Here is a 138264-nt window from a genome sequence, read left to right as displayed (position 1 = left end):
GGTGATGGTTGTGGTTGCACGTCTGGCGGGAGCACAATGCTCGCTGTGCTTGTATTTCCGGGAGAGCTGGTAGAGGGAGGGCTGGGTAATGCCATCTCCAGGCCAAGGGCCAAGTGCAGGACTCTTCCTGGATATTGTATCTGAGAGAGTGCAGCCATCCTTCAGCTGTTTGCCTCTGAGTACAGACGCTGCTGCTCGGGTGGGATGCCTTCATTGTCTTGGCTTCAACATTCTCAACGGTGTCACTGGGCTTGACCTCAAGGGTGATGGTCTTGATTTTCAGGGTCTCCACAGAGATTTGCATCTGTGCATCTGCTGCTCAGCCACCGAGTTGAAGAGAAAGAACTAAAACCATTATTTTTAAATCTTTTCCTGGGGCGCCTGGGTGGCGCAGTCGGTTAAGCGTCCGACTTCAGCCAGGTCACGATCTCGCGGTCCGTGAGTTCGAGCCCCGCGTCGGGCTCTGGGCTGATGGCTCAGAGCCTGGAGCCTGTTTCCGATTCTGTGTCTCCCTCTCTCTCTGCCCCTCCCCCGTTCATGCTCTGTCTCTCTCTGTCCCAAAAATGAATAAACGTTGAAAAAAAAATTAAAAAAAAAAAAAAAAAAAAGCTTTATAAATCTTTTCCTACTACTTCTAATGTTTGGTATGTCTGCTTCTATTGACTTTTCTATGGACTTTTTTCTTTTAAAACTTTTTTTAATGTTTATTTATTTTTGAGACAGAGACAGAGCATGAGTAGGGGACGGGCAGAGAGAGAGAGGGAGACACAGAATCCAAAGCAGGTTCCAGGCTCTGAGCTGTCAACGCAGGGCTTGAACTCACAAACCAGGAGATCATGACCTGAGCTGAAGTGGAATGCTTAACCAACTGAGCCACCCAGGTGCCCCTCTATTGACTTTTTTCTTGATTATGAGTCACATTTTCCTGATTCTTTACACGTATAGTCAATTTTTGTGTCCTAGGTGCTGCAGACAGTGCATTGGAGAGACTATGGATTGTTGCCTTCTAGCAAGAGTATCGGTTTTGTTCTGGTGGGCAGTTAAATTACTTCAAATCACGCTAATCCTGATGAGGCTTGGTTTAAGGATTTATCGACGGAGTGTAACTTTGGCTTTGCTTTAGTACTTGGATGTAGTCCTTATCCTTAGGGCCTGGTGTTCCCTTCTAAGATGTAGCTTTCTCAGGTCTCCCCTGAACGCCTAGGGCGCTTACTGGGTCATGGCTGCAATGCCCACCAACACCGGGTAACTTCTGGAGCCTCTGCTCAGCCCCCAGCAGCTGTTCTGTGGCAGGCGTTAGCCTTCTGTGCATTTGCAGTTGAGGTCCAGTCAAGGGCTCCAGGAGAAACCCTTTGCACATTTCTGGACCCCTCTTTGGTCTGTGTGACGTTGCAAAACCCTCCTCACATTCAATTCTAGAGCCTTTTCCCCTTCGTCAGAAACATAAGGCCCACCCACCTGATGGGAGTCAGGCTGCTGGGGAGCATGATTGAGTACCCTGTCTGACCACCTCACAGACATGTCACAGGCATCCCCAGTGCTCCAGGTGTGTCCCCTCTGCCTGGTGTGCTGACCACTCTTTTTGTTTATCTGCCTGCCTGTGGAGTCCTCTTGTCCTCTGTGTACATTTTGGGCACTAGTCACAGTGTGAACAGGACAGACAAGGTCCCCATCACTGTGGAGACCAAAGCCTCTAGCGTATGGTGTCTGGGGAGGGACAGACAAGAAAGAACAAAAAGAACAAGGTGATGTTGACTAGTGTGAAACAGTGGTGTGAGGCAAATAAAACAGGACAGTGAGCTGGAAGGTGAGGAGCCCGTGTGGGCTGGGAGGTTGGGAAGGGTCTCTCAGAGGAAGTGACCTGGGAGTTGAGAGCCGAATGATGAGGAGGGAAGGGTTGCTGACACCTAAGACTTTGGAGACCAAAGGAAGGCCTTCAAGGAGAGAGGAACTGCGTGTTAATGATGGACATGGTCATGCCCAGGGAGAATGAAAGGAACCCAGAATGAGTAGGAACGAGGATAACTGAGGCAGTCTGACCCGCTTCTGGGTGCGTTGGACAGCTCGTGCACAAGAGGTATTCTCTTGGTGTCGTGGAACTGCTTTGTTTGGAAGATTCATTTGGTATCAATCACAAGCAGAAGGGATGTTAAGTGGGGAGATGGATCAGAATTCCAAGAGGTCCAAGCATTAACGGAGGGTGGCTGTCCCAAACATCTTACCTTTATGAATGGCTGCCTGTTCCATGGCCTGTCCCCTAATGGCATCCCCTCTGCCTGTTGTGCTACTCACTCTTTTCATTGGTCAGTCTTCCTGGGGGTTCTTTTTGTTCTGTTTATACCTTTTATGGTTTCTCTTCTCAAAGCTTAGTTCGTGTTTTATTTTTATTTAAAAAAGTTTTTTTTAATGTTTATTTTTGGGAGAGAGAGAGGGAGAGAGACAGAATGAGAGTGAGGGAGAGGCAGAGAGAGGAGACACAGAATCTGTATCAGGCTCCAGGCTCTGAGCTGTCAGCACAAAGCCCGATTTGGGGCTTGAACCCACAAACTGCGAGCTCATTACCTGAGCCGAAGTCAGATGCTTAACTGACTGGGCCACCCAGGTGCCCCATAGTTGGTATTTTAAAGCATCTACCCTTGCTGTGCACATCCTGTTGCTTTTATCTTGACATTCTCACTCTAGCAGTTTTCTTCCAAGCACTCAAATTATTTTTGATTTCCTTCCAGAGTGGAAAAAGAGACCTAAAAGCCAAGAGTCACCACCAACAGAGGCCTTTTCTGGTAAAGAGTTACCAAGCAGCAGAGTGAACCTGACAAGATCCACAGCGGGTGATTGCTGGCCTTCTACCCGAGCAGACAGTCGGGAGTCTGGGGATGAGCCAGAGAAGCAGAAGATGCATGACGGCAGCTTGGGGTCAGTGGAACGTGAACAAGGGCAAGTAGTGACCCAGGATGGGGACTGGGGAAATGCTGAAGTTGTGGGAAAATACAGCTTCAATTCAGACTTTCTTTCTGCACAGAAATTTCTTGTCAAAGAATATTTCCGTCAAATTGACTCAGTTCAAAGCTTCCAGCATAATTTTGTTTTAAAAAATTGTCAGGAAATCTTGGTAGTGAAGAAAGCTTATAAAGGCAATCCACGTGGAAAAGCCTTAGGAAATCTGTATAAATTGAGCATGGTAAATATACCAACCAGAGCATATACCTTTCTACACATGAGATTATTAATGTAGAAAATAAACCCTATGGCTTTAAAGAAAGTGGAGATTTTTTTACCCATAGCTCATGCTTCTCTCACTTCGTGAGAACTCATACTAAGGAGAAACCCTATGAATGTAATGCATGTGGGAAAGCCTTTAAGAAACTTTCATCTCTTTCTTACCATCTGAGAGAAAGCCTATGAATGTAATGAATGTGGGAAGTCTTTCTGGAAGAGCCTTTACCTCATTTTGCACCAGAGAACTCACACTGGTGAGAAACCTCATGAATGTAATAAATGTGGAAAGTCTTTTAGCCATAATTCTTACCATAATGTACACCAGAGAATTTATACTGGAGAGAAACCCTATAAATGTGATGAATGTGGAAAATCCTTCAGTGGAAGGTCTAATCTTAATGTGCATAAGAGAACACATACTGGAGAAAAACCCTATAAATGTGATGAATGTGGAAAAGCCTTCAGTCACAACTCTCACCTTAAAGTTCACAAGAGAATCTATACTGGTGAGAAACCATATAAATGTAATGAATGTGGGAAAAACTTTCAGTGTTCATTTATCCTTCACTCAGCGTAAGAGAACACACACTGGAAAGAAACCATATAAATGTCATCAGTGTATGAGAGCTTTCAGTCAAGGTTCTAACTTTATTGGGCACCAAAGAACTCATGCCAGAGGAAAAACACTACATATTTCATTTTAATATATAAAAATTGTACACATACATTTATTATTTAAAAAAAAATTTTTTAATGTTTATTTATTTTTGAGAGAGAGACAGAGCATGAGAGGGGGATGGGCAGAGAGAGAGGGAGACACAGAATCTGACCAGACTCCAGGCTCTGAGCTGTCAGCACAGAGCCCGACATGGGGCTTGAACTCACAGACCACGAGATCATTACCTGAGCTGAAGTTGGACGCTTAACCAACTGAGCCACCCAGGTGCCCCCCCAAAATTGTACACATACGTTTAAATTTTGTGTCATTCCCAGAGAAGGGCTGAACCTGGGTGGCATTGGATACCTTGGAAAATTTTTCATTAGTGAGATCAAAGCTCTCTTCAATAATACTAATTAATATGATCACCCAGTGTGGGAAGGACTATAGCTCAGAAGTCAAAATAGGTTGATGATATTTGACTGAATGACTGAATAGACTGTTCCAAAGAGTCAGAATGCTATTATTTGCTTCCTTGCTCCCCCAGAGCTACAAGATTGGGCTGCCTCTAATGTGTTTCAGGAAGTCATTATAAACTAATTATGGACAGTGTGTAGAAACATAGAAAATTCCTATAATACAGTTCACCCTTGAATGACACAGTTGTGAACTGTGCAGGTCCACTTCTAGATGGGTTTTTTTCAACAAATACAGTACAGTATTGTAAATGTACTTCTTCCTTATGATTTTTTTCTCTAGCTTACTTTATTGTAAGAATACAATATATAATACATATGACATATAAAATAAGTGCTAACTGACAGACCGTTTATATTATTGATAGGGTTTCCAGTCAATAGTAGGCTATTAGTATAGTTTTGGGAGTCAAAGTTATATGTGGAATTTCAGCTGTGCAGGGAGTTAGCACGACAATCTCCCACATTGTTCAAGGGTCAGCTGCAGTGAAATGTGCTGAATTCTTGTGACTGTGTTGCCCTATATGTGCATTTGGCTAAGGGCTTAGAAGGAAACAGAAATGAACATAGCTGATTAATGCGTCTTGGGATATTGTGTGGCTTCCTTTTATGTTCAAAACTGCCACAATTTTACAATAAGTAAAAAGACAAAGAGGAGGGGTGCCTGGGTGGCTCAGTCGGTTAAGCGTCCGACTTCGGCTCAGGTCACGATCTCGCGGTCCGTGAGTTCGAGCCCCGCGTCGGGCTCTGTGCTGACAGCTCAGAGCCTGGAGCCTGTTTCGGATTCTGTGTCTCCCTCTCTCTCTGGCCCTCCCCCGTTCATGCTCTGTCTCTCTCTGTCTCAAAAATAAATAAACGTTAAAAAAAAAAAAGACAAAGAGGAGAAAGAAGATCAAATGTCAGTCTGAATCACACAGAAATGGGTGTACGAAGGTAGCAAAACCAAGAGGAAATGTAAATAAATTTAGCAGTCAACACAAGAAGTTAGAAAAAGAAATTCTTTTTTTTTTTTTTAAGTTTATTTATTTCTCTTGAGAGAGAGAGTGCACAGGAGCAGTGGAGGGGCAGAGAGAGAGGAAGAGAGAGGAAGAGAGAGGAAGAGAGAGGAAGAGAGAGTCATCCAAAGCAGGGTCCGCTCAGCGTGGAGCCCAACATGGGGCTTGATCCCATAACAGCCACATCATGACCTGAGCCAATACCAAGAGTTGGATGCCTAACTGACTGAGCTACCCAGGTGCCCCAAGAAATTATTTCTAATCAAAGTAGAAGGAAGAATCTAGTAAAGATAAAAGCAGAAAATACATGGTAAAAGGCAACTCTAGGGGCGCCTGGGTGGCGCAGTCGGTTAAGCGTCCGACTTCAGCCAGGTCACGTTCTCGCGGTCCGTGAGTTCGAGCCCCGCGTCGGGCTCTGGGCTGATGGCTCAGAGCCTGGAGCCTGTTTCCGATTCTGTGTCTCCCTCTCTGTCTGCCCCTCCCCCGTTCATGCTCTGTCTCTCTCTGTCCCAAAAATAAAAAAATAAAAAAAACGTTGAAGGAAAAAAAAAAAGGCAACTCTAAGAAAAACAAACTGGATAAATTCCAAACTGATATGATCAAGAAAAATGACACACAGGGACGCCTTGGGGGCTCAGTCGGTTGAGCGTCCGACTTCGACTCAGGTCATGATCTCATGGTTCGTGGGTTCTAGTTCTGTGTTGGGCTCTGTGCTGACAGCTCGGAGCCTGGAGTCTGCTTTGGATTCTGTGTCTCCCTCTCTGCCCCTCCCCCGCTTGAGCTCTGATTTTCAAAAATAAACAAACATTAAAAAAAAATTTAAACAAAAAAATGACACAGATTTACAACACTGGGAATGAAAAGAGAAATACATAAAGAAAATAATATCAAGGGGCGCCTGGGTGGCGCAGTCAGTTAAGCGTCCGACTTCAGCCAGGTCACGATCTCGCGGTCCGTGAGTTCGAGCCCCGCGTCGGGCTCTGGGCTGATGGCTCAGAGCCTGGAGCCTGTTTCCGATTCTGTGTCTCCCTCTCCTTCTGCTCCTCCCCCGTTCATGCTCTGTCTCTCTCTGTCGCAAAAATAAATAAACGTTGAAAAAAAATTTTTTTAAGAAAATAATATCAAAAAATTGTACATTTTTCTGTTAATATACTTAAAAGATTAGATGAAAAAGACAGTTTTCTAGGAAAATATAATCCTGTCAAGTACAATATTGACTGAAGAACACACTAAACCTAAATAGACTAAACATTTTAGATTAAACTGCAAAAAAATTCTCATTTACCCATACACATAAAATTCTCAGCCTAAACTGTTTATCAGTGAATTATTTCTACCCTTCAAGAAGTAGAAAACTCTTTGATACACAACTGTTCCAGAATATGTAGAAAGCTGAACATTTATCTTTCTTGTGGCACCAGTTGTCAAAGCCCAAAGAAAGAACGGTGAAAGGCCAATATCTCTCAGGACTATTAACGCAACAGTTCCAGATCAGATCCTGCCAGTAAAGATAGTAAGCGAGTGCACTTGAATTTAGAAACATTCACTCCAGGAATTAGGGTGTTGACTATTAGGAAATACATAACTAGAACACCCCGTTGTAGTCAAGCAATGGAGAAAACTAGTCATCTCAATGATTAATGAGAAGTTGATAAAATTTAATATTTAAAGATTATTTAAGGAAAAAAAACCTGGTAACAGGAAAAAAATATTTTTATCAAATGATACCAGTTTTTTTTTTTTTTAAATTTTTTTTCAACGTTTATTTATTTTGGGGACAGAGAGAGACAGAGCATGAACGGGGGAGGGGCAGAGAGAGAGGGAGACACAGAATCGGAAACAGTCTCCAGGCTCCGAGCCATCAGCCCAGAGCCCGACGCGGGGCTCGAACTCACGGACCGCGAGATCATGACCTGGCTGAAGTCGGACGCTTAACCGACTGCGCCACCCAGGCGCCCCAATACCAGTTTTATTTTTAAAAAAAAAATTTTTTTTAACGTTTATTTATTTTTGAGACAGAGAGAGACACAGCATGAACGGGGGAGGGGCAGAGAGAGAGGGAAACACAGAATCAGAAGCAGGCTCCAGGCTCTGAGCCATCAGCCCAGAGCCCGATGCGGGGCTCGAACTCACGGACTGCGAGATCGTGACCTGAGCCGAAGTCGGACGCTTAACCGACTGAGCCACCTAGGCGCCCCTCAAATGATACCAGTTTTAAATAGTGACACTAGCATGGAGGTTGGCAAACTATGGCCCACAGGCCAAATCTGGCCCATGTGTTTTTGTAAATCATTTTATTGGAACATAGCCACACCTGCCAATGTCCATATTGTCTACGGCTGCTTTAACAACTAAGGTGGAACTGAGTAGTTGTGAAAGAGATTGCATAGTCTGAAAGGCAAAATATTTACTAGAAAAGCCTTGCCAATCCCAGATCTAGAGCCATCTCCATTCTATTCAGGGAGGACCAAGGCACGTTTGCTCACAAGTCCTCATGTATGAACAGGAAATTGACAAAAGGAGTACAAATGGACAAGAAATACATGAAGAAGTATATGAGTTCATCACTCATCAAAGAGATGCAAATAAAAATGATGGAAATCAATATTTGGGCAGCTGTTAGGAGGTAGGCAGTATCCGAGGCATGCAGTCTACATTACCTCATTTAATACAAAGATCCTGGAGAGGCAAGTTCTATTATTTCCATTTTATAGATGCAGAAAACACAGTCCAGAGAAGCCAATTGGCAGGTAACGATTGGCAACAATCTTAAAAGACCATGTTGGGAATGGCAAAAATAGCAAACAGCGTTGCCTGCCTGGCTCAGTCAGTAGAGCATGGGACTTTTGACCTGGGGGTTGTGAGTTGAAGCCCTACGTTGTGGGTAAAGTTTACTTAAGAAAAAAAAAAAGAAAGAAGGGGCGGCTGCATGGCTCAGTCAGTTGAGCGTCCGGCTCTTGATTTCAGCTCAGGTCACGATCTCATGGTCTCGAGATCAAGCCCTACATCAGGCTCAGTGCTGACAGTGTGGAGCCTGTTTGGGATTCTCACTCTCCCTCTCTCTCTACCCCTCCCCACTCTCTCAGTCACTCTTGCTGTCTCAAAATAAGTAAACATTAAAAAAAAAAAAAAAAAGAGGGGCGCCTGGGTGGCTCAGTCAATTAAGCAGCTTACTTTGGCTCAGGTAATGATCTCATGGTTCATGGGTTGGAGCCCCGTGTGGGGCTCTGTGCTGACAGCTCAGGAGTGTGGAGTCTGCTTCAGATTCTCCTCTGAGAGTGTCTCCTCTCTCTCTGCCCCTCTCCTGCTCACACTCTGTCTCTCCCCACAATAAATAAGTGTTAAAACATTAAAAAAAAGAAAACTTAAAAAATAGTAGGGAAGGATTCTATTCAGCACTCATGGATGGTTATATAGGTGCATTGTCTTTGTAGGGTAGTTAGGTTGGAAATGTCCAAATGTAAAGTACGTTCATGGGTTGATTCCTCAATCTCCCCTTTGCAATTTACCCATGGAAATAACTGCCCAGCTATGAAAATGTGGGTGTAGGTTCTTTGTTACAGCATGGTGTGTACTAGCAAAATATCAAATGTTCCCCAAGAGGAGGAAGTTTAATTACGGTGCAAAAATTAAACGGCATATTGTTGTGTGACAAAATTAGGTTCATAACAACATGATGATCCCAACTGTATGACATTGTAAACCTTTCCCATGGGAGCTCTGTGGAAAAATGTCACCCACATGTTAACAGTTTGTTATCTGTGGGTGGTGGGATTTTAAGCAATATTTTCTCTTTGTCTTTTCCTAAAGGAGTTTAATTTGTTTACAATAAATGTGTATAATTGGAATTTAAAAGAAAGTTATTTTCATCCAGGAATAGTGTTAAAATAATGAAATCCAAAATTTTCATTGTTCCATGTTACTGGGTGGGAAATAGAATACAGATTATTCATGTGTGTGTAGCCAGAGATACGGTCATTGCTATTAGAGTGGGAGATTGACCTGATAATATACAGGAATGAGTATGTGTGTATGTGAGAGATACAGAGAGATTACAATTTTTTAAAATGGGGGCGCCTGGGTAGCTCAGTTGGTTAAGCATGTGACTTTGGCTCAGGTCATGATCTTGCGGTTCGTGAGTTCGAGCCCTGTGTTAAGCTCTGTGCTGACAGCTCAGAGCCTGGAGCCTGCTTCACATTCTGTGTCTCCCTCTCTATGCCCCTCCCCTGCTCATCCTCTGTCTGTCTGTCTCTCTCTTTCAAAAATAAACATTAAAAAAATTTTTTTTAATGTATCCACAAAGTGACACACCTGCTTCTTAAAAGCTAGCTGTATGGGCCTCAGCAGCCTGGCCAGAATGCAAATGCCCATCTGGCGACCCTGGTGGACCAAGGCTGGCTCTCCACACCATAGACGTAAGCATGGTGAGTTGGTGTGTCCCTCATTTGTGAGAAGTAAAAACGTCTCCATCATTGGATGTTCAGGACATAAAAATAACTGACAAAACCAGGATGCAGCTAATATGAATTCAAAACAACCAAACAATCAAGGGAAAAGTACAGCCTTTATAGAAGCCCCCCAAATCCACAACTTAACTTAACCAAGTCTCTGAATAAAATTTCCATTCCAGTAAGATATTGACCCTTGATGCCTATACATGATATTCATAAATATCTACCTGGATAATCTGGTTCACCACTCAGTCCATCCACGCGTCCTGGGATATCCAACTGCAAACACATCTGACAGCCCAATTATTCTTACCTCCACTGCCATCTGCCTAGGCCACACTGCCATCTTCTCTTTGGAACCAGTGCAGTGGCTTCTCACTGGTCTCCCCATGTCCACTCTTCACTCCTGTGGTCCTTTGTACCCACAAGCAGCCACAGTGAACTTTTCAGAGTACAAACAGGATCACTGTGTTCCTCCTGAGACTTAGGGCCATTTGAAGACTGCAGAGTTCCCAGAACAAGTCGTTTCCCAACCTGTATGTCCGTGTCTGCCTGCCTTCCTGTTCCCCTGCCACAACACTGCTTGGGTTCCACTGGTCCTGCTCAGTTTCCTTGCACATGCTGATGTACTCCGTGAACCCCGTTGGATTCACATTCCATTTGGAACCACGGTCCATTTGAATTCCATTTGGAACCACGGTCAACCTGCCATAACCCTTGGGAGGCTGAGGACCCATCCATCCAGTCTTGGGTTAAGTATCACTTCAGAAAGGCCACTCATGACCAACCAGACCCAGCTGGTCCTTCATCCCACTGTGGAACTTCACACCATATGTCAGAGTTTACAAAGATTTGTTTATCTGTTTTTCTGTCTACAGTAGAATACCTACTGAATCCTAACTCCCATCATGCCAGGCCTCTGTGGAGAATGTTCCAGTGATTTTGCATTTCATCCAGATCATGAACAGCCTGCAGGACCCCTCACCTGTGATTCTCACTCTGTATATTAGAACCACAGAGGTAGCTTAAAAAAAAAAAAGTCAATACCAAACTTCTTTTTCCAATTAAGACTAGGAGTACGTGAACAACCTTAGCTCCCAAAGAAACAGAAAAAAAAAAATGATACTTTTCTATTGTACCCTAGTGAAGAGAGGTGGGAGCGAGGAAGACTTGAGGAATTCCAAAGGGAGGTGAACTCTCTACAGGTGAGCACACAGCCGTGCCGGGGACGAATACCTGGTCCAGGTGCAGGTGGCATCAAAGTGGTGGCAATTGATGGAGCAAGTGCACAAAGGAAGAGAGCAGCAGAGCCTTTGACAGCAGTGGGCAGGGGGGACAGAGCCCCAAACGTGGCTGGGAAAAACCCCGAGTGTAAGAGTGATTTTCTGGGAATTCCTTTTCTTGAGAGTCCCCTTAGAATTTTGCTGAGTCCTCAGAACAGTGGAATGCTCTGCTCTTAGGTACAAAATCGGCACATTTTTGGCAAACGCGGATCAAGACACGGAACATTTCCATTACCTCAGAAAGTTCTTTCTTGTCCCTTACCAGACAGTTCTTCCATATAGACCCAAAGCAAGCAGTGATTTCTATCAGCATGGATTGTTTTTGCCAATTCCGGAATTTCCTAAGGCGAGATTATAATCATATATTTTGTGCATTTTTGTGTCTGCTGCTTTCCCTTGGCAAAAAATCTTCGAGCCTTCTCTATGTTGTTACACGGATCAGTAATTCTTTTTTGTTGCCGGGTAGTATTTATTCCATTGTATGAACGTAGCACAATTTATCTCTTCTTAGATTGATGGCAATAGGAGACGCTTCCAATTTTGGGTTACTTTGAATGAAGCTGCTATGAATGTATTTATCACATAGGACATAGGCTTTCATTTCTCTGGGATAAATTCCTAGAGGTGACACGACTGGGTTACAGAGTAGATGTATGCTCAGCTTTTTATTTTTTTTTTTAATTTAAAAAAAAAAATTTTTTTTTAACGTTTATTTATTTTGGGGACAGAGAGAGACAGAGCATGAACGGGGGAGGGGCAGAGAGAGAGGGAGACACAGAATCGGAAACAGGCTCCAGGCTCCGAGCCATCAGCCCAGAGCCTGACGCGGGGCTCGAACTCACGGACCGCGAGATCGCGACCTGGCTGAAGTCGGACGCTGAACCGACTGCGCCACCCAGGCGCCCCTATGCTCAGCTTTTTAAGAAACGGTCAGTTCCACAAAGTGGCTGTCGTACCTGAGGCGAGTCCCGGCCCTGTGTTATCAGCATTCCAGCTGCTGCACGTCCTCACCACGATCTGGCATTGTCCGTCGTTTTCATTTTGGCTGCTCCGGTGAGTGTGTAGTGACAGCTCATTCTGGTTTGTGGACCAATGGCAGCTAACCCTTTTTCACGTGCTTACTGACTACTTGGCATTGTTTATTCAAGCCTCTTGCCTATTTTTTGTTAGGTTGTTTGTCTTTATTATTGAGTTATAGTAGTTGTGTATATGTTCTGGATACAAGTCCTTTGTCAAATGTGTATGTTACGAATATAACCAAAATTTTAGCAAACTGAATCCAGTAATATAATAATAAAATAATGGAAATGAGTCTTGGGGCAGGGCACCAGGGTGGCTTAGTCTGTTAAGCATCTGACTTTGGTCAGGTCATAATCTCACGGTTCCTGAGTTTGAGCCCTGCGTTGGGCTCTATGCTGTCAGTGTAGAGCCCTCTTTGGATCCTCTGTCTCCCTTTCTTTCTGCCCCTCCCCTGCACTCTCTCTCTCTCAAAAATAAACATAAAAAAAAAAAAAAGTCTTGGGACCCCTGGGTGGCTCAGTCAGTTGAGTGTCTGACTTCGGCTCAGGTAATAATCTCATGTTTCATCAGCTTGAGCCCCACATCAGGCTTTAGTTAGCAGAAGTCCTGCTTCGGATTCTCTGTCTCCCTCTCTGCCCCTCCCCTGCGTGCACACATGCTCTCTCTCAAAGATAAGTAAATGAACACTAAAAAAAAAAAAAAAAAAGAGGGGAGCCTGCGTGCCTAAGTCAGTTAAGCGTCCGACTTCAGGTAATGATCTCATGGTTTGTGAGTTCAGGCTCTGCGTTGGGCTCTGTGCTGACAGCTGAGAGCCTGGAGCCTGCTTCAGATTCTGTGTCTCCCTCTCTCTCTGTCCCTCCCCCACTCATGTTCTGTCTCTGTCTCTCAAAAATGAACAAATGTTAAAAAAAGTAAAATTAAAAAAATTTAAAAAAGAAAAAAGTCATGACCATGTGGGGTTATCTCAAGAATTCAGGGTTGATTTAATCAAAATCAATAAATATACTTCACTATATTAACAAGCTAAAAAAAAAGTGTATGATTATCTCAATACATGTAGAAAAACTGACAAAATCCAACAATCACTCCTGATTTAAAAAACAGGGCTGCCTGAGTGGCTCAGTCGGTTAAGTGTCTGACTTCAACTCAGGTCATGATCTCGCAGTTTGTGGGTTCGAGCCCTGTGTCGGGCTTTGTGCTGACAGCTCAGAGCTTGGAGCCTGCTTTGGATTCTGTGTCTCCTTCTCTCTCTGCCCCTTCCCCTGTACTCATGCTCTATCTCTCTATGTCTCTGAAAAATGAATAGACCTTAAAAAAAATTAAACTAAAAATTTTTTTTAATGTTTATTTATTTCTGAGACAGAGACAGAGCATGAGTGGGGGAGGGGCAGAGAGAGAGGGAGACACAGAATCCTAAGCAGGCTCCAGGCTCTGAGCTGTCAGCACAGTCCGACGCTGGGCTCGAACCCACAAACCGTGAGATCATGACCTGAGCCCAAGTCGGTCGCTCAACCGACTGAGCCACCCAGCCACCTCTAAAATTAAAAAAAATTTGAAACAAAACACAGCTCTCACCAAACTTGGAATAGAAGGCAATATCCTCAACCTGACAAAGGACATCTACATCCACAGGTAATATCATACCTCTTGGTAAAAAACTGAAAGCTTTGTCCCTAAGATTAGAACAGGGCAAGGATGTCTGTTCTCACCAGTTCTGTTCAACATTATAATGGAGGTTCTGGCCAAGGCAATTGGCAAGAAAGAGGAATAAAAGGAATCTAGATTGGAAAATACATTTAAAAAAATCCTTCTTTGTGTCAAAAGACATCATAAACAAAGTAAAAGGTAAGTCACAACTTGGAAAGCATATATTCCTAATAAAAGATTAGTGTTAAATTTATGTAAAGAACTTCTACAAACCAGTAAGAAAAAGACAACCCTAGAGAAAAATGCATGGAAGAAGTGGGAACTTAATGCAGGGAGAGAAAACACAAATGCTTGAAACTATGAAAAGATGCTGAACCTCACCAACAAGAGAACAGCAAACATATCACAATGAAATACCATTTCCTACCCATGAATCTGGCAAAAGTTTTAAAAAGTGACACTACGAAGCATTGGTGAGTATGTGAAACAAGTGGAACTCTAACCGTTGCCAGTGGGCATATGAAAAGGTGAAATCCTGGGGCACCTGGGTGGCTCAGTGAGTTAAGCATCAGACTTCAGCTCAGGTCATGATCTAATGTTTCATGGATTCAGGCCCCATGTCAGGCACTGTGCTGACAGCTCAGAGCCTGGAGCCTGCTCCGGATTCTGTGTCTCTCTGCCCATCCCCTGCTTGCACCCTCTCTTTCTCTCAAAAATAAACATTAAAAATTTTTTTTAAAAGACAAGGTGAAATCATTTTGGAAACAAGGTGACCTATCTATCAATGTTGGACATAAATATTCATGCCCTCAGTACCGCTCTAAGGGGTACCCCAGAGAAACCCTGCATGTGTCCATAAGGAGACCTGTATATGAATGTTCATAGCAACATCATTTATAGTAGCTGGAAGCCTTTTGCTTGCAGTGCTCTTGCCCCCACCCCACCCCCCATATCTGTATGGCTGGTTTTCCCCCTGACTTTAGGGCTTTACTTGCAGATTACCTTCTCAGTGGGGCCTTCCCTAAGACTTCAACTTAAAACCCCAACCATTCTCTCCAGCATTCCTTGCCCCCCTTCCCTACTTGGCCCTTAACAGTTATCCCCATCTGATGTGTTATATATTTTACTCATTTTTCTGTTGCACATTCTCCTGTAGAATGTGAGCTCCATGAAGGCAGAGGTTTTGTGATTTTTATCCACGGCTTTATTCCCAGTTCCTTGCATAGTAGTTTCTTTAATGAATATTTAATGAACGAACCTAAGTGTCCATCAAAAGTAGATGGGATAGGGGTACGTGGGTGGCTCAGTTGGTTAAGTGTCCAACTTCAGTTCAGGTCATGATATCATGGTTCATGAGTTCGAGCCCCACATCAGGCTCTGTGCTGACAACTCAGAGTCTGGATGGAGCCTGCTTGGGATTCTGCATCTCCCTCTCTCTCTGCCCCTCCCCCACTCACACTTGGTCTCTCCTCAAAAATAAATATTAAAAAAAAAAAAAGATGGGATAAACAAGTTGTGGTACACTCATTCAAAAGGAAACTAGATAGCAGTGAAAATAAATGAAATAGAGCCTCACATATCAAAAAGGAAAAATCTTGCAATGGTAAACACACAGAGCAAAAAATTTAAGTTGCAGATAAAATCTTGTATTGATATATTTATATGAATGCAAAAAGTGCACAGTAAATGTTTTGTATTGCTCTGGGATACACATATGTTGTAAAGTTTCAGAAACAATAATCCACATCTCATTCAGGATAATGGCTGTTTCTAGAAGGTGGTTTCTGTCAAAGAGGGGAACACAGGTTTCAGCTGCATGGATAATGTCCTATTTTTTTTTTTTTTTCCAGGTTAGGAGTGCTTTCACTGAAATCCATACAATTTTATTATGTTTTACATGTTTTTCTTTTTATTATTATTTTAATGTTTATTTATTTATTTTAATGTTTATTTTCGAGAGAGAGCATGAACATGGGAGGAGCAGAGAGAAAGGGAGACACAGAATCAGAAGCAGGCTCCAGGCTCCAAGCTGTCAGCACAGAGCCTAACCTGGGGGCTCGAACTCATAAACACTTGAGATCATGACCCCAGCTGAAGCCTGACGCCTAACCGACTGAGCCACCCAGGCGCCCCCTAATGTTATTTATTTTTGAGAGAAAGAGAGAGAGTCGGGGAAGAGTGGAGAGAGAGGGAGACAGAGTTTGAAGTAGGCTCCAGGCTCCGAGCTGTCAGCACACAGCCTGACGTGGGACTCGAACCCACAAACTGAGATCATGACCTGAGCTGAAGTCAGACGCTCGCTAACTGAGCCACCCAGGCGCCCACCTCTACCTTTAAAATACTGTCACGGGGGCGCCTGGGTGGCTCAGTCAGTTAAGTGTCCAACTTTTGTTCATTTGGGCTCAGGTCAAGATTTTGAGGTTTGTGAGTTCCAGCCCCGCACTGGGCTCTGTGTTGGCAGTATGGAGCCTGCTTGCGATTCTTTCTCTCTCCCTCTGCCTCTCCTAACTTGCGCATTCTTTCTCAAAATAAATAAATAAATTTAATTTAAAAATACTAAGGGGGGCGCCTGGGTTGCTTAGTTGGTTCATCATCTAACTTTGGCTTAGGTCATGATCTCGTGGTTCATGAGTTTGAGCCCCGCATGGGACTCTGTGCTGACAGCTCAGAGCCTGGAGCCTGCTTTGGATTCTGAGTCTCTCCGCCCGCCCCTCCCCTGCTTGTGCTCTCTTTCTGTCTCTCAAAAATAAACATTAAAAAAAAAAATACTAACGTCCACAACTGGATGCGGATCACCACCACTTTGATCCAAGCTGTCCTTTTTTCATTTTTTTTTTATTTTTTTATTTTTATTTTTTTTATTTTTAAAATTTTTTTTTTTCAACGTTTATTTATTTTTGGGACAGAGAGAGACAGAGCATGAATGGGGGAGGAGCAGAGAGAGAGGGAGACACAGAATCGGAAACAGGCTCCAGGCTCCGAGCCATCAGCCCAGAGCCCGACGCGGGGCTCGAACTCACGGACCGCGAGATCGTGACCTGGCTGAAGTCGGACGCTTGCTTAACTGACTGCGCCACCCAGGCGCCCCTGTCCTTTTTTCATTTTGATTACTGCATTAGTTTCAAGGGTCTGACCCCTCACGGTCTCTCTGACCACTGTGCTGTTCCCCCAACTGAGCAGTCAAAACTAGGGTGGACGAATGCACAGGCCAAGATGAATCAGGAACAAGGAGGAAAAGGTGGGGGAGCCAGGGAAGCTTGGGGGTGAGGGTCACCTCAAACACGGGTGGGAAAGAGGTTCCAACAGGGTCCCCAAGGGCTGTCAATGTGGGGGGAGGGTTCCAGGCTCAGCTAGGGCTGGGGGGGTGGTGGCCCAGGGATCCTCCCCGTGCTGGCTGAGGAGCCTTTTGGTCGTCCCCGTCCGTGCTCTTGAGTAGTGGTTTGAGTGACAGTCGCTGAGGCAGAGATTTTGTTAGCCATGTTCCCTGCTGTTCTTCAGCGCGGCTCAGTAAACGCTGACTCCAGGAAACATCCCAACATAGGTCGATGGTAACGCAGGCTGCCATAAAGCTTCGCCGTCCAGGAAGAGATTTGGGAACAATTCCTTATGTTTTAAAGGGCTTTATGCGAGAAGCTCAAAACCAGGTTCTTCATTTGAAAAGGAGTATCAGAACAGCTATGTTGAATGAAAGGACCCCTTGAATGCGTTCAGGCCTGCGTCTGGGACGCGTTAAACGATCAGACTTCGTCAAGTTTGCACTGGTGAGCCGCCATTTCACAGACGGGCAAACTGAGGCTCGCGGGGCCGCGATCTACCCAAGCCTTTCCAAGATGGGCAGCAGCGGCGGGGAGGGCCGTCTAGGCCCCGGACAGTACCGTCGGCTCGCCGGCGGCTGTGATACCAGCCGCCGAGGTAAGCCCCAGGCGCCGCGGTGGCCGGACTCGCGGCGGAGTTGCTCGGAGTACGTGCCATGGCGACGCTTCCGGACCAACCGGAAGCCCACTGCCCAGAACTACAACTCCCGGCAGTCCGCGCGACGCGTCCTGGTCGACGCCGGGGGAGCGGCCGCCATTGTCCGCCGCCGAGGTGAGGCGGTCGCCCAGGCGGTGGGGTCGCCGCCGTTGCCGCCGTGGGAGCCAGGAGGTTGGGAGAACAAGCGCGAAGACGCGGCGCCTGCAGTCGGGGCCGGCGCGGATCCCGCGCCTGCCCCTTCCGCGTCGGCTTCGCGCCCCTGTTTCCCTTGGTTCTGCGACCCTCCCGCCTCCCGCCTCTGGGCTCGCGGCGGCGCTGGGCCGGCTGGGCGGGCCCCGGTGAGCCCTGCACGTCGGGCCTGGCGCTGGGTAGCAGCCGTCGGCTTAGCGCGCCTTTGTCTGCCCCGCCGCGCGTGAAGATCCCAAGCGTACCGCCAGGCCGAACCTTGGAGCGGAACAAAAGCCCGAAGCGAAGCGGCGAAGCGACCCCAAGCTTGCTAAGTCGCTTGCCCCGAGCGGCGGGGACCGGCCCGCAGGGGTGGGAAGCAGGTAAGGCCGGCCGCGAACCAGGTAAGGCCGGCCGCTCGCGGGTGCGGGCTCCCGAGCATCGCCTCCGCCTCCGGTGGTGCATAAGAGATCGGGCGGGAGGCCAGGCAGCAGGTGATGCGGCGCCTCTGAGGCCGTTAAAGGGAATAATAAACACCTTTCTTTCCCCAGCGGGTGTTTCTCGTCCGCGCGGGTTCAGCTAAGGCGCCGAGGGACGACGGCGACCGTGGGAGGGGGACAATCCCCGATTCTCTTCACCGTGCAGTGACGGCGGACTTGGTTAGGTTGCAAACAGCGGTGCGGAATCGTTTGCCTACTTTGAGCTTTGGCGCAGATCCCGGTGTTCCTGGGGCCAGCAGGCGTCCTGGTGCTTTATACTCACTCCCAGGAATCCGCAGAGCTCTGACAGTTGGCCCTCGTACCCTCGAGAGGTCTCGGGACTTGCACAAAGACTTGGAACCGACTGACTTTGTGGTCTGGGCTCCACATCAGGAAACGGACAGACTTGGGCCCGGTAGGTCTTGCCGGTTGAGTTCTTGTTTCCCTCCTCCCTTCCTCCCTTTTAGATAAAGGTTGCATAACAGAAAATCATTTTAGAGTACAGTTCAGTGGTTTTTGTTGTATATTCAGAAAGTTGTGCAATAATAACTACTATCTAACAGAACATTTTCATCACCTCTTATAAGAAACCACCCGCACCATTAAGTGGTCACTCCGCATTTCTCCCTCCCCGCCCAGCTCTTGGCAACCATTGATTTCTTGGGGGGGGGGGTGTGCAGGTGGATTTCACAGTAGTTTTTGTCAAATCAACCAAAAAGTAACCTCGAGGTTGTCACTGACTGTCTCTTAACAACCACTGACAAATTTATACCCTCTCATTCTGGAGTGTGGTCTTTTTTTCAGCTTATTCAAGTCACTCTTCATTTATGTCCTGGAATTCTGTTGTTTTTGACACGTAAATTCTGTTTTCTTACAATGCTCCCTACAAGTCTTTTGTTGCTTCCTTGGATGGGCTGTGTTCTTTGTTCCCACTGGCTCTTCTGTGACAAAGGACCAGTTTTGTCTTTTCCATTTTTGTCATTAGGTTGGTATTGCAATTGTCTGTGAATCACCTTAATCCAGTGCTTTTGGCCAGGCACCTGGTGGATTGATCCTGTGGGATGGCAGCTGTCAATCCGTGGGCCTCCTGGGGTAAGTCCCAATTCTGTGTCTTCCGGGCCTCCTCAGTGGTGAACCTGCTGCAGCCAGGGGTCAGAGCTAGGGAGGGACTGAGAGTTTTGGGGGATTGGAGGGAGTCTTTCTGTCTTGGTATAGAATTAGAACTGAGTGAGATTAAAAAAAAAAAAGACAACTTGGTTGTTGATGAAAAAGGAAAGTGGTTAGTGTAAAAGACAGTGTTATTTTGTATATCTATAGTCTTAAGATGTGTTAGTGGTTCTAAGAGATTTTCTACTGATTTGTGGGATTGCTTAGAAGACAGATATACATACAGTCAGAATTTCTCTATCATTGCCATATTTTTTACCTTTAGTGTTGTTTCTCATTTATGTAGCCGCAGCATGTAATTTAAGAACAATGTTAAATAGCGTGGTGTCAGTGTTGTGTTATCTTTAAGTGAGGTTTCATGTATTTATCACTAAAGACATCAAGGGAGTATTTTACTACTTAGATTATTATTTTTATTTTATATATTTTTTAATTAATTATTTTTTCATGTTTATTCATTTTTGAGAGAGAGAGACACACACACAGTGCCAGCGGGGAAGGGGCAGAGAGAGAGGGAGACACAGAATCCAAAGCAGGCTCCAGGCTCTGAGCTGTCAGCTCAGAGCCCGATGCAGGGCTCCAACCCACTAATGGTGAGATCATGACCTGAGTGGTCAGATGCTTAACTGAGCCACCCAGGCGCCCCTCTACTTAGATTATTTTTAAAATTGGGTAACCTTAAACATTTTATCAGATACCTCTTCAGCCATTCAAGTGATTCTATTCTTCTATTATTATTATTATTTTTATTATTAAAAAAAATTTTTTTAATGTTTATTTTTGAGAGAGAGCATGAGCAGGGGAGGGGCAGAGAGAGAGGGAGACACAGAATCCTAAGCAGGCCCAGGCTCTGAGCCGTCACTACAGAGCCAAACGCAGGAGTTGAACTCAAGAGCAGTGAGATCATGCCCTGAGCCAAAGTTGGACACTCAACCGACTGAGCCACCCAGATGCCGCCAAGTGATTCTATTCTTGATTTTTCTTGGCTATATCATGTCAGATTTTTGGGTAATGACTTGCCTGTGTATTTCTAGTATAAATCTAGCTTGTTATGTTGGATTTTGTTACATGCCTTGGGCTCTGTTTACGGAACTTCGTTACACCCATTAGTGAGACAGATCTGCTTTTCTTTTTTCTTTTTTTTTTTTTTTTTAAATTTTTTTTTTTTCAACGTTTATTTATTTTTGGGACAGAGAGAGACAGAGCATGAATGGGGGAGGGGCAGAGAGAAAGGGAGACACAGAATCGGAAACAGGCTCCAGGCTCTGAGCCATCAGCCCAGAGCCCGACGCGGGGCTCGAACTCCCGGACCGCGAGATCGTGACCTGGCTGAAGTCGGACGCTTAACCGACTGCGCCACCCAGTCGCCCCCAGATCTGCTTTTCTATTTTGTTGCCTTTAGTCACTGGGATTGTTGTCACAGTGTCTTTTCTTTACTTGTCCCAACCTGATCTGGTGCAGGTGTCCTTACGGACCAGTCCTGGGGAATGGCGGCTGTTGACCCGTGGACCTCCTGGGGTGAGTCAAAAGCCTGTGTCCCCATTGGCCATGTTTGCTGCTGTGTCATGCTTCTTCCAGCAGTGACCTGCCATGGCCAGGGATTGGAGCTGGGGAGCCAGGTGGGGATTTAGGGCGGGGGGGTTCTGGTCCAGGTCTCTTTGTGCAGAGCGGGAACAGGGACGGATCAGAACATTCCATTGGGTGATAGAGTGATGGTGACACCTCCAGGAGAAGGGTGCATGAGAATAAGTGTGTGGCCATTTACAGCTCGGGCCCAGAAAGGATGTGAACTGGTACTACTTCTCAGAGATGGTGCTTCTGAGCAAAGGGGGCCAGTGCAGGACTCATGTTTAGGAACATTACTTCTCTTCTCTGAGCCCCATTTCCTTCATCTATAAAATGAGGAGTCTCTTTCTTTGCCCAATGGACACGGCTAGGAACTAGCTCTCCCTCAGCGCACTCCCTGCCCCCGCCGTCACCCTGACCAGGAAGGACTCGTCGGCATACTTCCGGTGGGGAGAGCTGCCTCCGTGACTTTGTTTTCCTCCCCAGCTCTGTGTCCTCAGGACTCTGCCTGGCCTGTGGAAGAGAGCCCCAAGGAGGAGAGGAGGGTCACTGGGCTCCCGACAGCCCAGGTCCAGGTGAGTCAGGCATCTGCTTTTTCCTGAAGGGCTGTCCTGTACCCTGGGGTGTCCAGGTTGTCCCCCACCATCCTAGTCTTTGTGTTCTTAAGTTTATAGCAGCTAGACTTTGCCTAAAGAAAGAGTCGGCCAGAAGTTGATTGCTTTCAAAGCACCGACAGGGAGAATTCAAACAGTTTTCTGTGACTTGGAACCACATTATCGACCAACCTGTTCACAGAACTGAGCCCTGGCAATGCCGTGTGTTGTTTTGGTGGACGAGGGGCAGCCCCTTTGGGCGGCAGCAGCCCCCTTTTCTCCTCCCACCTTACCTCATGTATTCAGTGCCATATTGGGTCGATGCTGTCCTGTGAGCTCCGTGCTTGCTGGGCAGAGAACATGGATAAGTCCAAGCCCTGGTCCCGAGGAATTCTCAGTCCCCTTTCCCAAGGTGGTTCAGTCAGCTACTGAGGCCTCATGGCCTGCTGGTGCCACACCTGTGGTTCAGGACATGGGCCTGAGATGCTTAGGGAGGCCCCAAGCCTTGGAGAGGCTGAGCCCAACTAAGGCCTCGAGAAGTGGGAGACAGTCTGCATAAAGTCACTGGGGCACAGAGCAGCTGGAGTCCTTCCGCTGTGGGGAGGGACGCTGCCCGGGAGACATGATGCACTTGGACCAAGAGGTTAAGGGGGCTGCAGGGGCCTGGCCTTTTGTGACCCTGCCCGTGTGTGTTGGGTGAGGGTGGGGCCACCGCATGACCGGCATCTGGGTGAAGGATGACCCTAGTTAGAATTGAGGATGCAGAGGCCAGGATGAACCTAACCAGGCCCTGAATGCCTACTGTGGAGCCAGGGCTCCATTCTGGTGGTAATAAAGAGCCTCCTAAGTGCAGTGAGCACTTAGGCCATTGTCTAAAATGTGGCTGGAAGGGTGTCCCTGGCAGGAATGTGGGGGGAACGGGGTCGTGGGAAGCAGGCTGGCATTTCAGGTGTCAGTGTGACCAGGGCCTGGGAGCAAGACCTTAAGAGGTGTAAGGGAGTTGATGCAGGGTAACTTTGAGACTATTAGCATGTGAGGATGGGTCCTGAGAGGAATATGACAGGAGACATGATATGGAAGAGGTGGCAGGAAGTAGGGTAGCAGAGTTGATGATACTGGAAAGATGTCCACTCCTTTTTCTCCTGCCCAGCCTCTTCATTAGAGACACCCACTTAAGAAAAACCAATTGTTTTAATGACTTTATTAAAATATTCAAATACCATAAAAGCGTATAGTTCTGTGGGTTTTTGTATATTCACAGAATTATGCAACTATTACCAACCAGTATCTATTTCTGGTTCTGCTTCTAGAACATTTTTCATGCCCAAAAGAAATTCTGTACCCATTAGCAGTCACTCCCTGTTCCTACCACCTTCGACCTCTGGCAACGACTCATGTATTTTCTTTATGTGTTTGTCTCTCCTGGACATTTCACATAAAGGGAATCATATGATACATGACCTTTTGCGTTTGGTTTCTATCACTTAGCATATTTTTAAGGATCATTTATGTTGCAGTACATATCAGTATTTTATTTATTTATATGATTCAGAGGCAGCCATTTTTAACTTACTGTTTTTGGTTCCTTAGGGTTGTCTCCATATTTCTAAATGAGATTTTCATCCTGATTCATGAAATTTACATTTACTATTGGCTCCCTACTATGAAAAATGAAGAAAAATAGTTTTGTTACCATATGTAGGTGTTATTTGCTAAGTTTAAATAATGGATCAAACAAATGTAAGGTACTGAGGTATAAAATTATTAATAACTTCTCTACGTAACTTAATGCCTCCCCCCCAAATTAAAAATATGTGATGAAATTTCCCATGGTTTCAAAGCTGACTGGTGAAGTGCATCGCAAGTATGCTGTCCTCACGTGGCAGCACCGCTGTCCCGGGGAGCAGAGGGCCTGAACCACGTGGTGCAGAGTGGTGGTTGTCTGGCATCAGAACTCGGGCAGCTTTGATGTTCACGGCTGATATGTTATATAGTCATTTTTAGATTCTGTAAAAGAATTGGCAAGGAGGCAAGGCTGAAAGATGGGCCCTGAATCAGTCGCTTGGGAACAAAAGTTAGTTGTAATAAAATGCTGTGAAGAAGTCTTAATAACCACTTGGCTGCACCCTGCTGTTAATTTATGTGAGGGTTCCTGAGAATTATTAGGGTTAATGCTGAGAAAATAAAATGGAGAATTAAAATAACAACACCCTCCAGTGTCTGAAGAGTTGTGATTTCTGAGAACATGCTCCTGGCCCCTCCCCACACTCACTTCAAATTTTTCCCTGTGGGAGATTCAAGACTTGAATCCTGTGAGTTTTGTACTAAGCAAGGTCTTCAGGAACACTAACGAGAGCCCCATGTCCCTCCACTGTTCCCTCCAAGTTAAGTACTGAAATAAAGCATTCATCTGGTGAAAACATCAAATGCTGTCATCCCTTGTTATCTGAATAGTCCATTTTGGAGAATATGTTGCATAGCAAAGTTTCAACTAGTGGGAGCCCAGATCCCGTTATTTTGAAGAACAGGGAAAATGATGATACCCCATTTAAAAAACTCCAGCCAGCCTCCTCAGATATGGAAACTCTCCAACCTGTCTGTAACAATCCGCCAACGATTTGTGCATGATAAGTGTGCACATAAATAACAGTAATACTCTGTACCCATCCCTGGCTGGTCTGAGGATGTGCACGTAGTTGTTTTCCTTCTCTGCAAAAAACTTACCTGAAAATACTAATGAAATTCTGAAGTTGCCAAAGAACCCATCTGAATTTCCCCAGATTTCGTGAATGGGCCAGCTGTCCATGATATAATGCAGGAGCTGATTTTACATCTTCCCTCGGCACCCTTACATCTTCTCTCAAACCTTCCCATGATGTAGATGTACGGCCGGGTTCCGTAAAGTGCTGTTGAGAGCCCTGGTAAGCGCTCATACGTATGAACAAAGTGAAATTGCAAGAATGACTACAGGAAATTTAGGTGGGACATTTGCGAGTCACCCTAGCAGATGTTTGTAAAGTGCAACCTCACGTAAGGGTAACCTGGGAATGGAACGGCTTGCTCCTTCCTGTGCTAGCTTCTAGGGTCCCTCTTCTCCACAGTGGTGAGACTGGGTGCCTGACCTCCATCTGCTCTTTCTGTTTCACTTCTAGTCTTGGTTTTGCATTTTCTTTTTTTTTTTTTTAATTTGTTTTTAATGTTTATTTATTTTTGAGACAATGGGAGAGACAGAGTGCAAGCAGTGGAGGGGCAGACAGGGAGACACAGAATCTGAAGCGGGCTCCAGGCTCTGAGCTGTCAGCCCAGAGCCTGACGTGGGGCTGGAGCTCACGAACCATGAGCTCATGAATGACCTGAGCCGAAGTCGGACGCTTAACCGACTGAGCCATTCAGGTGCCCCTGGTTTTGCCTTTTCTGCCTCTTCAAGGCCTCCATGAAGTGTGGACCCCAACATGGGGACATACTCAGCTGGGCATCTTTTTTTCTTCCCCTTTGGCAGCGTGTGAGTTCCTTCCCCTTTGATAACATCTACAAATCTGGAAATATTTCTTTTTACTTATTCAAAGTTTTATTTGGACAAATCCCATAAGTACAGAAAAGTATGGAAAGTAATCAAATATGGTCTCCATTACTCAGAATGAAGTTGTTAATGTTTTGTAATATTTGCTTAGTTTTCCCCAGTCACAGTCTCTTCCCATGTTTACCCAGAATAACTGCTTATGGTGTATACACAGCTAATCAATTGTCTTACTCATATGTAGATAATAAGCTATTTATATAGACATCACATAGATAGTAGTCTAATTCTTTTTAAGTTTTTTTTTCCCTAAGTCATCTCTATACCCCAGTGTGGGGCTCAAACTCCCAACCCCGAGATCAAGAGTTGCATGCTTTTCCTACCCGTAGCTTTTCTATACCTTTCTTTGCTTATTCAAGGTCAACTTTGAGATCCATCCATGTGATAAGTTCATTCCTTTTGCCCTCTGTTCATCCCTTTTATGGATGGGCGTAGAAGTCCCCCCCCCCCTTTTTACTATTCCAGGAAAAGCTGTGTGGACCTTCTTGTAATATCATTTTGTGCATACATCTAAATGTTTATCTAGACATACCCTTCAAAGCAGAAGTATGCTGGGTTTTAGGGTGCACGTTTGCAGTATGACCAGCGCTGCCCCGTGGCTCTTGGAAAGGGCCTCCTCTCGTTCTCACCACCATGGAAGAGAGCCTGTCTCCCTGCATCTCTGCTGCTGAGTGGCAGTGCCGGGTCTTTTAATTTTTGCATAGCTCAAGACCAAAATGGTAGATTGTACGGTAGATTCAACGGTAGATTCCTTGATTGCTAGCAAGGTTGTGTATCTTTACATATTGTTCCTGGTCATCTGGATTTCTTCTCTCTCTGTCTCCCACTCCTACCTCTGTGTAGACTCTGACCTGTCGATACGTAGGCATTTTATATGCATTCTGGATCCTGGTTCTTTGCCATGTATGAATTGTCTTCTCCCAGTCTGTAGCTTGTCTTAACTTTGTGGTGTTCTTTGTCAGTCCCATGTTTCCCGTATCTGTATGTGTTTATAGCTAGTGTTTTTGTTTCTTGTTTAAAGAATTCACATATTAAAAAAAAAAAAATTCTGTTCCTTTAGGTTGTTTCTGAGGTCTTCTCTTACATGGTGGGCCTCCTGAAGCAATTGCTGTGTGTTCACATTTAATAAATTCTTGTTCTTTCAGAGCCCCTCTTGTGTCATCCTGTTTTATACTGAAATCCCTCCAATCAGAGAATTGGGATTGCAGTTCATTGAAAGTAGGATTGTAGATACTGCCAGTATTCTGTGTACTTTTGGCTTCTGCGTTTGGTCTCCCCGCCTGTGCTGCACATGTTCCTTGCGTATCCAGGGCTCTTGTGGTCTCCTGTGCTTACCAGGGAAGAGCTGTGAGGCTGTGTTTGAGTGTTCTGCTTTCCTGTGGCTGAGCAGGTTTGGTTCCTGATTGGCCTTCCTGTGTGTGTGTCTGTCTGTCTGTCTCCCTCCCAACGAATCTCACTCTAAGCTCCATGGACCTGCTTGGGCCAGGATCCTCGGGTTGGTTGTGTTTCCGGGCATGCAGCTGGCTGTCAGGCCACAGACCTCCTCCCCACGTTGTTGAGGTTTCAACTCTGGGGTTGTTGGTCACCCGAGCAGCTGGAGAACCTCATGCACTCCTGTGTCTGAGCAGGGTCAAGGCAGTGTTACCCGAGTGTAAGTGCAGGGCATTTGGTGGTGGTGCTGCCCACAGGTGGCTGGTTGGGAGCTGGGATAGCTAGCAAAGCTGTCCTGAGTACGGACTTGCCTTGTCACCTGTTTTCAGCCTGCCTCTCACTCCTGACTTAACAATCGTTTAAGCTCAGAGCCCCAAGCCTCTCCTGGGAACCTCTTCCACCGTAGCCCTTCTAATGTGTGGGGGCTGGGATTCCCTCTGCTTTGTTTCCTTGGTCTGCTACTCTTTCATCTGTTCCCCATCTTGCAAGAACGTGTGGAACAACACGTGCCAATGGCCTCTTCTTTTCACTGGCTGGGATGTTTCTCTTTCTCAAACTTTATTTAGGAGATATTTAAACCCTAAAGTGGAATCTGGACCTTGTGTTAGTTCCTGTTAGCATTGTAACAAATTGCTACAAACTTAATGTCTTAGAATAATATGAATTTACTGTCTTGTTCTAGAGCTCAGAAATTTAAAATGGGTTTGTAGGCTCTTGGCAGTCAGCCAGTTCTGTGTTCTCATTGATACCACTTCTTTGACATATTGTTATGTCTTCTCTCTCCCTTCAGATGTCAATAAATAGCAACCTTTTTCAAAGACAAGAAAAAAAAATGGGTCTGTAAGGCCGTGTTCCTTCTGGAGGCTACAGGGGAGAGTCTGCTTCCTTGCTTTTCCCAGCTTCTGGAGGTTACCCTAATTTCTTGGCCTGTGGTCCCCACCCTCCATCTTCAGGATGCCTTGATCCAACATCATGTCTCCTTTTACTCAGACCCTCCTCCTTCCTCCTTGTGATTACATTGAGCCCACCTAGATGATCCAAGATAATCTCCCCAAATCAATATCCTTAATGTAATCACATTTCTGCAGAGCCCCTTTAACATAATGGTTATAGGTTCTGGGATTTAGGATGTTGCCGTGTCTTGGTGAGGGGTGTTATTACAAACACCCATGTTCAATAACTTCAACTGTCAGCTCTTAGCTTTGTGCCTTTTTCTCTATCCTGACACAAAAACTGGAATATTTTAAAGCAAATTTCAGATATTCTATCATTTTGCTTATCAACACTTCTGTGTAATTTCTAAGAGATAACATCCTTTTTAGAAAATAGTAACTTTATCAATACCTTTTTCACACCCAACAAAATTAACGACAGTAAGTCCCTGTTATTAGTTAATACCCGGCAATGTTCAGTTTTTTCCAATTGTCCCCAAAATATGTTTTACATTTGGTTCAAATCAGGATCCAAACGAGGACCACGCACTGTGTGCTTAATATGCTGAAGAACCAGGTCACTTTCTTGTTGGTTGCCTGATTTTGCCCTCTTGATGACATTGGGTGAGTTCCTCCATCCCTTTGCCTTCCAGAAGCTGATAATTGGACTAGAGGGATGAGTAGATTCAGGTCCCATATTTTTGGTGAGAGTACACCATAGGAGGTGCTGGGTCCTTCCTACTCTGTTGCATTAGTGGGTACAGGACGTCTGATTGTCCCATTTCCGGAAGATGTGATGGATTAGTCAGGCTAACTATAGCCGCCCCTTCATTATTCTTCATGTTATTCAGACATGTTCAGTGTCTGCCTTCCATGTGTGATGTAGCAGTTCCTGATGATCATTGCCAATGTCGACTACTTGATTAAAGGTTGCAGAATCGCTCCCTGCAGTGTCTGTTAGACGTAGTTCTTTTATTCCTTAGGTGCGTATAGGGATTCCATTGGGGTCTTGGGAGGGGTGGGAAGTTAACTTGTGACTCAGTTCACCAGCTTCACAGCTGCTAGGGTGTGGGTTTGAATCTTGTTAAGTGTAGCTGAACTGAAGCCATCAAGTAGATGCCACCCTCTGGAGGAGTTAGGTGGCATGAGGGAGCACACCAAGGGCACCCTGGTGAGAAAGCATGGCCTCCCAGCTGCGTGTGATTGGGTGTGATGGCTCTGTGAAAGTACGCTGAGCTTATTATTTCAGCTCACTTGGGCTTTGTGCACTTCACTGTCCGAATGTTACACTTATAATAAAAAGTTTATATTACTTAAAAACATAGAAGCATCACCCAGCAAGGAAACTGAGGCCCTAGGCAGATCTGTAGAAGAAAGCCAAAGTATTGGCTTGATGAGTCCAAGGTTAGGGATAGTTGCACTAGGAAGTTTTGCTCTGCAGTTTTAAGTGCTTTTCAGAGTAAGGGAATTACTGCAGCAGAATCAGTTGTGTGTTTTAAGCTAAGCATTGTTTGGTGGAGGGGGAGCAGTTGGGACCGACAGAGTAAAAGTTGTTACATTGAAGACCAGCCATGAGGGTGAACCTGATCAGAGATACCGAGCTCAATTTGTGAGCTTTGACCAGCAGGGACAGAAAAGAAGGGCGTGAGAAAGGCTGTATGGGGGAAGCAGTAACATAGCGGGCCATGAAGGCGTGGGGAGAAGTTCACAGGAGGCTCAGTGTGGAAATTCGCTGACACGGAGGTGGACCAGAAAGCTGGTTTCCAGATGGAGGGAAGGACCTAGAAGCTATCAGGGCCTGTGGTAATTGTAGTATACCACCCCTGATGGACAGCTCACTCCACCACCACCACAAGGGAAAGCACGCTCCCACTCCACCCTGGAAGTGCCCAGATAACTGAAGCTCACACTGAGTGCTTAAGAGCACTGTGAGCCGAGTGATGCGTTCATTGCAAAAGGTTATAATCATCTTCCCCTCTATGTTTCTAGTGAGCATTCCTGGTTCTATTTTTCCTAAAAACATCAGTTGGAACATTTTAAAACTCAAGGTTGTTTTTTTTTCTTTAAATTTTTAATGTTTATTTATTTTTGAGAGAGACAGTGTGAGCAGGGAAGGGGCAGAGAGAGAAGGAGATAATCTGAAGCAGGCTCCAGGCTCTGAGCTGTCAGCACAGAGCTGGATGCGGTGCTGGAACTCACGGACTGTGAGATCATGACCTGAGCCGAAGTCGGACGTTTAACCGACTGAGCCACCCAGATGTCCCAAAACTCAAGGGTTTTTTGACAGCAACCGTACCTGATTCTCTGGCTTGGGCTGCTCTGCTCAAAGCTATCATACTCTTAGCTCCAGTCCTTGGGACAGAGATGATCTGGGAATGGAAACCTCCATATAGTCCCTAGGAAGACAGTCTGTGAATATTTAATATCACCCTTCCAGGTACTAGATCCACATGTTGAGCAAAGACTCCAACCTGTTTAGCCTGCAGGCAGTGCTTGTAGTCTGTTTCCTCCCTGGTCCTGGACTTGAGTATCTTTATCTCCAGAGAAGGGCGCCACTGGCCTGGTGGGAGTCCTGTCCATACCAGCCAGTATTACTAGAACTGGTAAGAGCCTTAAGAGAGACCTGTTCATTTTTGTTGTGGTTATCATGGGCCTAGATACCTAATTTCCTAAGAGTATCCCAAATAGGGGGCCCTTAGGTGGCTCCCAGTGAGGCCTGACAAATCAGTTATAGTACTGAACATATCCAGGATAATTCTATATCCTGTCTCCTCCCCAGTGCGGTCAGCCTCACTCCATCCCCAGAAAACATTAGAGGATGTGGCTGCAGGCTGAGGAGGAACATCTGTGCTCTTTTAGGAACCAGTGACTTTCAAGGACGTGGCTGTGGACTTCACCCAAGAGGAGTGGGGGCAGTTGGACCCTATTCAGAGGACCCTGTACCGTGACGTGATGCTGGAGACCTATGGGCATCTGCTCTCTGTGGGTAAGGTGGTGCTGCCTGAGTAAATGAAGGTGTTTCCATGCAATACCTTCTGGTTCTCTGTGTTTAAGAGCTCACAGGCTGTAACTATTGGTAATATATGTTAACTAGATTTAGTGTTATGATAATAACACTAAATGATAATTTCACAATGTATACAAATATTGAAACATGTACACCTGAAACTGATATAATGTTCTGTGTCAATTACATCTCAGTTTTAAAAATTAGCAACGCATAACACCACCACTGACCAATAACACTCAATAAATAAAATAAAAAATAAATAAATAAAAAAGAGCTCATGGGGGGTCTCAAAAGGGCTGAGATGATCTTGAGCCCTCCTGAGGTTCAAGAACAAAATTCCTAATACTTATAAAGCATAAAGTATGCTTATTCTGCCCAAATGATAAGTCAGGGAAGAACAGGCAAGGACATTTTCAAGGCTACACAAGTCTGTGTTTTTTCTTCCATGTGTAGGGAATCAGATTGCCAAGCCGGAGGTCATCTCTCTGTTGGAGCAAGGAGAAGAACCATGGTCAGTGGAACAAGCATATCCTCAAAGCACTTGTCCAGGTGAGGGCAGGTGGGAGCAAGGAACTTTCCTCCAAGCCCTCCTTGTTTGAGAAAGGGGCTGAGGCCATGAGGAGTTACCTTCCTCAGAGACATTCACAGTTTCCTCCAAGGAGCTGTATCCCATGTATTGACTTTTTTGTAGCTGTTGATTCAGAGCAAAGGTGGCCACCCTATTAACAAGGTAGCAGATTGTATGAGCTGCAGTTTCCATTCCTCTCCATCCATTCTCCTGATGCCTCTCATATTCTCTGCTGCCCCTTTCTCTGAGATAATTTCTCACTCACTTACCTGCTTTTTAGTGTGTTCATTTCCTTTTGTGACAGACTCATAGCCAGGAGCCACAGACTCTTTTTTTTTTTTAAGGGTTTTATATAGGTAATGCATTCACATGATTCAAAAAATTCAGAGCTACATAGAATGTGTGAGCTGAAAAATCTCACTTATTTTTGCTGCTGTTATCCACATTATTTTACCCCACCTCCCCACAGGGCACGTACACACAGGTAACCACTTTTCTTTTATTATAAATGTTTCAGCTATTTTCTTAGTGGTTTCCCTGGGGATTATAATTAATATTTTAATTTATAGTAATGTACTTTGGTTAATACCATTAATTTTGGTAGCATACAAAAACTTTCCTTCTGTGTATTTCTATCCTCACCCATTTATGCTGTTATTGTCAGAAATTACATCTATACATAGTATGTCCATCAACACAGACTTACAATTATTGCTTTGTTTTTGTCTTTTTTTTAATTTCTTTTTTATTTTTGAGAGAGAGACAGAGCGTGACTGGGGGAGGCGTAGAGAGAGAGGGAGACACAGAATCCAAAGCAGGCTCTAGGCCTCTGGTGTGGGGCCTGAATTCAAGAGCTGTGAGATCATGATCTGAGCTGAAGTCAGACGTTTAACCAACTGAACCACCTAGGTGCCTGTTTTTGGCTTTTAAATCAGATAGGAAAAAAAAATTACAAGCAAAAAATGTGTTTAGACAGCCTTGTCATATTTACCTATGTAGTTACATTTATTGGTGTCCTGTATTTTGAGTTACTGCCTGTGTCCTGTCATTTCACCCAAAGGACTCCATTTGTTTTAGAGCAGGTTTGCTGGCAGCAGACTCTCTCAGATGGTTTATCTTGGAGTGCTTTCCTTTCCCCCTCATTTTGGAAGGAGAGTTTTGCCACATACAGGATTCTTGGTTGGCAGTATTTTTCTTTCTTACCTCCATGGTTTCCAGACAGGTATGCCCTGTTGGTCATATGAAGATCACTTGGATATGATGAATACCTTTTCTCTTGCTGCTTTCAGCATCCTCTATCAGGCTTTGGCTTTTGACAGTTTAATTATGATGGGTATTCTAGGTTCCCAGAAATGTTTTAGAACTTTTCAAAGCCCCTAAGAACGTCTTTTCCCTTGGCTTTTTAAAAATTGTTTTGGTTTTGCGTATTGTTTGCTTTAGCTGTTTGCCATTGTCTCAGGCGGTAATGACTTTTTTTTTTAAATTTTTTTTTAATGTTTATTTATTTTTGAGACAGAGAGAGACAGAGCATGAATGGGGGAGGGGCAGAGAGAGAGGGAGACACAGAATCGGAAGCAGGCTCCAGGCTCTGAGCCATCAACCCAGAGCCTGATGCGGGGCTCGAACTCACGAACCATGAGATCGTGACCTGAGCTGAAGTCGGACGCTTAACCGACTGAGCCACCCAGGCGCCCCGGTAATGACTTTTTAATATACTGCCTATAAATGTTTGACAAATACCTGCTTCCTAGAGGCTTCCAGCCCCTGACAACCTTTCAAGGGCCCGACAACCACCAAATAGGTCAAATAATGACTATTCTTTGGGAATGAGGCTTTGGGGGAACCCCCAGCTTCATTCTGTTCCCTCTAGTACCAGAAATATTGGCTGTTATTTTACAAGGCTGCTGCTGAGCCGGGGAGCCAGAGATGGGACCAGGGTAAGTTACAGTGCCCCAAAGCCCACTGTTCCAAAAATTCAGCTGTCTTTCTTGAATAAACTCTTCCCTGGGCTGCCAGAGGACTTTGGTTAATTTATAGAATTCTGAGGAAATTGATTCTGACAGTTTTTGGTTGCTTTTATGGAATGGTGAAATTTCAGAGGCCCTATTTTGCCATTTTTACTGACCTCTTGCCCCAGATAATCAGTTTTAATAATTTCTGTTACATGTTTCCAGAGTTTCCTTACACAGGTAAAAGCATATAGAGATACGGTTATTTTCACCTTTCTAAAAGTAGATTATAATCTATTCTGTTGTGTATCTTGCTGTTTTTAATTTAATAATGTACAACAGCCTGTTCTTGAGTTGTGAAGGTGGCTATCTTCCCATCCATTCTAATGAAGTAGGCTTTTTGGAGTCTCATCAGTTGCCCCCATTCATATCTGAAACCTTCCATCAAGGGCTCTGAATTCCAGGAGCTTTAACTCTCCTACTCTTGGTGCTGACCATTCTGAGTTACTATCCTGAACCACCGTCCTGAGGTTTGGTTCCACCACCTCCATTCTTAAACTTCTACTGTCTTGCAAATCACCTCAACCAACTCTGTGATCCTGCTAGAACCGGGAAGCTCATCTCTTCCTTCTAAATTATGTTTCCTTCTCTTTTTGATGCATATCGCTGCTACCAGCCTCCTGTGAGTCCTCCAAGCTGGAAATTGAGAAGTCTTACCTTCCTTTTCTTCTCCAAGATGTAATGGTTCTTCTAGCTCCTGAGATTTTCTGCCTCTGAAATGTTAGTTGTGTGTCACTCAGCTTCTACCAACATCACCCTCAGGTCCCTTACCAAATTCCAGCTCCAGTTAATGAATAAATCTGTACTTATTATTAGCTACCTCAGGTGTTTTTTCTTGATCTACCTCCCTGAAATCTTCTATTATGAGCTCTCTGTCAGTAAATCTGCAGTGATTCGAGTAGCCTTTTAAATAACTCTGACTAGATTTCAAGACCATCCATTTTTTTTCTGTTATTTTTCTCATTTTGTCACTAGCTCGTGCTGTACAGGAGCAGTATGTCTATATTCAAGTAAAGCCTGAAGGCTGAGCTCATGTCATTTCTCTTGTGCGAAACCTTCCTAGATTGTTTCTGTTGAGTACTAATCTCTGATCTCCTTTCCTAGCCTCCCACCCGCCCAGCAACTGCATCCCCTCAGGCTCAGTGATACACTGTGTGTATTGTTGACAACTGTTTAGTATGTCCTCTCATCACATAGGTTCTAACTCCCAGGTTAGATGATACTTTGTTGTCCTGTCTCTGGTTCTGGATACTCAGACTACAAGTACCAACTATAAAGTAGGACAAGAATTGTTCATTTGCTCAGCTACCATTTCTTAAAGTTTCTACTGGAAGATTCAAAATCTATATGAAGATTGATCATTCCCTAACTTCTAGGAGCTAAGCTTGAAATTAGTAATAAATGCCACATCTTGAGCAAAGTAGGGCCCCTGTTGTAATGGAGTTGGATAGTAAAAGGAAGGAAATGGTGTATAGTGAAGACAGAAGAAAAACCTAGAGAAAGTGGACAAGAGTCTGTGTCGAATAAGGTATCTGTGGCTTAGACCCTGCGGTAGGGTAAATAATGACACCCCCTTTATCCCAAAGGATGTCCACATCTTAAACTTGTGAATATGGTACTTCGTATGGCAAAGGGGCTTCTCAGATGTGAATAAATTTTGAGATGGAGGGATTATCTTGTATTATCTGAATGACCATGGTAATTGCAAGGTCCTTGTAAGAGCGAGGCAGGAGTGTCTGAGACACAGAGAGGAGATGTGGTGACAGAAACAGAGGATGAAGTGTTATGCTCTGCAGATGGAGGAAGGAGCTATAAGCCAAAGAATGCAGGCAGCTTCTAAAAGCAGGAGAAGGGCACACTGTAGATTCTGCCCTAGAGGGAGGCTCCCCTGATTGTAGCCCAGTAAAAGCCATTTTGGACTTCTCACTTCCAAAGCTGTAAAGTAATAAGATTGTGTGATTTTAAGCTGCTGCATGTGTGGTAATTTGTTACAGCAGCAGTAGGAAACTCAGACAGACCCCTTCAGTTGTTGGAGGACTGTTACCTCAGCAGTGATGGTGGATAGCTTTCATATGTTGAACTTGCCAGACATTTCACTGGATTCACAATCTCGCGAAGATATTGGAAACATCCTCTGTGGATAGTATAGAGCCAGTATGTATGAGTGTGTGTGTGTGTGTGTGTGTGTGTGTGTGTTTATATATACATAGATTTTTAAAAATTTTATTTGTAAGTAATCTCTACACCCAACGTGGGGCTTGAATTCACAACCCCAGGATCAAGAGTTGCACGCTCTACTGACTGAGCCAGCCAGGTGCCCAGAGCCACAATTTAAATACAGATTATATCAGGCTATAACTCCTGTGTCTTCGTCATAATGTGTTGCCTTTTGAGTCTGTCTTGTGTGCCATTGCTTTGCAAATCATTCTGTAGTTAGAAGGGTTGTAACTGTAGGAGTGTTCTTAAACTATGGTGATTTGTGGGCTGACGAATTTTGTGTCATTGACTGAATGGAATATGAAACAATGCGACAGCATATTATCATAGATAAGATCCTTGCTTGAAGCTTCTGTTGGTGATACTTTCTCTTAACGCCAGTCCCTCCTTTTTGGGGGGCAGGTGTCAAAATAGGGAAGGAGTCAGGATATTAAAACACAGAAGTGAATTAGGACACTTTCATCATTTAAACATAAGTTAAAGGCCTGGTTGCTTGTTTATCTTGTAAGCAAGTTATTTCTTATTTTTTCACCTTAATAATATTCACTGGGTCCCTTTGTCAGGGATCCCCCAGGCCACCCTTGGGTTCAGTGATTTCACTAGGATGCACAGGACTCAAAAGTCATTGTACTTTTGTAATGATGTATGACAGTGAAAGGATACAAAGCAATGCAGAGGGAGAAGGCACATGAATATAAGTCTGGAGGAAACCAAGTGCAAGCTTTCAGTAGTCCTTTTCCAGTGGAGTTGCAGAGGACACACACGTTTAATTCCTTCAGCAGTGAGTTGTGACAACACATATGACATGTCATCTACTAGGAAAGCTGGCCAGAGCCTAGGAGTCCAGGGTGTTTATTGGAGATTTGAATACACAGTGCCTGTGTAACTGACTGCAACCACTGAAGCTCCAGACCCCCAGAAGGAAAGCAGATGTTCACCATAAATGACCATAAATGTCATTTGTACACACTATCTAGAGAGATACTACACAGTGTGCTTCAAGGCCTCAAGCATGCAAAACACTCTTAGACCATTCCAGGACCTCGATTCCTTTACCATACACCTGTATCCTGGTCTTTTTTTCTATGGGAAAATGCCCCTAAATGGTTGTTATTGGTATCCAGTATACACTAATGCTGGTTCACATACTTTTTTTTTTCACTATTCTCCTCTTCCCTGTTATGATCTTTGTGTTACAAATCTATTTGAAAACAAGGTCACACCTGCCTTTTCAATAATATGGACAATAAATCTCACTTTTCCCACTCTATTCTTGGAAATTTTTTCTCTGTGCTCTCATGGCTTTCTTTTCTGATTATTTCAGAGTGGATGAGAAATCTTGAAAGCAAAGCATTGATCCCAACACAAAGCATTTTTGAGGAAGAACAATCCCATAGCATGAAGCTAGAAAGATACATATGGGATGATCCTTGGTTCTCCAGGTTAGAAGTCTTGGGATGTAAAGACCAGTTGGAAATGTATCACATGAACCAGAGTACAGCTATGAGGCAAATGGTCTTCATGCAAAAGCAAGTACTATCTCAAAGAGGTTCAGAATTCTGTGAACTTGGAGCAGAGTGTAGCCAGAGCTTAAACTTTGTTCCATCTCAGAGAGTTTCTCAAATAGAACATTTCTATAAGCCTGATACAAATGCTGAAAGCTGGCGGTGTAACTCAGCCATAATGTATGCAGATAAAATTACCTGTGGAAATCATGATTATGACAAAACTTTCTACCAGTCCATACAACCTAGTCAGCCTGAAAGGATGCAAACTGGAGATAATCTTCTTAAATGTACTGATGCTGTGAAATCTTTCAATCATATACTACATTTTGGTGATCATAAGGGAATGCATACAGGAGAAAAACTCTATGAATATAAGGAATGCCATCAAATCTTTAACCAGAGCCCATCATTTAATGAACACCCACGACTTCATATTGGAGAAAACCAGTATGATTACAAAGAATATGAGAATATCTTTTATTTTTCATCATTTATGGAGCGTCAAAAAATTGGTACTGTAGAGAAAGCATATAAATACAATGAATGGGAGAAAGTCTTTGGGTATGACTCATTCCTTACTCAACATACAAGCACATACACCTCAGAGAAACCCTATGAATATAATGAATGTGGAACATCTTTCATCTGGAGCTCTTACCTTATCCAGCATAAGAAAACTCATACTGGAGAGAAACCCTATGAATGTGATAAATGTGGAAAAGTATTTAGGAATCGTTCGGCCCTTACTAAACATGAACGGACTCACACTGGAATAAAGCCCTATGAATGTAATAAATGTGGAAAAGCCTTCAGCTGGAATTCTCATCTTATTGTACATAAGAGAATTCATACAGGAGAGAAACCTTATGTATGTAATGAATGTGGGAAATCTTTCAACTGGAACTCCCATCTTATTGGACATCAGAGAACTCATACCGGAGAGAAACCCTTTGAATGTACTGAATGTGGGAAATCTTTCAGCTGGAGCTCCCATCTTATTGCCCACATGAGAATGCATACTGGAGAGAAGCCCTTTAAATGTGATGAATGTGAAAAAGCTTTCAGGGATTACTCAGCCCTTAGTAAACACGAAAGAACTCACTCTGGAGCAAAACCATATAAATGTACTGAATGTGGAAAATCCTTCAGCTGGAGCTCCCATCTTATTGCCCATCAGAGAACTCACACAGGAGAGAAACCCTATAACTGTCAGGAATGTGGCAAAGCATTCAGAGAACGCTCAGCCCTCACTAAACATGAAATAATTCATTCTGGAATCAAGCCTTATGAATGTAATAAATGTGGGAAGTCCTGCAGCCAGATGGCTCACCTTGTTAGACATCAAAGGACTCATACTGGAGAAAAGCCCTATGAGTGTAATAAATGTGGAAAATCCTTCAGTCAGAGCTGTCACCTTGTTGCTCATCGGAGAATTCACACTGGTGAGAAACCCTATAAATGTAATCAATGTGAAAGATCTTTTAACTGTAGCTCTCACCTTATTGCACACCGGAGAACTCATACTGGAGAGAAACCATATAGATGTAATGAATGTGGGAAAGCATTCAATGAGAGTTCTTCCCTTATTGTACATCTAAGAAACCATACTGGAGAAAAACCCTACAAATGTAATCATTGTGAGAAAGCTTTCTGTAAGAATTCTTCTCTCATTATTCATCAGAGAATGCATAGTGGAGAGAAACGCTTTATATGCAATGACTGTGGAAAAGCCTTTAGTGGTCACTCAGCCCTACTTCAGCATCAGAGAAATCATAGTGAAGAGAAACTGTGAATTGAATTGATAAGAGATTTTTCTTTTATTGTACATTTGGTAACACACTGAAAAAAAACCCTATAAATATAATCAAGAGGGCAAATTGTTGAGTAAGAATTCAGAAAGACTTCTTTTTATTATTTGGTAGAAAATATCTCCTTAGAAGAAACCTATGAATGAAAAGAATAGAACAAAGCTTTCACCAGTTATGTAGCCTTTATTTAACATCAGAGAATTACAGTGAAGAAACCTCAAATCCCCTCATGGTCCTACTTGATTCCTACCAGGAATCCTACTTGAGGAACATGAATATAGGGAATAAGACTTCTTTCAGTAAGAGATCTCAACTGAGGTCTGAATTTGTGGATCGCAGTGCATTGTTAAGGGGAACCTGATTCTAGGAAAAGTTTTTTAACTGAAAGTACACTGTTTTGCATCAAGCTGGAATAATGGATAGGAAGCTTTATAATAACATCTTGTGCATAATTATGGAAATACAGATTTTGCTGTTACAAAGGGAGAATGTGGGTGCCGTTTAAGGAACACAATATGAAATACTAAATCTGAATTTAAGAAAAAAAATTAGTATTGAATGGGATATTTACTGTCGATCAAGATTAACCTTAGAAAACATTAGTAAATGATTTTACTAATGGTGGAAAGATTATTACCTAGAAGTATGAGACTGATGTTGTTAGAACAAAAGTTGACAGTTTATGACCCATTGTGTCAGTGTCCATGGTTTACTCATGATTGCATTGTTGGACAATTCACTTGTAATCTGTTTTAGGCAATCACTGTAAGTTACAATTGTGGACACTGCATCGATATACATAATGTTAAGGAATGAAAAGGACACAAAATTGTATATACGTATCTATTATAACATCTAAAAAATGTATATGGATAAGGACTGGAAGGATCCATGGAGAAATTAACTTTGTTAATTTAAGATTTTTAAAAAAGTTTTATAAACACAGCACCTATGTGCTAGGCTTTGTTTTAAATGCTTTCAAATATTAACTTGTTCAATCTCCTTAACTCTATGAGATAGGTACTATTATTATCCCAGTTTTACAAATGGAGAAACTCGTGCAGAGTGTTGAGAAACCTACCTAAGGACACACAGCTATTAAGGAATGGAACCAAGATTGTTTGGCTCTAGAGTCATGTTTTTAAATACCATGTTATGCTGCCTCTCCAGTGATTTTTTTTTCCCCTAAATTTTTCTTTTGTTCAGTTTTCTATAGTAGATAACTTGATAATAAAAACCGAGAAATTCCTAAACAGTGAGAAATAAAGTTACCTGGCTCTCTGACCTGAATGATTTCTGGTAACATGAGAGCTAAGCTGCCTTTGGAATATGAAGTCTGGATTGGACAGTCAGAATCACTGCCATTTTCTAGGACTTGGGTTCCCTAAGATTTCACCACCCACAATACTGAGCATTACAGCACAACAGTGACTGGAACACAAATCGGAGGTTTGGGCAATGCTGAGGAATGCCTCTTGATGGGGTTAGAATGGCCCTGGTGGGGCAGAGAGAAAGAGACACTACAGCACATGGGAGCATTGTTTCTCAAGGTCTCTCTCAAATTCAGTGTTTATGCTTTCTTTATCTTCTCTTGATGAGAAGATTGCTTGATAGTAGGGGCACTTCAGAAGGGAAGGAAGCTCACCAATTCATCAGAGTGAGGAAGTCTCTCTGAGTGCTCCTAGGGGAAAGGAGGCAGGATGGATAAGCAGATTTAGGTGGCTTCTCTCCTGTTCACAGATATTTCCTCTATTTCCCTAAAGTAGGACTATAATTACGGGCCAGGAATCCTTGGATAGGCTTCAAGGACATTGGTTAGAAATCCAGGATACAAAAGGTTCATCTAGTTCTTACAGGGTCCATGACTCCCCATTGGTTGAGAAACAGTGACCTACTGGTGTGGGAGGGTGTGTGTTCTGTAGCTGGAACTCACATAGGTATGTAACATCTGATTCCTTACCTTTCAGGGCTTAGTGCATAGTGGTCACCCAATAAATGTTGCAGGAGTAAATTAACTGAGTGCATTTCTCATGTGATTTCTGCAAATATCTTTAGAATAGAATTAGCAATGTTATCTCTGTAAGAGAAAGTAATATGTGTCAAGTAATACTGTGAATATATGGATAGAGTATTCTAATACCCAGTGTAATACACTTTGAGCAAACCGAGATTCTTTGATTTAGCGACTCCAAAGAATCTCATAATTCATATACAATATTACACAAGCATCCTGACAAGTCACTCTATATTACGCAGCTTAATATCTTTTAAAAAAGTTTTTCTAAAAGTGCCTTTTGTGGCCCAGCCCATATCACAAGTCAAGAGAAAGTCCCAGACTTCTGCTTCCTCCTGGAAGGATCCCTACATCTCTATCATCTAGCACACAGCCTTATATGCACAGTGTGCCTTAGATGTTCAGGACTCCCACACCCCTTCACCTCCCTACTCCAACCCTCTAACCTATGTATGGCTTAGTTCATTGCCCCCCCCCCTTTTTTTTTTAAACCCCATGTTCAACTCCCCAACTCTGGAACCTTCTGCTGGGCCCAACTGGAACTCATTTCATCATGAGCTCTTCCTTGAAACCTTCCTGCTGTGACTGAAGCTTGAGTCTCCCCTATGCACAGTGTCTCTTATGATGGCTTCAAGGGGTGGCTCCTTTCTCCTCCCCTCCACCCCCTACTTTTCTCATTTGCAGCCTCTAGATTGTTCCTCCCTTCTCTCTAAAACTCACCTCTGACTCTTGGGACATGAGACCATCACACTTGCTTCCCTTCATTCCAGTCATCTATTATGAGTCACTCATCCACATACCAAAGAATTCGGCACCTGCCTTACTGCATCTAAGCCACCTAAATCTGCACCTACCACCATTCCATCATCCATCTGGATGATCTTTCCATGTCCTGACCTCACAGGACCCCTCTGCTTATGGTTTTGTCAACCACTTGCCACAGTCAGTCACTCCCATGGTCATCCCTAGGACCATTCCATTACTAGTGACTGGAACCCCTCCACCATCTGTTTCCTAAGCTGCTTGGCTATTTAGTATCAAAATTCCAACAATTCCTTGACTTAACCTTCCCTCAGGCTCACTGCCAGCAGATGACTTTGCTTCCCGCTTACCTGAGAACAGAAGGAATCCGTAGAAGCCTTCCATAACATCTACCCATTGTCCACAGTGTCTGTGCTGTCCCACAGGGACCTACATACAAACTGGCTGGGTTGATTCCAGAGCCTATCTCGAGGGCATTGCTCTAGCAAGTTTGCCTTATCTCCTGTATCATCACGTTTTGCCTATGTACTAGATTATTCCCACCAATATGTAAACATACTTAAAAAAAAAAAACAACTCTCGATAACACATTCCCTTCTAGCTTCTGCATAATTTCTCTGCTTCATTATAGAAAGCAAAATTTTTCAAGAGTTGTCTGTTTTGCTGTCTCCACTTCTTTTCCATTCTTGAAACCTCTCCAAACCTACATCACTGCCAGATGTCCTCCACATTGCTAAACCTAGTAGTCAATTCCATTTTTTACTTCCTTGAAATACCAGCAGCATTATAGATCATGGATCATTACCTCCTTGAAGCATGTTTTTCACATGGCTTTCAGGACTTTACACCTGATTCTGGCCTTCATTTCAGGCCCCCTTAGCTGTTTCCTCCCCCACTTCCCTTACCTCTTACTGTCAGGGTGCCCCATTTCCTGTTTACATCCTTGAAGTTCTCATCCAGTCTTGAGGCTTCAAACACCACTGTTATGCTGAGGACTTTCCTTATAGGGCTACAGTTTGATGAGTGTTGAAAAATGTCTACACCCTTGTTACTATCACTACAATCAAAACTATATTTTCCCTTTCCCAAAAAGTTCCTTTATGTCTCTTTAGTTAATCCCCATCACACCCCACTGCCCCAACCTCTGGGCAACACCTATCTGCTCTGCCACTACATACTAAAATTGTCTTTTAGAGTTTCATATAAATAGAATCACACGGTATTTTATTCATATACTACTTTTACTATGTGGACACTTTTGGGATCAGGTCTTTTCTCCACATAATGTTTTTTTGTCTGTTTTTGAGGTTCATCCATGTTGTAGCTCATATCAGTAGTTTACTCCTTTTTTTTTTTTTTTTTTTTTTTTTTGCCGAGTAGCATTCCATTCTGTGAATGTGCTACCATTACTTATCCTCTTCACCTGCTGATGAGCATAAAGTTGTTTCCATTTGTTGGCTATTGTAAATATAGCTGATACAGACATTCTACCACAGGGCTTTTGTGTGTGTAAGTTTGCGTTTATCTTGGGTAAAAACCTAGGAGTGGAGTGGCTGGGTTTGAAGTATATGCATAACTTCCTAAGACACTCTCTGTGGGCTTTTAGTCTGATGTCTTTAATCTGTTTTACATTCTGGGAAATGTCTTTTTTTGTGATATTATCCATTTTTTTTTTAAAAGAATAAGAAGCACTTCGTGCTCTCTCTGCTTTTCAAAAATGAATAAATGTTAAAAAAAAAAGGGGGGGTGCACCTGGGTGGCTCAGTTGGTTAAGCATCCAACTTCAGCTCAGGTCACGATCTCGTGGTCTGTGAGTTCAAGCCCCGTGTTGGGCTCTGTGCTGACAGCTCAGAGCCTGGAGCCTGCTTCTGTTTCTGTGTCTCCCTCTCTCTATGCCCCTCCCCCATTCACGCTCTGTCTCCCTCTGCCTTTCAAAAATGAGTAAACGTTAAAAAACATTTTTTTTTAAAAGAATAAGAACCACAAGGGGTGCTTGGGTGGCTCAGTTGGTTGAGCATCCGACTTCAGCTCAGGTCATGATCTCATAGTTCGTGAGTTTGAATCCTGTATCGGGCTCTGTGCTGATGGCTCAGAGCCTGGAGCCTGCTTCAGATTCTGTGTCTCCCTCTCTCTCTACCCCTCCCCTGTTCATGCTCTGTCTCTCTCTGTCTCAAAAATAAATAAAAACATAAAAAAAAATAAGAACCACAAAACATTATTGCACAAGGAGGATACAAGCATAGGGAGCATTACAAGAGATAAAAAGGTCAGTTTTTAGAAGTCTGTGATATGCTTAAATCTGAGACCAACAAATAAAGGCTTACTTTTGTTCCAGTGACAAATGGTAACAGAATGATGGTAGTGAGGCTTGTACAAGGATTGGTAAATATAGAAAACAAGGAACAAGTCAGGCCAGTCTATAGGTTTAAGGCTCTTTCTGCCTGGATTTCTGTTAAACCTCCTTGATTACGACTCTTTTAGCCACCTAGCATATAGTGGGCTTTGTTTTTCTGAACTTCCACTGTTAGTTTTATACATCCTTGACAGTTATGTACAGGCACAGTTGGTTATACGCATTCACCTTGCTAATCTACCAGGGTGCTCTGCTCACCAGCTCTAGCCCACTTCTTTGGAAAGCAATCAGGTATTCCCAAATTCCTCTTCTCATTCTATGCCTCTAAATTTCCTTTCTGAGCTTTTTAACATTTATTTCCCTCTCGTGTATTTTCCTTGTTTACCAGGGAGTAACTGCCTCCCTTCTTTGCATTGATGACTAAAAGAAGAAGAAAAAAGAACTAAGAGGCAATAAATCATCCCAGGGGTAGTCAGAGTTGACAAATGTTACAGTTCCTTCTAAGATCAAATTCCTGTGTTTCCGATTTTATCTTGACTAGCTTTGCATATAAGCGGTGTTATGTCTGTAGTAAAAACAAGGTAAATTATGACAGTAACTATACTGTTATTGTTATTAGCACAAACAAAAATATACAAATTTAGAATTTTATATGTCATAATATAGTAAAGGAATTTTGAATGAGATGTTCTAGGACCAGTGCCAAATACTTTATGGAAATTTATCTTATTTTTAATATTTCATCCTTTCCATTTAAAAAGTTTCTCTTTTATGACTCTGATTATTCAAATGTTAGCACACCTGTGTCTGTTGTCCATATTTCTTAGCCTTTCTTTTATGTTCTCTAATTCCTTTTCCTTTCTTTTTTTCTTTTGTCTGGACATTTTCTCAATTTGCTCTTCCAGTTTGCTAAGTTTATTTTTCAGCTGTCCATTTTGCTATTTATTGCCTCTACTGTGTCTTCATTTCAACTATTGTTTTACATACCTAATATTTATACTTGGTTCTTTTTTATGTGTCATTATTCTCATTTCTTATTGTTAATACCATGCCTTACTCCTTAAATGCATTTAATAGACTAATTTAAAATTTTGTTCCATCTGTTCTAATATATCTGTTTCTGATGGATTCTGTAATCCAATGTTTGTTTTCTCTTGAAATTGTTATGCTCTGAAAATTGCTTATTACTTGGGCCAGTGAGTATATATCTTTTGGGATCACTGGCTATTTTATCAATTGTTACGCATACATGTGATGGGATCAGATCCTGGTACCTATAAACCCCACTGAGTTCAGGGGTAGAGACAATGGATCCTGGGAGGGGAGGTTGAGGCCTCAGAAAGCTAGTCAATGATTCCTCGTCCCATGAGATAACTCCTTGGAATGTGATTCACCATCCCAGAGCTTTGAGGAGGCAGGATGGAGAAACACTTGCCTGAGGTGATGTGTTCTGTGCCTGTTTCTCTGCTGCTCACAGGCTACTGCCTTGCCTTGATTCCACTCCTCAGGATGTCTGGACCCGAAGTTGGGTTACAGCAGCTGTAGGCACACTGTTCTAAGGCAAAGGAAGAGAAGAAACCAGCGCAAACTCCAGAAGTTCCTTTTGTTTTTTTATTACAGCTGAGCTATACCGTCTCCTGCTCCAGCCAGCCAGCCCAGCATACTAGTTCAAATCAGGTACCAACCCAAGTCTTTCTAGCAGTTTCTGATATTCCCAGATCTCTTGCCTCTTAGGTTATACCTGGGTTTATCTCAGGTAGGTGTCTGTGGTTGAATTGGCTTGTATGAACCAAAACTGGAATCTCTGTTGTGAATCTTCTTTGAGTACATTGTCTCAACATGAGGTCTTGAGACCACGTCCCATTACAGCTCCCCTTATTCTCTCAACTTCTCCGTAGGAGCAGCACACAGCACAGGCAAGTCCAAGGCCAAGAGGTTCTATTTAAAATGGCAGATCCCGGGGCACCTGGGTGGCGCAGTTGGTTAAGCATCCGACTTCAGCCAGGTCACGATCTCGCGGTCCGGGAGTTCGAGCCCCGCGTCAGGCTCTGGGCTGATGGCTCAGAGCCTGGAGCCTGTTTCCGATTCTGTGTCTCCCTCTCTCTCTGCCCCTCCCCCGTTCATGCTCTGTCTCTCCCTGTCCCAAAAATAAATAAACGTTGAAAAAAAAAAATTTTTAAAATGGCAGATCCCTTGGGGCGCCTGGGTGGCTCAGTTGGTTGAGTGTCCAACTTTGGCTCAGGTCATGATCTCAAGGTTTGTAGGTTCCAGCCTGTGTTGGGCTTTGTGCTAACAGCACAGGGCCTGCTGCTTCGGGTTCTCTGTCTCCTTCTTTCTGCCCATCCCCTCCCCTCTCTCAAAAAGAAGCGCTTAAAAAAATAAATAAAAAATAATGCAGCAGGGGCGCCTGGGTGGCTCAGTCGGTTAAGCGTGTGACTTTGGCTCAGGTCATGATCTCACAGTTTGTGGGTTCGAGCCCCATGTCGGGCTCTGTGTTGACAGCTCAGAGCCTGGAGCCTGCTTTGGATTCTGTCTCATTCTCTCTCTGCTCCTCCCCCACTTACTCTCTGTCTCTCAAAAATAAATAAATGCAAAAAAAAAAAAAAGAAATTAAAAAAAAAATAAAGCAGCAGATCCCTCATTCTTGATTCCCTTACCCTACTCTATTCTTTTATTCTAAATATTCATTAACACCTATCAACTTCAAGCATACTATGTAACCAAATTATATTTCTTTTAATTGCTTGTATCACTCTAACTAGATACAAGCTCCAATAGGGCATGGTTTTTCACTTGTTCAGTGTTGTATCTCCAGGACCTGGGAAGTGTCTGTCACATAGCAAGTTCTCAACAAATGTCTATTGAACAAAAGGCTAAACTGACGTTAGGGTTATTCCCAGCTCAGACTCTAAACACCCTCCCGTGTTATGACAATGGAAGGGCCCCATCAGAGTCCAGGGAAGGCAGCCCAGGCCAAAGTGAAGAAGTTGGGGGTATGGATTTGTTAGAGCAGACAGAGGGAATAACAGGTGAGGCTGATCTGGATTTTGAATATTTGGAAAAATAAACCTCTATGCTTAAGGACTTCTTGGGTGCTCTACTTGCCCTGGTTTACTTACTGGATGTTACAATTGTCCGGTGAAAAAACCACCTGGATTGGGAGGCTGTGAGTTTGTTCCTTTGGAACTTGGTGTAAACTGGGTTGGGACTGTCATATGGCTCAATGGATCTTCCAGTGCCTTAACACTGTCAGGGGGTGCAAAGACCCCAAAGAGAGGGCAGGGAGATCTTCCACAATTAATAGTACAGGTAAATGCATGTAAACAAGTCTCTTAAGGTCAGGATATAAATAGCCCAGTTACTCACAGACATCCCAACCCTCACATCTTCATTTCCAATATGCTGATGCCTGAAAACATTCATGAGAGCCCTGTTTCTGTATTGGAATGATATTGGGGTTTCGGGAACCACCAAGCAGCTTTAACCAGGAAGGAAAGAATGCTCTTGTATGACAAAGCCTCTTCTGGCTGCTGTGTGGGTAATGGACTAATGGAGACAATGGTACGATAGGAAGAGAAGCCTGGGGGCTACTGGAGGCGTGGACCAACGTGGTGCGGAGGATGTGGAGAGAAGCGATGAGACACTTCAACCTGCAGTTTCGGACAAGGACCGCAAAGCAAGATAAACACACACCAACCACATCCTAGCGAAAGCACTGAAGGCCAAGAGAAGCTTAAAAGCAGCAAACGGTCACGGCCATGGCAGAGAAGCTTGGATCCGACTTACATTACTGGCAGCAATAACTGGAACTCCCAACCTTAAGGAAAACGCCAAGGCAACCGGGGGACGATGGGAGCAGGGAGAAGCCCTAGCGGCCCTGTCCCCGCAAGAAGAGAACCCGCCCAGACGAACTCCGCATCTGGGCACAGGCACGGAGGAGCAGCAGTCTTCCTGGCCGAGCAGGCCGAAGACGGAGCCAGGGGTCGCCACAGCTGGAAACCGAGGGAGCCCCAGGGGAGACAACCCCAACTGCACGCACGTTGCCCTCACACCAGGCGCCGGCAGCGGAACCTCCTGGCCAGACCTGCAGCACCCCGTCCCGCCCCGGTCTCCGGCGGACCCTGCCCCAGCCTCCTGGCCGCTCCCGGAACCACTCCGGCCTTTGCCGCCTCCAGACGTTGCCCTCGGTGGTCCCGCCGCCCCGCTCGGCCTCGAGAGGGATTCGGGCGCCCGACCACTGTCAGCCTGGAGGCACGGAGCGCAGCACAGGCGAAGGTTACCCAGCACACTCGGCCGGGTTGCGCGGCCTTCTGGGACTTGTAGTCCACCTGCCCTGGAGCCTCAGACTACAACGCCCGGAAGGCATCGCGCCGCGCTCCGCCCAATGGAAACGCTCGGTGAACCGCCTTCTCCCCTTTCGGGGCCCACCTCCTCGCCCAGCCCGCCTCTTTCTGCTGTTGGCCCCTTGAGCGGCGGCAGTGGTCCTGGAGCTGCGTGAACGTCCTCTGGCTCCCGGCCCGGCTCAAAGCTCCCAAAGCAGGTCCTCCACGTCCCTGGGAGGATACGACGTGGGTCGCTGCACCCGGGCTAGCCTGTGGGCAGCTTGCAAATATTGGAACAATCGTTCTGCTAATACGCCCACCGCAGATGGGATGTATGAAGAGGAATCCCATTTTGCAAATATACAAAAATTTTAATGTTGAGGGGAAAATGAAAAGAACCGAATCCTATGGCAATACATTTACACACATTTTCAAGAGACATAAATGCAAATGTGAATAATTAAAAGATACAATCTAAGTGGTTCCTGCTTGAGTAGACTCGGTAATGTAGAAATGTGTTTCCTAAATTAATCAACAAACTTAAGAACATCCAAACTGATTATCCAAAATTATAGCTTTTAAAAATAAATAAGCTATCAAGCCATGAAAAAAACTTGGAAGAACCTCAAATACATATTACTAAGTGAAAGAAGCCATTCTGAAAAGGCTTCATATGTGATTCTAGCTATATGACATTCTGGAAAAGGCAAAATTATGTAAACAGTAAAAAGATTGGTGATTGCCAGGGTAGAGGGAGAGATGAATAGGTGAAGTATAAGGGATTTTTAGAGTAGAGCAGCTATGTTGTATAATAATAAAAAGTTGGATACATGTCACGATGCATTTGTCAAAACCCATTGAATTATAATACCAGAAGTCAAGTGCACCGCCATGAGGGGCGGCAAAATAGGGACACCTACAGAGCGGGCTCCACCAAGCAGGTGGGGAGCAGAAGGTGAGTATCTATGGGCAAGTCCTTTTATCGGGGGTCAGGATGGAGTACACAGGAATAGGCGGGAGAGGATATCGTTGCTACATTTGAATGTTGAAGGGAAGGGCAGAAGGGAGCTTGTGGCCAGAACTAGCCTTATCACCTAGGTAACCTGGTCACCTGGGTGGGGTGCTCACAGCCTGTTTGCATGGATATGGAGGCAGCAGGAAAATATAGTTTTAAAATTTACAATACAACAAAATGAGTAAAGGAGGTAAAAAGGTACAAACTTCCAGTTATAAAATAAATAAGTCATGGGGATGTAATGTACAGCATAGTGACTAAAGCTAATAATATTATATTGCATATTTAATGCTATAGTTGCTATGAAAGTAGACCTTAAAAGTTCCAATCTCGGGGCGCCTGGGTGGCTCAATTGGTTAAGCGGCCAACTTTGGCTCAGGTCATGATCTCACAGCTCGAAGGCTCGTGAGTTCAAGCCCTGCGTCGGGCTCTGTGCTAACAGCTCAGAGCCTGGAGCCTGTTTCAGATTCTGTGTCTCCCTCTCTCTGACCCTCCCCCGTTCATGTTCTGTCTCTCTCTGTCTCAAAAATAAATAAACATTAAAAAAAAAAAAGTTCCAATCTCAAAAAAGTTTTGTAACTGTATGGTGATAGAGGTTAGCTAGACTTATTGTGATCATTTTGCAGTGTGTACAAATATCAAGTCATGGTTTTACACCAGAAACTAATATGATGTTTTGTCAATTAGAACTCAAAAAACTACGATACAATCTACTTTGTGGTGTCTCAACATCATTAACAATACTAATTGGGATGGATGAGGCTTGCCACCCAGGTTGTGACGATGTGAAAGATGACTGGTATTGCTTGACTAGCCACCAAAGGCAAACTTTGATAAAGGGGACAACTAGGAAGAGTCCTATTAGGCATGTGAGGGGGGTGTGGGACCCAGTTCTCAACCAGGGATCCCACTTGGTGGGAGAAAGTCAAGAGAACAGGTTGGGCACTCTGGATTTAAGGGAATCTGTTGGAAAGTTTTGGTTATGTTATGAAAGACCTTTATCTCTTAGCCTAATTTTCATAGCTTGACCTGATCTACACATCTGTCAGTATCATTAACCCATAGTGGTATTCTGATGGATTGGTAATTCATCCAGCTGGTCTGGGTGCATGGGATATATGAGTCAATTCAAGAACCAAGTCTGGGAAAAGCCAGGTGTTCACAGCCCTATGGTGTTCCTTAGGTGTTCCCTAAGGTGTTCCCAGGTGTTCCCTTTTCCTAAGGGAAAAGACTGGGCAAAGCAGCAGTAACCATTGGGAAGTTGGTATCCTAAAACCAACTCCAAAGAAAACAGTGTCCGTGGGGAGCCTGACAGTTCAAAATCAAGTCTAACGGCAGCAGTGCCCATAGGGAGATTGGAAGTCCAAAAACAAGTTCAAGGAGATACAGCAGATGAACTTATTCAGATGGGTTTGACCAGAGGCAGTTCTGAGATTGCAGGACTTCTAGAGAGTGGAAACCAAGTTCTTATATGGATCATCCTGTAGGCATGGCTGGATGAAAGGAAGACAGGAGTGGGAATTCAGGTGTTGTAAGAATTAAGCAAAAAGGTGGCAGTGGTCTGCTTCATGGGTACGTCTAGAGGGTCTTAGCATTGTCATCTCACAAACATTCAGAAAGGATAGTTTGCCTTTGGGGTACAGTGCAAGTGGAACCAATTTCTAAACCTAGGAAGCTTTACAAGCATCAAAAGATCTGGTCTCTTATTGTAACTGGTAGAGGTGAATCGAAACATGCTGTCTATATTTTGAGAACTACTGTATGGACAAAGGACAAGTATACGGGACAACCTTCTTCTATGCTATCTACTTTTCAATCCCATTTCCATATTTTGAGATGATTCAGTTAATCTCCTTTATTTTATTTTATTTTTTTAAAGTTTATTTTGAGAGAAAGAACACAAGTGGGGTAGGAGCAGAGAGAGAGAGAGAGAGAGAGAGAGAGAGAGAGAGAATTCCAAGCAGGCTCCACACAGTCAGCACAGAGCCTGATGTGGGGCTCCATCCCACAAACTCTGAGATCATGACCTGAGCTGAAGTCGGACGCTTAACTGAGCCACCCAGGTGCCCCTCAATTAATTTCCTCTAAAAAAACTTTTGGAGGCAGCCCCTGGAGTCTAGTTTTCTGAACGGTACCCATCAGGTGGAGGTGTACTGAATTGCTTTTTTGCAAATGCTCTCCAGAACTAACGCTCAGTACTAACGCTATTTTTGAGCTTTGCATGGATTTCGTGATTTGAATATTGCTATAACGCTGTGAGGTAGGTGCTATTTCTTCCTTCTGTTTTACAGATGAGGAAGCTGAAGTCCAAAGGGGTTAAGTAACCCGATCAAGCAAAAATGTGTAGGAAGGCAGAGATTAGGATTAGAAGTCAGGCATCTGACTACAGAGCCCTACTGCATTCTGTTTGCTTCTTATGTATGTCCCATTGAATTGTAACTGATCTTTTCTGCCTCCTCACTGGTCTGTATACTCCCTGAAGGGAGGGCCCTGGTATTATCCATATCTATACCCACAGATGTGCCTCCTTCTCCCACACCCCATCCTGTTAGTCTCCCCATTGGCTGACTTGGTTCCGTGAAGGAAGGCTGTGTTGGCAACGTTAGCTGACCTCACACTGGTGGCTCCAAGTCAGAACCCCAACATTCTGTAGAGAGCAGAGTTTCTTAGTTTCTCAGAGAAATATAGGGCAGAAACTGCACTATAGCTAAATATTTCCTTTTCTCCATGTGATAAAAGACTAACAGTTTTGGAGTGATGGACAAGGTTCAGAGTTCTTTCACCTTTCTAGTTTTGTTTTTAATGGAATGCCCACCTTTATGTTTGCCTTATGAAGGTGAGTTCAAACCAGTTGAACTAGCAACAGGCTTAATGGGTAGCTTCAACCATTGTTTTTTTACTTGTTTCAGGGGAAGTAAAAAGGGTTAATCATATTTCACTGCTACGAGTTTTCTTTTCAAGGTTACAATCAGTCACAAACATCCACAAATATCACTAAGCAGGAAAGTGTTTCCTCAAGACTCAGAGGTAAGTAATTGTATTACTCATTTGGTGAAATGAGAACCATAGACTGGGGTCCTCTCATCTGCTGTATGAATGTGTCTTTTCTTGTGTATTTGTTAGGAGCATGGTCCATACAATAATATAATTAGATAAGCATTGCTTGGAAATTAATCCAATATTATTATGTCTCTGGAAACTTGGAAATTAATCTGATATTATTCTGTCTCTGGAAGCTGTGCTTTCTCTTTAGGGACTGGTTTGCTTCTCTTTTATTTCACTTGGCACACACAGAAACCTTGACCAAATCAGAGTGGTTTGAATGTGTCTGTATGACTTTAATTGTAATTGGGTATACGTTTGTCGGTAGACCATACGAGTCCAGATACAGATGTTTTGTGAGTGTAAAATATTCTTTATAATCATCTGTCTTCTATGCTTTGCATTTTGAGTCCTCAAGGGAACTTTGTTTATCTCAAAACAGAGAAACTGACCCTGCCAATCTGTGAAATCAGGCAGCAACTCTTTGTGAAGATATGTGGTACTTATAAACAATCTCTGTTCTGTACAAGGGAAATGCCATCTGCACAGTATAAAAGCATCTAATTTCTGTAGGAGGAAAGGGTATTGCCGTGGCTTTCTGGCACTGGCTCTCTGACTTTCTGATGACCGCCCAGACCCCTTCAACTCTGTGCTAAATCTATCAGGTCCTCAACCAGCTCACGTGACTGCAAAAACAGACCAGAAGCCAAATGCATTATGTTCTTAACACCCCATATTCGTGGATGCAAACAGAACACCATGCTTTTCCAAATTAAGCCACATATTTCTATAAGGCATTGTAATAAATGTATTAACGACATTTACCATCTTAGCTTTTAGGTCCCCTTGTCTAATACAAGTTATTTCTTTATTTTCCTAAATCTATCTTGAACTTGTCTCTTCTCTCTGATCCTTTGAACGACTTTGAGCTCTGAAACCTCCTATGCCCACGCAATTACCAGGCCATAATGGTAAGTCAAGGGGTCTTGGAGGGTGGCTGGGATACAGGGACATTCCCAAGGCTGTTGTGGTCTATGGCTCCAGAGGGCGCCCCACGGTGGTCAGCACTAATCTGTACAGCTCTTTGTGCAAATTAGAAAAAGAAGTGCCCTCTGGATGGTTGGGTTAGTCATGATGCCACTAGGAGCAGATTCTAAAATAGCACAGATGTTGAAGCATCAGGAAATACAGTTGATCTTAAAAACGTGATTAATACATCCAGCCATCCCAAACACATCATTAATTTTTCTAAAACTCAGCTATGAATATCTCACTTGCCTGTTCACCCCACTACCCAGAGATTGAATTCTGGCCAAGGTACCAGGAGGCCTGCAACTAATCTTTACTTTGAAACTAACTTGTGTTGTGAGCTTGCACTAGAGGTTTGCACAGCTAAGACCTCTGCTGTGCCTGAGCTTCGGGTCCCAGGTGCAGGTCTGATATGGAGATAAAGGACAGAATTGTTTTAGATCACTGGAAGACTCCAATTTTCTCTGTAACCCTGAGCTCTTGGTTATATGGAAAGAAGCCTAACTCATAATAAGGAAATACTCATTCCAGTTTTCAGCTATCATGTTGAAAGTGAGCAAAATGTTTCATTAAAAAAAAAAAAAAACGGCAAAGGATTTGGGAAATATCTTGTATTTTTTTCTAATTGAAGTATAATTAACATATAATATCCTACTAGTTTCAAGTGAATATAATCTCATATGTAGGCTAGGAATGAGTGCAACGTCTATAGAGGGCAATTGGCAATTCTTATAAATATAAAAAGAATGTATTCACTTTTTGCCCTAGAGTGATGAAATATACCTGGGATTTATTTTAATCAGGTATGATAAGACATACAGACATGGAAATGATTGTCATGGAGGAAGAACATTATACTCACACACTCCTAGAAGCAAGAGGTGGGGGAGACAAGAGGGGAGAGCTTGGCCCAGAGTCTTTATTGGTGTTTTCGTGGGAAGGAGTGGGTGAGGTAGGTACACAGAGTAGTGGATAGTTGGAATGATTTTGGTGGGCTCTAGGCTATAGGAGTGGTTCCTAGTTGTCCAGTACCTGGTCCTGGGATAATTTAGGTCAGGGGAAACATTGGCTTGGTGTGTGAGAGTTTGGTAAAGAAGGTGGCTGAGGGTGTGGGCTCTGGATTGGTTGGTTTATATCAAAGGCACACTTGCAGGGGAGTTGTTTGCAATCTGTAGCAAATAGCCCTGGGAAGGTTGGTCTGTCCAGGATCAAGCCGGTAAATGCCAGAGCATCAATATACAGAAAATATGGGCATCTGTCTGGTTCATTTGGTGGAGTATGTGACTCTTAGTCTCGGGCTTGTGAGTTCAAGCCCCATGCTGGGTGCAGAAATTACTTAAAAGTAAAATATCTTTAAGGGAAATTAAAAAATATGGGGAACACACAGAGGGTTACTGGAGGGGTTGTGGGAGGGGGATGGGCTAAATAGGTAAGGGGCATTAAGGAATCTACTCCTGAAATCATTGTTGCAGTATATGCTAACTAACTTGGATGTAAATTAAAAAAAAAGAAATAAAATAATTTGGAAGGACAAAAATATATATATATATATATATATATATATATATATATATATAGCCAATATACCTAGAAGTTTCATTTCTTGGACATTTTATTTAAAAATGTGTTTCTCATTTACCTAGCACACTTACTCTCCTTCTGCTTGGTGACTTTCTCATCTATTTTTTCTGCTCTGCAAAACCCCCATCATGTTTACCTCAGCCTCACCCTCAGGGGATGATGCCCTTGTTACCTCCATCACTGGCAAAATACAAGCGGTCAAAACAGAGTATCGCCACCCCACCCCCATCCCTGCTCCATCTACCTGCAATTGCACCCTCTTTCTCTGCCTTCCTTCCGGTCCAGCCCAAGGACTAGCCCTGCGGGTGTGCCAACTTCCAGCTCCGCCAACCCTCCGCACTACCGGAAGTTCTCTCCCCATTTCCTGTGGTATTGCAATTTAACATATCACTTCCCTTCTCCTGTGGACGTGCTGCTGGTTCTCCCATCTGAGAAAGCAAAACCCATCTGTGGATCCCTCAGCCCTTCTGGGAGCTGCCCTCATTTCTCCCCCTACAACACCAGAGTTCCTCAAAAGAGTTCCTAAAACTCACAGTCTCCGAATCCTTTCCTCCTGTTCTCTCTTGAACTGTTTCGGTCACTCTGGCATTCCCCCCTCCCCACGTGGCTAGCACCGCTGTGGCCTGGGTCTCCAGTGACCTTCCTGTGGCCAAACCCAGCGGCCAGTTTTTAGTACTCACTATACTGAAACCATCTGTAGCCCATTTTTTTTCTCCCTGCCCCAGAATTTCATTGTGAAAGCCTGAAAGCATACAGAAGGGTAGAGAAAACCATAGAATGAACACCCATATTTCCCACGTTTGAGGTCTGCAATCAAGCATTTTACACCGCTAGGCTTTTCACAGTCCAGGTTCTTTTTGTCAGGCTCAGGTGACCTTTCATTGATGGGTGAAACTCAGGGCGTTTTTCAGTTCAGTTGCTGAACTCTTTCTGTGCTAGGGAAGGGACAGACAGTGAGGGAAGGCCAAGTGCAGGACGAAGAGTAATCACCTCAATTTATCAGGTTTTACAAGTGGCTGAATAATGGACTTACTTTGCCAATTGCTCTTTTGTCCAGTTTGTACAAACAATAACTCTCTGGTTATTATTTTTTTTAATCCCAGGTAATGGGAAGGGTGATACACATAACCCTATAAAGACTAACGGGAGTCTAACAACCTATGCAGTACCCCTGAACGCTGATACCTGGAATGCAGGTTTGTGGAATTGCATTTACTTTTTTACGTTTATTTATTTATTGTGTGTGTGTGTGTTGGGGGGGGGGGAGACAGAGAGAGAGGGAGACAGAATCCAGAAGCAGACTCCACGACATGGAGCCTGATGCAGAGCTCCAACTCATGAACAGTGAGACCATGACCTGAGCCGGCGTTGGTTGCTTAACCGCCTGAGCCACCCAGGTGCCCCTGGAATTGCATTCGGAATCTCCCTAAGGTGTCATCTCAGCACAGTGCTGCACACCCCGGACCATGAGTGCAGCGCCCAAGTCGTGAAACTAAAGCCACTCTCCTTTCAGCTACAGGGACAGCAGGTGCTGCTGTACTGAGTCAGGGGTCCTGTATCTCTACAGAGTAAAAGAGGGTTTTGACAAAGGACAAGAGCCAGAGAAAGAAAAAGGAGTTAGGGATTACTTTATGTGGCAGTTCAAATTATATATGTTCCCTGTGCAATGTAGCCTCCATATTTTTAAAAATTAAGGATGTTGTTTGTTATGGTACTTCTGATTTTGTCTCCCATTCCCCTTTGGAATAACAATATGCTTAACAAATATATTAACCGATAGACACAAGTAAAATGATATCTTTTCTTTCCATTTTTAGCACTGATTCCACGTAGACCTGCTCTTGTTCAAGTAATTGTGATTGCGTGTATAGCCTTCAGCATTGCTCTGATATGTGGAACCAGTATTTCCTATGTGATATAGTAGGTATATACTAAGTAACATTTACCATCCTTAAGTAAGACATGATAGATTAACTAGGTTATTATTTAGTAATGATAATGATAATAATGATGATGATAATTCTTATAATCATTAAAGTATTATGGTCATCCTGAATTTCCACATCAGGGTTTTTCAGAATATGGACTGTACTCATGCTGGGTCATAATATAAATGGAAAAAAGTGAAATAGGACAGAATACAATTTAGTGGGATAGAAAATATTAGAAAGCATTACAAGTCTTAAATGCTCATTTTTTAACTTTTCAGACAAACAGATACACAGTTATGAGGTAAAACATATTTCTTACTGTGGATCATGGTCAAAATGTTTGAAAACCACTGTCTGAGATGATGGCATCCTTCCAAAACATGGTGTTCTAAAGTGAACTTGATACTTTGGAAGGAACCTTAGTGCAAAGCAGAAAAGATGATCACTCTCTTTTTCGTTAGATATTTGTTATCTAGGAAAACAGTAGCATTTGGGGAAGATACTTCATCTTGTTTGCACAAATAAAGTTTGTGGTCAAACTCTTTTAAGTGATGTGATCATTTTGAAATTAGTATTAGACAAAAACGATCTGCACTGTGACATGATGCTACTCTGACCAGAACTATATATACTGATTCCTTCTCCAGGATTCAGTGCTGGGATTCCATTATATCCCATCAGAAACAGTGTAGGCGCCTGGATGGTTGGGTTGGTTGAACCTCCGAATTCAGCTCAGGTCTTGATCTCACAGTTCTTATGAGTTCAAGCCCTGCATCCGGCTCTCTGCTGTCAGCACAGAGCCCACTTTGGATCCTCTGTCCCCCCACACTCCTGCTCCTCCCTGAATCATGCTTTCTCTTTCAAAAATGAATAAACACTAAAAAAAGATTGCAAAGATAATGATTCTTAAAAAAAAAAAAAACAGCTTGAGGAAGTAGTAAATTACTTGCTCTATTGGAATTGAGTATGAACACAAAGAACCTGTTGCCATGTGTTGGGTATTTTAAGGTGGCCACTTTAGGACCACTTCACAGTATGTCCAGTGAAGGCAAATAAGACTAAAGGTAAAGTTGAAGACATTTACTAATGAGAGAATGTAAGCAGCATGTTTAGTTCTGGGACATCTAGTGCGGTGATCTTTCACTCAATTTATGTCATTGCAATTTCAGCTTCTTTTCAGTAGTGTACACCAAGATGTTAGCATACATAGAGTTTTCTATGAGAATTCCCTCAAATGTATCCTCCAGGACTTGCAGTGTCCAATTAAGTTGCTGAGCTAATGTCAACTCTTACAGCTTTTACATTCATGCTGCTCATAGGCCACAATAAGTTATTTTAGAGCATGAGGCAAAAGGAAAAATACATGTTCCAAAGTTACATGTTTTTTTTTTATTTTTTTTAAAAAATATTTTCTTTTTTTTTTTTTTAACGTTTATTTATTTTTGAGACAGAGAGAGACAGAGCATGAACGGGGGAGGGTCAGAGAGAGGGAGACACAGAATCTGAAACAGGCTCCAGGCTCTGAGCTGTCAGCACAGAGCCTGACGCGGGGCTCGAACTCATGGAGTGCGAGATCACGACCTGAGCCGAAGTCGGCCGCTCAACCGACTGAGCCACCCAGGTGCCCCTTTTTTTAATTTTTTAAAATTTATTTTGAGAGAGAGAGAGAAAGTGTGAGCAGGGGAGGTGCGGAGAGGAGAAAGAAGAGAGCAAGAATCCCAAGCAGGCTCCACACTGCCAGCCCCAATGCAGGGCTCGAAGTCACAAACTGTGATATCATGACCTGAGCCTAAGTCAGATGCTTAACTGACTGAGCCACCCAGTCGCCCCAGCAAAGTACATGTTTTCATGTAGTTTTTAGTGGTGAATTTTTTCCAGAAGAGGTTTTGAAAATACTGTTGGTAAGTTTCATTCATTTAAACTAGGAAGGTAAAATTATAATAAACTCTGTTTCTTGCATAGATAAAATATTTAAACTTAACATAAGGTGAGTTTTGATACACTACTTTTCAAATTGGTAATACATTATCAACTTTAGTGTTTTGGAAAAGAATATCCACTTAAAAACACAAAAAACATGTATATAGGGACTCACATCTTTCTTTTGACTCTGGTTCCCATATGGTTCATCACAGCGCTGTTGGATCTTATGTTTATTTAAAATTTTGATATTTGGTTTATCATGGATTTTTTCCCCATTCATTTCAACTTGTTAAAAGATTGAGCTCAAGTATTTATCATCACTACTGAGTTTTTTGGCACCCCCTTAAATTTTATAACTGGAATCAAGACATTGGGATGAGACCAGGATTTGGATGATTACTGTTAATCACGTTTAGGATCAGACCAGTTCTTCCTGATTATGTATGTCAAACAGAATTAGGAAGATATGTATATTAGCAAAAAGGAAATCCCTCTATTACTCCTTTTCATATCAAACAGAAGTAGCTGCTTGAAAATCCAATTCCAGGGCTGGATCTAGAACGCAGTGAGCAAGGCGCTCGCCTCGGGTGCAAAATTTAAGGGGTTGCCAAGAAATTCAGTCATCAAGATGAATAATATTTTGATTCAATATTTTATAAAACCTAAATTTATTTCAAAAAATATCCATGATGAACAAAATGCCAACATTTTGTTTTGTTTTTATTTTTTGAAGTTTATTTTTATTTATTTTGAGAGAGACAGAGAGAGAGAGAGAGAAGGCTGGGTAGGGGCAGAGATAGAAGGAGAGAGAGAGAATCCCAAGCAGGATCCTAGCTGTTAGTGCAGAGCCTGACACGGGGTTCAAACGCACGAACTGTGAGATCATGACCTGGACTGAAATCAAGAGTTGGACGCTTAACCTACTGAGACACCCAGGTGCCCCCAAATTACCAACATTTTAAATATAGCCTCAGTAGCAGTGCTAGGCCAAGCCATGTTAGAGAGTGAACAAAAGGAAAAATCCCTAATACCTGTATGGACTTTATTTAAGAATGTTGATATTTTGTTCATTGTGGATTTCTTGGCATTCATTTTTCTTTAGTAAAATATTGCATTATGATATTATTTATCTTGAATATACTATTTATCTTGATTATGGGGTTTTGTACCCCACATGAGTTCCTTCCTCACCTCACCCAGTCCTGGCTGGGAACCACATTTGGCATTGTCAGTTACTCCTTTTCTGCCTATCAGCGCCCATTGGAGAGCAATCTGTTTCTGCCTCCCTCCCCCGCCTACTATCATGTACCAGTGACTCCTATTCAGTCAGAAGTCACAGGATTAGATGTGATAATTTACTGGGGCACTTGGGTGGCTGAGTCAGTTAAGCATTTGACTTCGGTTGGGGTCTTGATCTCACGGTAGCTTGTGAGTTTGAACCCCACATCGGGGTCTGTGCTGACAGCTCAGAGCCTTGGAGCCTGCTTCGGATTCTGTGTCTCCCTCTCTCACTGCCCCTCCCCTGCTTGCACTCTGTCTCTCTCTCAAAAAGAAATAAACATTAAAAAAAAAAAATTCCTCTACATTATTCTCCAGTCGGCTGGTCCAGGCTGAGGAAAGACAGCAACTTGCCTGGCTTTATAACAATGTCAGGATACCATTACTGGGAGACAAGGACGAGGGTTCTGAGGATGAGAGCCAGGATGAGTCCACCTACCTACTTCCAGAGAACGAGAAGGAGCTGGAAAAGTTCATTCACTCAGGTGAACACCCGACCCACCAGTTTATCTTGTCAGATGCAAAGTCACATGAAAGCTGAGCGGGCAGTGATGGTTTGGTTTTCAAAGGCAAAGTTGGGTGGGATTTAATGGAGCTTGAGGTAATAAAGGTGAATATTCATAGCCACACCTACATAAATGAACTGTTCTCATCAAATTACACAGAGGGGCAGATAGCCACGGACTGCAATTCCCAGGACTAAACACAGAGTTCAGGAGACAAAACTTGCCCCAGACACTCATCAGTGCGGTGTTATTGCTGAGCGTAGAACACAGCTAGACAGATGTCCTTCTTGCACCGTCTGCCTCCACCCGATGTGGGAATAGGATCCAGGTGCACAGAACAGACCCTTGTGTGCGAGGTGCTCACCGTGCCTGCAAATCTTTGCGAGGAGAGGGCAGCACATATGTTCATATGAACCTGCTTTTGTAGGAGTTCAGGGATTCTTGGATACTTGCTTTAAAAAATTCTAGAGCAAAACTATGCAGAGTGCAGTGTCTGATTCAACCACGTCTGTCATCCCTTGTATGCATCTCCTCTGTAACGGTCCCGGATGCGACAGTCAGAGACAGGCTGCAAGGCCAGGAGTATGGTGGTCAGTGCTGCTCACTGATGCCAATGCTTACCCTTAGGAAATGCTTTTTCAATGTCTTTTCCTTATATTGAAGTATACATTTTTTTTAAGTTTTTATTTAAATTCCAGTTGGTTAACATACAGTGTAATAGTAATTTCAGGTACACAATATACATCAGCGCTTCTATATATCACCCAGTGCTCACCACCAGTGCCCTCCTTAATCCCCATCACCTACATAACCCATCCCCCACCTGCCTCCCCTCTGGTCGCCAGCAGTTTGTTCTCTATAGGTAGGAGTCTGTTTCTTGGAGTGCCTCCCCCTCCTTCCCCCCACCTCATTTGTTTTTCTTAAATTACACATATGAGTGAAATCATATGGTAGTTGTCTTTGTCTGACTGACTTATTTCACTTAGCAGGATACAGTCTAGTTCTATCCATGTCATTACAAATGGCAAGATTTCATTAATTTTTATGGCTGAGTAATATTTCTTTGTATCTATATACCACATATTCATTCATCAGCCAACATTTTTTTTTAAACTGGGCATTTATAAAGCCTGTATATAGGAAGTGGGAAAATAATTTTTTTTTGGGGGGGGGATAATTTTAAAATTCAAATTTCACCATCTTTTTCAGACAGATAGCTTTCATTATATCTTGAAAATTCTCTTGTTTGTACCTTAATTTTTCCATGTTTTCCCCTTACCTCTTTTGTCTCTATTCCTCATTTAATAGCTTCTCAATAACATCATGTCTACGTTTTAGTTATTAGATCCAAAAGAAGAAAACATATGGAAAACAGACTGAAGAAAGAACAGTCGTTATCAAGGGAAACAAGTCTAGATAATTCTATGCACAGCGTGAGCCCGGAGAATCTGTGAGAGCAAATGAAAGAGACGCAGGATGCGCTAGCCAGCGTGGAGCCCATGGCTGCAGGGACAACCCACGATGGGGACCTGAGTATGACTTACTCCTGGAGAGTTCTGTTCGGAGCACTCTAGAGAAGCCAACTGGAAGTATTTAAGAGAAAATAAATCCATACGCACAACAATTCTTGCATAGTTCATTAATAATTATCACTTAATTGGAAAAGAGAAAAATCCAATTTCATATGTACAAAAGAGAGATTCTCAGAATTTTCTTTATCTTTTTTCTTAAAAAATTTTTTTAAATGTTTTTCAGGATTTTCTTTTCTTGCTCCTGAACAGAAGCACAAATCATTTCTTTGGGTACATTCCCAGGCCATGCTAAGGGATCTCTCTCATGATACAAAAGTTTTCCAGGGATATTATCTATCTATCAGTTCCAGCACCTTGTCTCCGTTTTACTCAAAAGGAGACTGAAAATATCAAAATAGACACCACACTGGATTAAAGTGCAATCATCCCTGTTTTTAAGGAGCTGGGCCCTGGCGAGGAAAAAGGGTCTGCAGGCAAGTTGCTGTAAAGCACGGCCAGATGTGTTGGCTGCTGCAAAAGCTGGGAGCTGTGGAGAGGTACGGAAATACAAGAGTCAGGGCTCAATTCACATGGCTCAGTGCTTTGGAAAATGGTCTGATGGTTCCTCAAAAAGTTATACACAGGGTCACTATATGATCCAACAGCTCCACTCCTAGGGTTATATCCAAGAGAATTGAAAACACACACAGAAAAACCTAAACACAAATGTTTACAGCAATGTTATGCATAAGAGCAAGAATGCGGAAACAACCCAAATGTCTCATTAACTGATAAAAAGATAAATAAAATGGGAATCTATCCATACAATGGAATATTCCTCAGCCAGAAGAAAGATAGAGATATTGATACATCGGGTGTCTGGGTGGCTCACTGGATTAAGTATATGACTCTTGATCTCAGCTCAGGTCATAATCTCGTGGTTTGTGGATTGGAGCCCTGCATGGAGTTCTGCGCTGACAGTATGGAGCCTCCTTGGGATTTTCTCTCCCTCTTTCTCTTCCCTTACCCCACTGGTGTGCCCTCTCTCTCTCTCTCTCTCTCTCTCTCTCTTAAATAAATAAAAATTAAAAAAGAGGGGCACCTGGGTGGCTAAGTGAGTTGAGCATCTGACTTTGGCTCAGGTCATGATCTCACAGTTCAGGAGTTTGAGATCTGTGTTGGGCTCTGTGCTGAAAGCTCAGAGCCTGAAGCCTGCTTCGGATGCTGTCTCTCCTCCCTCTCTCTCTGCTCCTCCCCCGCTCATGCTCTGTCTCTCTCCTGTCTCTCAAAAACAAATAAATGTTAAAAATTTTTTAAATAAGAAAAAGAAATATTGATATATCTGCAACATAGAAAAACCTTGAAAACATGCTAAATGAAATAAATTAGACACAAAGGTCACACATTGTATGATTTTGTTTATACAAAATGCCCAGAATAATCACAGAGGCAGATCTACAGAGGCAGAAAGTGGATAAGTGTACAGGAACTGGCTGAGGGGAGAAAAGGAAATGACTGCTGATGGTTGTGGGGTTTCCATTTGGGGCAATGAAAATATGAAAATGTTTAAAAATTAGCTAGTTGTGGGGCACCTGGGTGGCTCAGTTGGTTAAGCATCCAACGTAAACATCTGTGTCTCCTTCTCTCCCTCCCCCACCCCTGGTCGGGCTCTGTCTCTCTGTCTCTCTGTCTTTTTCAAAAATAAACAAACATTAAAAATACATTTTGCTCTTTGGAAAATATTTGTTGAGTGGCCACCATGTGCTGGCAGCTTATTCATACGATAGACAATGTGGCCAAGCAAGTTTAAATATTTCTCAATAAATATTATGACTTCTGGATTACCTGTAGTGTACAATGTATCTGAAGGAGTAGGTACCAACTCTAAGAAACTCTCTGCCAGTGCCATTTGGTTATGCCCTATAATTTTAAAATTTTCTTTATTATTTAATTTATTTTTAAATTTATATCCAAGTTAGTTAGCATATAGTGCAACAGTGATTTCAGGAGTAGATTCCTTAATGCCCCTTAGCCCATCCCCCGTCCCACAACCTCTCCAGTAACCCTCTGTTTGTTCTCCATATTTAAGAGTCTCTTATGTTTTGTCCCCCTCCCTGTTTTTATATTATTTTTTGCTTCCCTTCCCTTATATTCATCTGTTTTGTATCTTAAAGTCATCATATGAGTGAAGTCATATGATATTTGTCTTTCTCTGACTAGTTTTGCTTAGCATAATACCCTCCACTTCCATCCATGTAGTTGCAAATGGCAAGATTTCATTCTTTTTGATTGCCGAGTAATACTTCTATATATATATAGACACACACACCACATCTTCTTTATCCATTCATCCATCAGTGGACATTTGGGCTCTTTCCATACTTTGGCTATTGTTTATAGTGCTGCTATAAACATTGGGGTGCATATGCCCCTTCGAAACAGCACACCTATATCCCTTGGATAAATATCTAGTAGTGCAACTGCTGGGTCATAGGGTAGTTCTATTTTTAATTTTTTAAGGAACCCCCACACTGTTTTCCAGAATAGCTGCACCTGTTTGCATTCCCACCAGCAGTACAAAAGAGATCCCCTTTCTCTGCATCCTCACCAACATCTGTTGTGCCTGAGTTGTTAATGTTAGTCATTCTGACGGTTGTGAGGTGGTATCTCATTGTGGTTTTGATTTGTATTTCCCTGATGATGAGTGATGTTGAACATTTTTCATATGTCAGTTTGCTGTCTGGATGTCTTCTTTGGAAAAGTGTCTATTCATATGTTTTGCCCATTTCTTCACTGGATTATTTGTTTTTAGGGTGTTGAGTTTGATAAGTTCTTTATAGGTTTTGGATACTAACCCTTTATCTGATATGTCATTTGCAAATATCTTCTTCCATTCTGTTGGTTGCCTTTTAGTTTTGTTGATTGTTTCCTTCGCTGTGCAGGAGCTTTTTATTTTGATGAGGTCCCAATAGTTAATTTTTGCTTTTGTTTCCCTTGCCTCTGGAGATGTGTTGACTAAAAAGTTGCTGCGGCCAATGTCAAAGAGGTTTTTTCCTGATTTCTCCTGAAGGATTTTGATGGCTTCCTGTCTTACATTTAGGTTTTTATCCATTTTGGGTTTATTGTTGTATATGGTGTAAGAAAGCAGTCCAGGTTCATTTTTCTGCATGTCGCTGTCCAGTTTTCCCAGCACCACTTGCTGAAGAGACTGTATTTATTCCATTAGATACTCTTTCCTGTTTTGTCAAAGATTAGTTGGCCATATGTTTGTGTGTCCATTTCTGGGTTCTCTATTCTGTTCCATTGATCTGAGTGTCTGTTTTTGTGCCAGTACAATACTGTCTTGATGATTACAGGTTTGTAATACAGCTTGAAGTCTGCCCTGCAATTTTTTTTGCATTATTAAGCAACAGGTGTTTATTCTCTCTCAGTGCTGGAAGTCAGAAGTCTGAAATTAAGGGTCTCAATAGGACTGGTGTCTCCTCAGACCTCTTTCCTTGCCCCGTAGTGGCCGTCCTATCTCTCCTGGGAAAGACAAACTCTCCTGGTAGCGAGGTGGTCCTGGAGGAGGCAGGTCCCAGAAGGTGGGGAGGCCAGGGTCCAGTATACCTCTGTGCCTCTGGAATCCATTGAGGGTTGTGGCCAGGCCCTCTGGGCACTGTCAGCCAACCTGGTACATATTCCAGTGTTGGTTCTGTGAGCAGTGCACCCCATCCCGAATATAGATGCCAGCGTGAGAGGCTGGACTGCTTTTCATTATATCGAGTAAACAAGGGAAGAACATGAGTCTTCATGGGCAAATGTCTCTTAGCAGAAACCGCTGTGCTATGGTGAGTTCTATGATGGCCCCCCCAAGATTCTCGCCCTTGGTGTTCACAGCTGTATCATTGCCTCCCTTGAGTGTGTCTCTGCGAATATGAAAATGTGACATGTAGCATTCCCATGACTAGGCGGAGGTGATAAGATAGTTGCTCTTTTATTGCTACATTACAGAAGACTCTGACTTAGCAAACTGGAGAGACATATCCCTAAGTCGTTAGGGACTGGCTCAATGCAGGGAAAAACTTGTGCTAATCAACACAGTATGAAGGCTTGAGGCCTTCTTGGATCTTTTCCGGGCATATACATCTCCCCTGGTGTGTGTGTGTGTGTGTGTGTGTGTGTGTGCACGCGTGTGTGTGTGTTTTCCCCAATTCTGCAGTACACATGTCTTAATTTTCCTAAAGGTCTCACACCCGCTTCTTCTCAGGGCATAAATGTTCTGTTGTATTCCTCTGCCTAATCTATCCCCGGCACCTGCTGGACTGCTGTCTTCCTGCAGCTATCCTGAGTTTGGAATCTGCCAATATCCTTACTGGCCTCCTACCTAGTTTCCAAACTATTGCCACCATTCCCATCAGTGCAGAGGCAGGAGATGCAGAAACTGGTCCTATCCTGAGCCTTCAGACAAGTTAGAACATTGCAATCAAGCCCCACTGTTTTCCATCCTTCCTGGGTTTCTACAGACCTTCAACCGATTTGTAAGTACTCATAAAGTATTTTGGTCAGCATGTTTTTGTTTATTCAAGTGTTTTTAAACGTAGCAAGGGCCTGTAGTTCCATAATCTGTCATTTACTGATGTCACTCTGATTTAAGGTTAAACTTGCAAAATTGGTTTTCTTTTTTTTTTTAATTTTTTAATTTTTTATTTTTGAGAGAGAGAGACAGAGCATGAGCAGGGGAGGAGCAGAGAGAGAGGGAGACACAGAATCTAAAGCAGGCTCCAGGTCTGAGCTGTCAGCACAGAGCCCGATGCAGGGCTTGAACCCATGAACTGTGGGATCATGACCTGAGCTGAAGTCGGATGCTTAACCTACTGAGCCACCCAGGCACCCCTCAAAATTGTTTTTCTTATTGGCATAGTGGGCCTTATGGAATTCTTGTCATCTATACAGAAGTTTTGCATTCTTTTGAGATGATTTTTGTCTCACTAATTTGTGGGACTTACTTATTAACTGAATTTATTAATTATGTAGCTGCTCTTTTATTTTTAAAATTTTAAAAATTTTGGGGTGCCTGGGTGGCGCAGTCGGTTAAGCGTCCGACTTCAGCCAGGTCACGATCTCGCGGTCCGTGAGTTCGAGCCCCGCATCAGGCTCTGGGCTGATGGCTCAGAGCCTGGAGCCTGCTTCCGATTCTGTGTCTCCCTCTCTCTCTGCCCCTCCCCCGTTCATGCTCTGTCTCTCTCTGTCCCAAAAATAAATAAACGTTGGAAAAAAAATTAAAAAAAAATTTAAAAAATTTAAAAATTTATTTATTTTAAAAAATTTTAATGTTTATTTATTTTCAAGAGAGGGACAGAGAGCAAGCAGGGAAGGGGCAGAGAGAGAGGTAGACACAGAATCTGAAGCAGGCTCCAAGCTCTGAGCTGTCAGCATAGGGCCTGACGTGGGGCTCAAACTCATGAACTGTGAGATTGTGACCTGAGCCGAAGTTGGACGCTTAACCGACTGAGCCACCCAGGAGCCCCTTTAAATTTTTAAAAAATCTTTATTTATTTTTGAGAGAGAGAGTGAGACAGAGTTCAATCAGGGAAGGGACACAGAGAGGGAAGTACAGAATCCAAAGCAGGCTCCAGGCTCTGAGCTGTCAGCACAGAGCCCAAAGTGGGCCTCGAACCCGTGAACCGTGAGATCATGACCTGCCCTGAAGTCGGACGGTTATCCTACTGAGACACCCAAGTGCTCCTGGACTTTTAGTTTATAACTGCCTTCCCAATTTACCTCTTTTCTTATTTTTTTTTTTTTTAATTTTTTTTTTTTCAACGTTTTTTATTATTTATTTTGGGACAGAGAGAGACAGAGCATGAACAGGGGAGGGGCAGAGAGAGAGGGAGACACAGAATCGGAAACAGGCTCCAGGCTCTGAGCCATCAGCCCAGGGCCTGACGCGGGGCTCGAACTCACGGACCGCGAGATCGTGACCTGGCTGAAGTCGGACGCTTAACCGACTGCGCCACCCAGGCGCCCCCTCTTTTCTTATTTTTAAAAAATGTGTTTATCCTTTGTTCTCCATAATTGCCCGTGGCTTTGCTGCAGCTTCTTTGTCCTGGATTGCAATTCTCTTTTATTCCCCAATAATGCTTTTGCTGGAAAAATAACTGACAGTTGTTATTTTTAAGGTTATCAATTTGAAAATTACTTTTGATTTCTTAATTTTGAAAGTTAGAAATGTAAAATAGTCAAATATATTTAAACATAAAACATGTAACTGGATTGTCTAAATAGCATTTTAAAACAATATGTTTACATGGATGCTATAAAAAGCAATCATTTCTACAAAACTTCCCTACTTTCAACAAACTCAATGGCAATGCTATTTTTACATGAAAGAGCTATTTCTTCTCAGAGAGTCTTATGCCCAGGTAAACTAGGATTTCCTGGTCTTTTTAAAGTCTTTTAATTAGATGTAGTAATATTCTTCACAGGCTCAATGTTTTCATAGTGAAATTGTCTCAATTGAATGGTACTCTAATACTTGGGAATGTGGAAACTTTTTTTTTTTATGTTTTATTTTTATTTTTTAGAGAGGAAGAGAGAGAGTGCAAGCAGGGGAGTGGCAGAGAGCCAGGGAGACAAGGCGGGTTCTGTGTTGAGGGCAGAGATCCTGATTCAGGGCTCAAACCCATGAACACAGGAACACACAAGCAGTGAGATCCGGACCTTAGCTAAAGTCAGCTGCTTAACCTACTGAGCCACCTTGACGCCCTTAGGGAATGTGCAATCTTTTAATGGTAAAACAAGATGATCAGCTCTAGAAACATTCCAATTCAAAAATCTCCAAATTATCCATGGACCACCAACGACATCACTACTGAAGCTACTCAGAGATCTTTACTCTTTTCACCATCCAAAGTATTTCTCCAGAGACATTTCTGCCACCATCTTTGAATCACTACATAATCATAATTAATAACCTTCCTTAAAATTTGTTTTAATTGGGGCACTGGGTGGCCCAGTTGGTTAAGTATCCGACTCTCTGTTTTGGCCCAGGTCATGATCTCACAGTTCATAGGTTTTTGGAGCCCTGTATCAGGCTCCGTGCTAATGGTTCAGAGATAGTCTGGAATTCTCTCCCTCTCTCTCTGTCTGCCCCTCCCCTGCTCTCTCTCTCTCAGTAGTAAATAAACTTAGAAAAATAAAATCTGTTTTAATTGTGGTATAACGATGTATAACATTATATTAGTTTCAGGTGTACAACATAAAGATTGCATGTTTGTATACATTGTGAAATGATTACAATAACTCTAGTTAATTAATGTCCATCATCTCACTGTTACAAAAATTAATAGCTTTCTATAATTTGCATTTTACAACTGTTTTTCTGAGATAATATCAATTCCTCATGCAGTATAGAACTATAATCACAGGGAAAATGATAATACTTCCCAGAAATGAGATGAGATCATGGATTTAAGATCCTCTTATATTTCGGGATTCAGAGCACCCTTTGCATGCATGCTCCAACTGTGAACACTGCAGACATTGTCCTATATCAAAATAAGTATTTCTTTCATTGTTCTCTTTTTGAGATCAATGTCAGATCTTGAAGTGAATATAAGGACATTGAAGAGGAAATGTGAATGGATAAAAGTGTTGCCCACCAAACTGGACACCATACATTCTGCAGATCCATTTTTGTACTCCTGCTTCAGGCTGGCACAACATCCTCCTCCATCTTTCTTGTCATGCCCCTATCTGGAGCATTCCTCTTGTCTCTAATTGAACATACAGTTCAGTTTCTTTTCTTTTTTTCTTAAAAAAAAATCTTTATTTGAGAGAGAGAGAGAGAATGAGAATGGAGGAGGAACAGAGACAGAGGGAGACACAGGATCCAAAGCAGGCTCCAGGCTCTGAGCTGCCATCACAGAGCCTGACGTGCAGCTCCAACCCACGAACCGTGAGATCATGACCTGAGCCGAAGTCAGGTGCTTAACTAACTGAGCCACCCAGGCGTCCCACATATATTTCAGTTTCTAAAACTGGCTCTAATTCTTCAGAGCTCATACATTTGAATTACAGTACGGTAATTTTTATTAGTTTCCTCTACCATCGGACACATTTTGTGATTAACTCTGAAATAATATGTGCATCTGGATCTGTAGCTTTTGGGAACATCTGGAAGAATATGTTTAGCTTCTGAGAGCATGCTGAGTTTCAGGGACTCTAAAATGACAGGTCTCTAAATAAATGATCAGTTGCTGCCAGACTATGCAGAAATCTGAGTACCGCCTCTTTAAGAAGGAGCTAAGACCCTCCTCCGCCCTGGAGTCGCCGTTTCCCAGCGCCCCTCGCGGCGGAGCTGGGCCTTTTCGATTGGAGGTGAGGTGCGAGCGCCCTTACGCGCAGTCTGAGGCTCTGTGAGAACTACATTGTCCAGAAAGTTCTGCGACGGAAGCGGGGGTGGGGGCGGAGATAGCGTTGCCCAGCCAATTAAGACCCAGAAAATTGCCGTTTGGTAGGAGGCACAAAACGTCGGGGAGAGACTTCCGGCGTCTTTCTAGTAATTACTTTGGCTACGCTGGAGTGTTGTCACCCGGGTCGAGGGTTAGGAGCGTTGGGGTGGAGACCAAGAAAACTGGCCGAGAAGGCGCGAGGGGAGGAGCCGACCTCGGCGCGCAGCCAGGGGTCTGTGGCTCGACGACGCCAACGGGCTGCCCGGCGCCGGGGCCGAGTGTCCCCTCCGCCCACAGAGTATCCCCTTCGCCCAGGTGAACGCGCGGCCCCCGGCGCTCCCCGCCCTCTCCCCACGCAGACCCTCGAGGCCCGAGCGCGGGGCACCTGCTCGCGTCCCTGCGGCCCAGGTCGCGGTGCCCGGGCAGGGGAGGAGCTGGAGGGCGGGGCCCCGTGTCTGAGCGCCGACGTGACCGGGTGCGGGACGCATGGTGAGCGGCGATATTGAGATCCGTGCCTCAGGTTGAGCAGCCAGCACGAAGTCACCTGTCTCCTTTTCAGGATCGGGCAGGGGTACAGGGAGACCTGAGTCCCTCGAACCCCACCATGGACTCATTCATCCAAGGCCAGTCTTTTTCGACATTTCCCATGGCTTCAGAAGCGGCTCTGGAACTGCAGGGACTGGAGGGTGTCTCAGTCCCTCACCCTGAACCACATGTCCTGTGGATTGTGGTGTCTTGGGACTCCAGTGCTCTTCACTCGGTCTTTGGGTCTAGGGACCCCAAAATAGGGTCTTAAGTCCATGCCAGGGGTTATATGGAGGTGTGCCTGTTCCAGCAGTCAGTGTAAACACATGTGGAAGTTTATTCCTAGATTTGATACCAGGATGTGCAAATTCTTAGAGGTAATACTGAGCTCAGAATAGTCAGGAAACCACAAGACTTTCTTTCAGGTGGGAACAAAGAGCAGGGGGATAGGAGTCAGGACTGCAGTGGCTGCCTGAAAACTTGGGTGTCTACTCTGGAGGTAGTGCGAAGTTTGCATCAGAAGAGGGAGGCGATCTTAACCAGGGTCTTCACAGGCTGCAACTGGATGCAGTATTAGGAGGCAAAAGCTGGGCTTGAGAAGGAGGAAGGACGATCAGGGTGGAGGCTACTGCCAAAGTCCAGGTGAATGTCAGTGGCCCAGTCATAGCTGAGATATGGTTGGATTCTGGATCTGTGTTTTTATTTTTATTTTTTATTTTTTCAACGTTTATTTATTTATTTTGGGACAGAGAGAGACAGAGCATGAACGGGGGAGGGGCAGAGAGAGAGGGAGACACAGAATGGGAAGCAGGCTCCAGGCTCCGAGCCATCAGCCCAGAGCCTGACGCGGGGCTCGAACTCACGGACCGCGAGATCGTGACCTGAGCTGAAGTCGGACGCTTAACCGACTGCGCCACCCAGGCGCCCCTGGATCTGTGTGTTTAAAGGGGCGACTAGATTTTCTGATGTGAATGCTGAAGGTGTGAAACAGAGTTCAGAGATGGGTTTTGGTCTTGAAGTAGGGAAGGGGGGTGCCTGGGTGGCTCTGCTGGTGAAGCATCCTTCTCTTGATTTCAGCTCAGGTCATGATCTCATGGCTCATGAGACTGATCCAGGAGTCAGGCTCTTTGCTGACAGTGCGGAGCCTGCTTGGGATTCTCTCTCTCTTTCTCCCTCCCTCTCTCTCTCTCTCTCTCTCTGCCCCTCCCCTATGCACATGTGCTCTCTCTTTCTCACTCTTTCTCACAATAAATAAGTAAATAAACTTAAAAAAGTAGGGATGGAAGTTCCATCATCTGCCATGAGGAACTTGGTTATAGGAGCAGTATTCACTGGGGATGTCAGGAACTGTGTTTTAACCCTGTTAAGTGTCTGAAATGTTTTGGAGACCACTAAGGGGAGGCCTTTAAGTGGGCAGCTGAATACGTAGGTCTGAAATAGGGGAGTGATTCAGGATGAAAGCATCCAAAATGTGGTGGCTGCTCTGTGGAACCCAGTGAACGAATGTTGGTCACATTTAGGAGGGGTGATCTTCAAGTTATGATGTAAAGCTCTAAAGGGAGCTGAAGGGATGGGTGGAGGCAGAGGCCTGGGTCTCCGGCCTGGATACCTACCTGGCTGGTGTTACCAAGCTTTGCAAACACAGATGAGGGAGGCAAGTGGTTATCAGTGGGGGTAGAGGGATGGGAAAGTGGGGAGGGGCCGGCCCCAGCGACAGTGTTGTCTGGCAGGTGGCCAAGGCTTCCAAGAGAAGTGTGGACGTGAGCTGGGTAGAGAGGCCGAGAATGAGGCAAGGTCTCAGGTCAGAGCAGGTGCCTATTCACCACTCTCTACACACCAGGATTTTGTAGGAACTTTTATGGGGCTTATGGTATTTCATTCATCTTGAACAAGAGGGTCAGGAGCACATGTGGTCATCGGTAAGAGTCACTAGAACTGGAGTGGGCCACCAATGGGCTGAGCTTTGAATGAGGAGTAGGCAGTGACTATTGAGAGGACAACAGGGGCAGCCCAGCAGTGGAAGAGGGCCACGGGTATCTGAGAGCCATCCGTGGTTCTGTGTGGTTGAGTCTGAGGCAAGGGATGGAACCAGGAAGGGAGATCTTTGTAGACTTTGGTGCCATGACCACCAAGGAAGCCATAGGATGTCTGAGATGATACTGGATCCTGTTTGGATAGGTCAAGCATAGTCTGGATGCCATCTGCCAAGTTTAGCATAGGCCTAAAATCAAGACCTATTATGGATACCCTTAAAATACGGTGCAAATGGGATGGCTAGGATGGCCTGAGTGCAAGTTCCCATCCCCACTCTCCTCCTGTGGGTCAGCTCTCCAAACCAAACACCCCTTTTTTATCAAGAAGACTAGAGCAGTTCCAGCGTATCTCTCTGCAGCAGGTCTCAGTTTCCTACCAATCCATGGACTTATGTGACAAGCCAGTCACCTCTTCCCATGGGAACTAAGGTACACTACTTCTTGATACTACAAAGCTTACATCTCAGAGCCCCTGGTGACTCATTCTGTTCTTCATTCTTTTCTGGAGTACCACCTCCGTGTGGCCCTGTGTGGTGTAGCATTGTCTCACTCCTATGCTGTGAGTATGTGTGCTTAATAAATTGCTGTTGCTCTCATCTGGCCAGTGTCAGATTTCACGTTTGGCCATCTCCATAACCGTAGGGTGGGAAATCCACCCTCACCAGTGGGATGAAGAGATGCTGAATAAAACACAAATAATGTGTGGAGAGTTCAGGGACATGTCTGGCCACATGGAGTGGGCCAATGAGGTGTTGGTGGCCGTGGGCATGTGGCTGTGGGTTCCAGAGATGTAGGGGATGTGCCCTATAAAGAATGATGTGTCCTTGGAGAGAGAGTATACCTGATGGTCCCAGGACCTGGTGTTGAGACCTTGGCCAGAACAGGATAATACGAGCAGCGGGATCCCTGTATGCCAGGCCTACAACTTAGATACACATTTGTCCACCTGCCTCTTGTTGCTAATGTCTGGACTCCATGATTAGTGGGCCCATGAAGACACAGTGATACCAGTGGTGCCAGGGCATAGTTTCTCCTCTGAGTTGGGGAGCTTGGGAGGAGGGTGGGCATGCTGTAGATGTGTAGGGGAAGGGATTGTGTCTCCTTAGAAGTGGACTGTCTGTGGTTCATTTGTCACCATCGCAGCAGGGCACTGTGATCTTCAAGGACTTGACTGTGTACTTTTCCTGGCAGGAATGGGGTCTCCTTGACGAGGCTCAGATGTGCCTGTACCACAATGTGATGCTGGAGAACTTGGCACTTATGACCTCCCTGGGTAAGGCTCTTAAACCTACCCCTGTGCCCTAAGATACTTTTTGCCCTTCCTCTTTCCCAAGGGACAGCTGTATTCTCGCACCAGGATCATGGGCATTGCTTCCTTCCTCAGTTTCCTGGGTAGGTGCTGTGGTTGGTTGGGCAAAGGTATGTGCACTGCCCTCTTCTGTCCTTTAGCAGCCCTAGCACCTGCTTCCCTGCAGACTCCCAGGGAAGGATGCAGGCTCAGGAGGGTCAGGATGCAGTCATCCTAATGAATCCTACGTTGCTTACTTTCTCACAGGCCAGGTGATTTTGTGCAGATCCAAGGCACATGTGTGCCTAGGTGTCCTTCCTTCCTCTAGCCGACATTTCTTCATGCTTGCCTGTGCCAGGTGTTGTTATTACTGACAGTCACTACTTATGGATCAGAACCTATTCTTTCAAGACCCTCCTCTGAAGCTCTCTTTGTTAGTTTTCTTTCCTGCGGTATATCACGTGCTGAGTTGTTCTGGGCCCATCTTTGGTGCCCTTCTGTCTTTCCCTGAATCCTTGTATCACCCAGGTCCTGTGTAGTTGCTTATTTTGGGGGTGAGGTGGAGAGCTCCTGTGGTTCACAGGATGGAAATGAATTGTCTTCATGCTGCTGTAAAAAACCAACATGGCTGGGTCGTTAAACATACATTTATTCCTCACACTTCTGGAGGCTGGGAAGTCCATCACCAGCATGGTCTAGTTCTGCTGAGGACCTTGTTCCTGGTTAATAGCTGCTGCCTTCTCTTTGTGTCCTAACATAGTAAAAGGCATTAGGGAGCTCTCTGGGGTCTCATTTATAAGGGCACTAATTTCATTCATGAGGGCTCTACCTTCATCCCCTCACGGAGTCCCCACCTCCTAATAGCATCACATTGAGGGTTAGAATTTCAGCATGCATTTTGGGGGGACACAGACTTTCAGTCCATAGCATTCCACCCCTGGCTCCTAAAATTCATGTCTTTCTCACATGCAAAATGCATTCATCCCATTCCAGCAGCCCCCAAATCTTAACTAGTTCTAGCATCAACTTTGAATTCTAAAGTCTTATCTAAATATCATCTGTATCAGGTGTGGGTGAAACTTGAGGTATGATTTGTCCTGCAACAAATTTCTTTCCAGCTGTGAACATATATAACCAAACAAGTTACGTGCTTATGAACTATGGTGGTGGAACAGAGGTAGAGTAGATATTCCTGTTGCAAAAGGAAGAAATGAGAAAGAGAAGTGATAGATAGCAAATAAGTTCAAAACACACAGGCAGATTTCATTAAACCTTAAGCCTGAAGAATACTTTATGGTTCCGTGGTGTGCCATCCGGGTCCACGGAGCAGCAGTCCCACCTCCAAGGCTCTCATAGGCAGCAGTCCTGCCTCTGGTGCTCTCCTGGATTTGGATTTCATGACTGTAGCTCTTCTCAAACTGGAACTATAAGCTGGTGACTCTATCCCTTTGGGTCCTGGCCCTACTATTCTGAATATTGGCCCCCTCTCTCTGGCGAGCACACTACAGCTCTCTGCCAGAGCCCCTTCCTGAGGCCCCGGTAGGCACATCTGGCCCGCCTGAACCAGGGAAGTGGACCCTCTCCCCCCCACCCCCAATGAAATCACTGTACCCCACTGGCCCATGCTCTGGTCTGTTGGTGGGAATGGCAGCCCTGAGGGTCTGATGACCCTGAGGTGCCGGGCAGGAGGGTGTCATTCTTCCCTTGTCTTGAAGAATAGCACCTGGCTTCTATGGAGGTGGCTGATAACGTCTGGTTCATATGCATTCTGATACCCTTATCAGTCACTTGCCCACGTCCTTAGTGTTTTCTTAAGAAAACTGCTTTTTCATTTTTTTCAGCGTGGATAGGCTGAGAATTTTCCACATCTTTAAGTTCTGGTTCCTTAAAAAAAAATTTTTTTTAATGTTTATTTACTTTTGAGAGAGAGAGAGACAGAGTATGAGTCGGTAAGGGGCAGAGAGAGGGAGACACAGAATCTGAAGCAGGCTCCAGGCTTTGAGCTGCCATCACAGAGCCCAACGTGTGGCTGGAACTCATGAACCGTGAGATCGTGACCTGAACCGAAGTCAGACGCTTTACCAACTGAGCCACCCAGGCTCCCCAAGTTCTGGTTCCTTTTTGCTTAACCGTCCCATCTTCAAATCAGTTCTAATTACATTTTACTATAAGCATTCAAGAAGAACTAAGCCACTCCTTCAATACTTTGCTTAGAAATTTTCCCAGCTAAATATCCAGTTTAATTGCTTTTACATTTTACTTCTACAAAATACTAGAACATGAACAAAATTCATCCTTTTATATCCATTGTCCAATAACATGTTCCTTATTTCCTCCACCTTTCTGGTGAAGTCCATCCATATTTCTACCAACATTCTGTTCATGATTACTTAAGCATCATCTAAGATGATGGAAGCTTTCTGTACAACTCTCCTCTTCCTAAAGTCTCATGAGAATTGCTGTTAGCACTCCCTTCGTGACAGTATTGGCCTTTGCTGGTACACACCACAAAGCTGTTCCAGCCTACCCACCACCTCCCAGTGTCAAAGCTGCTTCCACTTTCTTAGGTATTTGTTGCAGCAGGCCCCCACTTCTCGTACCAATTTCTGTTTTGGCCCACTTCAACTGCTATAACAAACTAACATAGGCTGGGTGTTTAGAACAGAAATATGTATTTCACAAGTCTGATGTCTGGGCAGCCCTCAGTGGAGGTACTGGCAGATTCAGTGGTAAGGGCCTCTTCCTGGTTCATAAATGGCCATCTTGTACCCATGTCCTCACATGGCAGAAAGAGCATGAGAGGGCTCTCTAGAGTCACTTCTACAAAGGCACTAATCCCGTTCATGAGGACTTCACCCTCATGATCTAATCACCTGCCACAGGCCACACACACCTCCTAATACCATCACCTTGAGGGTTAAGATTTCACCGTGAGAATTTTGCAGACACACAAACATTGAGTCCATAGCATGAATCCAGCCCCAGCAAGATGAGCTCATTGGAAACCTGGCCCTGGGGGAGGCACAGTGTCAGGGCTGGGTTCAAATCATATCAGAAACTTATTGTTTGATATTGTGGTGTAATGACAGTGGTGACTAAACCTTATTAGTGCCTTTCCCATTCTTGACACTGCCAACTGTCATGTCTGCTGTTTATTGCTTCTACTCTTACTTCCAGAGCAGGGTTATTCCCCCACATTGGTGGACTCCATCTCACCTGTTATTGCTCTGCCTGGAGCGCTCTAACGCTGGCGTCTACATGTTGGGTCATGATGTGTGCACATAGACAGTCATCACATACCAGCTGCTCTGTTGCAGTCACATTTTCCTGCCTGAACACATTCTTCTACCTAACACCACCCACGGCAGCAGAAGACAAGATATGCTGAATGTTGTTTGTAGAGGGACAAGTAGTAGACCATGCTGCTCCTTCCTGTATTGCACCCCATGGTTGTGTCTTTTACCTTGTGTGGCCTCCCCCATCCCATGATCTTTAGAGGCCCAGTTCTGATAAGCTGCCCATCCACAATCTGTACCCAGATCTCTGGTCCTCAGAATAGTCCCACTGATTCGTTCCTGGGTTGGTCAGATAACTTTTCTACAGGTTTCCTCTTCTCACCAGAGTCAACATGCACTTCATCAATGTTTCTTTCCTTCAGGTTGTCGGTGTGGAGTGGAGGATAAGGCCATATGTTTTGAGCAGTGCATTTCTGCGAGAGTATTGTCACAGGACGGGACTTCCAAAGCAGGTATGTCTCCCCAGAAGATTTGTGGACCCATCTTGAGAGACATTTTGCATTTGATCGAGCACCAGGACACTCATCATAAGCAGAAATTGTACATATGTGGGGCATTTGGAAAATAATTTCATGTCACCGCAAACCTTCATCAGCACCATTAGCAGCACATTGGAGAGAAGCACTTCAGAAGCAATATGGGCGGAGCCTTGCTTTTAGAGAACTGCAAATTCGATGTCAGTGAAGCCCTTTACCTGCAAAGAAATTAGGAAGGACTTCTTGGCCAGCTCAACTTTCTCTGGCAACAGGTCACTCACACTGGGGAGAAGTCAAACAGTGTAACTGAGTGTGTGGTGGCCTTCCACAATGTAAACTGTCATTGTAACCAGGGAGACTGCATGAAAACTTTTAGCCCCAAACACACGTTTATTCAGCACCAACAAGTCCTCACGAGGGAAAGATGTTATAGCTGCAGTGAATGTGGGAAATCCTTTAGCAAAAGCTGTAGCCTCCATGACCGTTTGAAAGTTCACACTAGAGAAAAGCTTTATAAGTGTGGGGAGTGTGGGAAATCCTTTAGGCAAAGCTCTGGCCTCATTCAACACCAGAGAGTTCACACTAGGCTAAGAACTCATGAATGTGATGAATGCAGAAAATTATTTAGCAAGAAGTACAATTTCATGATGATCAGAAAGTTCACACTGGTAAAAAGCCATATGATTGTGGTAAATGTGGGAAATTCTTTAGCTACAAATCTGACCTCATTACTCACCAGAGAATTCATACTGGAACAAGGTCTTATGAGAGCAGTGAAGGTGGGAAAGCCTTTAGCCACAGCTCCAGTCTCATTAAATACCAGAGAATTCACACTGGAGAAAGGCCTTATGAGGGTGCGGAATGTGGGAAATGCTTTAGCCAGAGTTCTCACCTTATTAAACACCAGAGAGTTCATGCTGGAGAAAGATCTTATGAGTGCAGTGAGTGTGGGAAATTCTTCATCTCTAGTTACCGATTCTTTCAACATCAGAGAATTCACACTTGTTTAAGACCTCACAAATGTGATGAATGTGGAAAATTATTTACCAACTTGTCCAACCTCATTAAGCACCAGAGAGTTCACACTGGAGACAGGCCATTTGAGTGTAGTGAATGTGGGAAATTCTTTAGCTGCAAATCCTACCTCATTACACACTGGAGAATTCACACTGGAGTGAGGCCTTTTGATTCTGGGGAATGTGGGAAATCACTTAGCCATGGCTCTATGCTCCTTCTACACTGGAGAGTTCATATGAGGGAAAGGCCTGAATGAGTGCAGTGAATGTGGGAAATCCTTTAGCCACAGCTCTAGCCTCATTAGACACCAGAGAAGTCACACTGGAGAAAGGTCTTGTGAATGTAATGAGTGTCAGAAATCCTTTAGCAACAGCTCTAGCCTCATTAAGCACCAAAGAGTTCATACTGGGGAAAGGCCTTATGAATGCAGTACATGTGGGAAATCCTTTAGCCAGAGTTCTAACCTCATTAATCATCAGAGAGTTCACACTAGAGAAAGACCCTATGGATGTAGTGAACATGGAAAATCATTTACCTTCAACTGTCATCTCCTAAAACACCAGAATACCCACAAGGAATAAAGCCCTTTACATAACACAGGTAAGTCTGTTATAGACTGCATTGTGTCCCCTCAAAATTCATATGTTCAAGTCCTAATCCCTAATGTAAGTATTTCAGATGTGACTTTTTTACTAAGATAATTAAGGATAAATGAGGTCATAAAGATGGGGTCCTAATCCAATGTGACTGGCGTCCTTTTAAGAAGAGGAGATACCAGAAGGTGTGGCCCTTGTGTACTTTTGTGTGCTCTGTCTTTCTCTCTCTCCATTAACAAAAGACAGACCATCTAATAAAGACAGTTGTAAGTCAGGAAGAGTGGCCTCATCACAAATCAATCCTGATGGCACCTTGGTCTTGGAGTTCTAACCTCTAAAGCGTGAAAAAATAAATTTCTGCTGTTTAAGCCAACTAGCCTGGTATTTTGTTAGGGCAGACTGAGAGGGGACAAAGATACAAATTTCTTTGTACCACAGCATATTCTGTTTTCACTGGACTTGATAGGTAGCCATGAATAATGCCAAGAACATATAAAAACAGAGTAAAATAATTAGGAAGTCACAAATTTTAAGAATTACTTTGCTCTTTTAACAGCTTTATTGAAGTACAGTCAGTTCTTGTTATTCATGATAGTTATGTTCTAGAAAGTTACTGGGAGCACTGAATTAGTGAATACAGAGCCGTTGTTCCTGGGGAAATAAGGTTCCTAAGGGCCTCTGGTCACATTTTCATCAGTCAGTCAATACATAACATTGTTTTACATGTATTTCTGTTGAACATATTTTTTAAAATTTTATTTTAGAGACAGTGCGAGTGGGGGAGGAGCAGAGAGAGAGGGAAAGAGAATCCCAAGCAGTCTTTGCACTGCCAGTGCAGAGCCCAGTGCAGGGCTCAAACTCACAAAACTGTGAGATCTTGACTTGAGCCAAAACCAAGAGTCAGACGCTCAACTGACTGAGCCACCCAGGCCCCCCCTACATGTGTTTCTATTTAAATGCAACTCATTTACTGTATATTGTTGATTGAATAACATTGAATTCATAGCCAACAGCACTGTAACTCATGCCTACCCAATATTTACCTACCATGTATTTTCTTTAAGGCACATTCCTTGTGCTTAGGAATATTAGACAGCACTTAGGTACTAGGCTTGGAGGCCATTTGGAACCACAAAATCATAAAAACTGCAAGTATGTCAATAAGTAGATCATGAGAAGAATACTTGTTTTCAGTGTGAATGAGAAGGCATCCTGTGGCTTTGTAGATCTCATGCACATCAGGTGACTCAAATTTTTTGTAGCTCTGCAGGTGTCTGGGGAAATATAAAAGTGTGAGTATTGATTTTATAGTTTCAAATTTTAGCAAGTAGGCAAATTTATAAATAACAAAATCCATGAAAAATGAGTATTGACTATATAGTTGTCTCGTCATAAATTGTTGTATATTTAAAGAATACGATTTGTGTTTTGGTATTCTTAAACTTTTGAGACTAAAAGTTCCTTCTTGCCCTTCATAATCCATCCTTAATATATAAAGTTACTGAATCAAGGACATATTTTACCTTTTATAATGGATATTTTCAAATATATACATAAAGGAAAGGACTGTGTTATTAAGTTCCATAAACTTTTCCCCAGTTTTCCATCATTTATCATTTCATCATCACGCTTGTTTCTTCTATTATGATGCACATTGCTATGCTGTTTTACTTCTAATCTTGACATCTTATCTGTCTTTAAAATTTTTTTTAATGTTTTTATTTATTTTGAGACAGAGTACATGCAAGCATGGGATGGACAGAGAGAGAGGCAGTGAGAAAATCCCAAGCAGGCTCTGCGCAGGCTTAGTGCAGAGCCTGATGCAGGGCTTGAACTCACAAATCGAGAGATCGTGACCTGAGCTGAAATCAAGAGTCAGAGGCTTAACCAACTGAGCCACCCAGTCACCCTGACATCTCTCTTAATGCATAATCTGCAGAACACGTTTTCAAGTTTAAAGGCCTCGACAACTTGTTCAAAAAATATTTAAAGTATAATAAAATGTTTTCAATGCCCAATTTTTTCTATTATCTAAAATATGTGCTCCTTTTTTTTAATGTTTATTTATTTTGAGAGAGAGAGAGAGAGAGTGAGCGAGCATGAGTGGGGTAGGGGCAGAGAGAGGGAGAGAGAATCCCAAGCAGGCTGTGCAGAGCCTGATGTGGGGCTCAATCTCATGAACTGTGAGATCATGACCAGAACTGAAATCAAGAGTCAGATGCTTAACCAACTGAGCTACCCAGGTACTCCTGTGCTTGCTTTTTAAGGCAGGTTGGTTGCAATCGGGTTCCAAATGTATCTATGACTTAAGTAGTTCTGTCTCATAATTCTCTTTTAACTTATAGCTAATGGTTTTTTTTAACCTTTTTTTCTTCTTATTTATTCTTGAAGTTCCTGAATCATTTGTCCATTAGCATTTGTCACATTCTGGATTTGTCTTTTTTGCATATCTGATGCAGTTTAATTTGGTTACCCTTTCCCTAAATTTCTCATAAACTAGCTATCAATGAGATGGATCAGAGAGCTGTAGTCCCAGATGAGTGTGTTGGTGATATACCTGGAAGCTCATACGGTGTTTGCGAGGACACGTCCTCTCTGCCTGGAAACCTAAACATTTCAGATACCATATGCCCCAGTATATGACAAATATGCACCTGTTACACTGCAGCATAGTCTAGAGAAATATACATCCCAGCAGCTCTCTGTGACAGGTATGTGGTACTGACAAACCTGTGGAGGCCCCACTCCCAGCCTGAGGACAGGTGTGGGATGCCGATGCTCCTCGAGACAGCCTGGACCCACATACACATACACCACCCTGTCCACAAAACAAGTTTGACAAGCGTGAGACGGAACCTGCATTTGTAAAAGGCCATAGGCCCGTGGTGAAAAGGAAGGCGCTGACACACAACAGCAGGTGTGGCCGTAGGAAAACACACATACTACATAGAGACGTGTGAGATGGGCGTGCGACAGGGTTGTGCCAAAGCTGGTGTTTGAGACACACGTGCAGTCACACAGTGTCCGTGGATTGGGTGTGACAAGGCAGGCACAGCCTGGCTTGGAGACAACCACCTTCTCCATCATCCCTGCAGGTTTGTTGATTGTGGAAATGAGAACAAACACACTGGTGCAACCATTTTCACGAACAAAATGATGAACTTATCCTTCCTTCCCAATGTTACCTCCTGCCCCTAGACAATTTCTCTCTTGCTGTCTTCCATGGTTTTCCTTTCCTGACAACTGTTTGTTTACTTCAGTATAGATTAGTTTGCCTTTTCTAGAATTTTATATCAATTGAATCTTTATTTTTTGTTGTGTGGTCTGTTTCCTACTGCATAATTGTTTTGAGATTCATCCTTGTGCATGTGGTGTATAAGTAGATTTGGGATTTTTTGCTTAGTTGTGTGTATGTGTGTGTTTCCCTAAATATTCTATTGTATGTATAGAACACAATCTATTTATATATTCATCTGCTAATTGACATGTGGTTGTTTCTGGTGTTTTGGCTGTTAGAGATAATGTTGCCACAGACATTTATATTTTATATTAAGTCTTTATGTGGAAATTTGTTTCATTTCCTTGAAGTTAAGACCTAAGAGTATAATCACTCATACAGATGATAGGTGAGTGTATCTATTGTTAAGGAACTGTCAGACTGTTTTTAAAGTGGTTAGACAATTTTACAGTCTCACCAGCACCAGTATTGTTTGAGAATTTTAGCTTATCCAGATCCTCACCAACAATTGGCTTAATCAGTCCTTTTAATTTTTGTCATTCTCCAAAGCGTTTCTTGAATCTTCTTGCAAAAAAAAAAAAAAAAAAAAAAAAAAAAAAGGAAGCACAGTACCTGGTAACTTCCTTTAACTTTAAAAGGCAACTTTTTGTCAACTAGAAATAGAGCTGATAAAACAGGGGACATGGAAGATGGTCAGCATTGAGGGGATCCTAGAGTAGGAAGGGACTCCAGAATGTCCTGGTTGTGGTGCAAGCAGTCCTGCCACTCAGGCCACATGATCTAACAGACCCCTTGGAACTGAAGGCATTGGTGGTGGGAAGATGTCCAGTGCTTGTTTTCGGGCAGTCCCTAGCCAGAGAATCACCATGCATGCTGCTGCCTCTCTGGAGGATGTCCATGCCACCTGAAGTCCAGATTTCTACATCATTTTGAAACAATTCCCGTTGTGTCACTGTCCTCACATAAGAACAGGATGGTTAAATATGAGGCATCAAATCACGCACCCAGAACAGCCTTGCTATATTCCATTATTATGGAAACGTATACGTTTATACATGTATAATGTATACCTCCTGGTTATAACCAAGATTCAGCTGGATCAGATCCAGAGAACACAAGTGGGCTGTGCAAGTAGGTGGTTGAGGAGCCCCCCACAGTAGTTGACAGTTCTGGCCAATGGCGATTCTCGGTGTTCTGCACAGCCAGATGGAGGGGAAGAAAGCCTGAACTTTGCCTCTGCATTCGTCATTACCACCGCCTGGATGATGTTCCTTCACCCTAAATTCATATGTTGAAGCCCTGTTCCTCAGTGTGATGGGATTTGAAGGTGGGGCCTTTGGGAAATAGAGTTTAAATGAGGTTGAGAGTATGAAGCCCTCATGATGGGATTAATGTTGTTATAAGAGACCTCAGAGAACTTACTCTCTGCTCTCTTCTTTCTTGTCTTCTCTCTCCCTTCTTCCCTCCTTCCCTTATTTTAACTAGGCCATACATGTACAGTGCTTAGCATATTTGCTTCCCTGAATCACCTGCTGTATAACAGACTGAGAGCACTCTTTTTAATTCGTGTATTTCTCCAGAAATATTTTCTCTCCTATTCAAATGTGCTGGGAAATCTCCTTATACTCATTTGCTCATTTTCTTTTCTTTTAAAAAAATTTTTTTAAAACATTTATTTATTATTGAGAGACAGAAAGACCCAGAGTGTGAGCAGGAGAGGGGCAGAGAGATAGGGAGACACAGAATCCGAAGCAGGCTCCAGGCTCTGAGCCGTCAGCACAGAGCCCGACGTGGGGCTCGAACTCACAAACTGTGAGATCATGACCTGAGTCAAAGTCAGTCACCCAACCAACTGAGCCACCCAGGTGCCTCATTTGCTCATTTTCTATGTACCTTAACTGCTGAATTCATTCTCCTCAAACCATCTTTAACTGAATCTGATCTATGATCATGAAATACGAAATGACCAGTGCCATTAGGATGTTCCATACACCTGATTTTCTTTTCCATGGTTAAATTTTTGGTTTATTAAGACTTACTATTTTCTTCCCCTCCAAATTTAATGTGTTTTACTTTTAAAATTTTTAATTATTTATTTAATGTAATGTAAACAACCAAGAACTGTTTCAAAAAACTTCTCATTTTAGTGACTCTCATGAGAATAGTAATAATGATTTTTCTAGTTGGATTTAGAATTACACAATTTTAATTATTTGATCTTATATTTGCATTTTTTTCTCTTGGGATGAAAACTTTGGTTCTCAATAACATTCATACTTGAAAATAGCAATGCCATGGGTTCCTGGGTGGCTCAGTCAGTTAAGCATCAAACTTCAGCTTAGGTCATGATCTTACAGGTCATGGATTAGGGCCCCGCATTGGGCTCTGTGCTGACAGCTCAGAGCCTGGAAGCTGTTTCAGATTCTGTGTCTCCCTTTCTCTCTGTCCCTCCCCCGTTTACATTCTGTGTCTCTTTCTCTTTAAAAAAAAACAAACATTTTATTTTTTAAAAAATGTTTATTTTTTTTAAAATGTCAATGCCATTAATTTACTAATAATATAATGGAAAACAGTTTGAATATTTTCAGGTATTTTTCTTTAAGATCTAATTGACTAGTGATGTAGAGTCTGTAGTTTATCTTTTTAAATCTAATAAACAAATCTCTCTTGATGTGAAAATGTCACTAATTTTCCAAGTATTCAGAATAGTTTTAAAGATTGCTTTTGTTTTGATGTTTTTGATTACTGTTTTATAATTAGGTAAAATGTTTACATTTGTTGAAATGTCAAAACAATAACATAAAATTCAGGTAATTGTTGCTTCCTGATGATTGATGTCTCCTCCCTATATGAAGATATGTCAATAACTTTTTACTTATTTCCTGCCTTGTTTATAAAAAATAGATACATGTTTGTTTATTATTATTATTTTAAAATATTTATTTATTTTTGGGAGAGTGCAAGTGAGGGAGGGGCTGGAAGAGGGGGACCAAGGATCCCAAGCAGGCTCTTCACTGACAAGCTGACAGCAGCTAACCCGATATGAGGCCTGAACTCACAAAACACAAGATCATGACCTGAGCTGAAGTTGGAAGCTCAACCAACTGAGCCACCCAGGTGGCCCCAAAAGTAGATACATGTTTAAATTCCTCTGCATTTTAAGTTTACTTATTTTGTGTGTGTGTGTGTGTGTGTGTGTGTGTGTGTGTGTGAGAGAGAGAGAGAGAGAGAGAGAGAGAGAGAGAGAGAGAGAAGGGCAGAGAGAGAGGGGGAGAGAGAAGATCCCAAGCAGGCTCCACACTGTCAGTGCAGAGCCCGATGTGGGGCTCAAACTCATGAACTGCGAGATCATTCACAACTTGAGCCAAAATCAAGAGTCTGATGCTCAACCGACTGAGCCACCCAGGCACCCACACAATCCCTCTGCATTTTAAAAATAGACTTTCTTTTTTGGAGCAGTTTAGGTTCACAGCAAAATTAAGCAGAAAGTACTGAGATTTTTCCCTGTATCTCTTCACCTACACATGCATAGTCTCCTCCATTATCAATATCTGCCATCAGAATGGTACATTGTTACAAGTAGCAAACCTACATCACATTCATCACCCGATCCTCAGCTTCAGTTTATTTTTTGATGATTCTGGCTGCTGTAAATGTCCTCTTTGGTTCTACCTACATGCTGGTATTGTTCAACGTTCTCAAGAATGAAAAAGATTCGCATTTTGGAGAATTCGCATGCTCAGCTTAACTCTTATCTGTTCTCAGACATTGCTGCAACTTCTCTGAGGTATTATCTTTTTTCACCATCTATGATATTACACCCATGCTTTTTAAAGTAGGCTTCACACTCAGTGCAGAGCCCAACACAGGGCTTGAACTCATGACCCTGAGATCAAGACCTGAGCTGATATCAAGAGTTGGACACTCAACCTACTGAGCCACCCAGGTGCCCTTTTGCCACCACTTTTGAATAACTACATAGATACTGTTATTAGCTGTTTGTAAGTTGCATTTTACAACTTTTTTTTCGGAGATAATATCAATTCCCATGGATATCAGCCTCTGCAACCACAAGAGAAATGATGGTAATTTCCTAGCAAAGAGATGAAATCATGGATTTAAGATATTCCCAATATCTCAGTTTTCAGAACAACCTTTGCGTTTGTGCTCTACCTTTGAACACTGCAGTCACTGCTCTGTATCAAACAGCATGGTTTTTCTGGTTCTCTTTTTGAGATTGGTATCGGATTCCTAAAGGAATATATGTCAGAATATAAAATGAGAGAGGGGCACCTGGCTGGGTCAGTAGTGCATGAGAGTCTTGATGTTGAGGTCCTGTCTTTGAGCTCCATGTTGGGGGAGTAGAGTTTATTTAAAAGGAATATAAAGAGAGAGAGATTCAACAGATATGTGTTGCTCAATAAATTATATATGATTAAAGGCAGGAGAAATGTTTTCTGTGGGAACTATGAAGGTCCATTTTTATACTCCTGCTTCAGCATGGCCCAACGTCCCCCTCCCCCCACCTTCCTTGCCATGTCATTATGAGGATTATTTTTTCTCTTATTGCTGACCAAATATACACAAAGGTGACAGAAAAAAATGATTTTAAAGCTTCAGAGTGATGCAATTGAGCTACAGTGGGTACTGTTCATTGGTATTAAAAACCAAAATTCAACTGAGTAAATTTTAAAGATCTTACTGCCTTTACTTGGCGATTCATGAATTGGGCAGCATCCAATCTAGCAGATAGGAAGTAGCTCTGAGATCTGTACCAATGAATGATTGGTATAGACAGAAGGGAGCAGGAACAGACAAATCATACAAGGCATTTTTGCTGATCGGTTAAGGCAGAGCTACATTCCTTAAATGGAGCAAAGAAAAGTTTTGGAGCCCAGTCAGGTGACGTGTGGGTCAGGCAAGCACTAATTGGTTGACCTGAGCATTCCTTCTCTAGGAAAGCTGAACAAAGAAATTCAGTTATATTTTGGTGTGCTGACATGGGGCTTACCATGTGTGACCATATTTTGAGTGTGGTTAGATTACTTTAGATTCAGCTTCCAGTGAATGTATTTTGTGTTTGACTATGGGATAATATAAGCATTTGGATTTGTGCCTTTTTTTTTTTTTTTTTAATTTTAGAGCGCTAGCAGGAGAGAGGGGTAGAGGACGAGACAGAATCTTTTTTTTTTTTCAACGTTTTTTTAATTTATTTTTGGGACAGAGAGAGAGACAGAGCATGAACAGGGGAGGGGCAGAGAGAGAGGGAGACACAGAATCGGCAACAGGCTCCAGGCTCCGAGCCATCAGCCCAGAGCCTGATGCGGGGCTCGAACTCACGGACCGCGAGATCGTGACCTGGCTGAAGTCGGACGCTTTAACCGACTGCGCCACCCAGGCGCCCCAATGGACGAGACAGAATCGTAAGTAGGCTCCATGCTCAGCGCGGAGCCCCCCCCCTCCCCCCCCCGCAGGGCTGGATCCCATGACCCTGGGATTATGACCTCATCTGAAATCAAGAGTCAGATCGGATGCTCAACCAACTGAGCCACCCCGGGCGCCCCTGGATTTGTGAACTTGTAAAGCATCTAGAAATATTTTTAGTCGCTAGGAACATGCCGAGCTTCTAGAATCCAAGATCCTGTCTCCAAACACTTGGTTGATTAGCTGCAGACAGTACTCCCCGGAAGTCTGACCTAGCCCTTTTAGTAAGGTGCGAAGCCCCTCTGCTCTCGGACCAGTAGTCACCCTCTGCACGTGCCTGAGGATTTCCTCCTTTCCACCAGAATTCAGTTGGGAACCAACCCAGCCCCTGCCTGTGGATCCAGGGCACTAGAACACCTGAAAGCTCGGCGCAGAGCTGCAGTGTAGGTAACCAACGAAGTCCCAGAAAAAGAGGCGTTTCCTGTGAGGCGCGAGGACTTCCGCGTTCTCCGCTTGGCGGTCGTTTGGCTGCTCTGGGAATGGGCCTTCCTGCTGAGGGCCCTCAGAGCCGGCCGGGGACCGAGGAGACGGGGCCCAGAAGGGACGGGAGGAGGAAGCGCTGTCTCCGCCGCGCAGACAGGGGTCCGTGGCTCAGCGCCGCCGCCGCCCGGGACGGGGACGGGGACGGGGACGGGGACCGCCCGCCCGGGTGTCCGCCCCGCCCACAGAGTCCGATGGCGGCGGCCGCGCGCAGGGACCCGGCTGAGGTAAACGCGCGGCCCCCGCACCCTCCCCGCCCCGCCCCCCCGCCCCTCCAGGCGAGCAGCGCCGGGCACCTGCTCGCGTCCCTGCGGCCCAGGGCCGGTGTCCCGGCCGGGCAGGCGCTCGCGGGTGGGGACCCCGTATCTGAGCGCCGGCGTGACGGGGTGCGGGAGCGGGCTGCTGGGGCGGGCGGGGCCGGCTGGTGCAGGGCTGCAGGGGGCGTTCAAGGGGGTCGAATCGGGGACGTGGGGTTCGCCTTCTGCCCTCGGGGGACACAGGGTGTGCGGCGGGGTCACAGGGGCACTGGCGGGTTGTCCCTTCATGTGAGGACTCTAGACGCCAAGGAGAATTCCGGCCAAAGGAGGGACACAATCTCCGTTTGGGATTTAAAAATTTCCCAAAGGTTGGGGCGCCTGGGTGGCTCAGTCGGTTAAGCGCCCGACTTTGGCTCAGGTCACGATCTCGCGGTCTGTGAGTTCGAGCCCCGCGTCCGGCCCTGTGCTGACAGCTCGGAGCCTGGAACCTGCTTCGGATTCTGTGTCTCCGCCGCCTCCCCCGCCTCTCTCTGCCCCTACCCCACTCCTGCTGAGTCTCGTTCTGTCTCTCAAAAATAAATGTTAAAAAAAAAAATTTTTTTTAACTCCCCCAAGGAGTTCAAAGGAAGAGCAGATTGGAGGAGGGTGCGGAGTTCCTTGAGTTCACTCATGTGGAAATGTTGGGGTGGGTTCAGAGCCAATGTTCAGGAAAATTCCTGAGAAGGCTTTGGTGCAAATAGGTGGTTTTACTAAAGTACAGCGACAGTACCTGTGGGTAGAAAGAGCTGCACTTGGGTTGTGGTGGGCTACTGGTTATATACTTTCAAGTTGGGAGGGCGTCAGGGAGAGCGGAAGTCTGTAAGGAATTTGGAAGCCAGGTTTCCGGGACCATTTATTGCTGCCTCATAAAACCGTAGTCATGAGGGGCGCCTGGGTGGCTCAGTCGTTTGAGAGTCGAACTTCAGCTCAGGTCATGATCTCATGGCTCTTGCGTTCTAGCTCCGTGTTGGGCTTTGCACTGACAGCTCAGAGCCTGCTTCAGATTCTGTCTCCCCCTCTCTCCCCCTAGCTCTCTCTCTCAGAAATAAGTAAACTTGAAAAACAAACAAACAAACACCTTAGTCATTAGGCCCTTCACGGGTATATCAGAGGGCCTCATGCTTGGAAAATGATTGCTAACATGTATCTTGGGAAGGTACAGACAAAGGAAGTTTCCAAAGGAATTTTTTATGTTAAAGGAGACTTACAGGATCATGGACGTTCAGGATGATGTTACGCTAAGATTGCTTTTTACCTCTAGTAAAGTAGTAACATCAAGGCAGTTGAGTTTGTAGAGGAAGGTTTCACTGCCTCTCTCAGGGACTTGTCAGTGGGCTCTGAGTTGTAAGGAAATTTAATTTTTTTCTTTTGCCTTTGTTCCCCATGTCAGTCACTGCTGGTGAGAGGCAGCATTGAGCATTGAGTGAGAAGTGAGACAGTGAGCCTAAAATCAGCTGGCTCTGGGGTTAGGGAAGGGAACAGAGAGGCAGGAACCCCTCGAACCCTGCCATGGACCCATTTCTCAAAGTCTTGCCTCTTCACACACGTTCCCATGACTGAAGCAGCTCTTACGGAATTCACAGAGACCAGTGGAGGCTGTCCCAGGCCCTCGATATTGCTAGCTCCCCACCCCGGTATTTTCTGGGACTCTTAATGCTGTTCCTCCAGTCCTCGAGTCTGGGGACACTGGAGAAGCCCCCAGCCCAGGGTTCTAAGTCCATTGCAGGCTGTACATAGTGGTATTCCCATGACTGGGGACTAATGTAAACCAGTGTGGAAAGTTAACCTAGGAGCTCTACCAGGATGTGTATATGCTTAGAGGTAAAACTGATCAGAATGAGGAAGTGATATGAAGATCTTATAACAGACTCCATCTGGGTGCAGAGCAGAGAACAGTCTGTGGACTTGAGAGAGGAGGAAGGAAGATCGGGGTTAAGGCTACTACCATTGTCCAGGTGCAAGTTAATGACAGAGTTGTGACTTAGGAGTTGTGGTTGGAATCTGGCTGCCTATTTTTTTTTTTTTTTTTTACTGTTTATTTATTTTTAAGAGACAGAGTGTAAGCAGGGGAGGGGCATGGGGGGGGGACACAGGATCTGAAGCAGGCTCTGAGCTGACAGTAGAGAGCCTGATGTGGGGTTCTATCTCACAAATTGTGAGACCATGACCTGAGCCAAAGTCAGACACTCAATTGACTGAGCCACCCAGGCATCCCTCTGGCTCCCTATTTAAAATAAAAAAAAAGTTTTTAAAATGCTTATTTATTTTTCAGGGGGAGGGTAGAGAGAGGGGGAGACACAGAATCCGAAGCAGACCCCAGGCTCTGAGCTGTCAGCACACAGCCCAATACGGGACTCGAACACACGAACCGCAAGATCATGACATGAGCCAAAGTTGGACACTCAACCGACTGAATGACCCAGGCACCCCACTGGTTGCCTACTTTAAAGGGCAAGCAGATTTTCTAATGTGGAGGGCAAGGGAATGAAACAGAGTAATCGATGATGACCCCAGGGTACGCAAGGGTCTTAACAGCAGTTGGGATGAAAGTTGTATCATTTGAGACGAGCTACTTGGTAACTGGTGTGTAATATTTACTGGGGGTATAAGGAGGTCTGTGTTGACCTTGTCAAGGGTCTAAGCTATATCAGAGACCATGAAATGGAGCCCTAAAATGGGCAGCTGGACACACAGGCTGAGAAATCTGGGGAGGAATTCAGATCGGATACATCTAAAATGTACAAGATATTGTGAAGACCAAGGTGAGTGTGCTGTGGTCACATTTAAGAAAGGCAACTTCAGGTTATGGTGGCAATGCTATTAGGAGGTGAAGAAGGGAAGGGTGGGGGCCCAAGGACTGGGTCTTTTGCTTGCGTACCGGGGTGATGGTGTTGGGTTTCATATCCACAGATAAGGGAGACAAGTGACCATGAAGGCATCAGACAGGATAGTCTGGCAGATGGTCAAGGCTTCCAAGGGAAGAGTGGACATGAGATGGATGCGGAGGCAAGGGGTACTCAGGCTGGAAGAGGTGCTTATTCTCCGCTTTACGGACTCACCAAGATTTTGTTTTGACTTTGATGGAACCTGGGGTGTTTTCCTTCAGCCTGGTGTATGGTGAGGGGCAAATCTGGTCATCTGTGAGAATCACTAGGCCTGAGGTGGGTAGTCAGTGGGGCTGGCTTGGAACGAGGACTGGATGGACAGAGGAAAGTTGTAATTGCTGAGGGCACAGCAAGTGCGGCAAAAGCCGTGTAGGACCTTGAGTGTCTGAGACCCACACGTGGTTCTGAGTGGCTAAATCTGAGGCAAGGTATGTAGCTGGACCATCATAGAATGATTTGAGGCTACCATTGCTAATGGGAGCCACGGGAAGTCTGACTTATTATTGGATGCTGTTTGAATTTGTCCAGCATACTCTGGGTTAGAGGTCAGCCTATGGAGGGAACAGTTGTTAGGCCAACCTTTAGTGTTTTCAGAGCCACATGAAGTTCTTCTCTTGCTCACGAGGTATTGCATCTTGCTTAGTACTGGCGAGGGGAGCCTGTTCCCAAGTCCACAGTGGAACCACAGGCCCCGATGTCCTGAATTCCTCGGGCCAGTGTCACTGGTTGTAAGATTATAGGGGCAATCATACATGTTACACAAACACTGGATTTCTATGAAGCGGAGGAAGGAGACTGCAACACATTGGTTGAAATGTACCTCTTTTAAAGGGTGTGCACAGTATTTAGTCTCTGTGGCTGTGAAGGATGAGCAGGTGCACAAATTCTCAGGACCTCCAGAACTGTGCATCTTGGGTGTCTGACGGCTTGTCAGAGAAAATAATCTAAAGGTTTTGTTGTTTCCTGTAGCCTATCTGGGCTTTTCACCTCAAGCCCACTGCTGTACAGGTAGATGATGAGCACGAGGAGGAAGGAGATCTTGTAGTTTAGCTCTGTGGCCTTTGTGACCAGCCTGCATTCCTATTTGAATCAGGTGGAAATGGCCTTCACTGCTCACCAGTATTTGTCACCACTGAGGCAAGTCGTCCCTCCCAGGGCGTGCAGAGTCCAATGGTGGAGTCAGTATAGTGTTGCCAAGCTTGATTCTCCAAAAACGGAAGAAATTACAGATTTTTATTTTGAATCGTATTTTAAAGCTTTGAGAAGGTACAAATGATGTGCAATAAACTACAATATTTAAATTGTAAAACTTAGTAAGATTTGATATTCGTTTCAACTCCTGAAGCCTTTATCACAATCATGATAATGAACCTATTCATCACCCCATAATTACCTCCTTACCTTTTATAATCTCCTTTCCTCTGCTCTCCAGTCAGCTGTTGATTTAGTTTCCTTTATAATAGAGAAGTTTATTTTTTTTCTAAAATTTTATATGACTGAAGTCATAAAGTGTTTACTCTTTTCCCCCTGGGAACCCTCGTTGCAGTGTATTCATTTTGAGGCTCATTAATGATGCTTGTATGAGTAGTTCATTCTTTTTATGTTGCTGAAAAAATATGTTCTGTGGATATGCCATTACTTTGTTAATTTGATTATGAATATTTGTTTCTAGTTTTTGACTACTGCAAATAATACTGCTACACAGATTTTAATACAATTCTTCATATGCATGTTTCATTTAGCTGTGATAATATCTTGGGTTCCAATGCTGGAAAATATGTAACTTTTTAGGAAGCATCAAACTGTGATCTAAAATGGTTATTCTTAGGGCACCTGGGTGGCTCAGTCAGTTAAGCGTCTGACCTTTGGTTTTGGTTTGGGTCATGATCTTACGATTTGTGAGATTGAGCCCTGTGTTGGGCTCCAGGCTGACACCATGGAGGCTGCTTTGTATTCTCTCTCTCACTCCCTCTCTGTCCCTAGTCCTGCTCACACTCTTCTTTTGCTCAAAATAAGTAAATAAACTTTTAAATAAAATTGTTGTTCTGTTTTATATTCCTATCAGCACTGTATGAGAGTTTAAGTTTCTCCATATCGTTGCCAATAGTGGGGATGGTTAGTCTTTTGAAATTTTCACCCATTTAAATAAATGTGTAGCAGTATCTCACTGTGGTTTTAGTTGCATTTCTCTGATGTTCCATGATGTTGAGCATTTTTTTCCCATTTATTCGCAACCTGTATGTCTTCCTTGGTAAAATATCTATTCATTTCTTTTGCTTATTTTTTTATTTTTTAAATTTTATTTTGTTTTAAGTAATCTCTTCCCCCAATGTGGGGCTTGAACTCACAACCCTGAGGTCAAGAGTCGCATGCTCTACTGACTGAGTCAGCCAGCCACCCCAAATTTTGCTTATTTTTAAAAGTGAATTTTGGCTATTTCTCTTTTTGTTAACAGATAAGAGTGAAACAACAAACACTTATGTTAAGAACCTCATTCATTTTTCATTGATGTGACTTGTTTGCTGTCAGCCATACTGTCTTTGAATACCAGGAGAATATTTTCAAAATGTTGTGCTGTACACAGTGCAGTGACCACATATAGCATATACTTTTAAGTTTTATCTCATTATTAATATATTCTCCATCACATTTTTAGGTGTAGATATTCAACAGTACAATAAATCAAGCCATGATTTGTAGTGTTCATTTTGTCAATTTTCCTGGTGTAAATACTGCCAGCATGACCAATTTGAAAACATCAGTGGAAAAGGCAGTTGGGAAAGTGGAACTGGGAAGAATTGCCAGTAGCCTACTGTTGTATTCTATTTCTACCATACTGATAGAATGCTGCAATTAACCCAAGAACATAAAAATAATAAAATGTAGTATAATCGCTAGGAAATCAGTAGTTTTTATATTTGATTTTTAAAACAGTGGAGGTGTATTGACTTAAACTGTGCATAACTTTTCTTGTTTTGTTTTTGTTTTAGAGAGAGAAAGAGAATGAGAACGGGGGAGTAGGGCAGAGGGAGAGAGAGAGAAAGAGAAAGAATCCCAAGCAGGCCCCACACAGAGCACAGACCCGCATGCAGTGCTTGATCCCACAACCCTGGGATCGTGACCTGAGCTGAAATCACGAGTCAGACACCAACTGATTGAGCCACCCAGGGACCCGAACTACACATACTTAACATGTACATTTTGATGTTTTGATTCATGCTTACACCCTGAAACCAAAAATACCCTTCCTTTTAAAATTCATCCTTCTCGCGGGGCCTGGGTGGCTCAGTCGGTTAAGTGTCTTCGGCTCAGGTCGTGATCTCTCAATCTGTGAGTTCCAGACCTGCGTGGCTCTGTGCTGACAGCTCAGAGCCTGGAGACTGCTTCAGATTCTCTGTCTGGCTCTCTCTACCCCTCCCCTGCTTGCGCTCTATCCTCTCTCAAATATAAACATAAAAAAAATAATAAAATAAAATAAAATTCATCCTTGTCAACACATAAAATTACTGATACAGCGACACCGTCTATCTTTGGTTATGGTTATTTTCAAATATTTACAAGGGGCTCCTGGCTGATTCAGTTGTTAGAGCATGTGACTCTTCATCTCAGGGTTGTGAGCCCCACATTGGGCATAGAGCTTACGTTAAAAAAATATATAAGTGTACACACACTCACGAAGGAAATGACAATATTAGAAGCCAGGTGAACCCTTCTCCAATTTTCCACCATTATTTATCATTTCATGGCTGTTCTTGCTTTGTCTATCCCTGTGTATACAAGTGGGTTAGTTTACATATTTTTCCAGACATTGTTATCATTTAATGCATAATCTCTTCAGAATGCATTTTTAAAATGTAAGGTCTCCTTTATAAGCCAGTAGTTACCACAAAAATATGTTTTATCAATGTTCAGTCGTCTCAAAATGTGTTCTTTTTTAATTTTTAATGTTTTTATTTTTGAGAGAGAGAGAGAGAGAGAGAGAGAGAGAGCGCGCATGAGTGGGAAGGGGCAGAGAGAGAGGGAGACACAGAATCCGAAGCCGGCTCCAGGCTCTGAGCTGTCAGCACAGACCCCGACGTGGGGCTCGAACTCATGAACCACAAGATAATGACCTGAGCCAAAATCAGATGCTTAACTGACTGAGCCACCCAGGTGCCCCAAAATGTGTTTGTTTCTAAGTCAGATTAATTGCAATCAGAATCCAAAATACATCCTTACAGTTTTCAGTAGCTGTGTCTCAGAAGTCTTTTAACATTCAGGGTCTGCTTACCTTTTTAAATTCTTATTTGTTGATGTTGCTGGGGCATTTTCATTAAAATTTGGTATGTTCTAGGTGTAGCTTATGGAGTCTCTGACGCTGTCCAGCTGATCCCCCTCACCCATGATGTGTACACTAAATAGTGATGAAACGGACGATGAGGTTTGTTGCTGCAGACTTGTGTGATGGTAACTGTTGGGGACACAAAACAATCTTCTTCCACCCACAGATCCTCTCCACAGAGACAGTAGAGACAGAAAACACTGTTAGTCAATGGCACAATGTGCCATGAATTGCCATCATTCACCATGAAACTGCAAAGACAGGGGAAAAAAAATCTCACTTCCTTCTAGAGCCAACAGATACAACCCAGTAGGTACATATATTTCAGATACACAGTAACTAGTCCTCAAGTAAGACAGCTTGACAGCAGTATTTGTCATGGAGTTTGTTCTAACTTGGTCATTGAGGTGACTATCTGTGTTAGCTTATTGGAAAAGGAATTGAGGAAAGACAAACCTCATCCTAGTAACGGGAGGTAGTTTTGTGGGTTGGAGCAAGGTGTCCACGAAGAGGAGGCTCCCACCCTCCGGGGCAGGGGACTATCAGGAACTAATAGAGGAGCTGTCTCCCTTGATGCTTTTGCATTTTGAAGGGACAGCGCCTGGGTTCTTGAGAAAGACATTTCTGGTTCCCAGAGCTAGAGAAGAGGGGGTAAAGTCCTATGTAGTCTTGAAAGGCATGTATTTTATCTTAAAGCTCAAACATATCACAAAGCACAAATAACTGTGGGTAAAGGGGGCAAACATATTTAAATTAATTCAAGATTATCAAAATATCTGTAATAGATTTTTTGGATTCTTGTCTTGCCCTTCTAATTCTGTACTTACTCCCCATTGGTTGCTTCAAATATTATTGACTGGATTTTTATTCTGATTTCTGTATTTATGCTATAAATATTATTAAAAATGTAAAGAGAAAAACCACAAAGCACACATAGAGTGTTTGCACAACAATTGGATCCTCACTGAACAAATGGTAATAATATACCCTATTGAAGGCTGCACTGTTGACACCTCCATGTAGACTCCTAAGCAACCTAAATTGGCCTAGAATGGAGGCACATGTTGGATCTAGGGCAAATGAGGAGTCACCTTGGCATCGAGGGACAAAATAATCAGCAATGCTTTCTGTTGAAAGAATATGATCAAAAGGGAGAAATGATGAGAGAAAAATTCTAAAAGCCCGATATATAAGGGAAGCCATTTTATTTTATTTATTTTGTAATTTTTTCAATGTTTATTTTTGAGAGAGAGAGAGAGAGAGAGAGAGAGAGGGAGAGAGAGAGAAAGGACGAGCAGGGAAGGGGTAGAGACAGATGGAGACAGAGAATTTGAAGCAGGCTCCAGGCTCTGAGCTGTCAGCACAGAGCTTGATGCGGGGCTCGAACTCAAGAGCCAGAGATCATGACCTGAGCTGGTCAGAAGCTTAACTGACTGAGCCACCCAGGCGCCCCTAAGGGAAGCCATTTTAGATTTCTTTCTAAGTCAGCATGATTATACTTAAAGTTTGTTTGAACTAAAAGCCTGACTCATGGCCCATCAAGCATAAATTGTATGTCTGCTTTGTAAACGAATAGCCTTAAATGTACACCCTTACAATTTTTTTCCCCACCCTTACAGTATTGATCAGTGCTCCTACTCCTTGCATTCCTGGACATTGAAACTTGTTATTCCTGCCTACGTGTTAATCTATGATCTTTTTAAACTTTTACAAGAACATACCTCTGATACACTGATTTGTGGCTCTTTATGTAAAAAGTATATAATCCTATAAAAACTGTTCATTCTCTGGAGCACTTTTTTCCCCATGAAGATCACGTTTCCTAGGCAGCTATACTAATGTGGCTCAAGTAAAACAATTCTTTTCCTGTATTAAAGTTCTTCCTGATCCGTTTCTGTTGACCCAGGCTAGACCTGGATCTAGGCTCTCCTAAAGCCTACATCTGTCACACAGGGTGCCCAGTCCACTTTGGTCTCCAGGCTGTGCTTTGGTATCATCACCACATACTGGTCACATTTGATATCTGAAATGTTTGATTCCAGGCTGTGGAACTATGTGCTAGGGAAACACAGTTACGCTTTTTGTGTTTCCAGGTGATGAAGTTTTAGAGTGATGGGGGGTTCATGAGGTCTGGAGCTGACGACCAAGAAAGAATTCTTGAAGATGTCTTTTGTACAAAAAGGTGATTTTATTAAAGCACAAGGACAGGACCCATGGGCAGGAAGAGCTGCACTGGGGTTGTGGGGGTGAGTGTTTTATGGAGTCAGGGGAGATAAAGTCCAGAGGGTAGATAAAGTCAAGAGGGAGTTTCCAAAGAGACTTTCACATGCTGAAGACTTATTGGAAGCCTAGCTCTTGTCAAGCTAAGGTTGTTTTTCTCTCTAGCAAGGCATTAACATTAAGACAGTAGGAAGTTCCTGGACTTGAGGCTACGATGGGATTGCCTTTTTCTGGTAAAATGGTGGAGACTCTTATCAGTTTATCCATGTTTTTGTTTGTTTGTTTGTTTGGTTTGTTTGTTTTGTCCTTTCCTGTTTTGGGGCAGCTGGGAGTGTCCAAGGAATATCATTCACGTCCCACCTGGGGAGGGGGTGTGTGCTAACTTGTACTTTGCCCTCAGCTTGCTTCATGCTCCTTCATCACAGGTATGTCATGTAAAGACAAATATAAATTAAAAATAAGAGGCTTAATTCTCTTTTGAAAATGAGGTGTTTGGGGCACCTGATGGACTTAGTTGGTTAAGCATCTGACTTCAGCTCAGGTCATGATTTCACAGTTAATGAGTTTGAACCCCACATCGGGCTCTGCGCTGACAGCTCAGAGCCTGGAGCCTGCTTACTTCAGATTCTGTGTCTTCCTCTCTCTCTCTGCTCCTCCCTAACTCGTGCTCTGTCTCTCTCTTGCTTGCTCTCAAAAATAAACATTAAAAAAAAAGAAAGAAAGACAATGGGGTGTTTCTACTCCCCTCCCTTTCCTCATTTACCTTAGAAAACTTGTTAATTCTGCATCTCTTTAAGGTATATCCCTTTGAAAGATAGGTCTCTCCCTTTTATTCCACCTTTATGAGCAGAAATGTCTTTCTCAAATATCTGGGAGCCACCTCTTTAAAATAAAAACAGGGGGAAATGAGGGGTGGTAATAGGAAGCTTTTGGTTTAAGTTGTAACCAAGTACATGAACACATACGTTTGAAATATGTGCAGCTTATTTTATGCAATTGTACCAAAACGAAACTGCTTAAAAATATATAAAAACTTGTACCTTTCTAGTCACTCCACTACATTTATTTTCTGTGTTCTTGAGGTTATTTGTGGCCACTGGATCGCTATGGTGGGAAAAAAAGATAGATTAGCATACTCCTGGCATCTTGGAACTCCAGCTACAGTGATATCACACTGGCGGTTTTCACTTGGCCACGGTGGGAATATTTACACTGGGGAAACTGAAAACACTACAAGTGATGGCTTTATTTATTTTATTGTTAGATATTTAGACTTATGTGATGGAGAACATGTTAATGCATATTAAACTCTAAAGTATATGCTGTGTGTGGCCACTGTATTGTGTATAGCAGAAGATGATTTAGGAAATATTCTTCTGGTATTTAAAAGCAATTCTTTTTATTGCAAAAATGTCACATCACTAAAGAGTGAATACAGTTCTGAATAAGTCTTTGTTGTTTCATTCTTTCATATATATCTTAAAAACTTGGCGAAAGTATAAAAAAGACATTTTGCCAAAAGGGACGTACAGCTGGCAAATCAAAAATGAAAAAATGTTCAACATCATAAAATATCTGAGAAATACAGTTTAAAGCCACAGTAGGACACTGCTACACAATTATTAAAAGGGTTAAAGGTTTTAAAAAGATTAACCATACCCACTACTGCCAAGGATATGGAAGAATTAGAAGTTCCAAACACTCCTGTTAAGAATACAAAAGGAAACAACTGTTTTAGATCACAGTATGGAGTTCGTTAAAAAGTTATATATCCACTAACCCTGTAACTCAGACATGTACTCCAAAGTATTAACAAAAGAAAAATGAAACCTATCCATATGAAAATTTGTATTCAAACCTCTGTAGTTTTACCTGCAACAGTCAAAAACTGAAGACAACTCGTATTCATACAGATGAATGTGTAAACTAATAGTGGCAAATCCACAGAACAAACAATGACTTTAATAATAAAGTTCCAGACAATGCAGATGAATATATTGTAATGGAAGGTAAATCAATATTTGACTGCAGAGCACAGTGACATCATTAAAGATAAGCGTGGGGGTGAGGGATGGGTTAATTACAAACATGATGGTTTCATTTATTTATATATAAATGTCAAAATTTATCAAATTGCTTTTTGAAAATATATTTTATCATTTATGCCTCATTAACATTTTAAAAATATAATTCGAAAGAAATTTGAATGTCCTATTTTAAGAATCCCTTACATTGACTTCATCATCTCTCTCCTCATGCCCTGGGAAGGGCTTCTTGCCTCAGTGGCCAAAAATTAAGTGAATAATGAAGACTTAGCACCAGATTCAGTAGGAATCCTGGCTGGGTCCTAAGGTTCCCATAACTTGAAGAAGAGCTATCCCTTCTCTCTGTACTCATATTTTTCTCTGCACGGAAATGGCCTGGAGGACATCCCAGAGAGGCTACAATAATCCACAAAACTTTTAGATTATTTTATCCCACTGTGCCTTATGCTATAGAAGATTCACAGTTCAGGTCAGAGAAGTTCTGTATCTACCAATACTTCACAGCTATAGTGATTGGAACATTGTGGAAACCCCTTTAAAAAAAGGCACATTCTAAGCACTTTGTTAGTATCCTCCTCTTACTATTAATGTGTGTGTGTGTTTTAAGTTTCTTTTATGTTTTTTCTTTTGTTTTAGTAATCTCCACACCCATCGTGGGGCTGAAACTCACAACCTGGAGACCAAGAGTCACACACTCTTGTGACTGAGCCAGCTAGGCGTCCTTAATCTAGTGTTTCTGTGACAATTATAGTTACCCTTCTAGTCTTACAATGATGCTACCCTACAGAATTTTGAACATCAAAATTTGGCCCATGAGTCCACTGCAGGACCTGGGAGGTTTTCCTCACCAGTGCTGAGCCCAAGGCAACATTCCCCGTGAATAATTTCATGGTGCTCTCAGAAGCACCACAGGAGTCGTGAGAACTGCCCCCTCCTCAGGTACCTCTGAACCCAGAAAATATTATGGCATTCAGTCTACAAACTAGGCCCAGAGATCTTGAAGGTTTTCATTGGAGGCCTTGGGCAGCAATGCAAACAAGGGCAAACCTGGAGAACAACTCTCTGCCATCATACTGTCACCTCTGAGGCACAGGAAGCTTGGGATCCCAACAACAGGTTATTCTTTGTGTTTGTAAAACCCAGCTGTTTTTCAAATCATCCCATAGAGTGAACAGAACTCCAAGATTAAATGTAGCTTAACCAATAAAGGCTCTATTATCATACAAACCAGAGCATTGGGAGGCAAGTTACTCCTGTATCGGTGACTTGATGGCTGGGAACCTCCATCACAGAAGTCACATGAAACCAATAATATCCCCAGAAAAGGCAGTCAGTCTATGTTGTCAAGTTAAGAACAGAGTCCACTGGGCCAAAAATGGGTCAGGTACAAGGCACAGCTTATCAAAGAGAGAAAAAAAGAGTGAGTGCTGAGACTTCTCAGTAATCTCTGCTGGGAATGGAAACACCAAGGTTCCCTTCCCTGAACACACTGGATTGGGTGAAAGATGCATACTATAGGCACCTGCCAGGTAGTAGAAGTGAAATGGCTTTTTCCGCAGAAACCACCAGTGGCATAAATCTGGAAAGGCCATGGGCAGGTTAAAAAGTGCAATGCAGCTCCAACATACCTGGGATTTTTGTGTTTGGATGAGGTTAACTTCAACTTGGGGCACCGTCATTAGGGATAGCCCCAAGTTTTGATATATGGAACAAAAAATTGTACTTGCTTGCACATTAAAGGTGTTTTCACCCATGTGAAATTTGTGGTATGCAGAGAGTAAAGGCCTTGGGCTTCTGGCTTTCTCACATTCATTGCATTTGTAAGACCTTGATGTGGTGTGAACTCCCCTATGTTTCATGAGGCTGGAATTTTTATTTTTTATGTATTTTATTTATTTATTTTTAATGTTTATTTTTGAAAGAGAGAGAGAGAGAGAGACAGAGCACAAGTGGGGGAGGGGCAGAGAGCGAGGGAGACACAGAATCCAAAGCAGCTCCAGGCTCTGAGCTGTCAGCACAGAGCCCAATGCAGGGCTCAAACCCACAAACTGGGAGATCATGAGGAGCCAAAGTCAGATGCTTAACCAACTGAGCCACCCAGGTGCCCCGAGGCTGGCGTTTTTAGTAGGGGATTTCCCACATACAATGCACTCATAAAGTCTTTCTCCAGTGTATGCATTTTGGTATTTTAGGAGCTTGAAACCGTAGGTATAGAATTGCACACATTCCTCAACCTATAAGGTTATTTTCCAGTGTGAATTTTCTGATGTGTGGTTAGGGTAGAGCTTTGACTAAAGGATTTCTCACATTCACTGCACTGATAAGGCTTTTCTCCAGTGTGAATCCTCTGATGTTGAAGGAACACAAAATTTTGATGAAATGATTTCCCACATTCGCTGCATTCATAAGGCCTTTTCCCAGTGTGAACTCTCAGATGGTAAAGGAAAAAGAGCTTTTCTCAAAAGATTTCCCACACTCACTGCACTCATAGGGCCTTTCTCCAGTCAACTTTCTGATGTGTAATGAGGCTGGGTATATGTCTAAATGATTTCTCATATTCATTGCACCAATAAGGTTTTTCTGTAGTGTGAACCCTCTGGTGTTGATGGAGCACAATGTTTTGGCAAAATGATTTCCCACATTTGCTGCATTCATAAGGCCTCTCTCCACTGTGAACTCTCTAATGTTGAAGGAGTGCAGAGCTTTTCTTCAAGGATTTCCCACTTTCACTGCACTCATAAGGCCTTTCTCCAGTGTGAACTCTCTGATGTGTAATGAGGCTGGACACATATCTAAAGGATTTCCCACATTCACTACATTCCTAAGGCCTTTCGGCAGTATGAACTCTCCTATGTTGAAGGAGTGCAGAGCTTTGGTGAAAAGATTTCCTGCATTCATAGCACTCATAATGTCTTACTTCAGTGTGAATTCTCTGATGTTGAATGAGATTAGAGTTTGGCTAAAAGATCTCCCACATTCACTACACTCATAAGACCTTTCTCCAGTGTGAACTCTCTGATGTCTAATGAGGTAGGAGACTTGGCTAAAGGATTTCATGCATTCATTGCAAATATAACATCTTTCTCCAGGACGGCTGTCTGGCACTAAACAAATGTGCATTTGCAGCTTAAAGTTTTTGTGGTCTTCCCTGTTGTAATGAGTATTTTCCTTTGTAGAGGCATCCTCACACTTGATTCCACTATCTGACTTCTCTCTGGTGTGTGTGGCCTGTTGATAAAATCCTGAGTCATCCAGGAAGTCCTTCCCAGCCTCCCTGAAGGTGAAGGGCTTCCCTGACACACAGAATTTGCAGTTGTTCACAAATAAGGCTCTCCTTACATTGCTTCTCAATAGTTTCTCTCCAATATCTGCTTTTTGTGCTGATAAAGGTTTGCTCTGAAATAAAATAGTTCCTCACATGCTGCATATATGCATAATTTCTGCCTGTGATGTGTTCCCTGGTACTCAGCCAAGTGAAAAATGTCATTCAAGATCAAGCCACATATCTCACAAGGGTGGGCCTTCTGAGGAGACAGACCTGCCTTGACAGGCCTGATCTGTGAACCCCCTTGATCTGAAATATGCTGCTCAGAAGGTCCTTCCTCATCCTCTGCTCCATACCAACCACCTGAAAGCAGAGAAACGCTGGTGAAGTACATGTTGACCTTGTGCAGGGAGATGGCATTATTACAAATGTATGTCTGACAAACCCAAGAATGAGTCCATAGGATTAACAGTAGGAGAAAGTGGTTGAGTTCAGGTTGAGGATGAGGCTGATTAGCAGTACTGGCCAACTGAAGACGACAGAATGCGGGAGGCCTTACAAAGTGAAGGACAAAATCACGGGGTGACACAAAGAGAACAGGCAATGTCTACAGCCTATTCCTCTACAAACAACTTTCAGCAGGACCTTGCCTGCTGGTGACACATGAGTGCTACATGGAATGTGGTGTCCAGGCCCGTGAAAATCCAACTGCAACAGAGCTGCTATTGTTCAAAGACTGAGAATGTGCATAGCTTATGACACAGAGGCCAATGTTGTACAAGACTGCAGATGGACCACAGTGAAAAGGCGTTGAGATGTGGAGTCCAGACAGGTGAGGATTATCCCCGAGAGGTGAGGAGTAAGAGCAGAAGTGACAAGTAGTAGAGTTGACAAGGTGGCTAAGTGTGAAGAATGGGTAAAGACAGGCCAAAATGAGGTATGGGTGCTTCTGCCCAAAGCAAGCAAACAGGTCTCTGGTATGCTTTGTACACAGCCCTGATGCCATGCTTTCCCCTCCCCCAGGTGCCGTTTCTTTGGACCAGGCTGTGTTCGAGTTCATCTTGCAGCAGTTAGATTCCTTTCCATCCTGTGAACCTTTCCCCCACACCTCCTTGACGAGCAACTACACAGAACCTAGATGATTCAAATACTCAAGTAAAGTCGGGCCAGATAAGCAGCCCTCACTGGCCAAAAATAATGCAGTACATTATAGAGCACAAGTAGCAAAACTAAATATTACAAAAAGAACTTGCAAGAATAGCCCATGGTCCACATAAGTAATTACCAAGTCAGTGATGGCAATTTCTGGCACAAGAATGAAGAAATGTTAACTAGAGGAACGAAGTAGAACCTAGGGTGGCTTGGATCTGGAAAATTCACCTGGTGATGGAGAGGCAAGCAAGATGGAATTGATGACTGCAAGTTTCCTGATTCTGAATCATCCCTGTGAGACTAGAAGGAAGAGGTGTTGGGTCTACTCAAGGAAGGAGAGGACAGTGTTCATATCCCAGCCCTACCAACCACAGCACCTATTCAGGGAACTAGGGAAGGAGGCAGTGCCCAGGGTCCTGATGTGAAAAGGGCTGACTTGACAATGGATAAAGGGTAAGGGGTATGTTTAGGGACCTTACCAAGTGAGATCACAAGTGCCACGTTCTCCAGCATCACATCATGGTACAGGCGTCTCTGAGCCTTAGCAAGGAGACCCGATTCTTCCCAGGAGAAGTACACGGCCACATCCTGGAAAGTCACACTGACCTGTCATGATTGGGAAAACTGAAACCAGTCCATTCTCCCATATGTCTATCCTATGCCCATCCTCCTCCCAATTTCCCCAACTCAGAGAAGAAGCTAGGCCCTTGGCACTACTGGTGCTGTTGTCTACTTATGGGAGGACTGATTACTAGGCCCAGCCATCACCAACAAGAAGCAGGTGGACAAATATACCTAAACCGTGAACCTGGCATAGAGGCATTCTACACCCCCTGCCAGGCGATTTTCGGGTAATGCACAAGCCGGCCCCTCACCTGCAGCACACTCCCGCAGCCCGTCACGCCGGCGCTCAGACATGGGGTCCCCGCCGACGAGCGCCTCCCTGGCCCGGACCCATGGGGTTGGGGACAGGGACGCGACCAGACGCCCCGCGCTCGGGCCTTCAGAGTCTGGCTGGGAGGAGGGCCCGAGGGCAGCGCGTTTACCTGAGCCGGGTACCCGGGCGGGCCGCCGCCAACGGACTCTGTGGGTGGACTGAACACCCGGTCGGGAGGCCACTATCCCGCCCCGGCGCGGAGCGCCTCCTCCAGCGACTCCTCGGTTCCATCACCGTCTCGACCCTGCGTAGACGCAACTGGAACAGGAGGAACCAAAATAACCGCCACGCCCCTTTGTGCTCAAAAGGAAACTCCTGTTACCTTCACAGGCTCAGCGACGCCGTCGTCGACGCGTGGCTTTCTGGGAAATGTATTTTGCCCTGTCCATGGCTGAGATTAGGAATTCACCAGATTCCAGGAGAAAAGTCTTACATCCATGGCGAGGGGCACTGGGCAATGGCGGGCCCCTGTCCAAGGGACATTATGAAAATGGCTAGAGAAAGAGAAGATATCAGGCACTTTTCTCGCTTTGATATATAGACTGCACTTAAGGGTAAAAAAGTCGAAAATGAAGAAAATGTCTTTATAGATGATTTTTAGGTCATAAATGTATAAGTCCTGATAAAATTAGGTAGAATACAGACATGCCTTGACAGGTCATGAAATAATGGATTTAACCAAGATCATCAGGCAATTACTTTTGCCAAAATACTTCTAACAACAACTGGCACAATAGATAACAGTCCAGTAAGCAAACCTGATAGTGGATGAAGAAACCTAGTAACAGTTGCACTCACCGTGCAAAGTTAACATCGCAAAACAGAGACACTCAAGACTTCAGAGCATCTGTTCGTCATTAAAGTCAGAAGTCCCAGCCCTGCCTATGGAGCCCTGCCTGTGGCCAAAGTTAATCTGGGTTGGATTTATGCCTGTGGTTCTAATTGTACATTATTTGGAAGCAATGTGATGATGAGACAGGGGAACTGAAGGGACCCCATAAAGGACTGCTTTTTGCTCCTTTTCCTGCTTCTGTTCTTGCTAGGACTTGCACCCCCACCCTGCACATGCCTTATAGTACTTATAATGTATGTCCTCCTCAGACAAGGACAAGAAGTTCATGATTACTTTTGAGTTCCAAAGAAGTGACTGGGTGGGGTCATTATGTGTTTTCTAAGACCACTGACTCCAGATACCATGACACGGAGATCCCAGGCTCCAGGGCATAAGTGATTTCTGATCACTTCCTGGATGCTGTTTTGACCAATTCCTGGATGCTTGAGAGGACACATACACCAGACCACTGTCCTCAAAAAAATCCTCATTCCCACAAAAAACAAGACTCCCTCTCCTCTTCTGAATCTCCCAGATGCTCTGTATCTGCATTCTATGTCTTTAATAAACTCTGCTCTCATTTCATCCTGGCTAGTGATTAATTTCTATTCTACAGGAAGCCAAGGAGTCTCTTGACTGCTCCTGTAGGATATCTTCTGGGTCCTTGGGCCCACCCAGCCTGCATCAAGGACATTAAAGAGATGCAATTACATTAGAGAACGTGGGAACTTAATGCCAGACAAATGACCTAGTTATACCATCATACATATGGCAAATATAACACAAGAATGTAGTACAAACTTTTGAAGTAAAAGAGAAGATTCTAATATAAACATAAAATGTGAGTATATTGTTTATGATTTTAAAAATATCAATTATAAAAAACAACTTTTTGAAAAAGTGGGAAAATTGAATCATGACTATAAGTTACTGGCATTTTTTTTTTTAGTGTGAAAATGCTACTGTAATTATAATGAAAGAGAACTTGTACTTTACAGACATTGGAAAGACTTATAAATGAAATGATCTATCAGGCATTTTTGATGGTATAAGATTAGGAACATTAGGAATTATATTACAGTAATTGAGGAAGTACATATTCATACTGAAAGTTGACATATGAAAGCTGAGAATCCTTTTAAAATCACATGAAAAGTTATAATTAACAAGAAATTATAGGTATTCCTACATATAATGAAAGTTAAAAATCAATAGCAGTCCTGTCAGAAGCTTTCTCCTATTTAAAAATTTAAAACAAACATCTTACTGAAATACAAAAGGTTGAAGAACATCAACAACACTCACCTGGATTAAAAAAAATTTTTTTAAAGTAGTCTCCACACCCAACATGGGGCTTGAACTCACCACCCTGAGATAAAGAGTTTCATGCTCTACCAAATGAGCCAGCCATGGGCCCCTAAATTCCCCTTCTTGTTCTAATTTCACCATTAGACTCTAGGTGCCCATAAGACTCTAGGTCCCCATCTTCCAATTCAATAAAAACAGAACCCCAGGCCCATTCTCTCTGCTCCCCCTCTTTGCCTCCCCCCGCCCCCCCCCCCCATTTCTCTCTCCCTACAGCAAACTTGCTCTGTGGCCCCAAGTGTGCCATGTGCTTTTCAGGGCCTGTAAGTAATCTTGTCTCTTTCAAAGTTTCCTGATGGTTATCACTGAGGGTGTTTTACAATCATAATAAGAATCACAAGGGTCATTCCAGACATTATATTGGTTATTGACAGGCTGAGACTGGCATAAAACACATGGCTACTATCACCATTTTTGCCATGTTTTCAGGTGTATGTAAACACATATCTGTCATTGCGTATATTCAAAGACTTGTTTTTCACAAGTTGCACAGTGTTAAGTATATTTTTTTGTGCCAGATTCTTCTCCAAAATGATTTTACCATACCATTCACCGAATAGTAGTTTATAAGATTCACTCATTTCTACCATATTATGGCACTTGGCAATGTCAGCTTACTGGTTTTGCCATGCTAATAAGTTTCGTTTCAGTTTGCATTTTTTAAAAATTTTTTTTAACATTTATTCATTTTTGAGAGACAGAGAGTGAGCAGGGGAGGGACAGAGAGAGAGAGAGACACAGAATCCGAAGCAGCTCCAGGCTCTGAGCTGTCAGCAGAGCCCAACGCGGGGCTCCAACTCATGGACCGTGAGATCATGACCTGAGCCAAAGTTGGAAGCTTAACCGACTGAGCCACCCAGGCACCCCATCAGTTTCCATTTTCTTGATTACAAAGAAAGTTTTGTAGGACTAAAAAAGAAAATTGTTTTTTATGTTTATTCACTTTTGAGAGAGAGAGAGAGACAGAGCATGAGCAGGGGAGGAGCAGAGAGAGGGAGACACAGAATCCAAAGCAGGCTCTAGGCTCTGAGCTGTCAGCACAGAGCCCGACGTGGGGCTCGAACTCAAACTGTGATATCATTACCTGAGCCGAAGTCGGGCATTCAACCAACTGAGCCACCCAGGGGCCTCTTGTAGGACTTTTAAGTTTATTATTACTCGCTAGAGACAGTGACAGAAGAGTGAGACAGGGAGGGACAGGGAGAGAGGGAGAGGCAGAGAGAGAAGGAAAGAGAGAGAGAATCCCAAGCAGGCTCTGCCCTGTCAGCAAGGAGCCAGACACAGGGCTTGAACACACAAACCATGAGATTATGACCTGAGCCAAAACAGAGTCGGATACTCAACCGACCGAGCCAACTAGGTGCCCCTATTTTGTAGGACTTTCAAAACATTTTAAGTGAGTTTTTAAAAAATTTGAGATATTACTGACATTAAATCTTGATACTACATGATAAACAATTATAGAACTTTCAAATATCTTCTGAATAGTGCATTTCATTTCCATTTTATAATATTTTATAATTAACAGAAGCCTTTCATTTTAATGTAGTTTATTTTGATGTATCTTTATGATGATGCTTTTTATATCTCCTTTGACAAAATCTGCTTTGTATGTTTCACAAAGGGAATTTCTTCCATGACCTTTCAAGAGCTGTGATTCTTCTTGTACTATAAAACCTTATCCACCTGAAATTAATATTGTACCCATTGCATATCCCATTGCACAGACAATATATTTAACAGCTACTATTAGGACTACTGTAGCCACAAGTGTAAATGCAAGTTGAACCTTTGGAAGTTTTACACAGTTTCAACTAATAGTGAATTTGATATCTGTGGTAGGTTGAATAAGGCTCCCCTATATGGCAAAAGAAATTTTGCAGATGTGATTTTTTTTTTTCCAGATGTGACTAAGATAAGAGTTTTGGGATTGGGCGATTGTCTGGGATGGATTAATGTGGGTGAGCGCTAAACATACCGACAAAGGTGGGGACAGAGGGAGATTTGACTACAGAAGAAGAGAAGACAATGTGATGAGGAAGGTAGTTTACTCCACTGCAAGGAAGGTGGACAGCCAGCAGAAACTAGAAAAGGCAAAGAAAAGCATCTCCCCTGGAACCACTGTGCTCACACTTTGATTTAGGTTCAGAAGATTCATTTCGGACTCCTGGCTTCCAGAACTGTAAGATAATAAATTTCTGGTGTTTTAAACCACTAAATTTGCTACAGCAGCAATAAGAAATATCTTAATGCAAAAAAGGGTAAACTTCCTATTTGCTTGTAACAGGAAGCTGTATTTATTTTTTATTCTTATCTTTTTAAATGTTTTTATTTATTTTTGAGAGAGAGAGAGAGAGAGAGAAAGAGAGAACGAGTCAGTGGGGGGCAGAGACAGAGGGAGACACAGAATCTGAAACAGGCTCCAGGCTCTGAGCTGTCAGCACAGAGCCCAATGCAGGGCTCGAACCCACGGACTGTGAGATCATGACCTGAGCCAAAGTCAGACACTTAACTGACTGAGCCACCCAGGTGCCAGGAAGCTGTATTTATAAGGCACAGTCTCCACAAGAAAAGTTGGGGCTTTATAGTTTTATATAGGTATTAGGAAGTTTGGTATTTAGCACATGCTGGGCTTTCAGAAATGGGAGTGTTTAGGGTTGGACAGACTTTTGGCTCTGTTATCACAGGCACTGGAGTACCTCTACTGTTCAGAAGGTTATTGTCAGAAACATGGCCATTGGAGTAAGGTACTTGCTGATTGGCTGTTAGGTAGGGGCCTGGGACTGTCCCAGTGTTGGCTGTCTTTCCAGACTGGAATTTATCACTGATTGATTGATTTTCAGAAGTTTAATAATGATACTGTCCAGCTTTTAGAAGTGTGGTACTGGAACAAGACTGACTCCAATGGGCTGATTTTCAGAACCACGTGTATTGAGGGACAGTTAACTCAAATGAACCGTGGTTAGTTGTTCAGGATTTTGTTAAAAGGACACTCTTTTTTTTTTCTTGAATTTGAAAAATAAAATTCAAAACAATTTTTAAAGTTTATTTATTTCTTTTGGGAGAGAGAGAGAGAAAGAGAGAGAGAGTGTGCACAAGTTGGGGAAGGGCAGAGAGAAGGAGAGACAGATTCCCAAGCAGGCTCCACGCTATCAGAGCAGAGCCTAATGTGAGGCTCAAACTCATAAACTGTTAGTTCATGACCTGAGCTGAGATCAAGAGTCAGACGCTTAACCCACTCTGCCACCCAAGTGACCTGAAAAATAACATTTTAAATTCCAAATGCCATCTGTTGATCTTCCCGTAGCCTATCCTGCAGGACAAAAATAAAAAAATTGTCTCATTGTTTTCTGTTTTTTAAGTAAGCTCTACATCCAACATAGGGCTTGAATTCACAACCTGAAATCAAGAGTCACATGCTCTATGGACTGAGCCAGCCAGGAGCCCCAGGAATTGTCTTGATCTTTATTTTTAGAGATATGATTTTCAACTAGTGTTGTCATTTAAATGAGTTAAGTGTCTATTACTGTGCTGGGAAAATAGCCCTAACTGCTGATTTTTGGTGGTGTATTGAAAACAGCTGAACATAAAACACTTTAGGCATCCTGACAGTGTCAATGAAGAATGCAGGACAAAGATCTCTGAAGGTAGGATATTTCCTATATATACACAACTCCTTGAAACCCCACTAATTAAGACAGGGCAGTTGTTCATTGAAAATATACGCGAGAAGAATGAATTACCATGACAACATAGTTTTGCTATTGATTTTTACCATTCTAACGTCCTCTAAATATCCTCTTTCTCTCTCCCTTCAACTGTTCCATGTTTCCAGGAGAGAAAAAAAGAATCAAAACTTGTAGACAAAGCTTTGACTGTGGTCAGGATTTCAATACAGACATGTGCTCAGTTCCATTCCTTTGTTTCTCATACTTCAGTACTCAGAAATTTTTTCAGCCATAATCTCAACTCCCTGTTCAGAAACCTACCCCCAAATATCACGTGAAATAGCGATTACTTCACAGGAGGATATGTGAGACACCTCATGGTGTCTCAAACATTTGACAATGACAGACCCTGTCCAAGCAGGAAATGACCTTGAAATGGTTGCATTCCTTTTCGACAGGTCTCAGATCTTAAAAGCAATTCTATGTATCTTAGGATATAGAGTAAAAAATATTATCTGGAAAAAAATGTCCCTTGCTGGGCTGGTACAATCACCAATTGATTATACAAGCTGGAGAAAACTTTCCTGAGGACATCTGTCCACTGGCTTCACAGCTGCTCAACATCCCTTTTTTCCCTTCCACTCAGTGGCCCTGTCTGGTCTTTTCTCTCTTGTCCCTGACCAGAACTGAAGTTCACAAAACTGATCCTAAAGCTTCGTTGTGTATGTATTTAAAAAGCAGCCGGGTGATACTTATTAGCTCCCACATATGAGTGGACAGAGAGATACGGTGTGGTGTTGTGTCCTTTTGGTTCTGTGGCTTTGGGGAACATCTGAAATAACGTCTACAAACATTTCTGTAATCGGTCCGGAGTACACTCCACGGAATCCGGGTCGTGCCCCTTCCTCGAAGAGAGTGGGTACCATTTACCACGCCCTTCGCTGTGGCCCTTTGCTTTTGCCAGGAACCTCAGCCCAGGACCATTTGTCTGGACCTAAGGCTCATGGGAAACTACATTACCCAGAAGCCTACTCGCCGCACGTCCAATGAAGGCCCGGGAGAGCTGCGTTTTCGTGCGTGAGAAAGGCGACTGGGCGGGCCTGGCATCCTCCTTGCAATCGGCATTTTCTCACTTTTTGTTAGGATCTACACAAGCAGGGGCCTTTGAATGCTTGGTTAGGCCGGAGGCGGAGGCGTTGTCCTCGTTTCGTGGAGACAAATCCGAGGCTCGGCGTTGGCGACGCCCACCGTGGCCCTGCCGCTGGGGTGAGACTTGGGACAGCTGTGTTTGCGTCCCCGACCTAGAGCCGGCGTCTCCCGCCCCGCCCACAGAGTCCGATGGCGGCGGCTGCGCCCAGGTACCCGGCTCAGGTAAACGCGCGACCCCCGGGCCCTCCCCGCCCTCCCCCACCCAGACCCTCCAGGCCCGAGCGCGGGGCGCCTGGTCGCGTCCCTGCGGCCCGGGTCCCGGTGTCCGGGCCGGGGAGGCGCTCGCGGGCTGGGGCCCAGTGTCTGAGCGCCGGCGTGACGGGGTGCGGGAGCTGGCTGTAGGGGAGGGGCCGGTTGGTGCAGGGCCTGGGTGGGACTGAGACGGAGGAAAACCGGAGTCTGGGGTCTTACGTCTGCAGTATGCAGAGTGTGAGGGCTCACGCCTTGGGTGAGAAGTTGCGCTCATTGTGAGGACTCTGGGAGCCATCAGATTTTGAGTAGAAGGACTTGGTGGTGGTGGGTGGGGGGTCGGGCTTCAAAAGTAGCCACATTTTTTGAGCGGAGCAAAAATTAGATTAGATTAGATTAGGGCGGGCGGGGAATATGAATTCCTGGAGACCAGTAAGTACGTAGTGTACCGGGCTCCCAAAAGTGTTTTAACGATGGGTGAACCAGAGTAGTGCCAGAGGAAAGGGAAGAAGTGGTCGGATTCTGGATAGATTTTAAGGTTAGAACCAACACTATTTACTGCTGCAGCAGAAGTGGCAGTGATTGAGAGTAAGGAGTGAAAAACTAACTTTTTAATTTTTGCTGTTCTATTGTTTTTCACGGACGTCTTGAAAATGGAAATCAATAAGTCAAAGTAGGAAGGTTTCAAGGAGATCAGAAGTTGAATTTTGGACATGGTTGATTGTGAGATGTGTCAGTTTGGAGGTGTCACATGGGGTTTGGGGATGGAAGCTTTGGGGTTGTGGGAGAATGGGCTGGGTTGGAGATGTCCACAGGGTGAGGATGGTGATCTGGGCTAGGTCAAGGCCTGGAGATCAGAATTAGGGGTTGAAGTCTTAAGTATGTTATTGTATTGTATTGTATTGTATTGTATTGTATTTTTTAAGATTTTATTTATTTTTTTTTTTAACGTTTATTTATTTTTGAGACAGGGAGAGACAGAGCATGAACAGGGGAGGGTCAGAGAGAGGGAGACACAGAATATGAAGCAGGCTCCAGGCTCTGAGCTGTCAGCACAGAGCCCGACGCGGGGCTAGAACTCACCGACCGCGAGATCATGACCTGAGCCGAAGTCGGCAGCCCAACCGACTGAGCCACCAAGGCGCCCCTTAAGATTTTAAAGTTATCTCTACACCCAACGTAGGGCTTGAATTTACAACCCCGAGATCAAAAGTTGTGCACTTCACTGAAGGAGCCAGCCAGGCACCCCTTAAGTGTGTTTATTTTTAAAAGTTTTGTTTTGTTTTGTTTTGTTTTAGGTGCACCTGGGTGGCTCAGTCAGTTAAGCCTCCGACTTCTGCTCAGGTCGTGATCTTGTGGTTCACAAGTTCAAGCCCCACATCATGCTCTCTGCTAACAGCTCAGATCCTGGAGCCTGTTTCAGATTTTGAGTCTCCCTCTCTCTCTGCCCCTTCCCCACTTGGCGCTGTCTCTCCCTCTCTCTCTCTCTCTCTCTCTCTCTGTCTGAAAAATAAATAAAAAACATTTTTTTAAAAAGTGTGTTTTTTCTTTAAGTTCATTTTATTTATTTTGAGACAGAGAGAGAAAGCACAAGTTGGGGAGGGGCAAAGAGAGGAAGAGAGAATCCCAAGCAGGCTCTGTGCTGTCAGGGAGGAGCCTGATGCAGGCTCAAACTCACCAACCGTGAGATCATGACCTCAGCAGAAGTCAGACGCTCAACCAACTGAGCCACTCAGGTGCCTCATGTCAGATTGTATTAAATGCATGGGAAAACTCCATACAGTCTGTTATAAAAGATCCCTCATTACTGAAACAGAGATAAGCTAAAAGGAATGGAGTGAAATAAGACATGAATACTAATAAGAAGGTTGGAGTGATTAATATAAGAAATGGTGAAGTTCAAAAAATATTAAAAATTTAAAAAAGTGGTAAACTTCCTGGAAAGTAATATTACCAAAGATAACATAGGGATATTTTACAGTATCAAACAAGTAATTTAATCAAGCAAATACAAGAATGCTAACGTACATAAGAACAGACCTTCAAAAATTCTTTTAAAATATTTTTATTTATTTTATTTTTTAAAGTTATCTCTGCACCCAATATGAGGCTTGAACTCATGACCCCAAGATCAGCGGTCTACCAACTGAGCTAGCCAAGTGTCCCCCAAAATTATTTTAATAATTAATAGAATACACACAAAAACAGTAAGGATATGGAAAACAACATCTCAGCTAACTTGATTCAATAGATTCAATAGATATGTATAAAAGATTGCTCCAGGGCACCTTGGTGGCCCAGTTAAGTGTCCAACTCTTGATTCAGCTCAGGTCTTGATCTCATAGTTGTAGGATTGAGCCGCACATCGGGCTCTGTGCTGGAGCTAGAAAAAGAAGAACAAACAGAACCCCAAACCAGTAGAAGGAAAGAAAAAATAAAGATTAGAGCAGAAATAAAATAGAAACTTAAAACATTATAGAACAGATCAATGAAACTAAAAGGTGGTTCTTTGGAAAGATCAACAATACTGATAAACCTTTAGCCACACTCATCAAAAATTAATAAAAATTAAAAATAGGGGGGTGCCTGGGTGGCTCAGAGTGCAAGCCGTGTGTCGATCTCTGTGCTGACAGCCCAGAGCCTCGAGCCTGCTTCAGATTCTGTGTCTCCCTCTCCCTCTGCTCCTGTCCTGCTCATGCTGTGTCTCTCTGTCTCTCAAAAATAAATAAGCATTAAAAATTTTTTTTAATTAAAAATAGAAGACTCCAACAGAAGCAGAAATGAAAGAGGAGAAATAACCAACACCACAAATACAAAGGATTGTAGGAATATTATGAAACATTATATGCCAACAAATAGGACAACCTAGAGGAAATAGATAAATTACTAGGATCTTATAACCTCCTAAAACTAAATCAGGAAGAAGTAGAAAATTTAAACAGACTTATTACTAGCAATGCAATTGAATGAGTAATCAAAAATCTCCCAACCAAGGAAAGGCCAGGACCAGATGGCTTCACAGGTGAATCCTACCAAACATTGAAAGAAGAGTTCATACTTATTCTTCTCAAACTATTCCAAAAAATAGAGGAAGGAAAACTTCCAGATTCATTTTACAAGGCTAGTGTTATCCTGGCACCAAAACCAGATGAAGACACTACCAAAAAAAAAAAAAGAGAGAGAGAGAGAGAGCGAGAGAGAGAGGGAGAACTACAGGCCAATATCTGATGAACATAGATGTAAAAATTTTCAACAAAATACTGACAAATGGAATCAAACCAAACATTACAAAAATAATTCACTACAATCAAGTGGGATTTATTCCTGGAATACAAGGGTGAGTTCAGTATTCACAAATCAATCAATGTGGTACATTACCTCACCAAGAGAAAGAATAAAAACCACATGATCACTTGACTAGATATAGAGAAAGCTTTTGTCAAAATACAATATCCATTCATTTTTTAAAAGTTTTTCTAATTTATTTAAGTGATCTCTACACCAAATGTGGGGCTTGAACTCCTGACCCCAAGATCAAGAGTCACATGTTCTTCCAACTGAGCCAGTCATGTGGCCCATACAACATCCATTTATGATAAAACTCTCAACAAAGTAGGTTTAGAGGAAATATACTTCAACTTGATAAAGGCCATATATGAAGAACCACAGCTACCCTCATGCTCAATGGTGAAAAACAGAGCTTTCTCCCTAAGATCAAGAGATAGACAAGGACATCACTGTCACCACTTTTATTCAACATAGTACTGGAAGTCCTAACCATAACAATCAGACAACAAAAGGAAATGAAAGGAATCCAAATTGGTAAGGAAGAAGAAGTAAAACTTTCACTATTTGCAGATGACATAATACTTTATATAGAAAACCTGAAATACTCCACCAGAAAATTCTAAAATTGATAAATGAATTCGGTAAGGTCACAGGATACAAATTAGTTGCATTTTGGTGAGTCTAGGTGGTACAGTTAGTTAAGCAGCCAACTCTTGGTTTCTGCTCAGATCATGATGTCTTGTTTTCATGGGTTTGAGCCCCACATTGGGGTTGCACTCACAGTGCGGAGCCTGCTTGGAATTCTCTGTCTCCCTCTCTCTCTGCCCCTCCCCCACTTGCACTGTCTCTGACTCTCAAAATAAATAAACATTTAAAAAAGTCAGTTACACTTTTATTTACTTTTTTTAAAGTTTATTTATTTATTTTGAGAGCATGAGTGCAAGAGAGGAAGAAACAGAGAGAGGGAGAGACAGAATCCCACGTAGGTTCCACACTGTCAGTGCATAGCCTGACGGACTTGAACTCGCAAACCATGAGATCATGACCTGAGTGAAGATCAGGAATCTGGTGCTTAACCAACTGGGCCACCCAAGGGCCCCTCAGTTACATTTTTATTCACTAATAATGAATTAGCAGAAAGAGAAATTAAGAAAACAATCCCATTTATAATTGCACCAAAAATAATAAAATGCCTAGGGATAAACTTAACCAAAGAGGTGAAAGACTGTACTATGAAAACTATGAAACATTGATGAAAGAAAGTGAAGATAACTGAAACAAATGGAAAGATATTCCATGCTCATGAATTGGGAGAGCAAATATTGTTAAAATGTCCATATTACTTAAGCAAACTACACATTTAATGCAATCCCTATTAAAATACCAACAGCATTTTTCACAGAACTAGAACAAATAATCCTAAAATATGTATGGAACTACAAAAGACTCCAAATAGCCAAAGCTATCCTGAGAAAGAACAAAACTGGAGGTATTACAATCCAATTTTCAAGATATACTACAAAGCTCTAGTAATCAAAACAATATAGTAATGACAGAAAACAGACACGTAGGGGCGCCTGGGTGGCGCAGTCGGTTGAGCGTCCGACTTCAGCCAGGCCACGATCTCGCGGTCCGTGAGTTCGAGCCCCGCATCAGGCTCTGGGCTGATGGCTCAGAGCCTGGAGTCTGTTTCCGATTCTGTGTCTCCCTCTCTCTCTGCCCCTCCCCCGTTCATGCTCTGTCTCTCTCTGTCCCAAAAAAAATAAAAAAATAAACGTTGAAAAAAAAAAAAGAAAACAGACACATAGATCAGTGGAACAGAACAGAGAGCTCAGAAGTAAACCCACCATTATATGGTCAATTGATCTTCAACAAAAGAAGCAAAAATATCCAGTGAGAAAGATAGTCTCTTTAATAAGTGGTGTTGGGAAAACTGGGCAGCTACATGCAAAACCAGGAAACTGGATCACTTTCTTACATCATACACAAAAATAAAATGGATGAAAAACCTTAATGGAAGACCTGAAACTATAAAAATCCTAGAAGAGAGCAGAGACAGTAATTTCTGTCTATGACCATAGCAACATTTTTCTAGATATGTCTCTAATCAAGGGAAACAAAAGCAAAAATAAAATATTGTGACTACATCCAAAGAAAAGTTTCTGCAGAGCAAATGAAATAACAAAACAAAAAGACCACCCCTACTGAATGGGAGAAAGTATTTGCAAATGATATGTCTGATAAAGTGTTAGTATCTAAAATATATACAGAACTTCTACAACTCAACACCAAAAATACCCAAAGAATTTAGTTCAAAAACGGGCAGAAGACGTGAACAGATAATTCTCCAAAGGCAGCATCCCAATGGCCAACAGACCTGTCAAAAGATGCTCAATATCACTTATCAGGGAAATGAAAATCAAAACCACAATGAGGGGTGCCTTGGTGGCTCATCTGGTTGAGCGTCTGACTCTTGATTTTGGCTCAGGTCATGATCTCACAGTTCATTGAGTTCGAGCCCCACATGGCAGTGCAGAGCCTGCTTGGGATTCTCTCTTTCACTCTCTCTGCCCCTCCATTGCTTGCTCTCCTGCTTTCTTAAAAATAAGTAAATTAGACACACACACACACACACACACACACACACAATGAACCTTACACCTGTTGGAATGGCTAAAATAAAAAACACAAGAAACAACAAGTATTGGTGAGGATATGGAAAAAAAGGATCCCTTGTGCACTTTTGGTGGGAATGCAAGCTGGCAAGATGGTATGTATATCCAAAGCAATATTTTTCAGCGATAAAAAAAGATGAAATCTTACCACATGCAATAATGTGGATGGACCTAGAGCGTGTAATGCTAAGTGAAAATTGGTCAGAGAAAGACAGATATCCTATGATTTCACTTGTATGTGAAATTTAAGAAAGAAAGTAGATGAACAAGGAAAAAATGAAACAAAACAAGATTTTTATTTACTTTATTATTATTATTTTTTTTAATGTTTATTTTTTTGACAGAGAGAGAGAGACAGAGCATGACCGGGGGAGGGGCAGAGAGAGGGAGACACAGAATCTGAAACAGGCTCCAGGCCCTGTCAGCAGAGAGCCCGAGGCAGGGCTCGAACTCACAGACCGCAAGATCACGACCTGAGCCAAAGTCGGATGCTCAACTGACTGAACCACCCAGTCGCCCCAACAAGATTTTTAAATGTAGAGAACAAACTGGTGGTTACCAGAAGGGAGGTGGGTCGGAGACGAGTGGAAAAGATGAAGGGGAATAAGAGTACACTTATCATGATGAGCACTGAATAACACGTAGGATTGTTGAATCAATATATTGTCCACCTGAAATTAATATAACACTGTATGTTAATTATACTGGAAACAAGAAAATCAAGAGAGGATATCTCCAATGTCTAAAATTGTGAAGGGATCAATGCATAGTCCATACAAAGAAATAGCATTAATCAGAGCAAGAAATAAGACTCCAGTCTAAATGCCCAAATTATGAGCGGTCAGTAGAAGTGGGTACCCAAGTGGCTATCAGGCATGTGAAAAGTATACAAACACATTTTAGTTTAGAAATTAATACCAAATACAACTGTCTTACAGAACACATAATAGAATATAAAGAGAATTCTAAGTCATCTGAAAAGTATACTAGAACTAACCTCATGAATATAGATACAAATAACATTAAGACTATATTAACAAAGTTCAGCAATGTATAAAATGTACTATACACCATAACCAAGAGAGATGTGTTCCAGTGATGCCAGACTGCTTTAATATTAGCAAAACATTATGTTATCTAACATATTAAACAGGTTAAGGAAAAATTATCATATCAATTGGTACAAAAAATTCACTGGCATAAGTAAATGTAAAGTGCTGTGTACAGGTTCTCTCCCTTTACATATATGTATGAATACACATATGAAGCGTAGACAGATGTAAGTGAACTATAGTCTATATGTCAACAATGCATAGAACACAAAAATTGAATGATGAAATTGTTACAGGTCAATTCTATAGCATCAAATAATAAAATTCTTAGGAATCAGAATAATATGTTTAAGTTACTTCATTACATTCATTAACAAAAATTTTTTTAATGTTTATTTATTTTGGGGAGAGGGAGAGACTGAGTGTGAGCAGGGGAGGGGCAGAGAGAGTGGGAGACACAGAATCCAAAGCAGGCTCCAGGCTCTGAACTGTCAGCACAGAGGCCGATGTGGGGCTGAACCCACAAACAGCGAGATCATGACCTGAGCCCATGTTGGATCCTTAACCCTGACTGAGCCATTCAGGCGCCCCACATTACATTCATTTTTAAATATTTTTTTGAAAGCCACAAAGTTATTTGAATATTGCTGAAAACTTGGTTGTTGAAACCTACAAAACTCTTCTGCTGAGAGAAATTAAAGGTGTCCTAAATAAATGGTATGACATTTTCCATAGAATTCATTGGCTTCACTTTTTCTCCCTAGAAGTGTACAGTACCCTGTTTGGTCTTCAGCATCAAGGGACGTTGTCCTGTTGGGACACTGAACCTGGTGGGTATGAGTCAGGAATTCAGTGTGAGCTTCTACTGAATACACAGATCCATGTGAGACCCAGTTTACCTGAGGGTGGTTGGGGACAGGAGATGAGCACCTGGAACCCTCCGAATCAAGGGTGCAGGTTAAGAAGATGTGGATGGTCAGGAGTCACTTTCTTTCCTCCGGTGGGAAGGGTCTGAAGTGCTGTTGGGAGAATGACCAGAGGATAGCATGTAATTCCCCAGGTAATAAATAGTTCCAATCACCATATGTTTTGTATACTAGTATTTCTCCACTTCAGAAATGAGGAAATGGAGGCTTGGAGAGGTGAGGCCATGCTCAAGGAATCATAATCAATAATGGAGTTACTTACTGCAAACCCAGGTTAGCTTTCCTCTAGAGCTGAGGCCCTGAAGTTAGATGCCATCTGGCAGATTCCATTGCCAATTGGAACCTAAACACTGTGTGATTGGTTGTAATTCAAGTTCAAAGTTTGTGAATTTGAACAGAAGATACAGAAGAAATGTGCTACAAAATTTGAAATGATGTCCACCCTAAGCTACAATTCAGTCCTGAGGAAAAACATTTTTTTAACTTTTTAAAAAAATTTTTTTTAACGTTTTATTTATTTTTGAGACAGAGAGAGACAGAGCATGAACGGGGGAGGGACAGAGAGAGAGGGAGACACAGAATCGGAAGCAGGCTCCAGGCTCTGAGCCATTAGCCCAGAGCCCGACGCGGGGCTCGAACTCATGGACCGCGAGATCGTGACCTGAGCCGAAGTCGGACGCCCAACCGACTGAGCCACCCAGGCGCCCCTTAACTTTTTTTTTTTAATGTTTATTTGTTTTTGAGAGAGACAGAGACAGGCCGTGAGTGGGGGAGGGGCAGAGAGAGAGGGAGACACAGAATCTGAAGCAGGCTCCAGGCTTTGAGCCCGTCAGCACAGAGCCCTATGTGGGGCACGAACTCATGAATTCACGAACCATGAGATCATGACCTGAGCCGAAGTCGGATGCTTAACCGACTGAGTCACCCAGGCGCCCCGAAAAATATTTTTTAAATTGTAAATCTTGAATCATCTTGCTGAGAAAAACATAACCTTAGTGCAACAAGCTACCCAAAACATGCAGAAACGTATAGCATTCTGTATGTTTGATTGTTTTTTCTTAGAATAGTTTTGAATGTCACAGGTTGTACACACTGTTCTGTCCTTTAAAAATTTTAATCATTTCTGTTAAGGCTACTTGTTGGTCTGGGGTATGTGTATTTGAATTTTGATAGATATGGTCTTTAAGTCTGCAAATGGGCAGCATGGACCCCTCTTCAGCCACATGGGTATATGAGAGCCCAGATTGGTGGTGATGAGGATTGTCCAGCACTAAATGTGCACCTTGCACCATTTTAAGTGCTTTATACATAACTTCACCAATATATACAGACTGTTTTTTCCTGCCATTTTAATGAATGGAGCATTATGTGTGAGAAGCATTTAAACAACTGCACAGAGGTCTACCAGGGAGGTTTTGTCTTCATTTTTCATTTCACATCCTGGAGGTGAAACTGTTCCCCTTGTGTCCCAAATTAGGAGGGGTGAGGCTGGGATTTACGAATCCTGAACCCCCAGAATAGCCAGGGCCAGTTCATTCATGCTTAGGACATGGGACACCTGCTGTGGCTTGGGAGCAACTGGCAGACTTAGCACACAGTAGGCTCTCAATAAATGATTTCTTTGCCTTCCACCTCTGACCACCCTGGCTTCCTGTCCGAGCCCCGTGGGGTGGTAGTCACTACAATACCCAGAAGGCTCTGCATCATGAGGTGGCAGCTCCCAGCTAATGATGGGCCAGGAGAGGAGGTCTTTTCCTGCCAGTGCTTCTGGTCACAGCAGAACTTCCAGAGTCATCCTCCTGGTGGCTAGTTTGTTTTTTTTTAAGGGAGGTCTGTGTGTGTGTGTGTTTCTTAATGTTTATTTTCAAGAGAGAGAGATTGACAGAGCAAGAGTGGGGGAGGGGCAGAGAGAGAGGGAGACACAGAATCCGGAGTGGTCTCCAGGCTCCGAGCTGTCAGCACAGTGCCCGACACGGGGCTCAAACTTACGAACCATGAAATCATGACCTGAGCTGAAGTCAGATGCTTAACTGACTGAGCCACCCAGGTGCCCCAGATTGTATTTTCTGTTTGTTACTTTACTAAGGCCTGTTTTGTTTGAAGTGGATTGTGAGAAGAAAGGTAGGGAGTTAGAGGTGACTCAAAATTGTGAACATGCTGCACTATGAACTGAACTGGGGAAGTCAGTCGTAAAACTAATGTTCAGAGGATTGGGTGGAGATAAGGAAGTTGTGACTACTGAGGAAAAAGCATGTGTATAATTGATGAAATAATGCCTCCCAAAGATGTCCATGTTCTAATCCCTTGAACTTCTGGATATGTTACCTCACGTATCACAAGGGACTTCGTGTATATGATTGAATTAAGTATATTAAAATGGAGAGATTATCCATTGGGCCCAGTGTAATCACAGAAGAATAGAGTCAAAGAAGATTTGAGGAAACAAACAGAGGTCAGAGTGATAACATATGTTGGCTTTGAAGACAGAGGAAAGGGCAAGGAGTCAAGGATTGCATGAGCTCTTGAGAAACTGGGAAAGTTAAGGAAACATTCTTCAGTAGAACTGCCCAAAGGAACACAGTCCTGATTTTATCCTAGTGAGTGCTATTTTGGATTTATAGTCTCTAGAGTGGTAAGAAGATGAATTTGTGTTAAGCCACAATGTGGTAATGGTTTGTTACAGCAGCTATAGGAAACTAATACAACGTGCAGCAGAGAATTGGAAGAAGGCTGCAGGTACCTGAAATACGCATGGAGTTCTGGGTGCCTGAAATTGAAGGAAAGGTCCAGACTGAGAGGCCTTCAAAGCAGGAATGGGGGCTTTCCTTTGGCAATTGGGGCCACTTGAGGTTTGTTGCAAGATGGGATCCCGAATGTACTGCCAAGCGTTCTCTCTGTGCTAGTTGCAGGGCAACATGTGAGGAGTCTGGTGTGGGCAAGAAGAGTGGTGCTAGGTGACTGAAGGTGTGTGTGGGGGTGTGGTCTGAGAAGTGACGTGCACGAGAGGGGAGAGTGTCAACTGATGGTCCTGCAGCCCTGCTACTGGGGGCTTCCGTGAGAGCAGTGAGTCTAGGTTTATGTCTAGGAGGCATGATTTAGGGTGCCCCAGAGGAACTGGCAGGCACATGGGGATGTGGCTGAGCCTGACATTGTTGTGGGTAGAGTGGGGATACTCAGTCAAGAGGCTTTTCCTGGACCCTGCTGGCCATGTCATTGCAGGGCTGTGTGATCTCTGAGGACGTGTTTGTGTACTTCTCGTGGGAAGAATGGATGCTCCTTGATGATTCTCAGAGACTTTTATATCAGGATGTGATGCTCGAGAACTTTGCACTTTTAGCCTCACTGGGTAAGGTCCGCACACCAATCCCATCTTCTTTCTCTTTTTCGCCACGGACCGCTGTGTCCTTCCCTGGTCAGATCACAGGCACTGCTTCCCTGCCAGGCTTCCTGGAGTAGGCGCTGTGGGTGCCAGGTCTGAGCCGTATGGAGTGTTCTCGCCTCTTAGTGACCCCATCCCGAAGCCACACAGCTAAGGCTTTGGGAGTCACAGCGCGTGGTTTGCCCCATGGATGCCTTTGTCTTGGGCATTTTCTGGGCTGGTGAATCTGTCCAGAACTATGGTACCTCTGTGCCTGAAGTTCCTCTCCCTTTTTCTAGGTGACATTTTCTGGGGCTTACTTATACCAGGAGTTTGCAGGACCTTTGTGCCTGCAAAACCTTCCTTCAAGGTTTTTGTTTTAGTGATAATTTTTTTTTTTTGAACTTGTGGAGCATCATGGGATGAGTTGCTCTGGCCGGTAGTGGCCGCTCACCTGTCCTGTGTCTCCCTCAGGAATTGCACCCTCCACATCACGCTTAGTCGCACAACCAAAGCCAAGGGAAGATCCCTGGGTGCCTGACCAGGTGGATGTGACCCCAGCCACAGAAAGAGAGGCTCCGAAGGGACCTGGACCTGGTGAGTGCATGTGGGGGAGGGCCATGATATCAAGGCGGGGTTCAAAGCCAGCAGAATTAATTTTGCACACCAGTGCTTGGTTTCAAGGCTGGTGGCCACACAGTATTCCCATCCTTCCCCGTTCTTGACGTCGTCGCTTATTTCCCATCTGACTTGAAGCCCCTTGCCGTCTCTCATTTGCCCTGCACCCGGTCTTCTCCACTGCTCAGTCCACGTTGTTCTGCAGCGTTGACACAACGTGTCAGGAGATGGGCCCATACCCTTAAATAATCCTCGAGCACCAGCAATACACTTGTAAGTGGATCTTCCTGGGCCTGTGCGTGCCCTTCCGCCTAGCACTCCCCTGTCTCGGCAGCCAGATTCCTCCCGGAAGCCGTTTGCCGTACTCTGTGCCCATATCCTTGTCTTCGGGGGGCTTCCGTCATTCTGTGACCTTCAGAGACCCAGTTCTGTGTTTTCAGCCCATTTCTTAACCTGTCCCAACCTCCCTTGTCCTATAAACGGTCCTGCTGATGCGTTCCTGTATGCGTCATACGCTCATTTGTGATGGGGTTGCGCGTCCGCAGAGTCCAGCATGCGCGTCAGCAACGCTTCTCTGGTTTCAGGTTGTTGGTGCGCAGTGGAGGATAATGATACATCCTCTGTCTCCTCAGAAGGAGTGTCACGGGTCAGGACTCCTGAGGCAGGTGTGAAGACCCGCCCGTGTGACAGCTCTGGCTCAGTGTTGAAAGAAATCTTATACCTGACTGAACGCCAGCAGGGAGAGGCCAGGCCGAAGCCGCCCGCACGGGGGGCACGTTGGAAGCAATGGTGGCTCAGTGCCAGCCTCCATCAGCACCAGAAGCAGCCCACTGGAGAGAGGCCCTTCCGAAGAGGTGAGGGCAGGGCCTCCGTGAAAAGCTGCAGACCCTACGTGCCAGAGAAGACCTCCATGTGCACGGAGGGTAGGATGGACTTGCCAGCCCCCTCTGGCCTTCCTCAGCACCAAGTCCCCTGCATGCCTTCGAAGGCCTACAAGAGCACCGGGCTTGGCGGAGCCCTTCACACTGGACAGAGGCATCACAGGTGCACTGAATGTGGGAAAGCGTTCACCCGCAAAGACGCGCTTACGCGGCACCAGAGAATCCATAGTGGAGAAAGGCCTTATGAGTGCAGCCAGTGTGGGAAACTCTTTAGCCAAAGCTGTGACCTTTTCAAACACGAGACCATACACACTGGAGAAAGGCCGTATGAGTGCCGCGAATGTGGGAAATTTTTTAGACAGATCTCTGGCCTCATTGAACATAGGCGAGTTCACACTGGCGAAAGACTCTATCAGTGCAGCAATTGTGGAAAATTCTTCAGTAGTAAGTCTAACCTCATTAGACACCAAGAAGTTCACACAGGAGCAAGGCCTTATGTATGCAGCACATGCGGGAAAGAGTTCAGCCGCAAACACACGCTCCTTCTGCACCAGAGAACTCACACTGGAGAGAGACCTTACGAGTGCAGTGAGTGTGGGAAGGCCTTTAGCCAGAGCTCTCACCTTAACGTGCACTGGAGAATTCACAGCAGTGATTATGAGTGCAGCAGATGTGGGAAAGCCTTTAGCTGCATCTCTAAACTCGTTCAGCACCAGAAAGTTCACTCTGGAGAAAATCCTTACGAGTGCAGCAGGTGTGGGAAAGCCTTCACCCAGAGGCCGAATCTGATCCGGCACTGGAAAGTTCACAGTGGAGAGCGGCCTTATGTGTGCGGCAGATGTGGGAAAGAGTTTAACCGCAAACACACGCTTGTTCTCCATCAGAAGATTCACACAGGAGAGAAGCCTTAATACTGCAGCAAATGTGGGAGATCCTTTAGTCAATGCCCCAACTTATAGTTCATTTGAGAATTCCCAGCAGGGATCGTGTGTGCATCGGACATGGGACAGCCTTCACCCAAAGACTAAACCGTTTTCAGCACGGGAAAGTCTACCCTGGACAAAGGCCTCAGCTGTACAGCGAATGTGCTGTCTCCTCATTCAGCCTGACCGTTCTCCCCAGAGTGAAGCTCTGAGAGTAGGCTTTGTGAGGGAGCCATCATTCACAAGTCGTAGCTCACACTTGTGCACATCTACGCTGGGGAGATTCCTTGGGAGCGCCTGGTATGTGAGGTGCGTTCGGGAGCTGTGTTGCACATTGTAAACTGCTGAGTCCCTTTGCCAGTGGCAAAGCCGCCCTACCGTTACCATCGGGCAAAGCTCCGCCGTGTGTGTCTGTCACTTCAGCATGCTCAGGCAGGCGGACCTCTGTGCTGTCTCCACAGTCCCTTGCAGTCATGTTTGGCCTCCACGGACCATCAGGGGCCTCATTTCCTTCCTTTTGTCTGGGTTAGGTGTGGAAAGAGTTGGCTCACGAGATGGGTTTTCCAGGAAGCTTGCAAAGGTTTGTCTTCATGGACTTTTTGGTCTCGTGTCATGCTCTCTGTGGATGTCTACGGTCTCACGTCATCCAGCCCTGGAACGGCATGCCTCTCGTTGCTCATGTTTGTACAATAATAAAATGCTTGTTCTTTCAGCCATTTTTAATCTTGAGGGTTCTGTTCATTGTGTGGGGTGTGTTGAGGACACAGTTGTGTTCTACCAACATGAAAGGATCAAGTTTATGGGAGCCCCCAGTTTTCCATGTCTCAGAGAGGACAGTGTGATGGCAGAGAAAAGCTCTCATTCCAGGTTTGGCCTAATTTGTGCTGCTGCCCGAGGTCTTCTGGGAAAGACTTACGGGCTTTGTGGGACCTGTCATGTGGCCCGGGTCCGTAAGTAACTGTGGAGAGGGAGTTGTGACAACCTCCAGTGCATCTGGAAGCAGATTGAGTTTGGTCCCTGGTTCCTATGGAATGTCTCATGTCCCCAGGCACTATGAAGAGGAAACTGGCCTCTGGTACCTGACAAGGAGCCTGAGTCAGAATTCGGTAGGTAGATGTCACTGGCTGGAAGAGCTACAGGAGCCAGGCAGGAACTATAATGGATACGGGAACAAAGTGTAATTAACGTGGGGTTAGAGAGATTGCAGCACGCTAGAAGGGATGCCCCGCAAGAGGTACCTGCTTGGATATTCCCCAACTATGGCTGAACAGAATGAGAAGGTGCAGACATTTTCAGGACCTCCAGAGCTGCCTCCTGTGGCCAAGACCACTTGCAGGACAAATAATCTAAGTATTTTGTGGATTTCCTTAGACTCTGGATGGCTCAAGTCAGAGCTCTTGCTGTGCAGGCAGGAAAACGGGTTGAGAGAAGGGAGATCTGGGATTCCAGGGATGTGGCTTTTGTGACTTACCCAGTGTTCTTGGTGACTTATACAGAAACAGTTTTCATTGGTTGCCAATTGACACTGCCCCTGCGGCAGGACTGCTCCCAAGGTGTGAGAGGAGAGACGATGAAGTAAACAGGGTTGCCTATAGGATTTAATTTGTCTTTCCTATTTTCTTAAGATGGACCATGTCATTTATTTGAGAACTTCCTTCTAATATAGTCATTTTGTAAGTTTCCTTGTAATGACTATGTTAGCAGCAGTCCCCTCATTTTGATATATTGTGCGTTTGTTTCATCTAATACAGAATCAGTTTAAAATTGGCTGAAAAAGTTCTAGCTTTATTTTTAGGGACTTCTGAGTATCTGGCTTTGACACTTGGCTAAGATGAGGGCCATGCATTTATTATGTGTTGCTTAATACCCCAAATTTCCTGACCACACCTAGTCCCAGTTTGGGTTGGCATAATGGTCAGATAGTCTAGCTTGACTGTGTTACCAAAAATGCATAAAAACTCCTACCGGTATCTTCTGACTCTCTGTAAGCCAGGGCTCATTACTCTGGGAATGAACCACAAGAGTGTGTAAATAAGAATCTGGGAAACTACCTGGATGTCTGACCCCCAATATGCTTTTAAGAGAACCTTACATACGAGTGTGCTCTGTGGAGTCATGCAAGTATTTTCAATTACAATGTGTGAAATGTTTGCAGTTGGTGATGAGGATGGGGTCTTTGATATGACCCTTGATTCCAGTTCAAATAATAATGACTAAGAGGGCAGTGCCTGGATGGATCAGTCGCTAGAACATGTGACTCTTGATCTCAGGGTCGTGAGTTCAGTCACCACATTGGATGTGGAGCGTACTTTTAAAATATGACTAAGGGGTTATTACACAGGAAGAAAGATGACAGAGGCTGATGAGAGGATTTTTATTCACAGGTTGGTTACTAGGCCATCCCTGAGTTGAGTATGCATAAGTGTTGTACTCAACCAGAAGAAAAGCCAAGTGAGAACTGAACTCTGTAGGTCCAGTGTAAATGGATTGCAAATCAAATACAAACTAAGAGGATGTCAGCCAAGAATATGGTTCCTTTGCTGCCCCTCCCCCATTATTCTAGCAAAAGTAAATGGCATCAGAGAAACAGCTAGAGGCTCTTAAAGCTGTAGATTATAGCCTGTGGTTCAGTATACCATACCTTCTATCTCCATCCCTCTGAGCCAGCTGGTGATTGACATCATGATAAAAGGGGAGATAAGGGGCACCTAAGCGCTCAGTCGGTTAAGCGTTTAAGCGTCCGACTCTTGGTTTCAGCTCAGGTCATGATCTCATAGTTCGCGAGTTCAAGCCCTGTGCCCAGCTCTACTCTGACAGTGCAGAGCCTGCTTGGGATTCTCTCTCTCCCTCTCTCTCTCTCTCTGCCCCTCCCTGTTTGCTCTCTCTGTCTCTCAAAAATGAATAAAATTTTTAAAAATTAAAAAAATAAGGTGTGGGAGACAATATGATGTGAGGCATGATATTATACATCTCTTTTTTCAACTCTCTTGAATGGGGCTTAATGCTGGGAGAAAGATTAGGATTATTCAGAAGAAAGGTAACAATTTAAATAAAAGAGTTGGAAGAAATCTGAGAATAACTGAATCAGATAAAGATGTTCAGGTAGTTGATTAAAAGTGACACTAGGTGCCTGGGTGGCTCAGTTGGTTAAGTGTGCAACTCTTAGTTTAGGCTCAGGTCATGATCTCATGGTTTGTGAGGTCGAGCCCCACCTCGGGGTCTATGCTGACAGCGTGAACCTGATTCTCTGTCTCCTCTCTGTGCCCTTCCCCTACCCACATGTGCTGTCTCAAAATAAAAAAAAATTATTTAAAAAATGCCATTAAAAAGGAGAGGGTAGATGGAATAGTTACTAAAATTTTGATGGAGCACCATAAGAAATTGATACTCTGTTCAAAGAACTGGGACAAATTATTTCAATTGATCCCAGTCATGATAAACTTTAAAATATTAAGATTATAGGGGCGCCTGGGTGGCTCAGTTGGTTAAGCGTCCAACTTCAGCTCACGGTCATGATCTCACGGTTCACAAGTTTGAGTCCCGCATTGGGCTCTGTGCTGACGGCTCAGAGCCTGGAGCCTGCTTCAGATTCTGTGTCTCCCTCTCTCTCTGCCCCTCCCCCACTCACGTTCTGTCTGTCTGTCTTTCTGTCAAAAGTAAGTAAAACATTTTTAAAAATTTAAATATTAATATTATAAAAAAAAGAGGCCTCTATAATCTTTTGAGAACCTGTTCTGATGCTAACCAGGCAAGGAAATGCAGAGGATTATGATTGAATGATGGGCAGGCCCGGGTGTCATGATCTTTTAGCAGGGACCCCAAGTCTACTTTCATTGGTATTGGTAACATGACCTGAAGACAGTACAAATTTACAATTGCTAGGCTTGTTGATATATGTATTGTTATAACTTAAAAGTCAAATGAAAACTGAGAGGGCAATATGTGATGATTGAATGTGATGATACTATAGAAGGCTTGCAGGTGAAAGCATAGTCCACAAAGGAATTTCTGGATAGAAACCATGTATGGTTGTTGCCTCCTCCTGGCCATAGTGCATTATTGGAATGGATATGATGTCCTATTAATCTACTTAGTCCTTTTTTTAAAAGTAAGCTCTATGCCCAACGTCGGGCTTGAACTGAGGACCCCAAGATCAAGAGTTGCATGCTCTACCAGCTGAGCCAGCCAGGTGCCCCAAGGATCTTTTTATTTTTTTTTGTTTTGTTTTGTTTATTTATTTTGAGAGAGAGAGAGAGAGAGAGAGGGAGAGAGAGAGAGAGAGAGAGAGAGAGAGAGAGAAAGCATGTGAGCGAGCGAGTGAGGGGCAGAAAGAGAGGGAGAGAGAGAGAGAATCCCAAGCAGGTATCGTATTGTCAGCACAGAGCTCAGTATGGTGCTCTGTTCCACGACCCTAGGATCATGACCTGAGCCAAAATCAAGAGTCAGATGCTTAACGGACTGAGCCACCCAGGCGCCCCCAAGGATCTTTTAGGTGCAGCTGTGTTAGCATTTGCAAATTCCCATTTAACGGTTTCATAGTGTGTGAGGAAAGCTGATGGATCTGAGAGGTTAACTATAGATTTTGGAGGGCTTGATAAGTTGTAACCCAAACCCTCACCCTAAATTGTCAGCTGTATTTGATATGGTATCAACAGTTAAAGCTCAGGGGCATCATTATTTCGTTTTGGATTTGGCTAATGCCTTCTTTTCCATTGGGAAGCCAAAGCATTCATGAGGGGTAGACCCCAGTATTCAGATACTGTTCCCTCACAAGAACATTTTCAATAATCTGGCTGAAACTTGGCCCTTGATTTAAACTTCATTCTATGACAATATTTAGTATATGGGCAAAGGCCACTTTTGGAGGGTTAGGCCGAGAAAATACTATTTTAAATCCGACTTATTTTGTAATGATCTTGTCTAATTCACAATGTAATTGTTATTTGGTGTAATGCTGGTATAACTGGTATGATCAATTTAATGGGTTCTAACAAAACCTGTGGTAATACTGACATAGGTTATAAAGTATATTGGGAAACTGAATTAAAACCTCTACAGGGTGCTCTCTCAATGGAATATGTTTGGCCAGAAGAGGGACTAGAATTATTTAATAATAATATAATTTAAAATTTAATTAATCCACAGATACCTTTAATTGACTTACTAAAAGTTTCTTAAAATCAAATTCCAGTGTAATTAATGTACATTAATTAATATATTGGTTTTAGGCATTACTATAGTGAACAATTCTATACATTACTCAGTGCTCATCATGGTAAGTGCACTCCAATTCATCTTCACCTTTTTCATCCAACCCCCACCCACCTCCCCTCTGGTAACCTTCACTTTGTTCTCTGTATTTAAGGGTCTGTTTTTTTGTTTGTCTCATTTTTCCCTTGTTTTGTTTCTTAAATTCCACATACAGCTGAAATCGTATGGTATTTGTCTTTCTCTAACTGACTTATTTCACTTAGCTTAACACCCTCTAGTTCCATCCATGTTATTACAAATGGCAATATTTCATTCTTTTTTATGGCTGAGTAAAATTTCAGTGTGTGTGTGTGTGTGTGTGTGTGTGTGTGTGTATACACGCACACATACATATATATCACATCTTCTTTATCCCTTCGTCTATCACTGGATAGATGTTGCTTCCCTAATTTGGCTACCATAATGCTGCAGTAAACATAGGGTGCATATATCTTTTTGAATTAGGGTTTTCCTACTCTCTTTGTAAATACCCAGTGGTAGAATTACTGGATCATATGGTAATTCTGTTTATATACCGATACCTTTTTAAAGTTCCAGTCTTGGTGGTGGAGAATTATAACAGTTACCAATCTTGTACATGATTACACACACCTTTGTTGCTGGAGTATATTGTTTTTTATATTTTCTTTAAACCAATAGCCACATCTCATATGAGGCACACATACATATTATATTGGCAGCTGTCTTTTTCCAGTGATGCAGGCAAAGGATTGAGAATGTGATTTATAATTAAAAACATTTAACCAACAGAAGGATAACTATGGAGGATAGAGATAGTTTTGTGCTTATCTCTGGGGATATCTGGATATCTGGTTTGACTCCTTGTTAAGATAAAGGCAGTGGGAATACAACATACTCTTTAAACTCTCCCAAGGTTGGTTTCTTTCCTGATGGCTTTCACCTGGCATGAATGATGGCTCAGGTCATGGAACCAGAGGGGCATTAAAGTTCCTCCTGGAACTTCTGCCATCTGCTCTCCTAAAGTCAAACTCTGTCATCACACAGATCTTAGTGGTTCAATCCAGAGATGAAGCATGTCCATTTGTGAATAAGGATCCTGAGGGTCTTCTGACCAGATGTGTCTTTAGGCCTCAAGGTTGGACTGCCTTGTCTTTGTCTAATTGTATCCTATACTTTGCACTTAAATAAAAGCCCTAAGGGAGAGTGGTCTTGGAGGCTCACAAGGCCAAAGATAGGTGTGATATCTCTATAGGTATAATTATAATTCAAGAAATCAATGTATGTAGAAAGCTATACATGTGTACATATCCTAGGCTCCCACTGTGAAATGACCTATGGCCCCCACAATCAATGACTTACTAGTAGAAGAGAACACAACTAGTGCTCAACTATTGATTTACAAATACCATTTTTTTTAATGTTTATTTTTGAGAGAGACAGAGACAGAGACAGAGCATGGGCAGGGAAAGGGCAGAGAGACAGAGGGAGACACAGAATCCAAAGCAGGCTCCAGGCTCTGAGCCGTCAGCACAGAGCCCAACATGGGGCTCAAACTCATGGACCGCAAGATCATGACCTGAGCCAAAGTCAGATGCTTAACTGGCTGAGCCACCCAGGTGCCCCTATAAATACCATTTTCCTTAAAAAAATTTTTTTAAATGTTTTTATTTATTTTTGAAAGAAAGAAACAGCACGAGTGGAGGAAGGGCAGAGAGAGAGGGAGACACAGAATCTGAGGCAGGCTCCAGACTACCAGCTGTCAGCACAGAGCCTGATGCAGGGCTCGAACCCATGAACTACGAGACCACAACCCAAGCAGAAGTCAGACACTCAATCTACTGAGCCACCTAGGTGCCCCTATGAATACCATTTTCTAGTGAAAGGAGCCAGAACTCCTTGGAGAAGCTGATTCCAAGCTGGGACAGAAAATATTTTTTTTTAAGCAGTTTACTTATTTTTGAAAGTGGGGGAGAGGAAGAGGGAGAGAGAGAGAAAGAAAGAGAGAGAGAGAGAGCGAGCAGGGGAGGGGCAGAGAGAAGGAGATGGAGAATCCCAAGCAGGCTCCAAGCCATCAGCACAGAGCCCAATGCAGGGTTCTATCTCATGAACCCTGAGATCATGACCTGAGCCAAAATCAGGAGTTGGACGCTAAACCAACTGAGCCACCCAGGCACCCCACATGCCTGAAAATATTCTTGCATTTGCAAACAAGAAAATTGTAAAGAGTAACACACACACACACACACACACACACACACACACAGGCTGTAGCTTTAAGGTGTTCCCACTGTCCAAATCTGGGACAATTTTAGCATAAAAATAAATATTGACAGTAATTAATTATAAACCATTGAATATATTCATAATCAGAGCCCAATTTCTTTCTCAAGCAGTGATTCCCAAAACGTCCAAGTTTCCTTCCCACCCTCCATAACTAGAAAATCAAGCAAAATATATGACGTAGTTCAAGACGTCTCCAAAACTACACTGAGGCGCAATATTTCACTAGAAGAATGCACAGAACGCAGCAACGCTGTTATATTCATGGTTACAATGAATTACAGCAAAAGATTCAGATTAAAACCAGCAATAGAAGATCCCTAGGGCAGGGTTTAGGAAAGAGCAGGCACTGACCTTCCAGTTGTCCTCTCCAGGGGAGTCATGTGGACAGCCCTGATTTCCCTCAGCAACTGTGCTTGATAGTACACATGGAGTTTTGCCAAGCTCACTCAAGCTTTGGTGTCCAGAATTTTCACTGAAAGTTGGTAATGCAGACTTGTCTGATCCCCTTGTAGCTGACCTTAGTCTCTAGCTCCTCAGCAGTTAGAGCTGCTAACTGTGGGCCAACGCACGACCCATATGGTCATGTGATCATAGGATCCAGGAGCCTCCACATGTGTTTCCAAAATTGGCCCTAAGGGAAAAGAGGCTACCTGCTTGTGAATCCAAAGAATACCTCCTTGGCTTTCCCTGGTAGCATATTCCTGCATAAATCATTTCTGTTTTATTAGGGAACACTTCTGGGCACTGCCTTCCTTACTAGAGTGTTTCTCTAACATCACCTGAATCATTATGGGTATTTTAGGTATCAGAATTACTTTATGTTTTTCAGTATTATGAGCAGTTTCAAATCCCAATAGCCAGGCAGTAATTGTATCTCAAATGGAAAATTTCTGGTGCGACATCCTAGCAGTTGCCCCTGGGTAGTGTTCAGAGGCTTTTGCCATAGGCCCCAATCTGGATTCCACATAAGCTATCACAGAATGGTAGAGCTACTATATGCTGTCAGAACTCCAGCTTCTAACATGTCGTTAAAGTGGTAATTGCTGGGGCGCCTGGGTGGCTCAGTCGGTTAAGCGTCCGACTTCAGCTCAGGTCGCGATCTCACGGTCCATGAGTTCGAGCCCTGCGTGGGACTCTGGGCTGATGGCTCAGAGCCTGGAGCCTGTTTCTGATTCTGTGTCTCCCTCTCTCTCTGCCCCTCCCCCGTTCATGCTCTGTCTCTCTCTGTCTCAAGAATAAATAAACGTTAAAAAATTTTTTTTAAAAAAAGTGGTAATTGCTTTGTCCACCAGGTATCTATACTGTTTCATATGAACAACCTGTGTGGGCTCAGGCAATCTTACTGGTACTCATTTGGCATGTCCAGTCAGCATTATTGAAGGGCAAATTTATATGCTTCCATTTTACAGTACCAGATAAGGGGAAGGCAGAAGTTGTTTGTTACACATAGATATTTCAGTGTAATCTTTTTTACAAATCAAATGACTATGTAGGGACATTATTCTATTTCCCTATTTGTGCCACAATCACACTGTCCCAATTTGTATAGTCTTTTTTTTAAGTGTATTTATTATTATGTTTATTTATTTATTTTGAGAGAGAGAGAGAGAGAGAGAGAGAGAGGAGAGAGAGAGAGAGAGGGAGAGAGAGAATCCTAAGCAGCCTCCATAAGGTCAGCACAGAGCCTGATGCAAGGCTTGAACCCATGAACCATGAGATCATGACCTGAGCCAAACAAAATCAAGAGTCAGATGCTTAATGGACTGAGCCACCCAGGCTCCCCTGCAGTATTTTTATCTAACAGATTTGCCATTCTTTATGTTTAGATCTAGTACTTATTTATTTTTCTTTAAGATTAAAGCTAGAAATGTTTGCTGTTTTTAACTATATCTTCAATTTCAATATTTTATTTTTTTCAGTAATTTAAAATATAGTAATTTCTGTTAACTAAATTCCTTCTCTCCATGAATTCATCATTTACTTTTATCACATATAAGTGCCTATAAATTTATGCTAGGTATATAATAGTAAATAAGGATTCTTGTATTCTTTTTTGCTTTTACCAATAAAAATATGTGGTAGTAATATTTTATATATTGTAATGCAATTATTTTCATCCAATGGATTACTTATTTAGTTACTTATTTAAAATTTTGTGTGCTTTTGTTAACAGCAGAGGACATCAGAAATGTTTATGTTTGTGTTGGAATTTTATTCAATAAGGTACTTATTTTTGTGAATTTAATTATTGCAAAAGGAAATGTTTTCCTATAAGACAACAGTTTTATGTTATTATTTAAAATGGATATTAATTAAATGTAATTTTTAGTTTTTTTTTTCAACGTTCCCTCATTTTTCTTACTTTTATTGTTGTATTGCACAGTTTTGGTTGTGTTTTATTCATATCTTTTTCCTTAGGCATTTAAGGAGAATGTTGCCTATATAAATGGAAAATTTTGACTCCCTGACATATGTGATGATTATGAACGACACAATTGATTCTAATAGTATTTCATAAGTTTCTGTAGTGTTTCTCAACTATACACTGATAGTTCTCAATCATGGGAATTTAAATCTATCTTACAGCTATTATTTCTGCCCTATTGAAAGGATTCTGCCTGGAAGACTTGATAAGGGGATATCCAGCATGGTGGTGTTCTTCCTTCTCAATTTAGGAAAGCCCTCATACTTCACCATCTAATACTGATTTTTTTTTTTTTTTTTAAGCAAGCTTCACACCCAGAGTGGAGCCCAATGCAGCTCTTGAACTCAGGACCCTGATATCAACACCTGAGCTGAAATCAAGAAATGTTTAACCAACTGAGCCATCCAGGTGCCCCCTCTAATACTGAGTAATCAGTGAATTTTGGAAAGAAAAAATGTGTTCCTCATATGCAAATGCTCCGTAAAATGTTGATGACATTTTTTCTTTTTATTATTTTGTTTTATATCTTTGCACCTTGAGCCATCATGAAACAGATCTCATCCAAAATTAAGTTTGTATATTTGTTCAGAAATTTCTTAAGGTGATCTCATTTTCTAGTTGTAACAATTGGGAGACTCCTAGAGCAATCTAGATTCCCTCCCTGTTCTCACAAATGTGTAACTGGGTACCCTGTGTCATTCATTGACCAAAGTTTCTTGGCAGTTCCAGAGTAAGCAGGTTATGTTTTCTGCTGTTCATATAGTACCCCAGAAGGCTGGCATTCATTGTTCATTTAGACAATATGAGGAATAACATTATTTGAGTATTGAAAAACAATTCAAAATGCAGAAAGAAAATAAGACTTTTACATAATACCATTAAGTGAAATGCTAAATAAATACATAAATACATTTCTTAGAAAAAATATTGTGGTAAAGAGAATTCTCAAAAATAGTGATAGAAGGATACATTTTTAAAAGATTCTCAAAGAGAAATGTAAAAATATTTACCAAAATGGGAAGAATACATTAATGAGGACTGTGAATATATCACATAAACTAAGCATTTACTTATGTGGATATTTTACAGCAAACCTCAATTATAAAATTTTATTCAAATACAATTAGGTATGCATTTTTAAAAGGTAAACAGTTTAGGAGTGCCTGGGTGGTTCACTTGGTTAAGCGGCCGACTTCTGCTCGGGTCATGATCTCACAGTTCTTGGGTTTGAGCCCTGTGTAGGGCTCTGTGCTAACAGTTCAGAGCCTGGAGCCTGCTTCAGATTCTGTGTTTCCCTTTCTCTCTGCCCCTTCCTGGCTCGCACTCTGTCTGTCTC

The 138264-nt window shown here is 43.4% G+C and overlaps 4 protein-coding genes and 1 pseudogene across 11 annotated transcripts; 4 read left to right on the top strand and 1 right to left on the bottom strand.

Moving 5' to 3' along the window:
- Positions 1-17803: 17803 nt before the first annotated feature.
- Positions 17804-45864, top strand: ZNF606 (zinc finger protein 606). Of its 8 annotated transcripts, XM_030297487.1 has the most exons (9): positions 17804-18266; positions 18435-18777; positions 19348-19454; positions 20991-21047; positions 21582-21670; positions 30488-30614; positions 31092-31187; positions 45498-45554; positions 45776-45864. In XM_030297487.1, exons 3-8 carry the CDS (start codon positions 19424-19426, stop codon positions 45542-45544), a joined length of 447 nt encoding a protein of 148 aa, XP_030153347.1. In that variant the 5' UTR covers positions 17804-18266; positions 18435-18777; positions 19348-19423; the 3' UTR covers positions 45545-45554; positions 45776-45864. The 8 variants fall into 8 exon arrangements, with proteins under 8 accessions (XP_030153347.1, XP_030153346.1, XP_030153342.1 ...); XM_030297486.1 differs by lacking the exon at positions 45776-45864 and having other exon boundaries at positions 45498-45573; XM_030297482.1 differs by lacking the exons at positions 45498-45554; positions 45776-45864 and adding an exon at positions 36757-40763.
- Positions 45865-51267: 5403 nt separating this feature from the next.
- Positions 51268-62118, top strand: CE2H19orf18 (chromosome E2 C19orf18 homolog). Its single transcript, XM_030297587.1, has 7 exons — positions 51268-52050; positions 52176-52241; positions 53186-53227; positions 55970-56062; positions 56684-56786; positions 60317-60483; positions 61843-62118. Exons 1-7 carry the CDS (start codon positions 51972-51974, stop codon positions 61956-61958), a joined length of 666 nt encoding a protein of 221 aa, XP_030153447.1. The 5' UTR covers positions 51268-51971; the 3' UTR covers positions 61959-62118.
- Positions 62119-70265: 8147 nt separating this feature from the next.
- Positions 70266-79666, top strand: LOC115502226 (zinc finger protein 154-like). The gene is given in 10 exon segments (XM_032591306.1): positions 70266-70376; positions 70582-70939; positions 73651-73798; positions 74115-74281; positions 77955-78040; positions 78197-78273; positions 78275-78315; positions 78318-78702; positions 78870-79252; positions 79338-79666. Coding segments are annotated over 10 exon segments (2085 nt in total).
- A 23050-nt stretch (positions 79667-102716) lies between these two features.
- On the bottom strand, positions 102717-112994 carry LOC115502224 (annotated as a pseudogene).
- Positions 112995-124029: 11035 nt separating this feature from the next.
- ZNF671 (zinc finger protein 671) lies at positions 124030-128369 on the top strand. Its single transcript, XM_032591261.1, has 3 exons — positions 124030-124554; positions 125041-125163; positions 125769-128369. The coding sequence occupies exons 1-3, from the start codon at positions 124416-124418 to the stop codon at positions 126974-126976; spliced, it is 1470 nt and encodes a 489-aa protein (XP_032447152.1). The 5' UTR covers positions 124030-124415; the 3' UTR covers positions 126977-128369.
- Positions 128370-138264: the final 9895 nt, after the last annotated feature.

This window comes from Lynx canadensis, chromosome E2, assembly GCF_007474595.2.
Source record: "Lynx canadensis isolate LIC74 chromosome E2, mLynCan4.pri.v2, whole genome shotgun sequence".
Taxonomy (NCBI): domain Eukaryota; kingdom Metazoa; phylum Chordata; class Mammalia; order Carnivora; family Felidae; genus Lynx; species Lynx canadensis.
This window is presented reverse-complemented; position numbering and strand designations above follow the sequence as displayed.

What these genes read in the sequence shown, in the direction of transcription:
- ZNF606 (XM_030297482.1), top strand. Translation starts at nt 19,424, where the DNA reads ATGGCAGCTGTCAATCCGTGGGCCTCCTGGG. An exon ending in CAATCCGTGGGCCTCCTGGG is followed by an intron (nt 19,455 to 20,990) that starts GTAAGTCCCAAT and finishes GATCTGGTGCAG; the next exon opens with GTGTCCTTACGGACCAGTCC. An exon ending in TCCCGACAGCCCAGGTCCAG is followed by an intron (nt 21,671 to 30,487) that starts GTGAGTCAGGCA and finishes GTGCTCTTTTAG; the next exon opens with GAACCAGTGACTTTCAAGGA.
- CE2H19orf18 (XM_030297587.1), top strand. Translation starts at nt 51,972, where the DNA reads ATGGACAAGGTTCAGAGTTCTTTCACCTTTCTAGTTTTGTTTTTAATG. An exon ending in GCAATTACCAGGCCATAATG is followed by an intron (nt 53,228 to 55,969) that starts GTAAGTCAAGGG and finishes TTTTAATCCCAG; the next exon opens with GTAATGGGAAGGGTGATACA. An exon ending in AGTATTTCCTATGTGATATA is followed by an intron (nt 56,787 to 60,316) that starts GTAGGTATATAC and finishes ATTATTCTCCAG; the next exon opens with TCGGCTGGTCCAGGCTGAGG.
- ZNF671 (XM_032591261.1), top strand. Translation starts at nt 124,416, where the DNA reads ATGTCATTGCAGGGCTGTGTGATCTCTGAGGACGTGTTTGTGTACTTC. An exon ending in TGCACTTTTAGCCTCACTGG is followed by an intron (nt 124,555 to 125,040) that starts GTAAGGTCCGCA and finishes TGTCTCCCTCAG; the next exon opens with GAATTGCACCCTCCACATCA. An exon ending in TCCGAAGGGACCTGGACCTG is followed by an intron (nt 125,164 to 125,768) that starts GTGAGTGCATGT and finishes CTCTGGTTTCAG; the next exon opens with GTTGTTGGTGCGCAGTGGAG.